A 144,179-nucleotide genomic window follows, 5' to 3' on the forward strand; every position below is an offset into this window, starting at 1 on the left:
TAAAACTCTCACTAATCTGATCATAAATTATATGATTCATTTAAAGCCATTCTACTTTAAATATACTATAAAATAATGGATTGGAGAAAGTAGATTAATATATTATATAGTTAAAGATTGGAGCAAGGTTGTTGTAAATAAACTTTGTTGTTACAAAATTGTTATAAACCTTTTATGAACAGTAAGAAAATGAAAGCTTTTCCATGTTATTCATTTAGAAGAAATCCCTTTCACAGGATAAACTGCAGTTTAGATAATGGGTATGTTCATGTACAAAAATAACATTTAGAGTTGTTATATTATAATATATTATATTATATATTTTATATATTATGTTATATCATGTTATATATTAACATTTTTGAGCTTAGGACTAGAACTGTACTTAATTATGGCAAATTTAATTATCCTTAGAATCTGAATTCCATTTTTATGATAAAAATATTTATAAAAAAGCATAAAATAGATTCTAAGCCTAGAAAAGATGTACATAAATAAGGAAAAGTTTTCAGAATAATTTTCCACATCATGAAAATTCTGTATTCTAATGTTCTCCTATAACTTTGCTGAAATGTTCTTTAAAAAGCAGATTACTTGGTGTGAGGCAATAATGATATCACATATACACTGCTGAATTAGAAATTTAACTTTCCACATTGTAGATATATTTTAAAGGTAAAGCATGAACACACACATACACACACACTCCACTTTGCTAGAATTATTAAATAGCTTTCTAGGCATTCATATTCTGAATAAGCTTTCAAAAGCTATACCGAATTTCTAGAGATCAAAGAAATTATATGTTCCTTGTGTCTTTAAGGCAGAAGTTTAAGAACTAGGATTTTGGATACTTCTTGGATTCATTTTATAAATAATACACTAGCATGGTATTAGGCATCGAGTACTTAGAAATGAACAGAGCATATTTTCTATCTTCAAAAACTCTCAAGTGAGTAAGATAAGTAGAGATAAATTACTAGGCCTAGTGGCAAGGGCTTTAACAGAACGTAAACCAAATTGTGCTTTAACAGACACAGAAACACTAATTCAGCTTGGAGAGTTCAGGGAACATTCCACAGAGGAAGTGTCAGTTGAGCTGTGGTTTCAAGGGTAAATAATACTTGCAAAAATAAAGAAAAGAAGTGATAACTTCTGGTTCATGATGGAGACTGAGGGTATGAGTTTGCTTCATTGCCCTCCCAATATCTTATTAAATGGCAGTAAAATGACTTTTAAAAATCAGCAGATGAAAAATTTTTATGTATTTCTGAATGGTGGAAAGTTATTCCACTTATATTTAAAAGTAACATAGAATAAAGGAAACAATGTTAGTAACATCGAATAAAGGAAACATAGAATAAAAGAAACAACCTAACGTTGTTTTGAAAATCTGATATTTTCAAATATCAGTGATATTTGAAAAAAAAAAAAATATTCTTGGCAGAAGACTTCTCCACAAGTAAGTCCTATCCTGGACTATTCTAGAAAATATCCACATCTTAAACTGGCAAGCGTGGTACAAAAAAATTTGTTCTTGGACATCAATGATAGTAGTTAGTTAGAAAACGGTTTAGACAAGGGCTATGTTAGGCACCCATTCTCTTCTAACAGAGAAATTGACTGCAGTATTTATTCCTGTTGGGAAACAGGAAACAGTGATCTCATGGTGGGTACTTGGCTGATGAGAGAGACAACAGAGCCTGAAATAACTTTAGACTTCTGCAATGTACCCAGAGGAATAAAAGGAGAGACATACCCAATTAGTAGTGGAAATCTGTAAGATACTTTAACCCCAGAGACAAGGTGTCCCTACTGTGAACTAGTTTCCCTCTGCTTTATTATTTTATTTATTATTTAGTAACCATGTACTTTATAGAGTCTACTACCTCTTCTTTAGGAGAATGGTATTTTAGGTAAACAGATCTCCCAACTAATACTTTGCTAACTAACAAGACCTTCCTACATTATTTTCTTTTAAATTGGAAATAAGAAAGAAAAAAATGAATGGAAAGAACATAAAAAGAAAAAAGGACAATAAATTTACAAATCACATCTGAGGAAAAGTCAATAAATGAAAGAAATGAACAAACAAAATCACTCACTATAGAGGAAATAGATTTAATGCAAGAAGGAGATAATACCTTAAAAAATAGTTTTAACTGATATCCTCAAAGACATGTGAAAGGATAATGCATACAAAAAGAACAATAGGCTGAAAAGGAAGCCACTAGAGAAAAGAAAGCCTTCCTAAATATTAAAAAAAAAAAAAATGATATTTTTTAAAGGGGCATTTTAGCTTGGGCACATTGGAAAATACTTCAGAAAGCAAATCCAATTCATGTTAAATAACACTAAAAAGATAGTGATGGGCCTTTTTAAGACATAAACTCTCAAGAGATAATAAAAGAAGACATAAAAAATGTTTTGGAAGTTGGGAAAGTCTATACATGAGTTGTGACAGATTTAAAAGATCTGATACCTAAGCAAGCAATATGGGGAGCCCAGAGGCAACACTTTTGTCCTGCAGGACCCCCAGAAACACAGGAATTAGCAACAAAGTCGGGTTGAAGGTGAGGCTAAAAAATGGGCATTAGAGGTAATTCTAAAGAGCAGGAATTAATGATGTATTTTATGTTGGCTAAGATGAATTAAAAAAAAAAGAGAGAGAGAGAGCAGTTAAATCTCAAACTTTCTAACCTATGCAACTGGGAAATTTTCCCTGCTTCCCTCTTTAAAACTCAAAGTTTTAAAGTTTACCCCTTAGGGTGGATAAAGCAGAGAAATTCTTACTGAATGAATTCTTAGTTCACTCAAATAAAAACAGTGCCAGGAAATGAGGCTTTCCAGGTTGCTACCAGACAGGTCAAATAGTAACAATTGTCTCAGTATGTGGTTTTGACGGGCCCTCCAAATCCATTCTGTCCTCTCCAATAGCTGCTAGATTGAAAACAAGGGTTCCCAATCAAAGAAAAAGAATGGGATAGCTCTTTAAATTGGTCTGCATAAGTCTCCAAAAATCTTCAAGATTTCAGAATAGCTGCATTAAAAAGTTCGGTGCAAAAGGCTAATGCAAAATTAAAGACACAAGAATTACCTGCAACAGATGACTTTAAGGATGACATGACTTCTCGTCACCTTTATATTCCGTGAGTATTGACAGTCTACTAACCCTCTATCCGAATTGCCTTTCCGTTCTGAAGAGGCCGCAAGCCCATAAACAAAGTCCACCAAGTCAGTGGCCTTGAACTGTAACATCTCCGAGGCCAGAAGCCTAAAACAACACCTACGCCCCTGACCCCTCCACGGTCCCACCAATGCATCCTCCTACGGGTCCATTATCAAAACACTGGCCCAGAAATGGATGTCTCCTTTGCAATCGACCAGCACAGTGGGGGGAAAAAAATGATCGTCCTTCAAGGTTTTGTACAAAATCCTTTGCACCAACTGCAATGGCCCCGTATCTATCCTCAGAGGAGAGCTCCTCCCGGCTTGGGGAGACTCCGGGAGTTCTCTGGTTCTCTGCTAGGAGGTATTTATTCCCTTCAACACACCAGGGGAAACTAAAGTTAAAATTAATTTTAAAACGTTGCCTAATTCTGGTAGATACCAGGACTCCACTCTCTACTTTACACACCGCTCACTCCGGAGCCTTCACACGGGATTCTGGGGAAAGTGGAAGAAGCCAGCGATGGGGGATAATTCTTACCTAAGCCGGCTCTCCCGAATTTCAGTAGTGTCTGCTTGAGAAAGGAAGGGAAAGTGTCATGCTGTTGTTCCTTATTGGTTATCTATGCTTTTCTCTCCCTCAGACATATAGTGCCTTCTTGTTTGTCTCGATTTGTTTTGGAGAACTTGGCTTGGCTTTCTGCTTGCCCGGGGCACTCAGGTGGTCGTTCTTGCTAAGGCAGGCGACCTCCTGCTGGGGCACAAAAACATGGCCGGACAGAAGTGTGGGTTGCACCTCATTTGCCGCTGGATGTGGCCGGACAGCAAGGTGGGTTGCACCTCTTTGCGGATGATTCTGTTACAATAACTTTCTTAGCTCAACGTGGAGCTGCTCCTGGCCGGTACGTCACCGCAGGAAACCGAAATTGGGTTAACTTCATGTCCCCGTAAATGCCCTCCTTGACCAGAACTGCAGTGTACTAAATCCGCCAGTCCCCAAATGCCAAGCCAGCAGCGGGGCCTTCTCACCCGCGAATAGGTCGCGAGGTCGTTTTGCGGGTTCCTGCCAATCAGATATTTTCCATTTTTCTCATTTTTTTTTTCCTTAACCCCTGTAAAAGCTGCCCGCCTTCTGCCCCATTGTACGGTTCTCCACAGGAGACTGCCCACTACGTGAAGTGTCAAACATAGTCTGACAATTTAGGTACCACCTAAATTGTGTTTTTAAAATCATTTGTTAACAGTTTTTGGTGACTGATGGACTCTAAAGCTGACTGCTCGGCCTGCGAGACAACCAGAGGCACCGGCGAGGCGCCTCCTGCACCCTCTGTGTTCACGCGCCTCTCATCCTTGGCCAGGGCTGTGGGTAAGTCATGGTCTTATTTGGGCTCTGCTCTTGCCTGTAGCTTTCCGATCTAAGCAAACTTTATGTATCATAATTATATTGTATTGTACTTATATCTACACATATACATATAGTTCTCAGAAAGGTTCTGGAGTTTCGGGAAGGTTCCAAAGGTTTATTAAAATTCCCCAAAATCTTATGCATCCCAGAAAGATTCTGGGGTTTATTAATATTCCCAGAAAGGTCCTGGGTACTGGAAACTTAGCAGTGTGGTCATATGGAAAGTCAACAATGGGTGGCAGCCAGTAGGGGACTCACAAGGTATAAACTTCTTGTTGTCCCTTCCTTTCCAAAGCCAGACTCTTGGGAATTTGGCGTTGGATGCCCATTGGTTATCAATTATTTCTCGCTCAGTGATAGCTGTTGCCTTCTTGTTTTGTGTCTGAGACCCTGGTTTTCTTGCCTGCCTGGGGCATACAGTTGTCGGTTTTTGCCTATGCAGGCAGCTTAATCATGAGGTTGGCAGTACAAAATTATTGCCAGGCAGAAATGTGGGTTGTGCTCCACCTGTGACTAGGGTCTACGGACTGTTACCAGCTCTCTGGGAAATTTGTCTGTCTGCCTTTCTTTTCTGCCTTTGAGAGTGGCTCTGGATCTTGGGATGATGGTATCTTTTGCACCCTCTTTGGGGACACTTCTTTAATCCATGGTGTCATTCAGTACTATCTCTAGTTCTCTTTGTTTACAGGCATTTAAACACGGTCACAAAACTAGGTGTGGGAAATAGGCTGTGGGTAGAAATGACATGAATTCCAAAGCAAAGCATAGAAAAAAGCAAGGCAAGACCACCCTGACTCTTCAGAAATATCAGGTAAGAAGGCCACAGATTCAGGGTGGTCCACTACGCTTGTATGTACAGGGACAGGAGTTGGGGGAGACAGAGAAAGGAAAGAGCCCTCCTCAGGAGTAACTAGTTGCTCTGGACAGTTACCTAGTTTGATAGCAGACTTTGCATGAGGAAGATCTCACCTGCCATGTTGAGCAACTTAGATCTGGAGGTTTGTCTAAAACAGCAACGGGCTCTAGCCTCTTCTGATATAACAACTAATTGTGCAACATGATGTGCGTGACTAATTTTTATAAATAAATAAATTCCCTTCAGTACTGGGTGAAGACCAACAAGGCCATTTCCAGTTATGTGAAGTTTAATTTGGCCAAGCTACACCAACGTGAAAATACTAGTGAATTGAATCTATATAAATTCTAAAACATAACTTAATTCAAAAATAGGATTTTAGAATGTCTCATATATACATTATAATTCTCTACTGTTTGTCAGTCAAAACATTTAATGCTATTTTTGCCAACATTTAACAAAGGAGAAAATGATGAAGATTTTTAATTTTCTGCAACATTTTTTATAAAGGACGAAGTATTTCCTTCACAAGGAAGAGAATGCAGAATAAGGGTGACATTTTCATATTGAGTAGCATTACAGATTTTTTAATCGGGGCAAATTTTAAGTGTGGACTAGGAGCCTGTCTATTTGGTGCCAATGGCAGAGTGAAAGCTTAACAGAAACTTGGAACTTTCTATACAGGGTTTCTAAATGCCTATCACTTCATCACACTGTGTAGTATATGCTCAGTTGATGTTCAGTAATGCTCAAGGGGGTTAGCATAATAGGAAGGTAAGAGTCAAAGGCTGGGTTAGGGGTGGGTGGTGATCCCTGGCCATCAAGCTATTTTACTATCAATTCTAGTATCCTTAAGGGGTTTAAAACTGACACTCTATTCAAAGGTTTAAGCACTTACGACAGCCTTGGGTAGGAGAAGCTCGATTTTCTGCTATAATATTAAAATAGCACTTGTGTTGTACTGAGCTGTACTCACATGAATTTCTGGATCTAGTGGAGTTTAATTCTCAGTGTGGCAGCTTTACAGTGACTGTTTCTAGCCTTGCCAGACTTATGATATATGTTTTTCAATATTTAAGAATTAGTCTTTTCCCCATCCCTTACAGTGATGGCTTTTTGTTTGTTTGTTTCTTTTTGTTTTAAATGAAAGCAAATAGAACAGTTGGCCTTTCTGAAATGTTTTAACACTACTTAAGCAATTGATGAATGATGAAGGTCTGTATATGAAGCTAATAAACATGTCATGAGATACTCTGAAAGTTTATATATTCTAAAATGTTATTTTTTATTCTAAAAGAGTTATTGATTCTGACTTTTTCATTAAAGTATAAAAATGTCTTTATAAATAGATTAAATAAAATATACTTACCTAATTATTTGCATTTGCTTTCATGGAGTTTTATTTTTTCAAATACAAATTATTATATACTTAGAGCTAAGTTTCTGCTTTGATTTAATAATTATAAGCAATAAGCATTAATGATATCATATTTTCTGATTAAATCTACACTTCCCTGATATGTATCAAAGCTAAAAAGGAGGACAGGTATTGATAGAATTGTAGCACATATTAAAACAAAGGTGAAATATACTGCGAATTGGAAAAATTTAACTTTCTCCAATAACTGGAATAACCTACAAGGATAAAGCATTGTGAAATTATAAAACCTTGTCTGATAATCCGTTAAATCAATAAGGTTTATAATTACAGAAATGTTTGCAAAACTAAACAAAGACATGTGAGAAATAATGTCATTATAGAAAGCTGTATCTTTAAGTTATAAGATGAATTACTTGCGGGAATCTAATATACAGCATGGTGATTATAGTTAATAATATTATATTACTGTATATGCTTAATAATATTATATTACTGTATATGCTTAAAATTTGCTAAGAGAGTAGATCTTATGTGTTCTCAACAACAGAAAGAGAGAATATCTATGAACTAATAGAAGTGTGGTTAACGTGATTGTGGTAATCATTTCACAATGTATACATATATTAAATCTTCAGATTGTACACTTATAAAAATCATGTTGTATAACCTAAATATACAAGCTTTTTACTTCTCAGTCATACCTCACTAAAGCTGGAAAAGCTAAACTGAAGAAAAAGAAGATTATCTATATCTATATCTATATCTATCTATAAAGGACGAAGTATTTCCTTCACAAGGAAGAGAATGCAGAATAAGGGTGACATTTTCATATTGAGTAGCATTACAGGTTTTTTAATCGGGGCAAATTGTAAGTGTGGACTAGGAGCCTATCTATTTGGTGCCAATGGCAGAGTGAAAGCTTAACAGAAACTTGGAACTTTCTATACAGGGTTTCTAAATGCCTATCACTTCATCACACTGTGTGATTTATATATATATATATCTATATCTATAGATATATTTATATATATCTATATCAATCATGATATATAGATATAGATATAGATATATCATGAACATTTGTGAAGTTTCACCTGTTATAAAAAATAAGTTTTTACTGGCATAAAACAATAAATCAGTTATTTACACTCCTTTTTTTGCTGCTAAAATGAAAAAAAAAATTAAAACATACTAACCTTTCTTTTGTTTAACTTTAGCCAACATTGCTTCACTCTAATATACTTTTCCAAGACCATATCTTAAAAAATTATTATACTGAATATTAGCATTTCCTTTAGATAATAGTGGCAATTATGTGGAATAGGGTGATGGTTTTGTGTGTAAAAGTTTTTGTTTCATAAACTTAGCTAAAATGCTCCTCTATTTAAATCAGGCTATTTGAAAGGACAGTCTGTGTAAGATTGGCAAGGGTGTTAACTAGGAGGAAATATATTTATGATTCATACAATGACTATATTTATCAAATCTGGAAAGTTGAAAGCAGGACAAAAGGAAGCAAGATGTGGCTTATAAAAAATGCATAAATTATCATAGCTACTTTTTCAAGCCTTTAACTAGTTCCCAGACACTAGACAAAACCCTTTATGAAAATCATCTCATTTAATCCTTACCCTGTAAATAAGGTACTCGTAATCATTTTATAGCTGATATTTATAAAACATGATACATTTTTTTAAATAACATCTGTTATGTATTTTTCACAATCATACCATAAAACAAGTGCAATCACTTCATAAAGAATCTGAGAGCCATTTAGCCAGTTCATTTACCCACAATTGCTACTCTCCAAATAGAGAACTTTTCACCAACATTTTACATTGTTATTTCTATCAAATGAAAAATAATTTGAGAGCTGAAATCCTGGTGACCAAATAGGTCCCTGTGATTATTCATCATACTGAATTTAGTGGTAATTTAGCTTCTGGTTCATAAGACTTAAATTGTATTTTTCTTCATGAGTCCAGTGACTATGTGATAATATAAAAAATAATTAGTCAATAAGTGGGGAAGTACATGTTTACATCTAATAATCCCTAGGGATATATACTAATTAAGGGAAAAGCAGTGTGGGGGTCGAGGGCCTGACCTCCAGGGTCAGAATCCCAGTCATTAACACTTCCTCCGTGTGACTTTAGGAGTAACTAACTTACTTGGTTGAACCTCAGTTTTAACAGTACCTACTTCATAGGATTCTTATAAGGATTAAAAGGATTAATCCATTCAAAATCTTAGAACAGTGCATTTCCAAGCAGTTTTGCAATAATTCTTAAGGAGTACCTTGCAAGTAGGTGCATACACCAATACACATCAATCCATGTGCTCAATTTCTGCTCTCAAGGATATAAGGAGGCAAGATTGGCTTATAAAACAATTTCTTAAAACACTGTGGTTAAAATTTTTAGTGCTTCAGAGAAACCACGAAGAAAATGAAAAGAAAATGAAAAGATAATCCACACACTGGGAGAAAATATTTCAAATAATATATCTGATGAACAATTTGTATTTAGAATATGTAAAGAACACTTGCAACTCTATAATAAGATGACAAACAACTCAAAAAATGAACGAAGATATAAAGATACGTTACCAAAGAATGCCTAGTAAGAACATGAAAATAATGTTCAACAACATTATCTATTAAGGAAATGCATGTTTAAAACACAGTGACATAAAACTTCACTCCAACTAGAAGGGTTATAATTAAAAGACAGACTAACAACTATTGTCAAAGGTGTGAAAACTGAAATTGCCACACATTGCTTGTGAAAATGTAAAATAATACAACCATTTTGCAAAATAATTTGACAATTTCTTACAAAGTTAAACAGAAACTTACCATCTAACCCAACAATTCAACTCCACCCAAGAGAAATGAAAACTCATATCAACCCAAAGATTGTATGTAAATGTTCATAGCAGTATTATTCACAGTAGCCTCAAAGTGGAAATATATGTCCATTGTCTGGTGATTTGATAAAGAAAAATGTGATATAATTATTTAATGGGATACTATACAGCAACAAAAAAGAACAAACTACTCATATACATTACAACATGAGTGAACACCAAAATATGTCAAGTGAAATAAGAAAAATGCAAAAAATTTCATTTTGTATATGAAATGCAGGGGGTGATGTCAAATCTATAGAGACACAAAGAGATCAATCTAGATCTGGAGGTGTGCCCAGAAATTAACAGAAAATAAGACAAAGGAATTGGCAGGGAAGGGGGAGATGGTAGAAACTTTCTAAACTGGATTGTAGTGATAGGCGCACAGCTCTATAATCTACTAAAAAATCATTGAACTGTATACTTTAAATAGGTGAATTTTATAGAAGGTAAAGTATACCCCCCCACACACACACATACACAGCTATAAGAAATGTGGTAAGTGAGAAGTTATGTAAAGGATATTACAAGTAGGTTATTAGAAAAGTGTTGAGGCATATCATCTCACCCTGTCAGGCGTTTTGCATAAGATGGTACCAGCACTGATTGTACAAGTGACCAAGAATTAGCAGCTGGATTTGAAGAAGAAAATCTTGGCAAGCAGACAGCCTGAGAAAAGGCATGAGGGTTAGAAATGGAGATTGAGGCCAGAGATCAGAGACCAGAGAGAGAGAGCCAGAGCATGGTGTGAAATGCTCCCTGTTAGGAGTGTGCATCTTAGGCTGTTAGGTGAACTGAGAAATAATGAAGTTATTTTTCTTTGTGTTCAAGTTGGAAAGTGCATCTATTAATAACGAAACCAAAAAAACTCAACTCTGCCTTCAAATTTTGGAAAGTTTAGTGCTATACTCAGGACTCAAACACATACTGTTTGCAGCCAAGATACTTGTGGTAGCCTAATCACAAATTAGTGAAGAGCTAAGGCTTTATTCTTAGCTTTTATGACTTTATTTTTTATGTTGCAAGAACTACCAAATCAAAATGGCCTTACTAAAAAAAGTGAGAAATGACTACCGATATGTTGACATTCTAGGAATTTTTTATAGGCATTTGAAAACTCTTGGTGAATATACTAATGGTCTTTTAGATAACACTTATTACCTGGGTAATAATTCAGAATAATTCAGAATTATTTAGAGATATGCCAGAAATAACTACTAAGTAGAGACAAGCCTTGAGCACATTTTCCCTGGCCTTACAATACCTTGGTCACTATTATTTCACCAAAGACCTCATGAGAACTGGCAAACCACCAAGAATCTTGGAGAATATTTGTTTTTACTGTTGTTATTGTGTGTCTAGCTCCCCAAAATATATCGGTCACATAAATATGGTCCACTCAGTGCAGTGGATTTTTGTTGGAAATATATTTAAATTAAAATATATAGGACATTTTCTGCCTTCTTTTTAATAAGATATAAGTACTTCTGAAAAAGCGTAAGACAAGTGAAACATTTGCTTCGTAATACAATAAACAAGTCTTGAGTATCTTCTGTATGTCACCTCTCAAGACTCCCATTAGGTCCTAGTATGATAAACAAAAAAAATCCATAAGATTTGGCCCATCAGTCTGTTTCCCTACTGGAATGTAGATGCAGTAAAAGGGGTCAGGAAATGGAAGGACTGACACTAAATTATGACAAAATGTGATAAGACACTCAGTGCTATGGACCTGAATTTTAGAAGTATGTCATGGAGTGTCAAATGTAGGAAAGACTAATTTTACTTAGAGTAGGTGAAAGAGGGCATCAAGGGATAGATGATAGATGCTATTTGAGTTGGGCCTTAAGTAATTAAGTCCCTGGGAATAGGGAATAAAGGCAGTCTCTGTCTCTGCAGTCACTTGTATGTTTGGCAGAAAAATCATTCTCAAGAAGCAACAATAGGATATTTTCCCTAAAACTGCTTTCAGACCCTACATGTTTTAGCATATTCTGTCCCTCCCATTTTTCCCCCTTGAAACTCACCTTTATGTGCATACCGTCAGTTTCTTAACTATACATACAGGACTCTGTCTGAAGACTTTCTCTGAGCTTAGGAACACACTAGGCCTACAAGTAGAATGAGCAGGAATGCCAACTCCACCCCGCCAAGAGCCCTAAACCCTGAGCTGAATTCCACTTAGGGTACTCACATTCGGTTACCCACAGAACCTGTTCATTGATGGATTCTATATATTGACTTCCTTCCTTCCCCTGTCCCACTTCCCTATGCCCCCACCAGTATTTCCTTTGATCATCACCACCTGTTTGAGTTACCCATCATCATGTAACATATTACCTCAAAACGCAGTGACTTAAAATCATCACCACTTCATTTTGCTCACAATTTTGTAGATCAAAACTTTAAACAGGACCCACTTGGATGATTCTTCTGTTTTGTTGCACCCAGTCAGTAGTCAGCTGGTAGATTGGCTGGTCTGTGGTATCTGAGATCATTCCACATGCTTAATGAATAGGCAGGGATGACTGAAAGGCTGGACGTTGCTGGGGCTGTCAACTAAAATGCTAATTTTTGATCTCTCCAACGTGATGGTCTCAGGTTATTCAGGCTTCTTACCTAACATTGTAGAGCTCCCAAGGAAGTGCTCTGAGATTCAGCTAGTAGAAGCTGCTAATCTCTGACTTAATATCTGGGCTCAGAAACTTACACAGAGTTACGTCTGCAATATTGAGTTGACACAGAAATCCCTGATTCAAGGGAGCAGCCATGGATGCCATCTAGAAATGAGAGGGGTAACAAAAATTTAAGACCAACTTCTAAGGCAACACAACCTAAAACATGGGTGTTTAGTTACTGTAAAAGTACCATGTCTCAGTGTTCACAGTTCACATAATAGTCATATACAATCCTATTTGAAAGCACATGGGCAAACAAGCATGCAGATGGAAATTATATGCTTCCCAGAGGAGTCCTGCTCAGTGGGAGAGATCCCACTTCTTTCTAATCCCACACCAACCCTCTTGAGAAGAGAATGCACACGCGTTTCCTGATGTTGTACCCGTTAGCATGCCAGGACCTTGCCCAGGCATGTCCTAAGGCCATTTCTCTCACTAGCCAACCGGTGACATTGAGAAACTCAATTCTCTCTCCTACCTCAACTGTACACCTGACGTTGTCATCTCATTTTGATGTTGCCATTTGTCTCTGCTTGCGATTACTATGATGTGGGTGATCTGGGGTGTGGGGAAGTGGATGAAAGTACGGGCGGTTCAAAGCTTGTCTAGGCAGGGCTCATGATTCAGTTTCTTCTAGTACATTTCTCCTAATCCTTCTACTACCTATCTCACTGGGGTGTGAAAAGATGAAATGGAGTAAGATAAGTGGAAGTGATGTGAAAACCACAGTGCACCTTAAATGTCTAAATTGTTTGAGAGCAAATATCGGTACTATGCCTGGGTCATAATAAATATGCAATAACTATTTGTTGAAATAAATAAATACATTGTTATTAGTTCTGCAAAAAAAAATAGTAGCTTATAAAAATTATACAGAAAAGATGCTTTGATCTCACAGGATAAAAACCAGCAGGTAATTAGAACCAGTAAGTAATTAACTTCAGCAAGAAGTATTATCAATTGTCTCAAACTCACAAATTCAAAGAAATTACAACTGTACAACTCTGAAAAATACAAAGGATCCTAACATGTGCATTTCTCAGAAGGAAAATTTTGGTTGCATTGGAAATAGGAAATAGTAAGGAGAGGGAATTTTTCTGTGAACCAGATGGATTATTTTTTAGCTCTTAGGAAATACTGTAGCCAGCCACCATAAAAGCCTCCGGCTGAGATGTTTAAAGGTGAGCAGTTCCAGCCTTCAGCCAGGCAGTCTGGGGGAGGGGTGAGTCACTGTGCAAAAAGAACAGGGAGTCATGTGGTCCAACTATAAAATAGAAAAATTGCATGTAATTATTTTACAAGCAGAGCGCGATGATGTGAAAGGAAGAACTAATGATGATGCACTCAGCTTGTTAGAGGCTTTTCCTTCTGGGGAACTCAAGGTTACAAGAAGTGCTGCTCACTGGAATTTTTTTCTTTTCTTCCCCTGGATGCATAATGTTACAATAAACCCTGCGCACAGAGGGTTAATGCTGCAAGGATGTTTTTAAATAATTTCTGTGACCAAAGCCGGAGATACAAGCCTAGCAATAATTCTCCCTGACTTCAAGCATCCTGTATTGATTGATTAATTATTCCACCAATGAACTAACAGGTATTGACCTTATCTGGTTGAGTAGCATTTAGCCAAAAGTCAGTAATCTACATCGATCACTTAATGGAACATCAAAGCTCAGCATTCTGACAGGTTTGTGTCATTCAGCAAAAATCTGTCTATGTTTTGCTGATACCTTGACCTTTTGTATCAGGCAGTCTTTACAGAAAACGAAAAGCAAAATTAAATCTTGGAAATAATGCTTTGTTATGTAAAAGGAATTTCTTCTTGGACTATTGCAAATAGCTTCTGCTAAGATCTCATTGAGGGGTTTCTTTACAAATTGAAAAGCTTTTCTGCATGTTTGCAATGCATGGTATTCTGCTGAAGCGTGAAATTATCAAAACAATGAACTCTGAGATAATTAACAGTATAGCAGAGCTTCACAGAGGTAACACTGAACAAATCGGGTTCTCTCAGGAGAGGTCCATGTGAAGAAAACTTGGGACAGTGAATCAGAATAGGCAGGATGGGGTGCTGTCTGTCCTTGCACATTCTGAGTATCAGAATCCTGATTCAAATACTCAGTGCACTGATCCAATCAAATACCTATGTATCTATCTCGAAGATGAGAAGTTTGTTATAAAAACAACAGAAGGATCAGTTGATAATATCTCAACCCACTTTCACAATGAGAATTATATACGTTGAGGTATCTATGTATGGTGAATATGACAAAACACAGTAGATTCTTTTTAGAGTTCCATTTCTTCTTCTCTAAAGGAGTGGTGATGAAATCCTTAACAAGCATGGCTCAGGCAGTGTTCTCTGGAGTAGCCCCTCTTGAATCTTCTTCTGTAATTCCAATACTAATATTGTTCCACCAGGCCTGGCTATGTAAGGATGCTGCTTTTTGCTTCAGACTCTTATTATTAAGTATAGCTCATGCACTTGACTGAAGCATAGTTCACTTAGTACTAAGGCTTGCCTTCTAGGAAGAGTCAGCTACTCTCTGATATGTTAAGATGGTAGTTCTTCCCATGCAGTGCTGTGTCACAGAGCAATGTACTCTCTCTGCATCTCTGCTCCTAAAGGCTGCCTTGGGTCTGGAGCATTCAGCTTCTCATATCTGCTATGGTCCTTCCTAAATAGGCCTCTTGGGTTTAAACCGCTTTTAGTGTGAAGCAGCTACTGTCTTGGAGTCTCACTTAAAATGCTTCTTATAATTGCCAGGCACCATTTTAATTCATCATTTGCAGAGCCCAATATGCCTTTTCTGTCTGCACTTGAAGACAAGTCATGCACAGTGGCTCTCCTAGTTTGATAAGCTTGGTTTGTGTCCTTGACTTGTTAATTACTTAAAGCTAAAATTTCCGTTTACCCGTAATGTTTTCAATGAATGTTGACTATTTTCTACAACTAAGCTAATAATAAGTATCTATAATAAAATGGTAAACAGATTTTAGGCGGGGTTCTTATCTTTCTATTCTATATATTATTTCTGTGGCACTGAGTAAATAGTGTGCCATCAGTTTCATTATCAACAAAATATGGGTGTTAGAACAAATTTAAGGTCCATTATATCACAGTCTATTATGCTTTTTTGAATATTAATCAAAAACTTATTTCTGGATATGTTGGAGGAAAGTTCACCAAAAAAGAAATATAATATACTAAAGTAGCTTTTCCTAAAGCTAAAATGATATCAGAAAAGCCATGAATAGGAAAGATACTGCACTAACCTTAAATGACCACATGGAGTGATTTGATTTCTAGATAAAGTTCAATGCCTTTTGAACTAAAATTAGTTTCATTAAGAATATGACCCAATAGGCACATCTCATGTGGTGTCACAATCATTCAAGAAAAAAAATGGCAGGGCGCCTGGGTGGCTCAGTGGGTTAGGCTGCTGCCTTCGGCTCAGGTCATGATCTCAGAGTCCTGGGATCGAGTCCCGCATCGGGCTCTCTGCTCAGCAGGGAGTCTGCTTTCTCCTCTCTCTCTCTCTGCCTGCCTCTCTGCCTACTTGTGATCTCTCTCCGTCAAATAAATAAATAAAATCTTAAAAAAAAAAAAAAAAAAAAAAAAGAAAAGAAAAAAAAGAAAAAAAATGGCATAAGACATACAGGTTCTCTGAGGAAGGAAAAAGAACTCAGACTTTCACCTGGGACTCAGGTGCTTTTGTGGTTCATCAACAATGACAAGGTTCAGAGAATCATTGAAAATCTTAAATGGATAATTTTTACATTATACTTATGTTCCCTTTAAATATGAAATGATTAAATGAAAATGGCTAGAAAAAACAAACATCTTTTGTTGTGATTTAGAGTGTATGATGTATTTTGTCTAGAAATTGTTCTTACTTCTGACCAGGGCACATATTAATACTGACTGTCGACTGACATCTTAGTCACGTATTTGGATTTCATGTCGATTTGTATAAACTGGAGAATTTTGTCTCCTTATATATTTTGCTCCACAATATAAACAGGTCAACTGAATTTACATTAATGCTTATTTATCTTTATAATATTCATAGAGTCCCTATATGCTAAGTGGAAAATACATTATCCTCCCAGAGAAATAAATGTTAATTTATTTTTTCAAAAGCATTAACCCTTGAATTTCATATTTAAAAAAGAAAAACATGTATCTTCTTGACAAAACAAATTAACAGGATAAAGAGCCATACAATTGGTCAGATCTTGTTTCAGGCAGCTTGGAAAACAAGTGTATAAAACATTAATCAGCATAACTACATTAGGTGAACTCATACTAATTGTTAAATTTCTAGAAGTTCAGTCTTTGAAGGGAATGAGGAGCAAGGAATCTAAATATATGATGTTCAGTGAATAATATACACATTTTTGACTAACACAAGAGACATTACTGCAGTTCAAGGTTTCCCAAATGTTTTGGTCTCGGGACATTTTCATACTCTTGAATTATTATTGAGGACTCCAGAGAGCTTTGGTTTATGTGGGTTCTAATCAATTGATATTTACCACATTAAAATCTAAAATTAAGACATTTTAAATTTTTATGCATTAATTTTAAGTGATGATAGCATTTTACATGTAAAGCTAGTAATAGTTGTAAGAAAAAAAAAAACTTCAAAAAATAATGAAAAGAATGGCATTGTTTGTGGCACCTGGGTGGCTCAGTGGGTTAAAGCCTCTGCTTTCGGCTCAGGTCATGGTCCCAGGGTCCTGGGATCGAGCCCCGCATCGGGCTCTCTGCTTGGCGGGGAGCCTGCTCCCCTCTCTCTCTGCCTGCCCCTCTGCCTACTTGTGATCTCTATCAAATAAGTAAAATCTTAAAAAATAAAAAAAAAGAATGGCATTGTTTTAAAAAAAAGAATGGCATCGTTTTACTTTTTTTTTTTTTAATTTAACGTATCTTAACTGAGGAAAGCTGGAATCTCACATATGCATTTACATTTAATCTGTTGAGTATGTCATTTTGGTTGAGATAAATGAAGAAAATCAGACCTCACAGTGACTTGTAGATGGAGAAGTATTTTAATAGATTTTCACATAATTGTGGATATTCTTCCTTAATTCTATAGCAAAACTCAGTAACTGGTAGTTAACTAAAGTTTCTTTGTTATGTGGACTCTGTAACCACATCAGTGAACTTTTTTGTACACTGTTCTATTAAAATTCTTTATTATCTGTGTAGAATTTTTTATTAGGTATAGGATTTTATATGAGATTTTTACCCATAAATGATTTTTATTAGACTTTATCTTTTAGAGAAGTTTTAGGTTTATAGCAGAATTAAGCAGAAAGTACTGAGTTCCCATTTAAGTTCACTCTTGAATAACATGGGTTTGAGCTGTCTGGGTCCACTTAAACATGGATTTTTTTCAATAAATACGGTACAGTACTATAAAGGTATTTTCTCTTGTGATTTTCTTAATGACACTGTCTTTTCTCTAGCTTACTTTGTTTTAAGAATACATCATATAATGCATATAATGTACAAAATATGTGTCAGTTGAGTGTTTATGTTACCAATAAGGTGTTCAGTTATTAGTAAGAGTAGTTATGTTTTGTAGGAGTCAAAAGTTATACACAGATTTTCAAGTGCTCAGGGCTTCAACACCCCTAACCCATACATTGTCCAAATCAACTGTACCTCCTACCCTAAATAAGCATAGTGTCCCCAACTACCAACATCCTGCATCAAAATGGTATGTATTATAATTGATGTACGACTTTTGTCACACCATTATCACACAAAGTCCATAATTTAAACATTAAGGTTTATTCTTGGCCTTGTACATTGTATATTTTGACAAATGTACAGTGACATTTAGTATCATACAAAGTAGTTTTATTGTCCTTTAGGACAATTGTCCCTTGTGCTATGCCTATTTATCCCTCCCTCCATCCCCCATAACCTCTGACAGCCACTGATCTTTTTACTGACCTCATAGTTTTGCCTTTTCCAGAATGCTATGAAGTTGGAATCATATGATTTGTAGCCTTTTCAGATTAATTTCTTTCACTTAGTAATATTCATTTAAGTTTCTCCATATCTTTACATGCCCTGATAGCTCATTTCTTTTTAGCACTAGTTAGTATTCCATTGCCTAAGATGGACCACAGTTTATTTATCCATTCATCTACTGAAGGACATCTTAGTTGCCTCTAAGTTTTGGCAATTAGGAATAAAGCTGCTGTGAATACCCAAATGCAGCCTTTTGTGTAAACATAAATTTTCAACTTTTTCGGATAAATACCAAGGAGAGCAATTGCTAGTTCAAAGTGTAACTGAACAGGGCCACCTGTGTGGCACAGTCAGATAAGTGACCTACTCTTGATTTTGGCTCAGGTAGCAATCTCAGGGTCGTGAGATAGAACCCTGCATGGGGCTCCTCACTCAGCATGGTGTCTGTTTAAGACTCTCTCTCCTTCTGCCCCTCCCCTGTGAAAGCTCTCTCTCTAAGATAAATAAGTCTTTAAAAAGAAAAAGAGAAGCAAATGAACCTCAAAAAATAAAGCATAACTAAACATTGTTCAGTTTTGTAAGGAACTGCCAAACTGTCTTCCAAAGTGACTGTGCCATTTTACATTCCACAGATATGAATGAGAGTTCCTGCTGCTCCCCATCCTTGTGAGCATTTGATGGTATCAGTGCTTTAGATTTTCATCAACATAATATGTGTGTAGAAGTATCTCATTAGCTTAATTTGCGATTCTGTAATGGCATATGACATAAGCATCTTTTCGTATACTTACCATCTCTATATCTTCTTTGATGAGGTGCATCCATGTTTTTTTACATCATGAATTTGTAATTTAGAAGCTATTGGTTCCCAGAGTCATACAGATCTTATCTTCCAAATGTTGACACATTTCATAATGTCATATCAAAAATTTATATTCAATAATATCACTACCAGTCTCATCAGAAAAATTTTTACATATTGTCAAGTTCATTGTGGCAAATGCAAGGCCCTAAAGATTCTAGGTTTCTTTTAAATTCTCATATATTATCATTGGCAACATATACCATCAATTGCTTTCCTGTAACAGGATCATTTAATTCACTTACAGGAAACTGTAGTCAGATACCTAAATCCAAATAACCATTCTTTTTTTTTTTTTTTAAGATTGTATTTATTTATTTATTTATTTTTTAATTTGACAGACAGAGAGAGAGACCAAAAGCAATGGGAGCATCAGAGGAAAAGGGAGAAGCAGACTCTCCACTGAGCAGGGAGTCCTTTGTGGGGCTCAATCCCAAGACCCTGAGATCACAACTGAGCCACCTAGGTGCCCCTCATTCATTCTTTAGAATAAAAATGATGTTTTGGGGAGGGGAAAAAAGCATCTAGTTAAGACCTCTTCACCAGTAACTGCAGAAGTGTTTTCCTTGAGATAACCATCATGTTTCTAAATGCAGCACAACTGTTTTACACGTACTTCCCACTTTAGCATGTGGAATATTAAAAAGACACATAGCTAGTGGTTAAAATTCAATATAGTTAATTTTTATGCTTCATTATTTACAAGTTAAAACTTTTTTTCTTTAATTTTGAATGTACTGCAGTGAAAACTATACTGACCATAGTAGAGTTTTATGTAAATGCTTTGATTTTGTACTAAAGGACCATTTACCCACTGTCAATTTTGTGTCATGCCATAGTGGAAGACAAATAATGTGTTGGTATTATTATATAGATATTTTTGAACTTTGGACCCTCCCCCACCCCAGGAATCTTAAGGACCCCTAAGGTTTCATGAACAAGCCTTGAAAAACTGCTGCTCTGTGTTTTTACCTATAGGAGTCTTGAGGAATTACTGAAATTTGTTCATCCTCATTCTAGACAAAAGTATGTATACAAAGACTTTGCATATGGTTTTAGGGATTCATGGACAATCATGAAGCCACCCATGGACAACTAGATATAATTAATGAACCCTACTTAATAGCCATGGGTTTTATCAGTTGCCCGTGTAGAATTTTCTATTAAAAAACTCTGAGAGCCTTTAAAATATAAGTGCTTCTTTTCAAATATAAGATTAGAATCTTATATTTCAGGAATCATGGGTGCCACATTCAATGTCATAAATAATTAAAAGGAAAACCATTTAAATAATAATAATGATGTTTCTATAACCAAGTTTACAGATGACATTTATAAAAATCCTCAGTTCTGTCCCTTTAATGTCTTCACTGTTAGGAAAACTAAAATAAATTATTTATAAAGATTATTTAAATTTTCATGGGCATGATCTTAAATGAACTGACTGGGTACTTATTTTCTGGTGATTTCAGGTTTATTTTGTTTTTTGTTTTTTCCCACCATACTCACAGATAAGGAAATTAAATAAAGGTTTTCTACATTTGAACTTGTTGCTACCAGTGAACTCAGAAGAGTATCCCAGTTTATACCCAACCTCAAGTCAGTTTCAAAGGTATCACAGAATAGCCAAATTGATGCTGTACCCATGGATCCAGTGATGTAGTAAACCATTATTGGTATCTACAATTTTTAAAAACTGTCAGTTTGGCATTATTTTTCTCATACAAATAGACACACATACTCACACCTTAATAAATGCATTTTCTGGGGAAAGGGAAAGTAGCCTTTTAGTACCTTATTGCACATAAACCCGGCTTTATGTACAGAAAGTTACTTTACATGGATAATAAACCTCACGTAAAATAGTTATTTCTGGCAGCTAATTTACCTTTATAGTTTATAGAGGTGCCTTCTTCATAATGGTACCTTCTGATTCTACTTTCCCTGAGTTCAGCAATCAGTGTCAATTACTGCTGGTTTCCATAGAAACAAGACAACTAACGGTTTTAAAATCTTCATTCATGAACTAGTTTTACAAATAATGTAGAGTTTGGAATGGCTGCTTACTAAAGACATATTGCTTGAAACAGATGCCAATAAACTTAACCCTTCAAATGATGTTTAAATTTTTCATGTAGTTTTCAATAATAGTAGACCTACATATTTAAATATTGTGATCTATACATCAAACACTAAGAAGGGATTAAGTGAACTTCCCCTGAAGGGACTTGAATGAATTGCATAATATGGAGGCAGCTGTTGAGCAGTCACTAAACTGACTTGTTAGTGCACATTGGCTTCCGTTTGTCAGGAGCTTACTTATTTTTATCGATGTTAAGGAAAAATCCAGATTTTCCTTTAAAAAATTGGTATTTAGAAAGACTTTCTATACCCCTCCAAAAATTAGAGAAAGATATGCAATATGATTAAATTAATAATATTAATTACATAGCTTTAAAATGCATTCTTATTATTAAGTAGTGACACCAATTGTTGATCTTTGATAAGTACTTGCTTTGTATGCTATCTTAGAACTTTATGTATTTGTAATACAAACTTAATGGTGTGAAACTCTTTTAATAGTTATCTTTTTATGCATGCTATGGTTGTACATGGATAACGCATCCACAACCCATTTATAGTACTTTTTAATTTAGTAACTAAAATACAATCATGAAGAGCAATACAAATCAGAGATCCATCAATTAGTGTGTGTCATTAAAGCTAGGATCATTTTTCATATCTATAGTTTCCTTTAAACTATTTGCCAGTTTCTAATTTTGTTCTGTTGGCATTGCTTCACATTGTTGAGATCACAGCAAAATGTGAGGTTTTCATACTGTCTTTTCTGTTCATGTGATACAGCAGTAGAGCACTAATTCATCTCAAACTGTTCAAGGAACTATGAGATAAGGCATTATCTAGTCTTAAGGTACACTAGCAAGGAGAAGGAGTACTGGTTTCCTGATTCTTTGAACTCCATATACATCTTGACTGAGCAGTAAAGTTTCATATTCCTCCTCTTAAACGCATGTTACCACTCTCTTTTCAGAACCAAATGTACTGGGGGTCCTCTGAAAGGATGGCGCCTCACACTTCTTTGCAGGATATAATTTACAGTCAAAAGGATGCTTTATCTGTGACACTAAAGTTAATCCAAATCTCATTGACCTTAGGGCAGATTATGCCTCTGTTTTAGGTTTGGTCTTGGGTGTTTGCATCTCTGTTATATGCCTTGGTGGGGTTACTTGTCCTACATTTGTTAATGTCAGGAGTTTGCCATAGCTAGAGCTCTCTTATCTAGCATTTCAAAGGCAAGTTAAAAAAACCCAGCAGGGCCCTGCTGAAATATTTTCTTTCAATACAACGAAGCTGCAGGCATAAAACACAATAGTAAAATATACAATAGAACCAAGTAAAAGGCCTTTATAACAGATCTTTGTCATAACATCAGCTACTGTTTTTCTCAATTGACATCATATAGATCTCAGTTAATGAAAAGAGACATGGAGCATATTGCATCAAATAGATGCTGGACAGGAAACAGAAAATGGATCATGAATCTGGGCCCCCTAGCTAAAGCAGTCAAACATCTGAATAGCAAAAGGACTAATGTGTTTTAGCTGTCCTCCCTTTCAGCCATAAACCCAAGAGCAACACTGAAAGCGCTTTCTTTTCGAGGCTGCTCACCAACCCCCTACCCACCTCACCTACCATGAAAGCCAGTCAGCAAGGATCAAAAACATTTCCTTTTAAATGAATCATGGCAATCCAATAAAGATGCAGCACGCAGATTATGTTCAAATCAATGATGGAACCATAGCCAGTATCAGCAGGCCTCAAGGAACAAAACTTGCTCACAGTCAGGGGGTGTCTGTCCAATAATGAGCTGTGAAACTAAACACAGAGCACATGCTATGCTCTGGGCAAAACCCCTCAAGCTGCTACTGTTTTGGCTTCTTTCAGCAATTTTGGGGTGTTGTAGCATTGTCCTCTTTCTTACCCTCCCCAGAAGGACTATGAGGGTTTGGCTTAGTTTAGCCTTTGGAAGGGAGCCTTCAATGACACAGTTATATCTGGGAAGTACAAGCAGACAACTGTAATGTTACTATCTAAAAATAAATGTTCACATCAATAGGGAACAGGACTGACTTAAGAGTGAATTACTAGTCATGGTTATTTAGAACCCTGACAAATGAATACAAAAAAGATTCTTAAATATTCAGTTATTAACATTGCCAATAATTACCTATCAGTTATTTTTTAATTGCAAATATCTGAGGGGAAAGGAGATATTTTTCTGTTTGAAAGGAACAAACTTATTTTTTTGCTAGATATCTATCACACTTTCATTTTTTTTAAATATTTTAATGGCATCAACCAATCTGCAGAGCTCTCTGATTTCTTTATACATCTCTTCCCTGACACTTGCTATTGTTCTTTTCATGTAACACTTAAAGCGTGTTTTAATATTGTCATGGCAAGGAGACAATGATGACACTAGGTTTAGTATGCTAAGGTAAGAACAAAAAGAGAAAAAGATGATCAAGGATCAGCCCACAGAATTATAGATCATGTTTCAGAAGACCCAAGTTTTCATTCCGGAGTTACACCAACTAAACTTCGGGTGAGCCATTTATCCCTCCGGAGCTTTAGTTTCTTCATCAGCCACATCTTTTCAGCTTTAATTTTTTTTATTTTTAGATCCGAAAGTGTGCTTTCAATGAAGAGAAAAGCAATCCTGAGTCTTTCAAATTTAATCAAAAGAAAGTTTATGGCCTTCAGACCCTTTTAAGAGCATTCCATGTGTAATATAAAGATTTGACAAAAGTTGGTCTATGGACTATTTTTCTTTTTTCATATCAAAGAAATTTTTACAAATATGAGCTACCTTATTTAATCCATTACCTGCTAATAGCTTCCTTTATGGTTAGCTCAAAGGTCTAAAATAATAACTAATGATCAGCTGCTTGTGAGAAAACTCTCTGCTTCTGAGGACACTTCTATTTTCTCTAAATTCAATAGCCCATTGTATTTCATGTTCATATTCCCAGGGCTTACTGGTTTCTGTGAACAGTCAGGGCATATGGTCCTGTTATCCTCTCGTAAGAGGATACAACCAGTTTTTTTCTAAATAGGAGGAACTTATCAGATCTAGACAGATCTCTAAAACACCTGTAAGATAATTTGGATTCATAGCAGTGATAAAATAGCAAACAAATTTTCCTCTCCTAAAAATGATAAATTATTTTATTTCATTGAGCAGACCTTTCCTTATCTGATTTGTTTTAAAAATGATAAATATGTCTCCATAAATCTGAAGGCAACCCAGGAGTTACCATCTACCTAATTGAATCAGAGCTTATAGGATTCAAAGAGATAACACATTAAACAAATGAGGGTATTTTATATTACAAAAGTGGTTATAAAATTCACCTTTGAAGAATACAGGGTGAAACAAATACTCAAAGCAGATGAAGTATCAAAATTGAAGTGTAATTACTGGAAACTGTCTCCATTTATGAATAAAACCCTGCTCAAAATCTCAACTGCTCCTCTGAAAATATTCTGGCCAGTGTTCTTATGATTTCCTTATGGATTAACCTGTTGATCACTTAGTTTCTTGAATTTTTTTTTAAGATTTTATTTATTTATTTGACAGACAGAGATCACAAGTAGACAGAGAATCGGCAGAGAGAGAGAGAAAGGGAAACAGGGTCCTGCTGAGCAGAGAGCTCAATGCGGGGTTCGATCCCAGGACCCTGAGATCATGACCTGAGCTGAAGGCAGAGGCTTTAACCTACTGAGCCACCCAGGTGCCCCAGTTTCTTGAAGTTTATAATGAAATCTTTTGTCTGTAAACTTCCTTTTTTGTTCATGACCTTAGTGTTTCTATTTCCAACTACTAAATGTTCCATGGCTTTGATTTTCATCTTTTCAAGAAAAGAAAATCCTCTTTGAGCTACACAATGGTTTTTCAATATTTGCTATCAGCATTTAGCTTCCTGTCTTATTTTGCTTTCTTCTTGGGCTATGCCCTCTTCCCCCTTCTGGCTTCCCCCTAATTGACAGTTGCTTCACTTCCTCTGAACTCTTTGTCATTATTTTTAATTTTCTACTTTCTCTTTAGTTCTTTTCAAAGTAAGATTCTAACTCCTGTGACCACTACTGGAAAAATGTCTGGCTTTAGAATTCTGCTTCTGACTCACTGTCCCTGCCACATGGCTGGAGGAAATCTGAAAACTCAGGGTGACTTAAAAGAGAAGAGCTTGGTCTCTGTAGGCAAGCAAAAAATGAGCTTCCAATTGATTTTTATGAACAATGACACTAATACCATTTGGAATCAGGGATCTTTGACACAGTCTCTTAAGATAGAAAAACAAAATCTATTTTTGGCATCAGAGTGGCAGGTAATTGTTTCATTTCATATCTGGAGACTTTTCAAAACTAAATGAAAAATTTTCTTCTGAATTGGCTTAAGTGAATACCACATGAAATTAGTGAATCTTTTTCAGTTTAAAAATATGTTCACGTATCTCTTTAATTTAACATAAATAAGGAAAAGAAAGAAAAATAATAATGAAGTGAAGAAATGAAGTCTGAAAAACTAAGACACGTGTAATATACTGGAAAGGAGAGTAACCTCAGGATAGCCAGAAAAAACTTTAGAAAATATAGGTGAGATCACAATACTCTCTAGATCAAAATTCTCTAAGGGCTTCCTATCATATTTAGAATAAAATCCAAACTTCTTATTATCATCTAATCAGTTCTACATTATCTAATCCTTGTTAATAACATCAACCTTCTACTTCTTCACTCTCTCCATTCCATAATCCAAAACCTTGCTCCCCAATGATTCCACTGGAGATTCAGATGTGTTTCTCAGTTTCTTAAGCAAGCTCATTTTCACCTCAGTATGGTAGCACTTCCTTTTCCTTTTCTGGAATGTTCTACCTCCAAATCTACTCAAGCATTTTTTCTTCTACTAATATAAAACATCTTCAGAGACACTTTCCCTAGTTCTTCTATTAAAAACAAAAACAAAAACAAAACCACTTTTCCTTACCATTGTCCCCTTTTATGCTTCATTTTCTCCTATAACACTATAGAAAAGAGTGCCAAGCGTAAAATGTATTACCAAAAGTTATTTGTTAAATAAATGGATGGGACTAATATGTCTAAGAGTAAAATGAAGTAATATACATAGAGTACTTAATACAGTGTCTGGCACAAAACAACCTCTCAAAAGTTATCTTCTCCTGTGATTACAACTTATGATATCTATCTTTTCCCATTAGATTACTAGGTTTTTCTTATAGCAATGACTGTGCCTTTTTCCTTTTTTCTTATCATTCTATTATCAGAATCTAGGACAGTTCCCAACTCATAAGGAAGTACCCACTAAATATTTTTTGGTTGAATGGATGAAAGAAAGAATATTATATGCTAGGCAACACCCTAACATAATTACTAATAAAACCAACAATTAAGATCTGAATACTCCCAGCTCAAAAACCTAATGTGTGAAATTAAACAAGCATTTAAGTTCCCCTCATTCAGTTATACTTATTGAGAAACTGCTGTACACAAAATGTGTTGCTAAATCCAGCAGAAAAAGCGAAGATGAATAGCAATAGATGCAGCCTCCACAAAGCTCAAGATAAGGCTATGAATACCTTAGCTGGTGTGGAAATGAGGAAGCACAGTTAGACAAAATTATCACAATTTTGCATTTGGATACCTTGGAGAATTGCAGTATATAAATTCAGTGAAGAAACAAAAATGAAACAAGTAGATATTGAAATATAATGTAAATAAGAGAGAAATCATTTAAAGCCCATAGATTATATTTAATTTTATAGTTTAATTAAGACCCATCTACAGTTTTGATGCAGTTACTACCACATACCAAGAAAAGTAGCCATGCCATTTTCACTAAACTATTGTTTCCAAGAGTGTATGTTACACCTTCATTAAAATCTTCTAAATAATCAAATTTAATAACAAATTTCCAGATCATAAAAAATAAAAGATTAAGTATTTTAACTAAAAATTCTAAAAATAAAACCCATAATGTAAGAGACAAAAATATATGAAAAGAATGATTTTAGGGCACTAAGAATAAAATCTTCAGGCAGACATCATAACATACTTAAAGCCAGAGAGAAGAATTTTAAAGCATTTTTTGTATGTTTTATTTTTAAAAGCTTGCTACATGAATTTATATAGTTTATATGATGAATCCTAGGACAATAATGAATCCTAGTTTTCAAAATGTATGTACTGAATTCATGATTTTGAAGTAAGCTATATCTGCAAAATTATTCCAGAAGCATACACCAAATTTTCCCTTCAACTACAATAAAAACAAATAATTTTGTCTTATTCTTAACAATCTTTTCTAAATGTGCAAAAACTTGAGAAAATTTTTACATTAATTACATTAATTAAAATGAAAAAAAAAACCAGGAATTACCTTCTCATGAAACCAGGATAAATTAACTTTCTTTTTTTTTTTTTAAAGATTTTTTCTTTATTTATCTGACAGAGATCACAAGTAGGCAGAGAGGCAGGCAGAGAGAGAGGAGGAAGCAGGCTTCCTGCAGCGCAGAGAGCCCGATGTGGGGCTCGATCCCAGGACCCTGGGATCATGACCTGAGCCGAAGGCAGAGGCTTAACCCACTGAGCCACCCAGGTGCCCCAGGATAAATTAACTTTCTAAACAGCTTTTATTAAAATAAGCTCCACAGAAATTACTACAATAGTTTCTTTTCAAATAGTTCTCTCTGAATTATCATATCAAATTATATTCATCCAATAAATATTACATAATTTATAAATGTATTCACAGGACCTAAATTAACAACTTCTGTAATTAGCTTGGAATTGATATTTTCTGCAGATAAGGAGCTAACGCAGCACCTCACTCTCTACAACTCAAGTTTAGTGGTGAATTAAAGATGTTAATAAAAAGTAGTGCTTTTATTTTGAAAAAAGTAGAATTGCATACTTCTACATAGCTCATTTACCTTACAGATAATTCTTATATCTGATATTAAACTTCTATATTCAGTTCTGCCAAAAAAATGGACTAGAAAAACTAAAAAGAGGGGAAAAATTATTGTATGTAGTATGATCAGTCCTAGATTTTATGCTACATTTGAAGCACAAAAGTCTGATTCCTTTACCATGTTGGTCACCAAGGTAGTGAAAGGAAATGAGTGTGGGTCATCAGTGCTGCTCAGATGGGCAAGGGATGTCATGTACTGCTAAGTTCATTCTCATGGAGTAGACCAATACTTAAAAGTACTTGAATTTGAATACAATATTTTGCTTTTCATGATCTGAACTTTGCCATGAGTTCACTGTACTAAAGCAAAGGGGAAAATACTTTGATGGGAATAACTTATTTTTTAAAAGGAGAAATGATAACTCCCACAGACTCGGGAACCCATGCATTAATAAAAATTAAAGATTTATGAATAAATCAGCAAATGAAAATAATTGGGATGTCCTAAATGAGAGAACCACCTCCTTCCTAAATGTGTATGGATGATATTTGCAAAAGCAGGATAGTGCTTCTGTAAACAAAAGGACATGGTGGACCTCCTCATTAACCTGCAATTCCTCTTTGACAGTGATTCTTCTGGCCTCATAAATAACATAGAACAGAAAGAACTTGAGTATGAATACATACATTTTAAAATAAAAAAAACTCATTTAAAAATATATATTGTCAGAATACTAAAATGCATCATGTCAAGTTATGTAATTACTGCATTTTTAGTTATGATCTGATTATCTCTCACACAACTTTAATTGAATGTTCCATGACAGAATTGTAATTCAAATCCCAGAATTCTACCTGTTGAAGGTATTTCAATAATGAGTGTAATCAATATGTTAAATAAGTATGCTGTGGAACTGCCATCAAAATGCTTCAAATTCTTTCTCTAATCATTTCTTTAAACTTTCCTCTGTCCCTGTAAGAAAACTCTTCAAGATCGGTAAATTTTCTACTCTCTCTTAGGTAATAGATAATCCTACAATTGATTTTGATTGCAAATGGACTCCATTCAGAAATTAGATTTTTCGGGGTGCCTGGGTGGCTCAGTGGGTTAGGCCACTGCCTTCGGCTCAGGTCATGATCTCAGGGTCCTGGGATCGAGCCCTGCCTCAGGCTCTCTGCTCAGTGGGGAGGCTGCTTCCCTCTCTCTCTCTCTGCCTGCCTCTCCATCTGCTTGTGATTTCTCTTTGTCAAATAAATAAATAAAATCTTTAAAAAAAAAAAAAAAGAAATTAGATTTTTCATCCCTCTGCAAAAACAAAAACAAAAACACCTAATCTCAATTTGATCCTTCTCTTCTGAAGTGTGAAAGGGATTCCTGGTTGCCTTCTTTTCTCATTTCCCTGCGTGCTATCATACCCCTCCTCCCAATACTTTTGTACTTCCTCTAGAATGAAAAGTGGGAAATTTTGGAGAGATAAGGATAGCACAGGTCATACTGAGCTTGATGAGGTCTTTTTTTCCAGTTCGGAACGTATTTAGAGTTAAGCTAATTTGATGGTAAGCTTTCAAGTCTTCTTGGAGGTTCCCTGTTAAAACTCTTTCATATTCCCTTTGACTAAGATGGATGCTTCCTTCGATCCTGGGTATCCAAGAAATCCAGCCTCCTTCTGCTGAGACTTTCGTGCCTCTTGCAGACTTTATGGAAGAGAGTTCAAGTTGATTTCTTTCTGGTTGTCTGTAGTATGGCCCACATCTGCATGAGGAACACTCATGCATTCTTTGATTCGACAAACTCTTAGACTGTTCTCAATGCTACACCAACTGACTGTCTTGGTTCTTTCCAACAAAACAGCTAAGTCAACCCTTCCCTTGCTTTTGGATTTCCCAGGAAGATATCATCCTCCATGTCTCCCAGTTTTCAGGAAGCCCCTTAAAGCCCTTATCTCTAAGGTCAGAGTTAGTATATCTACACCCTACCCATTCCCAAAGGTGGGTCAGGAGTCTCACAATTGCTCATTAAAAAAAAATTTATACACACACACATACATACATATATACTTACTTACTAGTCTCCCTTTTCACAAATCCTCTGTCTGGCCTCCCTTTGAAAAACTTTTGATCTTGCTAAGAGTCTGAGAGTTATGGATCAGAATCTCTCTCCATTCCTTTTGTAAACTCTGCTTATGTGGGTGGTGGGTAGCAGGGGCTCATGCCTGACAACACTTTGGTATCTTGATGTCTGTTACACTGTAACCTAAAATGAAACTGAAGTTACTCCATATTGTGAGTTATGGTAATAGCTTAGTTACTCCATACCTGGGAAAATGAAAAAATAAAATAAAATAAACAGGAAAATAACAAACTCTCATATGTTTATTAAACAACTGAAGCTGAATGGAGCTGCCCAGTTTAGACCAGGCATGGATTTCTAGTCTGCCACAGTTGCCACCACTCCCTCTTGTCTCCCTGAGGCTGGGACTGAGAATCATTGCTATACTTGTGTTATTTTTCCCCACACTAAACCTGTTCCAGGCTTTTAAGCACAAACCTGTCCCCTAAAAATTTGAAATTTGCAATCTCTGGTATAACATATCCCTAGGTGAAGGTATATCTGTATCGGTTGTCAGACATTTTTCTGTGGAAGGATTCTTTAGAACCTAGACTTCTAGCATGAGCAGGGACTTTGTGAGCCTCTGCTCACTGCTCTAGCTACTAAATTTTGCAATTTCAGTCAGCAAACACCAGGCCCACATATGAATTACTTCTTATGTGCCAGGAATTATATGACTCTAGAATATCTGTGTCAACAAAATCTATCCATGAAGACTTTGATAGTGCTCTAGAAATGACAGTGTGGGACTGGGTCACAATAAGAATTTAGTCTTACCGGGGCACCTGGGTGGCTCAGTGGGTTAAGCCGCTGCCTTCAGCTCAGGTCATGATCTCAGGATCCTGGGATCGAGTCCCGCACCGGGCTCTCTGCTTGGCAGGGAGCCTGTTTCCTCCTCTCTCTCTCTCTGCCTGCCTCTCTGCCTACTTGTGATCTCTCTCTGTCAAATAAGTAAATAAAATCTTTAAAAAAAAAAAAAGAAAAGAAAAGAATTTAGTCTTACCTTCCTCTTACAGTTTCCTCATCAACCTGAGCCTCTCTCCCCATCTTTTTTTTTTAAGATTTTATTTATTTATTTTAACAGAGATCACAAGTAGGCAGAGAGAGAGAGAGAGAGGAGGAAGCAGGCTCTCCGCAGAGCAGACAGCCCGATGCGGGGCTCGATCCCCACTGAGCCACCCAGGCGCCCCCCCATCTTTTGATGAATATTGCCACAAGGGTAGAAAGGTCTCTAAAATGCTTTGGAAAATACACCTTGCAGTATATACTTACCTTTATCTTAATTTGAAAACTTCTATATTGTAGAAGATAAAATCCATGTCCTTTGGACAGATTCTATATGAAAGCCCATTTGGGCCTTTGCAGACTTTGAAAGATGAATGTGGATTGATCTGTTTGCAATGCAAAACCTCAGGCTCACCAGGGATAAAATTTCATAGATGAAAACCAAATCAAATCAATTTTTGCCTGTTCCTTAGCTAATCTTGCTAATAGCAGATTTTCATATGCTTTCAGCTCCCTCAGTTACTTTTGAGATTTTTGCATACCAAAGCAGAAAAAAAAGTAAAAACAATTCCATAAGCAATAATAATCAAATAATTCAAAATGAAAGCCATTCCCTCCCCAACGTGAGAAAAGAGGTTGGGAGAGATAGAAGGAGGGCAGTGAAAATGCAGCATGTTGGCATAACTGGATGCGATATAATTAGTTTTTCAAGAACTTACCAAGTTGTCATCAAAGGAACAATGTTTCGGGGCACCTGAGTGGCTCAGTGGGTTAAAGCCTCTGCCTTCAGCTCGGGTCATGATCCCAAAGTCCTGGGATCGAGCCCCACTTCGGGCTCTCTGCTCAGCAGAGAGCCTGCTTCCTCCTCTCTCTGCCTGCTTCTCTGTGATCTCCGTCTGTCAAATAAATAAATAAAATCTTTAAAACAACAACAAAAGGAACAATGTTTCCCCTCCTTTTGTGTGAACATTGGATTGTACTTAAAATGGTGTACACATCACGTAAATTACAAAGTTTTCCAGATGGTAACAATAGTTAGAACAAAAGACTTAGCACAAAGTTTACGATGAAATAAGATAGTTGTCTAAATGTACTATTTTAATGATTGTATAGCTTGTTCTTCAACTGGTAGAGAAAATATTAGTCTCATAACTTGATAGCAGCGTAGGTCAAAAAACTGAGTTTTAAAACCACTGAAAGGGTATTTGACTTCATCAATATTCCTTTAACCTTTGCTGGGAAAGCTACATGATTCATCACAATCTAGAGTTTCCATTACAATCAGCCTTTACCTTGAGACTTTAGACTTCTAGAATGTACCTGACTTTCTCTCTTTGAAATAAATTTTGCTGATAAGAAAGATAATAAAGAGAATCTGTATTTGCTATTGTCATAAAAAATTCAACTTGGTCTAAAAATTCCCGACTCAAATATCAGCTATTCACAGTAGTGTTCCATTAGTCAAGTTACCATTGTGTTAATTTTAATTACTCTGTGTGTCACAAATACAAAATGTTTGTTCAGCCCCATCTTTCATTTTATTTTATTTTATTTTTTCAGTGTTCCAAGATTCATCGTTTATGCACCACACCCAGTGCTCCATGCAGTACATGCCCTCCTTAATACCCACCACCAGGCCCTCCCCACTCCTTAGACCCTCCCCTCCAAAACCCTCAGTTTGTTTCTCAGAGTCCACAGCCTCTCATGGTTCATCCCCCCCACCCCCATCTTAAAAAAATAAAAAACAGTAAACATATATTAAGCTCTAGTTAATGGTGTATGTGCAGAAGTACTTGAGGGTCTGAAGCTTCTAAGAATATCAAAAAATAAGATGGATTGATGGCTGGCTGGAGGGATGATGGATACATGTGTGATATGCAATGTTAATTACAGAATCTAGTTAGTAGGTATATAGAGGTACAATATACTATTTTTAAACATTCTTTAAACATGTAAATATAAACATATATTTAAAAATTATCATAATAAAAGATTTTATTGACATGATATTAAAATATTTAACCACTGAAGTAGTATGGGAACTGACCAATCTGAACAAATGCTGGCATTTTAAACTGGCAGGAACAGGCCAATTATCTGCATTAAATCCTCCCTACTATTGTTCTGAAAAACAAGAACAGTGAAGGATATAAGAGGTAGAAGATGCTGGGCCCTGACTTCTGAGCCCTGACACTTTTATGGGTATGAAGATTTGTACAGTAGTATGATCAAAAATAAAATTAGCACAACATGAGTATATGAGCTAGGGTTCTCCAGAGAGAACCAATAGCAGATAGATAGATGATAGATAGGTAGGTAGATAGATAGATAGATTTGTATGAGGAGATTTATTGTAGGAATTAGCTCATGAGATAATGGAGCCCAAGAAGTCCCATAATCTGTTGTATGCAAACTAAAGAACTAGGAAAGCCAGCTGTGTAATTCAGTCTAAGTCCAAATGCCTGAGAACCAAGAGGCTATTGGTGTTAAGTCTGACTTGAATCCAACATCTGAGAACCAGGGTAACTGATATCCAAAAACATGAAGAGATGGATGCCCCACTTCAGAGAATAAATTCTCCCTTCCTCCACCTTTTTGTTCTACTCAGGTATTCAATGATTGGATAATGCCCACCTGCATTGTTTAGGATGATCTTCATCAGTCTGCTGATTCAAATGCTAGTCTCTTCCAGGGACATCTTCATGGACATACCCAGAAACAACAATTTACCAGATATTAGGCATCCTTTAAATCAATCACATTAACACATAAAAATTAATCATCATAATGAGAAAGTAAAATTACTTTGTTTTTAATTAATTTGTTCTCCCTTCTGAGCCCCCAGTTATTGGTAGCAGAATGGAAACAACTTCTGTCAGGTTTTTACTTCATTGTGATTTGATTATTTAAATGATTCAAAAAAAAAAAAAAAAAAAAGGCTTGACTCCGATTTCTCAAGTATTTTCTCCATCTCTCTGGCTCCTCTACAAAATTATTCTGAATGTATGTGCCAAAGAGAAGGAAATGTGTGTTTCCTACCACCTCACAGAAGAAAGAATAAGGAAGGTAATCTACTCTGAGCACTGCCCTCTGGCACTCAGTCCCTCTGGGCTCCAAAGCAATGCTACCTGCTTTATTTGCATTTACATCTGAATTCCACAACTATGATAGTTCATTGTCTCTGCTCTCTTTGTTCAGAACTCCAAAAAGGTTCCTGTGCCAGTGAGCCCCATGTTGGTTTTCAGCTGCCCCACAAACCCTGCAGTAGAACTTGAAATACTTGGTTTCACCTATGAGCATAGGAACCAACCACTGCCCAACAAAATTCAACTTCAGGGACTCCTCCTTCCTAAGCAAATGGCACTATTAAGTTGCCTTTACCAAGAGGTAATTCACTGAGACCCCAGTTGGTAGATTACCCTTTGCAGAGACTTCCTTCCAAGGGCCCTCCCTTTTCCAGCACATGTCCCCTCTTACAGTCTTCAACCTCTGAGGACTTGGGAGGGTGAGGAAGATAGGTATCAGAGCCGTATGCTTTGTTACCTCCTTCAATTTTGTTTTCCCCCAGCAATCGAATTATACAAATTTCCTATCACTGCTGTGACAGATTACCCCAAACCTAGTGGTTGAAAACAATACCCATTAATTATCTCACAGTTATATAGATCAGAAGTCTTGGCACAGTGTGGCTCAGTGGGTGGTTCTGCTTAGAGTCTTACAAGGACTACATCAAGGTTTCTTTCTGGAGACTCTAGAGAAAAATTTACTTCTAAGCCCTTTCAGGTCATTGAACAAATTTAGCTCCTTGTCGTTGTAAGACTGAGGATCTCATTTCCTTGCTGGCTGTCACCAGGAACAGGTCTTTGCTTCTACAAGCTCCCCGTGTTCCTACTCATGTATTCTATGTGACCTCCCTTCAGCAACAACAGTGTGAGTTTCTCTCTGGCTTCACATCTCTTAGCCTTCTGCTGCATCTTTCCACTTTCTTATTTTTCTAGTCAGGGAAAGTTCTCTGCCTTTAAAGGTTCATGTGATGAAATTGAACCCACTTGGATACTCCAGGATAATCTCCTTATTTTTATGTCTGCACATATTCACATTTCCAGGGATTAGTGTTTGGATGTCTTTGTCAGGGGAGAGTGTTCCACCTACGACAGAGGGTTATTAATGAGTTTCCTCTTCCTGTATGAACCTATCTTAGGTAAAACACTTTGACCTAATTAAATAAGCCTACAATTGATATATTACATGAAAGTCAAACAAATTGGTATAACAGGTTTGACCTATTGTACAGAGAAGAAAATTGAGGCTCACAGAATTTGATTGCCCTGCTTTCACACTCTGCATATTTACAATGTAGAGTGATGAGTCATATAAACAAATACAGGCTTCCCCCCGCCACCAACATCCTCCCTCTTTCAACATGTGGAGTCTAAGCTCTGATGACATTCCATAGAGATACCTAGGAACCAATGATATCTATTTTTAACACCAAGATCAATTTAGTTAAGCAACATGGGCTTATGGCAGGCACTGACTTTCCAGGCTCCCCCTTCACCTGTGGCCTTAAGATATTTAGAGACCCAGAAGATTTCTGTCTATGATAGACATAAAGATCAAAAAGTGAAGAGAAGTAAAAAGAGTATAGTGCAGGCAGGAAAGTTTGTCACAAATCCTACTAACTGCATCCCGAGTTTCCTCTTTCTTTAAGAGACAGGTGTGCTATCAACCAAGAGGCTGAATTCTAGAGCATGAGTTCTGGTTTATATAATTCATCTCTTAACCTATTTTACAATATTAGAGGAGTCAGGCAATATGTAGAAAAATGTGACCAATTTAGACAGTATAGCAAAACATGCCATTTGGTCTCATTTATCATAATAGGGATTTAAAAGGATACTCATGAACCATTTAGAACCTATGAGTTAGTTGAGCAGAAAAAGTGGTTTTGCATAAAATCTACCCTTAAATCATTTAGTGCCTTGATGCTTCATTAAAAGCATTCTTTTTTTAACTGCAAGAGTCATAACAATTAACTTCTCAGAAAAACAATTTCACCACTTCTTAAACAGCTTGCAAGGGTCAAGAGGACCACCTTTATTCTAACTCCTAATCCCTTTGAAACACCTCAGTGCATTTTTCTCCCATCTGTATGACAGGGAAATGGAATCTGCTTGGCCACCTCCCACTTCCTTTGTAACAGCCTCCAGCTATAGTGTATTAACGGATTCTAGTACTCTGTCCAGCAGAAGAAAATCCTGCAGCCAATTCTGAGAAACGAACATTGAAGACAGAGCAAGAACAAAAGCATCAGCTTTGTGCAGTGGGCTAGTCCACACACTTGGACATACTGGAACCAGATCCAGCCCCCTGTTCACAAGCCCTGTGCCCTTTCATGGAAGTATACAGTGTGAAGTGATTCACATCTCCCAAACACTGCCCAGTTGATATCAGAGCAACAGACTGTGTTCTCTTAGTGGGTCATGAAACAGTGTTCTTCTGTGAGTGTAGGAGATTGACACTCACAGTGAATGGACTATTCTGAACACCAAGCACAGTCTGCCAGACCTCTTCTAAAAGGCAGAGACCCTACTAATGAAACTTCTCAAACCAATAAAGACAGTGCCAGCATCCTACTTCAGGATCTATGTACTCATATTATGAAACAAGGGTATAGGAGATACTTACTGATGGTACATGAGAATTTTCACTGGAGTACATCATCATAGCTACCAAAATATCACTTTTGTTGACTGCTATTGCTTATCACAATATATTAAAATTATCTACATAAATAATAATTGTAATAAGTTAACCTTTATATGTGTTATCTCAGTTGATCCATATAGTAACCTAAAGAAGGAGACACCATGACTGTCCTATGTGATAGATGAGGAAACTGAGCAGAGATGAGATTATATCATTACCCTTAGATCACACAGCAGCTGCTAGCCCAGGTTTGACTCCAGAGCCTAGCCCTTGAATCCTGTACAAATACTCTGTGCAATGGCCTGCCTTACCTATTGGACAAAAAGCTCCCTGAGAGCATAGGTTGCTTATTACACATCCCTATATTTCCTGATGACTAACATACATCAGATACTTAGAAAATGATAAATAAATGTCACATTTAGTCCACATCTTGTCCAATACACTCTACTGATAACTTGGCTAAAACATATTTTATTTAGGGTCATGGACAAAGACTCATTCACCGGAAAACAGATTAAGGACAGGTAGATATGGAATCTGTTCAAGTGGTATATAACACTCCTTGAATTGGCTATACTACTGGTTACTTGTCATTTTAAGCTACTGGAGACCATACTGACAAATTCATTCGTCAAAGTTTTTTTGACTCAATATTATTCTAGTATATATATCTTAAAAGTTATACACTAAAATTTATTCACTTTTATAGTAAAACAGAGAAGACCCACATAACCAGTGTCTAATAATTATTACTGTTCTCTTTATTACCCAACCAGGAGATGAATTTTGAAAAAAAAAAATCAAATTTAGAAGTATATATAGAAAAAGATCAAATCCCCCCTACAGCCTCTCAGTCGGGTTTCCCTCCCACAGGTAATTACTGTAGACAGTTGAGTATGTATCTTTCTTTGCATTTGTATACAACTTTTCTCCTAAATAAATTATATTGGGTAAATTGTTCCTAGATCTGATCCACTAAAACTAGAGTAAGCCCTGTAATAAAATAAGAAAGAGGATGGAGGCTCAGCAAAGGTTGCTTCTAGAGTAAGTGGGTAGTCTTTGGGGCTTATGCTCCCACCCACCATCTTCATCATTTTTTTCCTATCCTATGAGATTCCCCATTTCCCATAAATTTTGGGGATCTCCAAGGTTTGTTTAAGCATCTATTAGAAAATTAAGAGCAGATTCATTCAATCTCTGGAGCACCCTCCATAGTGCTCAGCTGTTGCTTGGGTAGTAAAAGTGAGAGTAATTTTAAGTGAGTAAATCCACAAATTCAGAATTGAGACCAGCCCTTATGGACTGCCCTACCTTGGGATCACATGGTACTTGTTTTTTTTTTTTTTTTTTATAATTTTTTTATTTTTTATAAACATATATTTTTATCCCCAGGGGTACAGGTCTGTGAATCACCAGGTTTACACACTTCACAGCACTCACCAAATCACATGCCCTCCCCAATGTCCATAATCCCAACCCCTTCTCCCAAACCCCCTCCCCCCGGCAACCCTCAGTTTGTTTTGTGAGATTAAGAGTCACTTGTGGTTTGTCTCCCTCCCAATCCCATCTTGTTTCATTTATTCTTCTTCTACCCACTTAAGCCTCCATGTTGCATCACCACTTCCTCATATCAGGGAGATCATATGATAGTTGTCTTTCTCTGCTTGACTTATTTCGCTAAGCATGATACGCTCTAGTTCCATCCATGTTGTTGCAAATGGCAAGATTTCATTTCTTTTGATGGCTGCATAGTATTCCATTGTGTATATATACCACATCTTCTTGATCCATTCATCTGTTGATGGACATCTAGGTTCTTTCCATAGTTTGGCTATTGTGGACATTGCTGCTATAAACATTCGGGTGCATGTGCCCCTTTGGATCACTACATTTGTATCTTTAGGGTAAATACCCAATAGTGCAATTGCTGGGTCATAGGGCAGTTCTATTTTCAACATTTTGAGGAACCTCCATGCTGTTTTCCAGAGTGGCTGCACCAGCTTGCATTCCCACCAACAGTGTAGGAGGGTTCCCCTTTCTCCGCATCCTCGCCAGCATCTGTCATTTCCTGACTTGTTGATTTTAGCCATTCTGACTGGTGTGAGGTGATATCTCATTGTGGTTTTGATTTGTATTTCCCTGATGCCGAGTGATATGGAGCACTTTTTCATGTGTCTGTTCGCCATCTGGATGTCTTCTTTGCAGAAATGTCTGTTCATGTCTTCTGCCCATTTCTTGATTGGATTATTTGTTCTTTGGGTGTTGAGTTTGCTAAGTTCTTTATAGATTCTGGACACTAGTCCTTTATCTGATATGTCGTTTGCAAATATCTTCTCCCATTCTGTCAGTTGTCTTTTGATTTTGGGATGCTGTACTTTGTCAAATGCTTTTTCAGCATCTATTGAGAGTATCATATGGTTCTTGTTCTTTCTTTTAATGATGTGTTGTATCACATTGACTGATTTGCGGATGTTGAACCAACCTTGCAGCCCTGGAATAAATCCCACTTGGTCGTGGTGAATAATCTTTTTAATGTACTGTTGAATCCTATTGGCTAGTATTTTGTTGAGTATTTTCGCATCTGTGTTCATCAAGGATATCGGTCTATAGCTCTCTTTTTTGGTGGGATCCTTGTCTGGTTTTGGGATCAAGGTGATGCTGGCCTCATAAAATGAGTTTGGAAGTTTTCCTTCCATTTCTATTTTTTGGAACAGTTTCAGGAGAATAGGAATTAGTTCTTCTTTAAATGTTTGGTAGAATTCCCCCGGGAAGCCGTCTGGCCCTGGGCTTTTGTTTGTTTGGAGATTTTTAATGACTGTTTCAATCTCCTTACTGGTTATGGGTCTGTTCAGGCTTTCTATTTCTTCCTGGTTCAGTTGTGGTAGTTTATATGTTTCTAGGAATGCATCCATTTCTTCCAGATTGTCAAATTTATTGCCGTAGAGTTCCTCATAGTATGTTCTTATAATAGTTTGTATTTCTTTGGTGTTAGTTGTGATCTCTCCTCTTTCATTCATGATTTTATTTATTTGGGTCCTTTCTCTTTTCTTTTTGATAAGTCGGGCCAGGGGTTTATCAATTTTATTAATTCTTTCAAAGAACCAGCTCCTAGTTTCGTTGATTTGTTCTATTGTTTTTTTGGTTTCTATTTCATTGATTTCTGCTCTGATCTTTATGATTTCTCTTCTCCTGCTGGGCTTAGGGTTTCTTTCTTGTTCTTTCTCCAGCTCCTTTAGGTGTAGGGTTAGGTTGTGTACCTGAGACCTTTCTTGTTTCTTGAGAAAGGCTTGTACCGCTATATATTTTCCTCTCAGGACTGCCTTTGTTGTGTCCCACAGATTTTGAACCGTTGTATTTTCATTATCATTTGTTTCCATGATTTTTTTCAATTCTTCTTTAATTTCCCGGTTGACCCATTCATTTTTTAGAAGGATACTGTTTAGTCTCCATGTATTTGGGTTCTTTCCAAACTTCCTTTTGTGGTTGAGTTCTAGCTTTAGAGCATTGTGGTCTGAAAATATGCAGGGAATGATCCCAATCTTTTGATACCGGTTGAGTCCTGATTTAGGACCGAGGATGTGATCTATTCTGGAGAATGTTCCATGTGCACTAGAGAAGAATGTGTATTCTGTTGCTTTGGGATGAAATGTTCTGAATATATCTGTGATGTCCATCTGGTCCAGTGTGTCGTTTAAGGCCTTTATTTCCTTGCTGATCTTTTGCTTGGATGACCTGTCCATTTCAGTGAGGGGAGTGTTAAAGTCCCCTACTATTATTGTATTATTGTTGATGTGTTTCTTTGATTTTGTTATTAATTGGTTTATATAGTTGGCTGCTCCCACATTGGGGGCATAGATATTTAAAATTGTTAAATCTTCTTGTTGGACAGACCCTTTGAGTATGATATAGTGTCCTTCCTCATCTCTTATTATAGTCTTTGGCTTAAAATCTAATTGATCTGATATAAGGATTGCCACTCCTGCTTTCTTCTGATGTCCATTAGCATGGTAAATTCTTTTCCACCCCCTCACTTTAAATCTGGAGGTGTCTTCGGGCTTAAAATGTGTTTCTTGGAGGCAACATATAGATGGGCTTTGTTTTTTTATCCATTCTGATACCCTGTGTCTTTTGACAGGGGCATTTAGCCCATTCACATTCAGGGTAAGTATTGAGAGATATGAATTTAGTGCCATTGTATTGCCTGTAAGGTGACTGTTACTGTATATGGTCTCTGTTCCTTTCTGATCTACCACTTGTAGGCTCTCTCTTTGCTTAGAGGACCCCTTTCAATATTTCCTGTAGAGCTGGTTTGGTATTTGCAAATTCTTTCAGTTGTTGTTTGTCCTGGAAGCTTTTAATCTCTCCTTCTATTTTCAATGATAGCCTAGCTGGATATAGTATTCTTGGCTGCATGTTTTTCTCGTTTAGTGCTCTGAAAATATCATGCCAGCTCTTTCTGGCCTGCCAGGTCTCTGTGGATAAGTCAGCTGCCAATCTAATATTTTTACCATTGTATGTTACAGACTTCTTTTCCCGGGCTGCTTTCAGGATTTTCTCTTTGTCATTGAGACTTGTAAATTTTACTATTAGGTGACGGGGTGTGGGCCTATTCTTATTGATTTTGAGGGGCGTTCTCTGAACCTCCTGAATTTTGATGCTCGTTCCCTTTGCCATATTGGGGAAATTCTCCCCAATAATTCTCTCCAGTATACCTTCTGCTCCCCTCTCACTTTCTTCTTCTTCTGGAATCCCAATTATTCTAATGTTGTTTCGTCTTATGGTGTCACTTATTTCTCGAATTTCCCCTCGTGGTCCAGTAGCTGTTTGTCCCTCTTTTGATCAGCTTCTTTATTCTCTGTCATTTGGTCTTCTATATCACTAATTCTTTCTTCTGCCTCATTTATCCTAGCAGTGAGAGCCTCCATTTTTTATTGCACCTCATTAATAGCTTTTTTGATTTCAACTTGGTTAGATTTTAGTTCTTTTATTTCTCCAGAAAGGGCTTTTATATCTCTCGAGAGGGTTTCTCTAATATCTTCCATGCCTTTTTCGAGCCTGGCTAGAACCTTGAGAATTGTCATTCTGAACTCTAGATCTGACATATTACCGATGTCTGTATTGATTAGGTCCCTAGCCTTCGGTACTGCCTCTTGTTCTTTTTTTTGTGGTGAATTTTTACGTCTTGTCATTTTGTCCAGAGAAGAGTAAATGAAGGGGCAAGTAAAATACTAAAAGGGTGGCAACAACCCCAGGAAAATATGCTTTAGCCAAATTAGAAGAGATCCAAAATCGTGAGTGGGGAGAAAGGGGATAAAAAGAGGTTCAAAAAGGAAGAAAGAAAAAAGAAAAAAAAAAAAAAAAGAAAAGAATTTTTTTTAAAAAAGAAAACACCTAAGAAAAATGTAAAAATATATATATATATATATTAGATAAACTAGTAAAAAATCGTTAAAAAATAAAAAGGTAACAGTTAAAAAAAAAAAAAATTTTACCCGAAGGCGAGAAAAAAAAAAAAATGAAAAAGAAAAAATTAAATTAACTGCAAGACTAAAAAAAATCACAGGAAAAAAGCCATGAGTTCCGTGCTTGGCTTTCTCCTCCTCTGGAATTCTGCTGCTCTCCTTGGTATTGAAACCGCACTCCTTGGTAGGTGAACTTGGTCTCGGCTGGATTTCTTGTTGATCTTCTGGGGGAGGGGCCTGGTGTAGTGATTCTCAAGTGTCTTTGCCCCAGGCGGAATTACACCGCCCTTACCCGGGGCCGGGGTGAGTAATCCGCTCGGGTTTGCTTTCAGGAGCTTTTGTTCCCTGAGCGCTTTCCGTAGAGTTCCGGAGGACGGGAATACAAATGGCGGCCTCCTGGTCTCCGGCCCGGAGGAGCTGAGAGCCCAGGACCCCACTCCTCAGTGCGCCCTCAGAGAACAGCGCCCAGTTACTCCCGTCTGCCTGACCTCCGGCCGCGCTCCGAGCTCACCGAGCCTGCGACCGGTTCAAGGTAACACGGAGCTGCGAGCTTACGGTCAGCTCTGTCTCTGTAGCCGGCTTTCCCGTTCCAATACCCGCAAGCTCTGCGACACTCAGACACCCCCGATCCTTCTGTGACCCTGCGGGACCTGAGGCCACGCTGACCCCGCGTGGGCTTCTCCCCGGTTTAGCCTCTGGAGCGATGTCCCTCAGCGGAACAGACTTTTAAAAGTCCTGATTTTGTGCACGGTTGCTCCGCTGCTTGCCGGGAGCCGGCCCCTCCCCCCGGGGTCTATCTTCCCGTCGCTTTGGATTCACTTCTCCGCCGGTCCTACCTTTCAGAAAGTGGTTGTTTTTCTGTTTCCAGAATTGCTGTTCTTCTTCTCTTCGATCTGCCGATGGATTTTCAGGTGTTTGCAATCTTTAGATAAGCTATCTAGCTGATCTCCGGCTAGCTGAAGCAGTCTCAGCTTGCTACTTCTCCGCCATCTTGACTCCTCTCCTGGTACTTGTTTTTTAAACCAAGTAAATCTTGGACATATTTTTCTACTTTTTTTTTAAAGTTTTTAATTTTAATTCCAATTAGTTAACATACAATGTTATGTTAGTTTCAGGTGTACAATATAGTGATTCAACACTTCCATACATGGTCTTGGACATATTTCCATTCTTCCTAAATAGACTAGTATTTTCTGATAAGATTGTTCCATACTACAGTTAGCTATTTCCCTTTTGTTGAAGGAGATTTAGGCTCTTTCTGTTCTTTTGCTATTGAAAACATGACTGCAATACATTTTCTATGAAGGTAGCTGGACCTAATACAGAAAAAAGTGTGAAGTGTGTATAAAAATATGCCCCAAAAGTAACTGTAGTGGTTTGCATAGTTGCATTCCCCCAGAAATTCATATGTTGAAACCAGATGAGATAGTGTTAGCAGATGGGGCCTTTGGGAACTAAATAAGTTTCGATGAAGTCATGAAGGTAGAGCCTCCTGTGATGGTATTGGTGTCCTTATAAGAAAGAAAAGAAGCTAGGAGAAGTTAAGATGGTGGAGGAATAATAGGCTGAGATGGCATTAGGTAGCAGGAGATCAGATGGTTTATCAAACCATTCCGAACACTTACAAATACAACAGGAGATCCAAGAGAAGAAGAGCAACAATTCTAGAAACAGAAAATCGACCACTTTCTGAAAGTTTCTCTTAACAATACCTTTCATTCAAAAAAATCTTTTTGAACCTTCGTAATTATAGTCATATTTTATCCTTCATTGTATCTAACTTTATTTTTTGTATACACATAGGGTTTTTTCTTCTAAAAATATTTGGGATACAACTTCTTCTAATAGATCAAAATATACCCTAAATCTAGCACAGGGTTTTGTTCTAGTCTCCAGGCTGAGCAAATTCTCTCTCCACTTTATTTTTCTTTATTCTCCCAACCAACTTGTCTTATCAACTCCTTTTATAGAAATTTTTTTTTAAAATTTTCATCTTTATAATCATATTCCATCCCTTCATCACGTTTACCCTTATTGTGTGTGTGTATAATGTTTTTCATTCTTTAAAATTTATATTTATTATATATACTTTCTTTTTATATATTTTTTCTTTTTAAAATTTTTTTCTTTTTTTAAATTTTTTTCTCTGAACCTCTTTTTACCTCCATTCTTCCCCCCGTGATTTGGGGTCTCTTCTGATTTGGTTAAAGCACATTTTCCTGGGGTCTTTGCCACCCTTTTAGTATTTTATTCCCTCCTTCATGTATTCTTATCTGAATAAAATGACAAGGCTGAAAAACTCACCACAAAAAAAAAGAACAAGTGGCAGTACCAAAGGCTAGGGACCTAATCAGTATGGACATTGGTAATTTGTCAGATTTAGAGTTCGGAATGATGATTCACAAGGTGCTACTGGGCTCAAAAAAGGCATGGAAGATATTAGAGAAACCCTGTCTGGAGAAATAAAAGCCCTTTCTGGAGAAATAAAAGAACTAAAATCTAACCAAGCTGAATGCAAAAAAGCTATTAATGAGGTGCAATAAAAAATGGAGGCTCTTACTGCTAGGATAAATGAGACAGAAGAGAGAATCAGTGACATAGAAGACCAAATGACAGATATTAAAGAAGCTGAGCAAAAGAGAGACAAACAACTATTGGACCACGAGGGGAGAATTCAAGAGATTAGTGATACCATAAGACAAAGCAACATTAGAACAATTGGGATTCCAGAAGAAGAAGAAAGAGGGGAGCAGAAGGTATTTTGGAGAATTATTTTAGAGAATTTCCCTGATACGGCAAAGGGAACAAGCATCAAAATCCAGGAGGCGCAGAGAATCCCCCTCAAAATCAATAAGAATAGGTCCACACGCCATCATCTAATAGTAAAACTTAAAAGTCTTAGTGACAAAGACAAAATCCTAAAAGCAGCCCAGGACAAGAAGTCTGTAACATACAATGGTAAAAATATTAGATTGGCAGCAGACTTATCCACAGAGACCTGGCAGGCCAGAAAGAACTGGCATGATACATTCAGAGCACTAAATGAGAAAAACATGCAGCCAAGAATACTATATCCAGCTAGGCTATCACCAAAAATAGAAGGAGAGATAGAAAGCTTCCAGGGGCACCTAGGTGGCTCAGTGGGTTAAGCCTCTGCCTTCGGCTCATGTCGTAATCTTAGGGTCCTGGGATTGAGTCCTGCATTGGGCTCTCTGCTCAGTGGAGAGCCTGCTTCCCCCTCTCTCTCTGCCTGCCTCTCTGCCTACTTGTGATTTCTCTGTGTGTGTGTCAAATAAATAAATAAAATCTGTTTAAAAAAAAAGCTTCCAGGACAAACAAAAACTAAAAGAATTTTTGAACACCAAACCAGCTCTACAGGAAATATTGAAAGGGGTCCTCTAAGCAAAGAGAGAGCCTAAAAGTAGTAAACCAGAAGGGAACAGAGACAATATACAATAATAGTCACCTTACAGGCATACAATGGCATTAAATTCATATCTCTCAATAGTTACCCTGAATGTAAATGGGCTAAGTGCCCCAATTAAAAGACACAGGGTATCAGAATGGATAAAAAACAAAACCCATCAATATGCTGTCTACAAGAAACTCATTTGAGACCCAAAGACCCCTCCAGATTTAAAGTGAAGTGGTGGAAATCAATTTACCAGGCTAATGGACATCAAAAGAAAGCTGGGGTGGCAATCCTTGTATCAGATCAATTGTATTTTAAGCCAAAGACTATGATAAGAGATGAGGAAGGACACTATATCATACTCAAAGGATCTATCCAACAAGAAGATCTAACAATTTTAAATATCTATGCCCCTAAAATGGGAGCAGCCAACTCTATAAACCAATTAATAACAAAATCAAAGAAACACATTGACAGTAATACAATAATAGTAGGGGACTTTAACACTCCCCTCACTGAAAGGGACAGATCATCCAAGCAAAAGATCAACAAGGAAATAAAAGCCTTAAATGACACACTGGACCAGATGGACATCACAGATATATTAAGAACATTCCATCCCAAACCAACAGAATACATATTCTTCTCTAGAGCACATGGAACATTCTCCAGAATAGATCACATCCTGGGTCATAAATCAGGTCTCAACCTGTAGCAAAATATTGGGATCATTCCCTGCATATTTTCAGACCACAGTGCTCTGAAGCTAGAACTCAATCACAAGCAGAAATTTGGAAAGAACCCAAATACATGGAGACTAAAGAGCATCTTTAAAAAGAATGAATGGGTCAACCAGGAGATTAAAGAAGAATTGAAAAAAATTCATGGAAACAAATGATAATGAAAACGCAACAATTCAAAATCTGTGGCACACAGCAAAGGCAGTCCTGAGAGGAAAATATATAGTAATACAAGCCTTTCTCAGGAAACAAGAAAGGTTTCAAATACACAACCTAACCCTACACCTAAAGGAGCTGGAGAAAGAACAACAAAGAAAGGCTACACCCAGCAGAAGATAAATAATAAAGATCAGAGCAGAAATCAATGAAATAAAAACTAAAAAAACAATAGAACAGATCAATGAAACTAGGAGCTGGTTCTTTGAAAGAATTAATAAGATTGATAAACCCCCGGCCAAACTTATCAAAAAGAAAAGAGAAAGGGCCCAAATAAATAAAACCATGAATGAAAGAGGAGAGATCACAATCAACACCAAAGAAATACAAATGATTGTAAGAACATATTATGACCAACTATATGCCAGCAAATTTGACAATCTGGAAGAAATGGATGCACTCCTAGAGACATATAAACTACCACAACTGAACGAGGAAGAAATAGAAAACCTGAATAGACACATAACCAGTAAGGAGATTGAAGCAGTCATCAAAAATCTCCCAAATACAAGAGTCCAGGGCCAGACAGCTTCCTAGGGTAATTCTACCAAATATTTAAAGAAGAATTAATTCCTATTCTCCTGAAACTGTTCCAAAAAATAGACATGGAAAGAAAATTTCCAAACTCATTTTATGAGGCCAGCATCACCTTGATCCCTAAACCAGACAAAGATCCCATCAAAAAAGAGAATTACAGACCAGTATCTTTGATGAACACAGATGCAAAAATTCTCACCAAAATATGCCAGTAAGATTCAACAGTACATTAAAAGGATTATTCACCACAACCAAGTCGGATTTATCCCAGGACTACAAGATTGGTTCAACATCTGCAAATCAATCAATGTGATACAATACATTAATAAAAGAAAGAACAAGAAGCATATGGTACTCTCAACAGATGCTGAAAAAGCATTTGACAAAATACAGGATCCTTTCTTGATCAAAACGTTTTGAAGTGTAGGGAGAGAGGGTTCATACCTCAATATCATCAAAGCCATCTATGAAAAACCACCAGGAATATCATTATCGATGGAGAAAAACTGAGAGCTTTTCTGCTAAGGTCTGGATCACGGCAGGGATGTCCATTATCACCATGCTGTTCAACGTAGTACTAGAAGTCCTAGCCTCAGCAATTAGACAATAAAAAGAAATTAAAGGCATCCAGATCAGCAAAGAAGAAGTCAAACTATCACTCTTTGCAGATAACATGATACAATATGTGGAAAACCCAAAAGACTCCACTCCAAATCTGCTAGAACTCATACAGGAATTCAATAAAGTGTAAGGATATAAAATCAATGCACAGAAATCAGTTGCATTTCTTTACACCAACAACAGGACAGAAGAAAGAGAAATTAAGGAGTCAATCCCATTTACCATTGCACCCCAAACCATAAGATACCTAGGAATAAACCTAACCAAAGAGGCAAAGAATTTATACTCAGAAAATTGTAAAGTACTCGTGAAAGAAATTGAGGAAGACACAAAGAAATGGAAAAATGTCCCATGCTCATGGATTAGAAGAACAAATATTGTGAAAATGTCTCTGCTACCTAAAGCAATCTACATGTTTAGTGTAATCCCTATCAAAATCCCATCCATTTTTTTCAAAGGAATGGAACAAATAATCCTAAAATTTATATGGAACCAGAAAAGACCTCAGATAGCCAAAGGAATATTGAAAAAGAAAGCCAAAGTTGGTGGCATCACAATTCCAGACTTCAAGCTCTATTACAAAGCTATAATCATCAAGACAGTATGGTACTGGCACAAAAACAAACACATAGATCAATGGAACCGAATGGAGAGCCCAGAAATCAACCCTCAACTCTATGGTCAACTAATGTTCGACAAAGCAGGAAAGAATGTCCAATGGAAAAAAGACAGTCTCTTCAACAAATGGTGTTGGGAAAATTGGACAGCCACATGCAGAAAAATGAATCTGGACTATTTCCTTACACCACACATGAAAATAGACTCAAAATGGATGAAGGACCTCAATGTGAGAAAGGAATCCATCAAAATCCTTGAGGAGAACACAGGCAGCAACCTCTTCGACCTCAGCCACAGCAACTTCTTCCTAGGAACATCACCAAAGGCAAGGGAAGCAAAGGCAAAAATGGACTATTGGGACTTCGTCAAGATCAAGATCAAAAGCTTTTGCACAGCCAAGGCAACAATTAACAAAACCAAAAGACAACTGACAGAATGGAAGAAGATATTTGCAAATGATGTATCAGATAAAGGGTTAGTATCCAAAATCTCTAAAGAACTTATCAAACGCAACCCCCAAAGAACAAAGAATCCAATCAAGAAATGGGCAGAGGACATGAACAGACATTTCTACAAAGAAGACATCCATATGGCCAACCAACACATGAGAAAGTGCTCCTCATCACTCAGCATCAGGGAAATACAAATCAAAACCACAATGAGATACCACCTCACACCAGTCAGAATGGCTAAAATTAACAAGTCAGGAAATGACAGATGCTGGTGAGGATGCGGAGAAAGGGGAACCCTCCTACACTGTTGGTGGGAATGCAAGATGGTGCAACCACTCTGGAAAACAGCATGGAGGTTCCTCAAAAAGTTGAAAATAGACCCAGCAATTGCACTACTGGATATTTACCCTAAAGATACAAACATAGTGATCCAAAGGGGCACGTACTATGGAAAGAACCTAGATGTCCATCAACAGATGAATGGATAAAGAAGAGGTCATATATATACATATGTGTGTGTGTGTGTGTGTGTGTGTGTGTGTATATATATACACACACACACACAATGGAATACTATGCAGCCATCAAAAGAAATGAAATATTGCCATTTGCAATGACATGGATGGAACTAGAGGGTATTATGCTTAGTGAAATAAGTCAATCAGAGAAAGACAATTATCATATGTTCTCCCTGATTTGGGGAAGCTGAGAGGCAACCGTGGGGGGTTTGAGGGGTAGGAAAAGAATAAATGAAACAAGATGGGATCGGGAGGGAGGCAAACTACAAGAGACTCTTAATCTCACAAAACAAACTGAGGGTGGCTAGGGGGAGAGGGATAGGGAGAGAGTGGCGAGGTTATGGACATTGGAGAAGGTATGAGCTATGGTGAGTGCTGTGAAGTGTGTAAACCTGGCAATTGACAGACCTGTATTCCTGGAGCTAATAGTACATTGTATGTTAGTAAAAAAAAATAAATAAATAAAAGAAAGAAAAGAAAAGAAAGAAAGAAAGAAAGAAAGAAGCTAGAGTTCTCTCTCTTTCTCTCCAACATATGAGGATACACTGAGAAAGCGTTCTTCTGCAAACCAGGAAGAGAGCTTTTGCCAGGAACCAAATGGATGGACATTTCCAGTCTCTAGAACTGTGAGGAACAAATTTCTGTTGTTTAGGTCACTTAGTGTATGGTATTTTAGTTTTAGCAGCCTCAATTAAAAAATGAATCACTCCCGGTGCCTGGGTGGCTCAGTGGGTTAAGCCTCTGCCTTCAGCTCAGGTCATGGTCCCAGGGTCCTGGGATCGAGCCCCGCATCGGGTTCTCTGCTCAGCAGGGAGCCTGCTTTATCCTCTCTCTCTGCCTGCCTCTCTGCCTACTTGTGATCTCTCTGTCAAATAATAAAATCTTTAAAAGAAATCATAAAAAAAATCTCTGATACTATTTTGTAATATATACTTATTTTGAATAATTTTCCCAAGTGTATAAAATATTATATAATTTGGCTAATGCCATATATTTCATTGTGTTTCTTATTTTGTATTACACTTAATCTTATATTATCTCAATCCATTTTTTTAAATGATTTTAAAGGTTGTCTACTGCATCACATATATGTACCAAAATTTGTTTACATATTCCTCTATTTTGGCCGTTTACATGGTTTCAAATTTTCAGTTGTAAATGATCAAATGAGTATTATAGAAAATACATTAGTGAAGTAGGTAAAGTTATAATGAAGATTTTACAGTTAGTGATCCTGAGCCACAGGAGGGTTAAAAAGCTTGCTGAACAGAAGTACACAGAATAAAGAAAAAGAAGAAAGAATAGTAATTGTTGTTTCACACATTATTTGCGTTCTCTGTTTCAGTTATCTTACTACCTTACCTTAACACCTTAGTACTACAACAGTTATTAGGATCAAATAAAAAAATGTTGAAATTACTTTGAAAAAATACTATCATGCAAATAAAAAGGACACTTATAATGTCCAGATATTAAGTCAAAAATGCAGGTGAAACTCAACTCTGGGAAAAGAGTTAAATATAATGTAACTGTTACTTAGCCAATTTCTATTTTGTGGCAGTTTGCCTAAAGATGACAAAAATGTGTCTTATCATGTGAAAAAAAAATCTACAGAAATTTGTATTGGATAGTCAGAAAATTGACTGTTCTTACTCTAATTTCATTTTCCTTAGTGATTATTATTTTTTTTTGCATTTGAGTTGATTCCCTGGAAAAAATTACGTTCTAGAGCTCTTATCAATTGCTTACTTAAAAAATAAAATTCATATTTATATCAGTGTCAATGAGCTCTATGACTTTTAAATCTACTTGAATCATTTATGAAAAATAAGTCTAAGTCTATGTGCATATGGCACATAGATATGAGAACACAAACCACCAAAAACATGTTTCTTGTAAATAAAAAAGAAATTACCATGGAATTAATATACAATGAAATTTCTTGCCCCTTACTAATAGTAATACTAGGTAACACCTGTGCCAGCCACCCATAGGCACTATTGTCTGGTTAATTAAAATAAACAGGATAAAAAGAAAAGGGAAGGAGAAAAACTGTAGTATAAGAAAATTAACTCTCAATGAGGAGGATTAGGGAGGTAAACACATGAATGAGATACTGCAAAAAAAAATTGCCAAGCCACCTGGGTGGCTCCGTTGTTAGGCATCTGCCTTTGGCTCTGTTGGGGTTGGGGTCCTGGTCCCAGGGTCTTGGGGTAGAGCCCCACATCAGGCTCCCTACTCAGTGGGAAGCCTGTTTCTCCCTCTTCCACTCTCCCTGCTTGTTTTTCCTCTCTCACTGTATCTCTCTCTATCAAATAAATACAGTCTTAAAAAAGAAAAAAAGAAAAAAAGGTGGTTAACTCCTACCCATTCCCCAAAATGGTGGTGTAGTCAGCTCTCCCTCCGAGGCCAAACATTCTAACTCCCTATCCCAATATCCACTCCATCTCAACCATCATTTTCCAAATCAGAAAATTATAAGAAATCAAAGCATTTTTGACACCTTCAGAAATCTTTACCTGTAAGATTTTTGTTTTTAGTTCCAAGGTATAGAAATTCCCAAACTAGCTTAGAACTGTAGTAGGTAATAATTGGCTCATGTAACTGAAAATCCAAAGGTAGTTCTCAGTCCACAAGAGGCTTGATCAACAGCTCCAAGAAGATGACAAAAACTCAGTTCTTCTCTTCTTCTTTGCTCTGCTATCTATGGTATTCACTTCATCCTCAGACTCTCCAAAGAGTCCTCACAGTAGTTTGGGGCTCTGCTCTGGTGATAGCAGGTGACATACATAGTAATGCATCCTTGCATCATGGGAAAAAGGGAAAACCATGCATCCTTGCTCATGGGAAGAGGGAAAACATCTATGTTCCAGAACATCAGTAAATATTTCCTCTTATCTCATGAACTCTGATTGGGTGGTTGCCAGCCTTTAAACTGGCCAGAAGAATGAAATTTGTTGAGACTTCAGTCACTTAGACCCAAAAGTGTAACTTGGAGCAGAGTGGGTGCTACTCAAAACAGACGGCTGTTACTAGGAGACAGTATCCTGAATCAAAATTGGGCTGTTGTTACCTAAAAGGGGGGTTGGAAGCCAGGCAATAATAATATCAACAATACCACAAATGCCTGTTATATCTGCTGTGAATGATGTTTTAGAAGAGGGAAGATGGGCAGGAGATGAAAAGTAGTAATAACAGGATGAAACATAAGATCCAGAAATTGGAAGGTCTGTAAAACAGAACAGGATCCAGAAAGAGTTCATTCATACTACCTCAAACATCAACAACTATAACCTCAGGAAAAGTATCCTAACTTTCATTTCCTGGGTTGCATATACCTATGAGAAATATGTAATGCCATTTTCCTCATCATTACTGAAGTTGATTTTGGAAGAACACTTATTAAAAGTTACAAAAATTTTAAGAAAGACACTATCTTCAGAAAGCATTTCAAACATTAATATAGCAGTAAATCTTGTAAAAAAGCAGATGGTAATACATAATGTAGCCATTCTTAGTCTTTGAAGCATGAGGGGAAAAAACATTCAGACCTAAATGGAATATGAATTTATTGTAGGAGGCAGGCTTTAGTGCTACTTTGAGTGAGCTGTTAGAGTCTATTATGTCAGTTCTCGAACCTCCCATAGCATAGCTTTGTCACTGCACAGCTATTCAAAATATGAAAAATAACAGACCTCAGAATGTCTAGAGATCTATGGTTTGTTGGCAGTGCATTAGAAGAAAACATAATAAATAAGATCAGAAAAATCCAACAAAAGTCAGTAATTCTCTGAATCAGGAAACTGCAGTGCTTTCCCTTAGAGAGATGTTGGCATCTCACCAATCAACCCTTAGGCTTAGGGGCCCTCAGAAATTGACTTACAACAGTTTCTATCTATTAACACTGCTCAGCCTTTTTCCTGTCTTACAAACTGGCAATCCAACCTAAGGGCCTAAAGGGTTTAGGATACAAGTGTATAGGACTCAGCCTGCTGCCTCAAGGCATGTTGACACAAGAGATTATGGGCTAAAAAGTATGTGACACCAACTGAAAAAGCTATTTTCAACTTACTCAGTTATCTAATAGACAATTACTAAATAGATTTTTGTGCCACATATTGTGATATGCAATGGGAATGTAAACCATAGGTAATAAAGTTTAGTGAAGAGGGTGACCAAACCACTGTAAGATGCAGTCTAGGTTTGTAATTGATTATTGAGATGTGGGCTCGGTCTTTAGGGTCACAGAAAAAGAAGCCAATTGAGAATGGCCAGGTCTAGGATCAAAGAGAGGAAGAGATGCAAAAAATCAGGGAGACTGAAAAATACATCATAATGAGCACGAACTCAACTTGAATACTCAACGCATGTATATTCAAGACTTTGTAACTAGTTAATATAAGTAAGTGTTTCCTGAAAGTGCATTTTAAAATCTTTATTCAAATAATCAAAAACTCTTAGGGATCTTATCTGGGGCACTCAGTTGTCCCAGTTGGCCTGAAACAGCACTGATATACACCTGCTATTACATAGCATGTTTAATAATGGCATTCCTTTCCATCCTCCAAACGGTACCGTGTATAGAAACTTATTCAAGCAAAATATCAGTGGGATCTTTTGTTAGTCAGAGATTTCAGTAAATTTGACTAGAAGCCTCTCCCTTCCTTCATAGTCCTGGACTTGAAATCCAAATTGCTCCCTGAGACTTTGACAAATTCCAGCATCTTATGTTAACCCAAATTTCTGGGCTCCCATAATCTGGCATTCTCTTTCTAGGCTGTCCTCATGGCCCTGAGCAGAAAGCTCATCCATTCAAATTCCAAAAAAAAAAAAAAAAAAAAAAAAAAAACACCCCTACAATTAGCATTGATATTCTTTATTAGGCACTACAAGTGGAAAACCGAGTAGAGATGTGCAGCACTCATTGCCCAGAAAACTAATTTGATCTGTGAAATGTGTATCTTTCTTCTAATAGAAATGTTTCAGGAGTTTCCTTCTTACCTCTTCCCGCAGTCTCACATTTTCCAAATCATCTCCCTCCCATTTCCCCCTTTCCTGTTTTTTACCCTTTCCCTTTTTCTGAGGAGTCAATTTAACCATCTTTCCCTTTATCTTATATATCTTCAACATGATGTCTTTAAATCTGCTAATACATGTTCTGCCCTACACAAGAGGACAGAGGCATTTCTCTCTAATTGTAGTTCTAGTGCCAGTGGAAGTAGAGGCAGAAGAATGAGGGAAATGAACAGGAAATTAGAGGTAATATGTCTTGGCAATGACTGGGACAAGAGATAACCCAGAGACCCAGAGAAACATGCAGGTCCTATTCTTTTAGACTCTCTTAAAAATAATTATCATAAATATCCACCTAAAATTCTTCTGCTCTTGACTTTTCTTTCCAAATATGTTTCCTTATTGGAAAATTTTCTATTTTCTTCCCATTGCTAATTATTAATTTTTTTACATAAAATACTATTGTATAAGCTTGAGTAGCAGGATACAGTCTTAAGATCTGATTATTTTATGTGTATTTACTTACATATATCTATTATTTTGAAAAAAAAAATTCCATGACAACTTCTTAAAAAACAAATAACAAGATAAAATATGTAGAAGGGAACTATAGAAGAAGGGAAAAAGTTTGATTAGTATGTTTTTTTTTTTTAAAAAAAAGCATTTATATGTACTATTTGGGCTGCAAATTTGATTCAGTGCTTCCTAGAAATCAAAAAATGAAATAAAACAGTGCAAAAATTTATGATATCCATAAGAATTAAGACAACAACAACAACAAACCTTCAGGAACAGATGACTTTCTTGTTCCTAAGTCAGAAAAAGAACTCTCATGAATTTTCATTAGAAGGATACTTTAGGATGTAGTGAACCACTTCCTCTGCAATGTCTCTTTAAGAAATTTATGTAAGTTTCCTTTCTTCCCTGCAAGTGAATAGCATATATCCAACGTCATTGATTGAAAACATTTTTAGAAGAGACTAACACTGCATGGTAAAAATATGTAACATTCTAATGACTTAATACAATTTTTTTAACCATATACAGCATTTGATGGTTTGCATAGCTTTCAGTCAATTCTCTTGATTATAATTTCTCAAAACCAAGATTTTGATAGGGATTTAACAGCAAAGAGTTCAAAATTATATTCCTTAGGTAGAACTTAGGGTGTAGATATTGTGTCCTGCTGATTAAAGGCAAACCTATGTTCTTTAACAATCAGCTGAGCAGGTTCCTATGGCAATTAAATAGTCCAATGAAGACTTGTTGCTGAATAGATGGCTTCCCTACCTACAAATATAGGTGGATCAAGAAAATCCTATTGACAGGACAAAGAATTCCTCAAAACACAGTTCTGGGTTTCCTCCAACAATCTGAAAATATGCAATCAAGACCCAAGAATTCCATGCCATAGAGCATGGAATAAAATAACACCAATAGAAGTCTTATTTGAGCAATATATCTCCCCACTGTATTCTAGTTCTAGTTTGCAAAATGTGCTATATGATATTTGATCTGCTGAATAGAATTTGGTGGTCACCAGCTGTTAAATATTAGGTGACATTTGCTGAAAACAGCAATTTGGGTTTTGAAACAAACTATCTTGAACCATTCTCTATAACAATATAACAACGATTATTAACAGAAACTTCTTGAAACTATTCATTACTCAGTACAGAAGATTTAGTTTCTATTTTCTCATAATGCCATGAAAGAAAACAAGGTATTTTTTGTTAGGCTGAAGAATACCTTAAAGAAGTGGGCGACTCATTCCTGAAATGCAGGGAAGTATCAGTTCTATTCCACTGGAGACATGCACAGTAGGGGAGGCACAGCACCACAACCTGGAGGCGAAGATCTGGGTTTTGGTTGGAGTTCTGGTTGGAATTCTATTGTTTACATGGTGTGACTTCAGTCCATCTCTTAACCTCTTTGAATCTTTGTTCTTCTTCTATAAAATGAAGACAACGGAAGATCTAGAACAGATTAGTGATTCTCAAGTATTTTAAGGTATAGAATTTCTTCAAATTAAAGCTTATCACTCTGTTATGAAATAAAGATGTTTCCATCAGTATACCTACATCAGAATTTGTAACAATTTTTCTTCTCCAAAATTAATGTATCTTCACCAGTTTAGAGTAATTAATATACATAATACACCTTCATCAAAGGAGAGCAGTGAGGAACTGTAGAGAAAATGTGTAATATTCCTACCCATATGCACAATACACCAAATACATATATATTTTTCATTCCTTAGTTGTATATACAGTCTGTGGAATTTTATGGATATGAGGAAAGCTACCAAAATAAAGTTTCTAAGTCTCAATAGGGGGAAATGTCAATCCAGAGTTCCTTCGTGTCTATACCTTTATTTTAATGAGAATCATTTTCTTCAATGTTGTCTATGAATAAACTTAATTGTAAAACACCTGCATTATTTTAGTGCCACACAGATCAATTTGTACATAAAGCCTTTCACAGGAAACAAAAGTTGAGCTTACTTTTCATTAACATTGATATAGGCTAGCCAATAATGCAATGTATGCATGTGACTCCCACATATTTCATTGGCAAATGTGTCCCTCTGAACCAAAGTGGATCCTTCAAATACAATAGAATCTGCCATAGACAAAGAGTCTATTTAAATAATTCAGCAATTCTAATTCTTTTTACTAATAGCTGACATTCCCATGTTAATCCTATTTGAATCAAGTATTTCCATTATGCACAATCGTAAGAAAGCACACTTTTTCCCATTCAATGCACATTTATAGATTTCACATGGCTTTGAAAGAGATTTTCCCTTTCAAAACTCATTATATTTTCTATCTAGTTAGCGATCATTTCATAAAAAAATAAAATTCTTATTTAAAAAATCAACCCAAGTTTTAGACTGCAATATGCTATTCAGTTTATGCCTAGTATTTCACCTTCTGAAGCACAAATTTTAAAATATTATTTCTCACTTTTATTCTCGTAAATATGAAGGCTGAAGGCAAATCTGTTACCTAGAGAAGCATCATGTCCACATGGAAAGGAATCAAAACAGATTCAGAAATTTTCAGGAAAAAAAAAAATTGCAGTTAGGTGATAAATTTACCAAGATATGTGACCTTTACCAGCATTAAAACTGGTTTGTGTTAAACAGATATGTGGCAAAACTGCTCATTTTAAGTGAAAAAAATCACTTCATTTATTCTGCAAGGAAATAGCTAAAGCAAAACAGTTCCTTCAGCAGTGTAATTAGGAAAGGGAAAAAGAAAGGTGGGGGGGAGTTAACTACAAAGGTAAATACTCCCATCTTGTGGCTGCTGTTGAAATAACATGTTTTAATTGAACATTGGTTACTGGAGGGCATTTCATTTTAGAAATGAAAAACATCACTGGTATTTATTGATCCTTCCTAAGTACCAGGCACATATTAGGTACTCTATGTAAACTACTTTAACTAATATTCACAACAACATAAAATTGAATATTCCATCTACATTTTGCAATAAATCATAAAGCTTTGTAATATGAAAGTTATTTAGTGCTTCTACAATTTTACTTTTTTATTTCGCTGATAAGAACAATTCATTCCATTGATTAGTCATTTATCCTAACAGAGCTTGGACCTCTTGGTTCACAGTGGTGTACTAAAATACCCCATTCCTTCTTGCATTATGTTATTCTCAGTCAAAGGTGAATGGAAAATGCAGACAGACCTCTAACTTAAAACCATAGTTATCATAATCTTCAAGTTTTTTTTTAATCAAAACAAAGAGTATGAATCTCTTTTTTTTCCTCATAGATATAGAGTTAAAATTGATCTCTTATGGGGGAAAAGGATGTTACTTTTGATGACCTAATCCTGGATCAGGTGAAAATACTACTTATGGTTGGTCAAAGGCCACTGAAGAATTTCCAGTACAGTTGGTCTTCAGACAAACGCCTTAAGTGAGAACATAGCATGAAACTATATGACTAAAAATTTTATAGCTTATTAACAAGCTAATTTTATAAAAGGGGGATTATTGGGGCACCTGTGTAGCTCAGTGGGTTAAAGCCTCTGCCTTCCGCTCAGGTCATGATCCCAGGTTCCTGGGATCGAGCTCCACATAGAGATCTCTGCTCAGCAGTAAGCCTGCTTCCTCCTCTCTCTCTGCCTGCCTCTCTGCCTGCTTATGATCTCTCTCTGTCTCTCTCTCTCTCTGTCAAATAAATAAATAAAATCTTTAAAAAAAAAAGGTAAAATAAAAGGGGGATTATCAAACCTCCATGACATGGAACCCATTTTACTGTATCATCTAATTCTAGCAAAACCAATGAAAGACAGGAAGAGACAGAGACAGAGAGAGCAGAGAGACAAAGAAAAATGGAGAGAGACAGAGAGATACCCATTATATCCACGTCTTTGAAAAAGAAAGTAACATTTTCTTAAACCGTTCCTTAATGAATATTTGTTAGATTTAATACAGGTTTCCCAATTGATGCAGGGGACTGGAAACAACTTAGGAGTTATCCATTTTAGAGACCTTACTTATTGGTTACTGGTTTGGAGGTCTCTGTCTTAGATTATGGCATTGGGCAAGCTTGAATAAGAATTTTCATTTTTAAAAGCTTTCTTAAGCTTGGGAAAGATAAGATAGGTCAGGTAAAGTCATCTATTATAATCATTATTGTTTGGTTATTTTCTGCCTATTAACAATGTGCAGATTTTATTTTGTGTAAGCAGTGAGAAACAGTTGCTCTCCCTCACCCCGTGCACCATCCCCACAGTCTTCTAATACCAATTATCAGATCTATGGAAACTGAAAAGAACTTTATTATGTAAGCTGACCCGGGTAGGAAGGATGGAGCTCTCTGCTCTACTTTTATATTAGTGGAAATACATACCTTTTCTTATTTTAACTAATTCGAATAAGGTAAAATAAATATTTAAATTAATTAGGAAACTGATAAGATCTCATTTTCTGACTAAAAAAAGGGCAAGAATTATACTAATGTCACATACTAAGTCTTATGTGATAAGGTTTGGATTTTAAGTTAATTTATTATATTTTTGAGATTTTATTTGGTTATTTGACAGACAGAGATCACAAGTAGGCAGAGAGGCAGGCAGAGACAGAGAGGGGAACCAGAAAGCCGGATGTGGGGCTCGATCCCAGGACCTTGAGATCGTGACCTGAGCCGAAGGCAGAGGCTTAACCCACTGAGCCACTCAGGTGCCCCTAAGCTAATTTAGTGTTTAAAAAAATATATACCTTAAATGTTTTTAGTTATAAAAAATTTACCTAAATACAGTTTAATCTTTTTATATTAAAAACACTTTCAGAATGGTGGGACGGGAATAAAAAACATTTTAAACATCAGGACAGAGTTTCTCAGCAAAATATGGTTTCATCCTTCAAATCTAATGTGATATTACATCCCATACCAAAATAAATTATTAACTCATCTTTATATGTTAAAAAGAAGTCCAATGTTTAAAGTGATCTTTTATTCTTCCATATTTTAAATGTGTAACAGAATCAATAACTATTCAGACACTAGGTTATATACATGTTATATACATGTTACATATATAGACCATAATATAGTCTTCTGTGTTACAGCCCCCCAAAATTACCACTGATGAGTTCTGAGACAAGTTATATCAGGAGACTAGCACTGCAAGTTGAAAGCTTGCCTTAGAAATTTTGTGTATTCTGTCACTCTTAGCCAATAAGCAGAAGATCATGTGTTCTGTATAAATTAGCTGCCCACTGGAGGGAGGAGCGTCTCAGTAACAAAGTACACTAGGTATAATAGTCTTCACAGCCTGAAGGAGCCCCTGAGGTCATATCTTCAACATCTGTATGCATGATTTAGCACTTGAGCTACTGTTAAAATTGAGATACCAAGCTGGGATATGTACAATGACCAAATTAGCACACCACTGCTTCCTGCTACTGTCAAATTCTGCAAGGCTTTCTTTCTCCTGAATTATGTCATTAACTCCTTCCACTAAGAATAGCAATCGAATAAAATGGAAACATAAGCAGATGGTATCAAATCAGCAAGTGATGTCTAGATAAAGTTTTCTAAAATAATAGGATACCTATTGAATAGTTTGAAGCAATATGTGGAGGGTAGTCAGAATTAGCCTTATGGAGGATGTATCCATTAATAAAACCTGTGGATTTTTGCTCACCCTCAGTGGAGAAAGAGAATGCCCCTTAATTCCCATTTTTTTCCTACATTTTGGAAGAAGGATGAGAGGGAGAGAAGGTGTAATAGCTCTCTTAAGGCATCCCTCGGGGACCTTCCTCTAGAGAAGAACGTTCCTCTTTCCAGTTTAATACAAACCCCACACACCCAGCCCCTGTAATCCTGACAGTGCTTGGTACAGACTGCAAGCAAAGGAGGAAGAGACACCACAGCATATATAGGGCAAAAATAGCCACAATAGACTATGTGGCTGCACACACAGTCTGATTTGCAGAGCACCAAAGGGTCCTCAGAAGTACCAGGCTTTCTCTTTGAAGGCACTGAATGGCCAGAGTTCTAGATTCATTCCTTTGGGGCGCCTGGGTGGCTCAGTGGGTTAGGCTGCTGCCTTCGGCTCTGGTCATGATCTCGGGGTCCTGAAATCGAGTCCCACATCGGGCTCTCTGCTCAGCAGGGAGCCTGCTTCTCTCTCTCTCTCTCTCTCTTCCAGTCTCTCTACCTACCTGTGATCTCTCTCTGTCAAATAAATAAATAAATAAAATCTTAAAAAAACAAAAACAAAAACAAACAAACAAAAAAAACCTTATTAGATTCATTCCTTTAATTAAAAGCCCATACTTCTTGACCTGCAGGAGTCCTTATTAATAGGCGGATATCCTTATGCAAGGTAAAACCCCTCCACAGTTAATACTTAAGTAAGGGTTAGTTGATCCTTCGCTGAAAAGAAGTTGAAGGAGAAGATAGATAGTTGGTGGTAACCTACCAGGAAAGAGATGGCAAGTGGAGAAAGCATAAGTTTCATAAAAACACACTTTGTCTAGAATTTAATTTTTCTAAGGGTTGATAAACACCCTGCTCTAATTCAAAATATCTGCTTTTCATGACTTCTTCAGGAATAAATAGCTAGGATCTGTGCCTCTCAAAATAAACACAAAGGCTGTGAGAAATATATCACATCCTTCCTAATTCACAGGCACAGGATCTGTTTTGCATTTGGGAAAACCTATGTACTGATCTGTCACTGAGATTTCTACTAACCTTGTTCTCAGGAGTAGCACCTAACACAGATGTTTTATTACAAAAAGGACATGCATCAAAAAACAAGGGAGAAGTTACTGACAGATCTGGATCTCTTGATTCCTACTATACAATTCTGCCTCCGTTTTATTAAGAAATATTTCTTAAATATTTATATTTTCACTCGTTGGTAAATCTCTGTTCTCTATGATTAATACGTCACAAGACATAGCCCTGATGTCTGCATTCTGGTCCACTTCTCTGTCTTTTATAATGGGAAGGGATCAGTTGAAGTAAGAGAAAAATACCAACTGGAAAGATACACTTGAACGAAGCTAAGACATCACTATAGATTCTGTCTCCAAGGCTCAGGTTCTAGGTTTGCCTTAGCTCCCAGTGACAACACAGTTTCACTGTTCTTAAAGTTGTACCCTCTCGGAAACACCTGACATTCATCCAGTTTCAAGGAGATAACCTACCAGTCCTAATCAGAGCCCGGTGTGGGCTCTATTCCAGGACTCTGGGATCATGACCTGAGCCAAAGGCAGAGGCTTTAACCCACTGAGCTACCCAGGCGCCCCAAGTCAGTACTTTTAATATGAGAAAGAAAAGTGCTTTCATTGATTGGAGTATGCACCTTTGCTATCTTACTGTTGGAAGTCATGTCTCTCTCTTCTCATAAAACTACTAAATTGATTTTAACATACCAACTTCCTTCATCTGACACAAGTAAGAAAAAATATATATATATATTAAAATTTGTAAAGCATTTCTTTCTTTTCCACTATAGATTAAAGTAGTTCTACTCTGTTTTCAACAGACTGAACCAGTTTTTTCTGTTCCTTTCAGTTGCAATGAATCCTTGGACTATATTCTTTAGGTTAAGAATAAAGGCTATAAATACACATAGTACACAATAAGGCCATAGATGTACATTGTATACAGTGTGTTAAATTTCTGTAACATTTTTAATAAGAGACTGTTCAGATTACAGAAAAAATGCTGCACACTTCAAAGTCCAATGTTTGGTAGATTCTTTCCACAAGATAAACCAGAAAATAAGAAACAGATATTCAACATTAGAGTGAACTGATAAATACTTATTCAATTAGTGTAAAAAGTATTTATCCAATTATTTTCACCCTAGCTGTGTGATGCTAAATTTGCTACATTTGAAGTTATGTGTTCCTCCTTACAGAAGCAATGCTCCAGGCTTTGGTGCTCATTTCTGTTTACATTTGGCAAAAGGTATCTTCCTGCTTTTAGGAAAGGAAGGCTTAAGGAGGCTTATGACCACCTACACATCAAATAGTTGCTATAGACATCTTCCTTCTTAAATACAAGTTAGATATATATGTAATAATTAAAAAGTTGAACTAAAATGGTCAGAACAAAATATAGGAGACCAGTCCAATGGACTCTTACTTATTTGAAAGCTCTCTTGAAATGTTCATGAAATCAAAACTACAACTGAATACCACTTCCTTCCCATAAAACCATGTCGGCTATAAAAACTTGGCTTACCTCCAACAGAGAATGTTTAGTGGACCAGTCCCAGAAAAACATAGTGAGCAAGTCCTGAACTTCATTCTCAAAGATTCCTGAAAGCCAGAAAGCAATCAAATGAGACTTCTTAAAGTTCAAAATGACTTTAATGATTAAAAATGCATATATAGATTCAAAATAAAGATTTAAATTACAATTATATATACATATATGCTTTATATGGGAGTGATTTCATATGAAGTTTGATAACAGTTAATTCTATGCTCAAAATATGTTAAAACTTTTAATTAACCCTTCGATCTTCTGCTCCTTAGTTCAATTCACTCTTTAAATGACTCACAGCTAATAGGTGGTTTCTGAGAGAAAAGCCAAGACCTAACACTTATATACGTAGTCCTGTTAGGTCTCCATGGACAAGTGTTCTATAAAAAGGAAAGCAAATGAAATCGGACATTGTTACGGACCAATAAGCCAAGTAGGTCTAAGGAAGAAGGCTGCCACCAGACTTTTACCTTTCTTTTAAACCGTAAAATTGCGATCATTCAACTCCTGCACCAAGATGCTTTTTAAAACTAAACCAGAAAATTATGCCTGTGGGAATTTCAAACATTTCTATCAATCTCGACAGAAAAAAACAGGTCAAGAAAATCTGAACAAATGAGAAAAACTCGAGCATGAGTCTAAGAAGCTCTGAGCACAGTGAGGAAGGATTCCAGAAAGGTCAGTACGAACATCTAAAATCTCTTTATTCTCAATCAAATAATTCATTCTATACCAATTTAATGAATTCCAAAACCTACAGTTATTGGGATTCAGCCTTAAGATGAGAAACTATCATGCATACAAAAAGGTGTTTTTCTCATTAATATCACAGCAGAACATCAAACACAGCAATCTCAAATGGACTAATTCCCATCCATCTGGAGTGATCAAACCATGGGAAAGGTTTCAGTAACACAGTGAAGACCAGAAAGGAAAGCTGTATCAAAAAATATAGTCATATCATAAGAGGAAGGAAGCCTCCTTCCTCTGTACCCCTCCCTTCCACCCACTACTTTACTCCATGACCTCAAATAATCCCCCAATCTGGGGAACATTAGTAGAGCTTCTCCAGCTGAACCCCCCACCCCCTCTGTCTCCAGTAGGTAAAGATAGTGTCTGAGGTAGCAAATGTCAAGGTTTAGTGAGAAGAGCAATATTCATTTTTAATCACAGAGATATTCCATATGAAATAAAAGGACCATTGAAGGAGTCCTGTGTAAATGTCTTAAAAGCACAAAACAATATCCTGGGTGAGGAAATGATAAATAATAAGGCATTCTGACCACACCTGCTACTCGTTAAGGGACAGAAGCCTCTTGGACACCATTAATACTTTCAGCATCTGCCAGAGGAAATAGAGGGCTTTGTAAGGGACAAGATGTTTTTTAAAGGTGGTGGTAGGACTAAGCAGATGTGTGTCTATTCACAGATTATACTACAGTGAAATCTAGTGAATAAAGGTTTAATAATTAAAACTCAGGCATAAACAACATATATCAAACACAATTTATCTAAGAAACTAAAGAGATAGATTCAAGTCAACTCAGATACTTGATTCTAGTACCCACTGTGCAATTAATGCTGTAGTTAAAAGTTGTCTCTTAACCTTTGGGACAACCTCCAGAATCTCTATAAAATGAGACTTCTTGTAGATAGTTTTCAGATTTTTGGATTAAGGGGGGGAAATGAACTCTACAAACAGAAGTTAGTCCTTCATTCACAAGATGGGAAGTAAGCTACCTGAAGAATTTATATGAAGACATGGAATGACCTTTGTTTGGTAGGTACTTTCACAAGCTTAGACTCCAAAAGCAGCAGCATGGGGACAAGCCCCTGAAATTCCTCAGAACTAATAAACTATCCTGTCTCACAGTCCTTTTAAATGTGGATAAGGGAATCAGCAAAACTGAGGACCTCTGGAAACACTGAAAATTGTACTTTTTTCTATTCTTACCTCTCTGTTCCTATCAGAAATGACTGTTAGACTCAAAATAAAGCATTTTGGGGTGGAAAACACCCTAAAACTGGGGTTCTTCCATCATCATAAGCCTGAACCTGCAGAGTCCAACACTAACCCTGTTTTGAGTATGAAAAGGAGAAGAAAATCTAGTATACCTGCAGTGAATTAGTTTCTTCATTAGAAAATCATTCAGTCTGAGTCCTCAGAGTCCAAGTTTCTGGGAGAAAATTAGTAGGAGCTTTAATTCTTTAGGACTACTAAAGGAAATTTAAACCATTACTGCCCAGATGCTGTCTTGTTCTGGATCCATCCCTAGTGGCTTTGTAGTGTGACTGACTTCTTTCCAGAATCTGGCTGGATAGGGAGGGAAAGTAATTTGATAACTACTGAATTTTTTTTTTATTAAGATCAAGTGTTCTTTCAGGGTACTTAGCCCTGTCTCAGTGATTAAGTGATCTAATTTTTTTTTTTCTTATCTCAAAAGCTAAGCTTGAAGTGTTACTCTTGAATATAGTTTTGCTATTTCAAATAGCAACCACAAGATAGCAGAATAGCTTAATTTGAGCTCCATCTGGTTAGGTAATAGATTCCTAGCTGATTAAGGCAAATCAGGAAAAGTGAAGAAAATTATTATGATGTGGCATAGGACAATATAAAATTAAAATAAACTTAACTATTTTAAAAATAATTTTAAGAATTGAATGCATAAGTACATTATTTCTAATAGTCAGCCAAAAAGGAATATTATATAACACTATATAAATTGCACAAAGTAAATACTTCTTAATATAATAATGGTCATTAATATTAGAACCCCACTTTCAAGTCATTAGAGATGAAAATGATGCAGGTATACATATAAATCTATATGTTTCTAAATGATTCCCAGCCCTTATTATTCTGAATGTCTCTAAAATTTGTAGTTTAATTATAGAATGAATAACAACGACAACAAAAGGGTTGTGTTAAGGGTTTTTTTTTCCTTAACTACTTCAGCAAAAAAATATTCTCTAAGAATATTTAAATAGAATAAAATGTCTCATCATAATCGTCATGGATGATTCTTCACAGAGCTGCACTACAAACATGTCTCAAGAATCCTAGCCAGTCCCTGGAGATTCACAGAGCTTCCTTCACATCTCTCCAAGAGCAGAGCCTGAGAAAACAGATGGGTCTTTCTCTATGGCCCTGAGGCCAGCAGTCCCAGCACTGGGAATAGTCAGGGGAAGAGTTTCAGAGCCAAGGGCCCTTCTCAAAAAATCTTCTGCTTCCTTTTACCCAGAACTTGAAGTGAGGCTGTAATTCATGCATCATTGGATATGTTGCCTCTCAGTAAATTACTGAGTATCCCCACCAAGATCAGTAGAGAAAAAGAAATTGAGAAGATCAATATGGGGAAGAAGGCAAACCACTTCCAGGACACATTCGTTAGCAGAAGTTAAGTACTACATAAGGGGTATTGGTGCTATATGATATAATTATGGAATGAAGTAAAATGAGTATCAAATCAAACAATTAGACTTGGTCAATGCTAATGAAAGAGAGACACTAAACAAACTATGCCTGTAAGAATGAATACTTAATACCATAGCTGGAGACATAAGTATTTAAAAGGCACAGTCTGTTCGGAAATGATGCAAAATATTTTCTTAGTCTAAGAATTTTTGAAAATTTTTTGTGAGGATGAATAAATCTCAACATGTTTTTTAGAAGCAAAGTAGGAATTCAGTAAATACATGTTGGAATGACTATACTCATCTTCCTTTTTATTTCTTTCTCTGAAAATAATTGATTTTCCAAAAATAAAAAAAGAAGAGTCAGAGAACCATAGGAGGGAGTAAGGCACCAGGAGATCTCATCTCACTCTGTTTTTAGCATTACATTTTTTAATACATTATTTCTCAGATATACACTGAAAAAGTTGTCTTCAATTTGCAGCTCATAATTAGGAAAGATTAACAGATATCATGATTACTCTAATAGATACAACAACTGTCTTCCTTCATAACTCTTCCTTCCTTTCCTGTATAGCCTAGAGCATGAGAGATGAAATTAGTTTCCCTTAAGCATAAACCTTTTAATCACAACATAAAAAAAGATGACAAATCACTGAAAAAAAAAATGTTAGGCCTGTTTATCCTTGCATCCTATCCAAAAGCCATATTATATTTTCACCTAAAAGCCAGTGAACCTCAAATTTTATCTCCATGTCAGACTGCTCTCCTGACACCTGTATTTCTTTGTTCACTTGCTTCATGGACACCTCAGTCTGGATAGTCTAGAGACTACAAAACTTTAAGGAGCGAATGAATTTATATGTGTTCTTGCCAAAGCATCTCCTCTTCAGGATACCTTTCTTCATTAATTCCGTTACCATCCATTGACCAATCATGTATTGGATTCCTTCTCTTCATCTTCTCTGCCATTGCCTTAATTTAGGACTTTATCTCTCTTACATATGATACTACAACAACTTTTCAAATTACCTTGCTGCCTCCAATATTGAATCCTTTCATTTTTCTACCGAAGAATTTTCTGAAAAATAAATCCAAAGAAGTTACTATTTCTATTTAAAACTCTTAATACTTCCCCTTCAGGAGAAAGCCAAAGCTTCTTAGAATGATATACAAATTCTTTCATATATTCTTCAAGTCTTCATGTCTAAGCTCTTCTCTTTCCACTCCCTTACCTTCTTTATGTATTAATTACCTTGTGTTCTAGACATTCAGAAATGCATGTAGTTTTCCACTAAGTTTCAATAAGTCTATAAATACTTTAACATCTAGATCTCTCAATATTTCTTGCTCTACTAAATTTTCCTAAAGTCACCCACTTAGATTTGATTGCTCTGTTCTTTGTATCAGACTGTATCTAGAAAAGAATTCCAATACTGTATGCATAACAGTTTATTTTAAAATAATTTTTAGACATGGATGGAACTAGAGCGTATCATGCTTAGCGAAATAAGTCAAGCAGAGAAAGACAACTATCATATGATCTCCCTGATATGAGGAAGTGGTGATACAACATGGAGGCTTAAGTGGGTAGAAGAAGAATAAATGAAACAAGATGGGATTGGGAGGGAGACAAACCATAAGTGACTCTTAATCTCACAAAACAAACTGAGGGTTGCCGGGGGGAGGGGGTTTGGGAGAAGGGCGTGGGATTATGGACATTGGGGAGGGTATGTGATTTGGTGAGTGCTGTGAAGTGTGTAAACCTGGTGATTCACAGACCTGTACCCCTGGGGATAAAAATATATGTTTATAAAAAATAAAAAAAATTAAAGTCTAAAAAAAAAAAAAAATTTTTAGAATGTCTTCTCTATTAGACTCTGAAATTCTTATAACAGAGAAACATGGTTTTTTCCCCCTTGTATTCACAAAGCTTTGGAAGGTGATTCATAGGAAAGAAGCATTACAAATTAAATTTGAAAGTACTTCAGAACTGAAATAAAGTATATAAATGTTATGATTTTTAGGTCATCATTCTAGATATTGCGTATTGACATATCTACATTATGCTACACTTAAGGATCTAATGGAAGTCTCAAGATATGCATGTAAGTAAAAATATAGCAAGATATGAAGCAATATTACTGTAGAAATCAAGGAAAGGTTTTTTGTATTTTGGGTTTTTTTTTGTTTTTTTTGTTTTGTTTTGTTTTTTCTAAAAAACAAAACTAGAAAGATTTCATAGGGAAGAGAAAATGGATGTGGGAATTAAGAGAGTCATGAGGCCAAAATCCAGGCTGAAGTTCACCAGCTTTAATTGGAATGAATCAGGATCCTCAAAATTTTACAAGCATGAAAATGAATGTTCAGAGCAAGGCTTCAAAATGATAATTTGATAGCAATAAGTAGGAGAAATTCAATGAAAGCTAGATACAAAGAGGCCATTTAGAGAATTCTAGTAATACTCCAGACAAACTGTTCTGAGGGACTTGGTATTTGAGTCCCAGAAATGGAGTTGCAGGTGGAAAAGCAAAAGAAGTGGGAATAAACTTGGGATGTTTGCAAGACAGGATTGATGAAACTTAGCAAGTTATTTCATTCAGAGCCAAATAAAAGAGATACTCACCCAAGAACAATTAGAAGTTTTAAATCTGAAAAATTGAAAGCATCGTGATACCACTAATAGAAACAAGGAATACATGAAGAAGAACTTGGAAAAGGAAGATTACTTTTGTTTTTGTCACATACTTGGAGACAGTGGTACACCAAGAAGGGATGTTCAGTAGGCAACTAGAAAGCTCTCTCTAAAGTTGAGAAAGATTGTGACTGAAAGTCCAATTTGTTCCTTCATCTAAGGAAGATTTTTTTAAAGACACAAGAATGAGTACTCATGTGAAGGGATAAAATGTAGGAAAAGAAGAGGTTGAGAAAGAAAGTTGGGGACAACTTACATATAAGAGACTGGAGGAAGAAAAGAAGCCAGAAGAGGAGAAAAAAAAATCATGAATAATTTATGATGATTTATACTTAAAGCAAAGTATAAATGTAAAGAAGCTATTGACAAGCTCTAATGACATTGAGGTATGGAAGTTGTGCTCCAGTGAGATAGCCATTAGCTACTCATGCCTATTCACATTTAACTTAAATTTAAAATGTAGTTTCTCAGTTGCATTTGTCACATTTCAAGTGTTTAGCACCTTTTGTGGCAAGTGGCTTCCATTTAAAAAAAAAATTGTGCAAATATAGAACAAGCCCATCATGGCAAAAATTTCTTTTAGACAGTGTTCGGTTGAGGAATATAAAGCCTGAAAGAGAGGTGCCTGAGCGGCTCAATCTGTTAAGCGTCTGCCCTCAGCTCAGGTCATGATCCCAGAGTCCTGGGATCAAGTCCCATGTTGGGCTCCCTTCTCCCTCTGCCTGCTGCTCCCCCTGCTTGTGCACTCTCTCTCTCTCATTCTTGCTCTATCTCAAAAAAATAAATAAAATCTTAAAAACAAAAACAAAAAGACTGAAAGAAAAGTCCACATGAAAACAGTCTTTGAAGGGATTTAAGGGCATTGGCTTTATAGTTAAATCAAGACAAATCCCTCCCTATTCCACTTACTATCCGTGTGGCCTTGCATAAATCACTTATTCTCTTTGTACCCAGTTCCTAGCATTTACTCCTAGATGTCTTTTCTAAGGGACTACATGGTACTATGCATGTATTTTACCACAATTCCTGGACCACAGTTAGTCTTCAGTTAAGGGGAAGTAGCAACAGCAACAGCAATAGTAGAGATCAGAAGGGAGAGAAGAAGCCAGACTGCTGAGAATTACAAAAAAATATAGGTGTTCTCATACGTGGCTGCAGCAGGCCTAGACCAGACCTTAATAAGACAGAAGGTAGGACGGCAAATTATGCAAGTAACAGTCTGGGAGTTCTTTAAAAATAAGTGCCTTAGAGGAAGCATGAGTGTAAGGGATGACATGGAGAATACATGAAGAGGAAACAGGCAGAAAGCTGGAAGGTTGTGTAAGCATCACTTTCTAATTGTTGAAGGAATTGTTGTATTATCTATCAGAGATAATCTCACACGGCAGTGTGGAAGTTGGCTAAAGGAACTTTTATTGGGGAAAGGCAAGAAGAGATCAAAGCAGAAGCAGAAGGTATGTCCCATTGTCCCTGTTTTGGGGGCAAGGGTTGGTTTTATTTCTAAACTCAAAGTTCATTAATAGTTGCTGCCTTAGGTCCTATTTTGAAAAGATTCTGAAGCTGTATCTGAACTCTCTAGGGAAGGATACATGAATAAAGAGCACTTCTGCATGGACACAGAAATGTCACCTGAAAGTCAACTCTACATGTGAACCTGGTACAATTGGTTTCAGGGAACTAAATGGTCACAGCCAAGAAAGAACTTCTCTTGGATTTTCTACCCCTGAAGATCTCCTGCTCCTGGAACACAAACTAGAAGGGCTTAGATTCTTCCCTTGGAGAACTGTACTCTAAGGTCTCACATCCATGTAAGGGATAAAGTGTAGGCTATGCCCTCTTCCTTCCTTCACCAAATACAGGGTAAGTGCTCATTCCCCACACTTTCAGATGAGATGTTCCTGATGGTCTCAGTGCAAAGATAATCCCCATTTGCTCTCTAAATCCCCCTAAGGCACCTCTGGCCCCCACCCTGGTGAATGTTGACATTCTTTCCACATACCATTCACAGACACTTAAGCTTTGAAAGGCAGAGAGCAGTTATAGGCCCCATGCACTATGCATTTCTGTATGAACTTGGAGTATCTACCAATCATCCGCCAATGTATTTGACATTGGTGATAAAATGATGAAGAAAATGTCATTCCTAACTTTAAGGCAATTAAGGTCTTGCACATAGTAGGTACACAATGATTTCTTTAGTTTCTTTTTTTTTTTATTTAATTTTATTTTTTCAGTGTTCCAAGATTCATTTTTTATGTACCACACCCATTGCTCCATGCAGTACGTGCCCTCCTTAATATTCACCACCAGGCTCACCCAACCTCTCACCCTTTCCCCTCTAAAACCCTCAGTCTGTTTCTCAGAGTCCACAGTCTCCATGGTTCATCTCCCCCTCCCATTTCCCTCTCCTCTCCTTCTCCCAGTATCCTCCGTGTTATTCCTAATGATCCACAAGTAAGTGAAGCCATATGATAATAGACTCTCTCTGTTTGACTTATTTCACTCAGCATAATCTCCAGTCCCCTCCATGTTGATACAAAAGTTGGGTATTCATCCTTTCTGATGACTGAGCAATATTCCATTGTATATATGGACCACATCTTTATTAATTCACCTGTTGAAGGGCATTGGCTCTTTCCACAGTTTGGCAATTGTAGACATTGCTGCTATGAACATTGGGGTATATATGGCCCTTCTTTTCACTACATCTGTATCTTTGGGGTAAAAACCAAGTAGTGCAATTGCAGGGTCATAGGGTAGCTCTATTTTTTATTTTTTTGAGAAATCTCTACACTGTTTTCCAAAGTGGTGACAGCAACTTGCATTCCCACCAACAGTGTAAGAGGGTTCCCCTTTCTCCACATCCTCTCCAACATTTGTTTCTATATGAACTGAGAAAAATAATGAGGGTTTTGACTATATAAAAGGATGTTAATTTCAGTCATTATGCATTCTTTTATGTATATTATACCTAAAAACTGCCTAGGGAGTACCTGGGTGGCTCAGTCGTTAAGCGTCTGCCTTGGGCTCAGGTCATGATCCCAGGGTCCTGGGATCTAGCCCCACATTGGGCTCCCTGCTGAGAGGGAAGCCTGCTTCCCCTCTCTCATTTCCCCTGCTTGTGTTCCCCCTCTCGCTGCATCTCTCTCCATCAAATAAATAAATAAAATCTTAAAAAAAAAAACACTTCCTAGAACAACAGTGATTATGCTCATTATTAAATATGTCCAGTTAACTTAGTTGTAAATGTATTTGATTAGATCAAATGTATGAATTTTGCAGATTCCCTTAATATTTTTTAATCATAATCTAGGATCCTCCATACTTGGAAAAAGAAAGGAGAATATTGGTTCATGCCATACTTCTCAGTCAGCTGAAATCCCGGCATAGTTGTTCATGTTCTATACCCTTCTTTCCCTTCCCAACAAAAATACTCAGTTTTGGAAGAGAAGCAAATTCCTGGATTAGGTCAAGTTTTGCCAAAAATATAGTGGCCAGACGTTACCACATATTTAGCTGTTTGGCTTTAATATTTTTCCTCCTTAAATTGAATCATTTATGACAGGTTTATGGGGAACTCAGAGAAAAATGGGAGAATCTGTTTGAATGATCCTGTTCAGTAGAAAAAAGAACTAGAATGAGACCTTTTCTCCTTTTACCTGAAGTATGGCTAATCCTTCTGGTTTTATTCTCCATGATCAAATGATTGAAAAATTAAAGAGTTTGGGAAGTGAAACAAGGAGTGCTTAAAAACTCCTAAAGCTAAAACAGAGACCTCTCAGAAGTTCACTGAGGCATTCCAAAAAATCAGGGCAGTGTGAAGTTGAAAGAAGCCTTGCTCTTCAGATCTCAGTGTGTTGTACAGGGGCTGTGAGGCTACTGGAGCCCAACAGAGCCTTTCATATCTTGCTGAAGCAAATGTTTCTATGTAGATGCAAGAGCTCTGTAAATCAACGAAGCCTTCCAAATCAGTGCCTCAACTCTCTCTCTGTTTATATACACTAGGCATATGCTTCCTGTGACCACTTCAAAAGAAATATAACTTTCTTAAATATTATTTAAGTGCAGTTCCTTGGCTGTGAAAGAGAGAAAATATAACCGACTTTGAATCTTTTACTACATGGGTGGAGAAAGAAGGAAGGAGTGATTGAAATGTTACGCTGACCAGTCTAGGAAATGGGTAATAACTTGTGATTAAATGCAGATGTTAACCTGAAAAATTCAGTCAATCACAGATATTAAACATGCCTGGAAGCTATAAAAAAGCAGAAAGTAAGCCAATGAATAACCTTTCATTGAAGGTCTGTAGTGACACACAATTCACACTGGGAAAAAATGGTCTAAATTTAAATTACTTCAACTTTTCCATCTTGTATAAATGTTTATGTACAAATGAACAGACCATTACATGGACTAGTAACCAGGGAACACTGGAAAATTGAATAAATCAAAATCAGAATAGAAAGAGCCATGAATGACAGGTGTATAAGTAGCACTTGGAAAGGAACAAGCTGAAAAATATTCCATTTGAGTAAGCATAAACCACACTAGAAACATTATAGATACATTTTAAAATCCAGAATGTCTGTTATATCTAAAGATAATACAATAGTATAGAAAGCAGATTACAATTTGCCATAGTGGCATTTCATAGCTAATGAGCTAGACATTTCATAGCTAATACTCCCTGGCCTAGCACTGGACTTGGCATATAATTGACACTCAACAAATGTTAGTTCTGATTTATTGTTAGTAGTGTTCCTCAAAATTTTAAAAAAAAAATCCACATGTTATAATAATAAGAGAACTTCAAATAGAATTCCAGTAAGTAAGCATAATTGTAACTATTATATATATAAATGTGTGTGTATATACATATTATATATAGTCTCTCCCTATATACACACACACACATATATATATACAGATAAATATATATATATATATACACACACACACTTTTTTTTTTACCAGCAGTCACCACTTTTTGCCATGCCCAGTGCCAACCTAACATTGTTGATAAGCAACTATGTTTCAATTGGCACTCCAGTGAGTCTCTCATTCATCATTTTCAACTGCTGACATATCACTTTTATTATTTTTTTAAAAGATTTTATTTATTTATTTGACAGAGAGAAATCACAAGTAGATGGAGAGGCAGGCAGAGAGAGAGAGAGAAGCAAGCTCCCCGCCAAGCCAGAGAGCCCGATGCAGGACTTGATCCCAGGACCCTGAGATCATGACCTGAGCCGAAGGTAGAGGCTTAACCCACTGAGCCACCCAGGCGCCCCTGACATATCACTTTTACCAGCTGGATCTTCAAAGCCCAATTATAAATTCAGTCAGGAGTTAGGTGATAGGATAGAATAACCACAGGTTACAAAGTGGCTTTTTTGAAAACACAGCTGAACTATTTCCTACCATACTTGTTTTCCAAAGCAGCTTACAAGATTCACTCTAGCAAAATGTGGGAATGTCCCATAGTCATATGACAACAACAGAGAATTACAATGATGATCAGATCCCATTAGGAAGATTGGGAGAGAATTGCATAATTTTAAATAGTAAACAAGCAAAATGAAAGATACTGGTGTTAAAGAAACCACTGAGACTGAAAACTGAGTTCTTGGTGCCACTGATTTAATTGTTTATATGTTTTTCTCCACCAGATTAAATGATTGACACAGTGTTGTTGGTCTATAGGAAGAGTTTTGTTGAAAGACACAGGGAAAGGGTTAGGTTTAAGGTCAGGGTTAGGATGGAATTGGTGAAAAAACAAACCAGCAAACAACTGACTGACTGACCATGTAATCGAATATAGAAAACAAAGAAAGTAGGCCTATAGGAGGTTTGTAAATGGAGTCAAATGGAGTGAAAGTGGTAAGAGTCTTGAGGTCCAAGAACAGTGGCTGTGCAAAGTAGCTCAGATCCTTTTACTATGAGCCAAATTAAGCACAAATCACTAGTCTACAGAGTCTTTCTGTGGTAGAAAGAGAGAGAGAGAATATGAAAGTTGAGAAGCCACATCAAGTCTCATACCTACAGTCCTTAACAGTAATCAAAGAAGGAAATTCCAGTGAATGAAGCACATGAAGATTCTGTGAAATGTCATTTCTTGACCATATTAGTTTTCACATTTTGTTGGGCCATTGTTTGCAAGGCTAGTAATGTTATCAGTTTTTACAGATCAGTTTTCCTTATCACAGGGAAAATGCTCTACAAAAACAGAGGCTGAAAAACACCTAGAAAACAAATCCCATAGGAAGCGCCCTGTGTTGAACTGGGAAAATACGAATACCAAAGAGCAGAGATAGCCATGGTCACAACTGGAGCCATACTACAAATTTTGAAGTTTTAGTTTCTCACTCAGTGGTATATATCCATAAACATGGAAATATAAGTAAATGTGTTCAGTTAGAGAGAGACTATTTCCATAGTTCTCTTCCTTTTTATTTCCCCATGGACACTCCAAAATAAAAATAGAATTAAAGCTATCTCTTGTAATCCAATTTAAGTTTAAAGTATGGTTGGGTATATTCAGGGATGAAATAATGAGCATATTTGAGGCTAAAAACAGTCTGTAATCTCTTCAAAATTTAGTGAAATTCCATCTCTTATCAGTTGTGGTTTATCCAAGAATCTTTGCCTGAAGATCTCTATTTGATGAGGTGAGTCATTTTGTTTATCAAAAACAGGCCTTTTCAAATGAAACACTCTTCTTGGTTGGTTAATATTCTGTCTCCATCACAAGATAGATCTCCATGTTCCTTCAATTTCTGAGATTTTGTGGGTTTTGATGCTTATTTTTAATCTTGAGAGTTCTTTATCTGAAAACAATTATTCCGTTTGAAGGAATGTACTTGGATACATCATAGCATAAATTAACACAGTACCAATGAAGCAACCTGCGAATATATACAAACTAGACTACAAACTCAACAGATCTTTGTACACCAGAAATGCTTTTCATTCAGGAAAATAAACATAATTAAAACCAGAAAAAAAATTGCTTATAATTCTAGGGTGCCTGGCTCATAGGTGGTCAGTAAAGATTAACCAACCAACAGAGTGAATAGATGAATGACTGAAAAATAACTTGGGATTTATAAATGGATTCATCTGAAAGATCAAAATGCATATAACATTTAATTTGTTGTACTCAAAGAGAGGGGGTAGGTGCAGTGGAGGTGCTAGATGATGATTTGTAGTATTGTAGTATCCAAGTTTACTAACTCAGTAGAAGATACAAAGTAAAACTCAAAGCACTCAATTATGATTCTACTTCTATGCCTTTTTAAAAACTTTTCATTTTGATTGACTTATTTTGCTAAGCATGAAACGCTCTAGTTCCATCCATGTTGTTGCAAATGGCAAGATTTCATTTCTTTTGATGGCTGCATAGTATTCCATTGTGTATATATACACCACATCTTCTTTATCCATTCATCTGTTGATGGACATCTAGGTTCTTTCCATAGTTTGGCTATTGTGGACATTGCTGCTATAAAGTCAAGCAGAGAAAGACAACTATCATATGATCTCCCTGATATGAGGAAGTGGTGATGCAACATGGGGGCTTAAGTGGGTAGAAGAAGAATAAATGAAACAAGATGGGATTGGGAGGGAGACAAACCATAAGTGACTCTTAATCTCACAAAACAAACTGAGGGTTGCTGGGGGGAGGGGGTTTGGGAGAAGGGGGTGGGATTATGGACATTGGGGAGGGTATGTGCTTTGGTGAGAGCTGTGAAGTGTGTAAACCTGGTGATTCACAGACCTGTACCCCTGGGGATAAAAATATATGTTTATAAAAAATAAAAAATTAAAAACAAAACAAAACAAAACAAAAAAAACTTTTCATTTTGAAATAATTTTAGACTACAAGCAGTTGTAAGATAATACATGGAAATTCTGTGGACCCTTTACCCAGTGTCCTCCAGTGCTTACATCTTGCAAAACTACAGTACAAAATTACAACGAAGGAAGTTACACTAATACAACCCATCAGCCTTAAAAATATATGCGCTGACAAAAATATGCACTTATTTTTATGTGTATTTAGTTCTATGCAGTTTGATTACATATATAGATATATGTATCTGCTTAGATATCTTTTATTATTTTTAAATTCACTTTTATTTTATTTCAAAGGAATTTCTGCCAGAGAGTAGAAGAAGTGGGCCTTAAATGGAAGGGAAATGACTGAAATCAAGGAATCAACTACCAGATCTAGATATATGAGTAAACATGCAAGAAAAAACTAGGCTAGACTATCTACACAGTATTAGTTGAGGGAAATGCAAACAACCAGAAAGTTCTGTGCCTGGAATTACATTCCTAAATAAGAAGCCAGTAAGGATGACCTGAAGGAATCAAGTAAATGGCAGATTACAAAAGAGAATAGGCACAAAAATCTAATATGAAAAAGGTGAGCTAGGAACATGTCCAGATGTTAATCAACCTGGAAAGATGTAAAGGGAAGGATTGTAGGACAATGAAGAAACATACATTCGTTCTTGTTTCTGTTTTCCAAGGCTATCATGTTCCTTATCCTAATAGTCCCTATTAATTTCACACCACATTCATTATTAAAGAACTGCTCAGCAAAACTAGTGAGCATATTAAAATAACTATACATAATGGGACACCTGGGTGGCTCAGTGGGTTAAGCCTCTGCCTTCAGCTTGGGTCATGATCTCAGGGTCCTGGGATTAAGCCCCGCATCAGGCTCTCTACTGAGAGGGGACCCTGCTTCGCCCCCTCTCTCTGTCTGTCTCTCTACCTACTTGTGATCTCTGTCAAATAAATAAATAAAATCTTTAAAAAAAAACTATGCATAACATTTCATAACAATGCAAGGTATGAATTCTTTTTTGAAGTTATTCTTCATAAACATGTGTGCACACGCATGCACAAATTTGGAACTGACATCAACTTTTACACGTAGAAAAATAAACATGTCAGGTCAATGTCCTAAAATTACTGATGTCTTTTTTTAGGTTTTTATTTTAATTCCAGTCAATTAACATACAGTGAGTGTTACTAGTTTCAGGTGTACAGTATAGCAATTCAGCACTCCCCTTTGGTAACCATCAGTTTGTTTTTTGTAATTATGAATCTGTTTCTCTCTCCCTCTCTCTCTCTCTCTCACTCATTCTCTCTCATTATTTTCCCTTTGCTTGTTTGTTTTGTTTCTTAAACTCCACATATGAGTGAAATTATATGGTATTTGTCTTTCTCTGACTTACTTCCCTTAGTATTACAATCTCTAGCTCCATCTACATCATTGCAAATGGCAAGATGTCATTCTTTTTTATGACCAAATAATACTCCATTTTTATGTGAATAATATATACCACATCATCTTTACTCATTCGTTAGCTGGTGGGCCTTTGGGCTCCTTGGCTATTATAAATAATGCTGTTATAAACAGAGGGTTGCATGCATCCCTTTGAATTAGTGTTTTTGTAGTTTTTGAATAAATACCTTGTAGTGCAATTGCTGGATCATAAGGTAGTTCTATTGTTAACTTTTTGAGGAAACTTCATGCAGTTTTCCACAGTGACTGTACCAGTTTGCATACCCAACAGTACATGATTGTTCCTTTTCTCCACATCCTCACCAACTCTTGTTTCTTGTGTTGTTTATTTTACTTAATTTTACAGATATCTTACTGTAATTTTGATTTACTTTTCTTTGATGATAAGTGATGATGAACACCTTTTCATGTGTCTGTTAGCAGTCAGTAGGTCTTCTTTGGAGAAATGTCTATTCATGTCTTCTGCCCATTTTTAATTGGATTATTTGATTTTTGGATGTTGTTTTATCTTCTTTATATATTTTGGATGCTGCCCAGTTTTTCTCAATGCAATTGTCTGAAAAGACTATCTTTTTGTTTTTTTAAGATTTTATTTATTTATTTGGCAGACAGAGATCACAAGTAGGCAGAGAGGCAGGTAGAGAGAGAGGAGGAAGCAGTCTCCCTGCTGAGCAGAGAGCCAGATGCAGGGCTCGATCCCAGGACCCTGAAATCATGACCTGAGCCGAAGGCAGAGGCTTAAGTCACTGAGCCACCCAGATGCCCCAAGACTATCTTTTTCCCATTGGATATTCCTTCCTGTGTTGTCAAGGATTAATTGGCCATATAATTTTGTCTTTATTTTTAGATTTTTCTATACTGTTCTATTTATCTATGCATCCATTTTTGTGCCAGTACCATACTGTTCTGATTATTAAGTCTTATATATGTCTCTTTATTTTCATGTGCTTGAGAGGTAATGACCCATAAAAAGACTACAAGAATTGGAAAAAGGTATGTTTACAGGAAAACACTCCAAAATATACCTGTTTCCCCATACTACATTGAATGTGAATAGTAGTGATACCTTTTAAATCGTAGCAAAAAAAAAAAAAAAAAAAAAAAAAAAACATTTGCTCTTTTTTTCAATATTTTTCTTCTTTATAAAGCTATAGATTTATCTCTAAAGTTTTGCCTATATTTTTGGGCATATAAAATCTTGAATCCATGCCATTCCCTAGAATTTTGGTAATGTTTAGATATCCTGACTTCTTTTTCAATCATGCATACTTGCTGTATAACAGCTTTGATATCCCTTCCTGGGAAATCTGTTCACTTTCTGCCCATATGCCATCTTCCATGGTAACTGATATGAAGCATTTATTAACATTTGATCAATTTCTGCATTTTTTCCTTAAATTTCCTTCCTTTTTTTAAAAAAATAGCTCTATCAATTCTACTTCTGATTTCCAACCATATTTACAACTAGCTATTCACATTCTTGAGGGATTAGGCATACAAATTTTTTGAAAGCTAGTACATAGTGCTCTCTTTATATTCCTAATTGAACTATGAATAAAGAATTCTTATAAAAACAAGATTTGGCTCTCAGTTTGGAAGAAACCAAGATAGACAAAATGATATTCAAAGAATGAACTCAATAATAATAATAATAAATAATTGATATTTTCTTAATAATTTTGGCTCTCCTGATCCTACAAACAAAGGCATTGCACCTATGTATGTATAACATTAAACTTTCAACAAATAAGGAAAGGGGAGGAATTGACACTAAAACAAGATGCCATTCAGATAATACAGGAGAAATCAAAGCAAACCAAAAGAATTGATTTTAAAAGTATACTGGACTCCTGTTGTAAATAAATGTTTTTATGGCTTAAGACAGGTGAACCCAGAATAAAATGGCTTTGAAGCAGAGTTATCTCAGTACATTAAACATTAAAACACTCTGTTTAAGCATGGAAGAAGGCGAAAAACATCTTACATACTCTTTCCCAATTTTCTTAAAACTGTGGAGCAAAAATTAGAAAAAGCTGTAGATGCCACCCATTAACCTAGAAAGTAGTCAAAATGTCTGCTGAAACCCAGTATCAGAACTCTATTCCTATTTTCTATGTGGATTTAAAATTTAATTTAGATCAGGCTTAAATTTTACTATACAAACTGGCCCATAATCAGAAAACTCCTGGGGCTCTAATGTAGATAAATTTAAATTTATCTTTTAAAAATATATATACAGCCCTGGGTACCAGCACTACGTAATCAACTGGAGATCGACCTAAGCCCCACAGAGCAAACACAGGGGTTCACCATGAATCACATTTGTTAGTATAAACTGATCACATTGGTAGTGTGTGGCCTAACACCCCAAGCATACAAAAAAATGCTTGTCAGGAAGAATAGTCCAGGGACTCAGAGCTCAACTTTTAGGACCTATTCAAAGACCAATTCTGAAAAACAGGCCATTCTTGGAAATATGGAGTGTTTGAGCAACTCTCACTGAAGAGTTAACCATTTCCCGCCCACATTTATAAAATTTAAATATATCAATGAGTGAGTTGAACACAAGAACAGACACAAAGAAAATAGAAATTAATACATTGAAAAACTTATTCAAGGAAATCGCTCAGAATTTAGTACAAAGTTAACGTAAGGACACAAAAGATAGAATGAGAAGGTCCAGTGGCCCGCTAGGAAGTGTTACAGGAGGAAGAAATAGAATTAAAGGCTTTCATTCAAAAATTGTGTAATATCAGGACACCTGGGTGGTTCAGTCAGTTAAGCAACTGCCTTCAGCTCAGGTCATCATCCCAGGGATCTGGGATCAAGCCCCATGTTGGGCTCCATACTCTGTAGGGATCTGTTTCTCCATTTCCTTCTGCCCCTCTGCCCACTTCTGCTCTCTCTCTGTCTGTCTCAAATAAATAAGTAAAAAAATCTTTAGAACAATGTGGAATCTTGAAGCAGCCCTCATGTCACCAGCTGGATAAGAAAATCAAATCCATACCCAGAGCCATCTAAATGCACGTACAGGCTATCAAATAAAAATCTTTAAATTTAACAAAAAAAAAAAAAAAAAAAAAGAAAGAAAGAAAGAAAAGAGAGAGAGAGAGAGAGATTCATTACCCAAGAAATAAAAATAATTAGACAACGTATTTTTCATCAGTGGATGTCAGCTAAGGATAGATTTTTAGAAAAGCGATTATTTTATCTTCAAATTATGTTTTCCATTGCCTCTGGCATTCATTATTGGTAGCTTTTAAGAATTTCCCAGTCTAAGTAATATATTTATCCAATCAGTGACTCAGATTACTCGCTTAAAAAATAAAAGTAAAAAACAGTAATGCTTACTTTATAAAATAAATCCAGACATTTTCAATCATACATAGAGCTTATGTTTGGTAGGCCTTTATTAAAAGAAATACTAAAATAGGTGATTTAACAAGAAAGAAATTGAAATCAGAAGGATAGAATGCAGGGAATTAAATTTTTTTGTTTGTTAAATATGCAAATATTGGTTATATAATATGTTAATAATGAAATGTGAGGCAATATTAAAACATGTTGGAATTAAAATACCAGATAACAATAATGTGGGGTAAATCACAGTAAATAGTTCTGAGATCCTTGTATTATACAGATATTATATCAGAGGGGAGAGGGGTAAGAATTCAGTTAAATACACAAGTTAAAATTTACAATAAGCCATTATTTTAAAATTTAAATGAAATGGATAGCCTATAAACCAGTAGACAACAGGAAAAGAGAGAAATTCTGTCAAAAAGAAAACAAAAAAGGAGTAAACTAAGGAGAAAAAAAGAGGGGAAGAAGTGTTATATAATTATACAGTTCAATAAATTATATTGAAAATATAATTTATTACTCAGCCATCAGAAAAGATGAACACCCACCATTTTCATTGACTTGGATAGAACTGGAGGGGGTTATGCTAAGTGAAATAAGTCAAGCAGAGAAAGTCAATTATATGGTTTTGCTCATACGTGGAACAAAAGTAATAGTGTAGAGAACCACAGGGAAGGGGAAGGGAGGGAAAATTGGGAAGAAATCAGAGAAGGAGACAAACCATGAGAGACTCTGGACTCCGGGTAACAAACTGAGGGCTACAGAAGGGAGGGGGGTGGGGTAATGGGGTAACCAAGTGATGGGTATTAAAGAGGGCACATATTTTGATGAGCACTGGAGTGTTATATGCAACTAATGAATCATTGAATGCTACATTAAAAACTAATGATGTACTACGATATGCTGGCTAACTAAACAAAATTAAAAAAAAAAAAATTAAAGGGCGCCTGGGTGGCTCAGTGCGTTAAGCCGCTGCCTTCGGCTCAGGTCATGATCTCAGGGTCCTGGGATCGAGTCCCGCATCGGGCTCTCTGCTTGGCAGGGAGCCTGCTTCCCTCTCTCTGCCTGCCTCTCCGTCTACTTGTGATTTCTCTCTGTCAAATAAATAAATAAAATCTTAAAAAAAAAATTAAAAACAAAACAAAACAAAACAAAAGAAACTTCCCAATGGGTTGGCAGTTGAATATGAGAAAAAGAAAAAGAAAAAAATGAAAGAAAATATCCAAATAAAGAAATATCCAAATAAATATCCAAAAAGGCAATAATTACAAAGAATTAATTACATCCATTCTAAAAATAGAATATCAGATTTGATTACAAATAAAATCCAGGTATATGATGTTAATGAGTGAGTTTACATGATCCAGGTTGCTTAGAAAAGACTAATAATAAACCACAAAAATATGTAAAAGACTAATTTAGAAATAGGACACACACACGTATACACACAAATATATTCTTATGTGTGTTTGTATGGAGTAAGGTTCTTTATCCTTTAAAAGAATAAGGTTGTAAATTGTGGTATATTAATAAGAAGGAATAATACACAGAAAACTGAATAAATGGATTAGATCTGTAAGTATCATGAGTAGATCTTCATAACATAACATAATGAAAAGAGCAAATTGCTAAATATTACCTATGACATGGTATTAGGTAAATATAAAAAAATCAAACTATTGTTTATCAATCTATATATATGCAATAAAAGTATAACCATATAGACTGACTACACACCTGATTCATGATAATACCATCCCTGGAGAAAGAAGGAGAGAGAGAGAAAAAAAAAAAAAAGAAATATCAGAGTAGGAAAAAGCTTCCACTTATTTTTAGTGATCTGTTTCTTTTGTTTTAAAAATCTGGGACAAGCTTTCTGCCCGTGGACGCCGCCAAGTAAGCATCGTTAAAATCTCCCCTCCCACCGCCGTCACATCTAAGTCAGAGTCTCCCAAAGAGCCTGAACAGCTGTGGAAGCTCTTCATCGGAGGTCTGAGCTTTGAAACAACCGATGAGAGTCTGAGGAGCCATTTTGAGCAGTGGGGAACACTTATGGACTGTGTGGTAATGAGAGATCCAAACACCAAGCGCTCCAGAGGCTTTGGGTTTGCCACATATGCCACTGTGGAGGAGGTGGATGCAGCCATGAATGCAAGGCCACACAAGGTGGATGGAAGAGTTGTGGAACCAAAGAGGGCTGTCTCAAGAGAAGATTCTCAAAGACCTGGTGCCCACTTAACTGTGAAAAAGATTTTTGTTGGTGGCATTAAAGAAGATACTGAAGAACATCATCTAAGAGATTATTTTGAACAGAATGGGAAAATCGAAGTGATTGAGATCATGATTGACCGAGGCAGTGGCAAAAAGAGGGGTTTTGGTTTTGTAATATTTGATGACCATGATTCTGTAGACAAGATTGTCATTCAAAAATACCATACTGTCAATGGCCACAACTGTGAAGTAAGGAAAGCGCTCTCTAAGCAAGAGATGGCTAGTGCTTCATCCAGCCAAAGAGGTCGAAGTGGTTCTGGAAACTTTGGTGGTGGTCGTGGAGGTGGTTTTGGTGGGAATGACAACTTTGGTTGGAGAGGAAACTTCAGTGGTCGAGGTGGCTTTGGTGGCAGTCGAGGTGGTGGTGGATATGGTGGCAGTGGGGATGGCTATAACGGATTTGGTAATGATGGAAGCAACTTTGGAGGTGGCGGAAGCTATAATGATTTTGGCAAAAACAACAATCAATTCTCAAATTTTGGACCCATGAAAGGAGGCAATTTTGAAGGCAGAAGCTCTGGCCCTTATGGTGGTGGAGGCCAATACTTCACCAAACCACGAAACCAAGGTAGCTATGGTGGTTCCAGCAGCAGCAGCAGCTACGGCAATGGCAGAAGGTTTTAATTACTGCCAGGAAACAAAACTTAGCAGGAGAGAAGAGCCAGAGAAGTGACAGGGAAGCTACAGGTTACAACAGATATGTGAACTCAGCCAAGCACAGTGGTGGCAGGGCCTAGCTGCTACAAAGAAGACATGTTTTAGACAATATTCATGTATATGGGCAGAAAAACTCAAGGACTATATTTGTGACTAATTGTATAACAGGTTATTTTAGTTTCTGTTCTGTGGAAAGTGTAGAGCATTCCAACAAAGGGTTTTAATGTAGATTTTTTTTTTTTTTGCACCCATGCTGTTGATTGCTAAATAATAGTCTGATCATGACGCTGAATAAATGTGTCTTTAAAAAAAAAAAAAATCTGGGATAAATAGGACAATCCCCTTTTTTTGTTGTTGTTTCTCTTTTACATTATGGGTGCTAACTCAGTTTGTAAGGTATTAACTTTCCTGTCTAGAATTCAAATACTTCTTCATCAGCTTTTCTGACAAGGAAATATTATCAGAAATCTGGAAACCAGGTATATTCTGAGATAATATGTTGATCTTAGGTATCTCCAATATTCCCTAAACTAACTTTAGAGGTCTCATCAGTCACCTACAACAGTGGTTCTCAATTCTACTAGAACCAGCATCCCACCATCTTTTAAACAAATAATTGAGTATATGCTATCCTAAAATAAAATTGTTAAAAAATAAAGCTTGCCTTCGTGCAGGGTTTTGAATTGATGTAAAGCCCTAACTATAAACTGAAGAATAAATAGAAATAATTTAAAATAAAACAATACATTTTAAAATATGTAAATGGTCAGGCACTATTATACTTGAAGAGGTAAGGAAGTATTCAGGTACTTAAACCAATTAAGCTCTAAAATAGATAGACATACATGCACACCAACATAACTGTAGAGGTTACATAATACCATCTAATAACATATGTAGTGTGATATTTTAAAATGATTAACATCTCTTGGTAAAGGCCTAAACAAGGCATTAGACAATCTTCTCTCAATGTATACAGCATTGACATTCTTGGGAAATTGCATGTATACTATAAACTTTAAGTTATAAACTTAGATCAGCAATTCTCAAATTCTGTTACAAATATGTAACAGAAGTCTTGATAAGACACAGATTTCTTGTTCCCACCTCTGAAAGTTTTATCAGTAGTCTAGAGTGGAGCCCCAAAACACACATTTAAAACAAGATCTCAGATGATACTGGGGCTCTTGGTCTGGAGGCCAACTCCAAAGGTAACTTAGAAAATTTTAAATATGCTTTTTCACACGCATGAATGCCTTAAAGGACATTTGAAAAACATGTGTAACCACTTTCTGTTTGGCATGACTATGCCATTGTTGCAAGAATTCTAGCATCCCTGGCACCCACTCACTAAGTGCCAGGGTAGTTGGCCTTCTCACATGATAGCTCAGGGTTCCAAGCACAAGTATTTAAAGAGAGAGCACATGGAAACTATCAATCTCCTTTTTGAGACTCATTAATTCCACATTAGTGCCCTAGTCAGTATATTTCAAACGGTCCCAAACCTATGCAGCCTCTCTGTGATTCTGATTTAGGGAATTGAGACACAGGGCAATAACCTAAAGTATGAATATTTTGTGTCCCGTTGTTGCAAGCTTTCTTTTTTTTTCCCCACGTCTACAAAAATTCAGCTGAATCACGCCTGTGGTCCACAAAAACAAAAAAAGAAAAACAATTGGTGATTCTAAATCAGTTAGATGTAGTTAGATGTGTCGAGAATTGTCTGTTCTTTAAACAAAGAAAAACCTTTGGTTTTCTGCTGTGTACCTTTAATCATCTTCTAAGCAATCCTAAGTATGAGTTTGTCACTCTTGAATAAAAAACTGATGGCAGAACTTAGATTTTGAGGGGTCTTGCAAACTAACCAATAGATTAGTAACTCTTGAAAAATAGAATGTTAAAACATCTCTACTTTTTTTGGCAAAACAGCAGATTAATTTTTAAGCCAAACCTAAATGAGGCATTTTCCAGAAAGTCAGAAACTGTAACTATAATTTTATAATGGAATTTTATCTGTGCCAGTTGGAGCTTGGAAGGAAATGGTGTAGAATTACTTGTCTCTTTGTGCAGATCGTGTTACAATGCTTCTCAAAGGCTAATCCAATATTCAGTCTGTGTTGTACAGTAACATCTATAGTGAGAAAGGGGAAAGAAAAGCTGAACTGGTCAAATGTAATGTCCTCTTTCATGAGGTCAGCCAATAGGAATTGTAACAGCTAATATACTAGACAGTGGGAATGCAGTAGAGGGTTTTTTCCCTTCTTTCCCAGGAGAAAAAATAAATATAAAGGCAGTCGTTTTGAAATCTAGAAATATCACAGCTGGAAACCCAAAATAAACCATCTTTAATCCCCAGATTCTGTCAGTTGATCTCCATGATCTCCTTGAGACTACAGCTAAAGAAGGACATTAACTTTACAGGAGGTGGCATTCTGATTTGCACCAGAGAATCCCAGTTAGAGATAACTTGCTGTTTGGACTAAGATCATTGTACACCTTTAAAGTTTAGTATCACTTACAACTATTTAATATAAATGATTTCTATCCATATACATCCTCTTTTCATCAACCTAAATTTTATCATCTTCTTCATTATATCACATAGATCTTATGAAGTATAACGTGGATGCCTGCCTGAAATATAGATTTCACTCCTTTACACACCCAGCATATATATGTGTCAGTTTACTTTTTTCCCCCTACTTAAAAAGGTTCCACTCCAACTCTCATCCTCATGCTTGATGAAGAGTTAATGAGGTGTATGTAGGCTTCTTCAAAATCATTGCGCAATCAACCAACTTCTCTTCCAAAGCTGTTGTCAACTGCCCTCGTTGCCTTGTTCCTGTTTGGAAGCAAAAAGACAACAGACAAAATGAGGGATCAAAAGTTGCATGTGTCCAGCCTTTCATATTACTACCAGCCTCATAATAACTGATTATGCATTTTATTCATATGGACGCTGACCATATATCACGTCCAGTGAAGTTGGTCACAAGCAAAATTGACAAGGTAAAGAGATGGTTTAGTAGAACCAAACCATCCCCACCACCATCCCACACCTGCTCTGAGCAACATATGAAATTCCTCTTTAGCATGGTCCTATAAATTAGACCAGTTAGATGAACATCTATTAAAAGTCTTCCTCTTCTAAAGTATTGATAGAAGCTTACAGACAACATTATAAACTTATTTTAATAAATTATTCTTTCTGTAATAGTAGTATAAAATTATTTGGTGCTTTCCACATACCAGGCACTGTTCTAAGTATTTCACATATATGCAAACTCCAATGACTCGAACCAGTAAAATCAGAATCTCTCAGGGGGGATCCAGACTTGAAGATTTTTTAATGCTCCCAGTGATTCCAGTGTAAACCCAAGGTTGAGAATGCTAAGAACCACTACGTGAATGTATCTACAGCATCAGAGCCTAATTGCCCTTAGTAACAGAGTCTCTCTTGCCTTTGCATTTCCTTTTCCTTTTTCTTCTTCTTTTTCTTTGCTGAACACATAGATAATAGTCTGTAGTTTCCTTCTTGTATTTTATTTAACCCATTAATAGTGTCTTTATCTGGAGCATTTCTTTTCTTATAACTAAAAATACTCAGCAGAGGGAGTGGTGTGGGGGTGGTCACTAATATGTGCTTTATAGTTTGGACTCTGATTCAATGGGAAGCAGTGAAATATTGTGAAAATGCCTGGGCTCTAAAAGGATACATCTCATCTTATACTGGAGTTCTTCTGCTCCATATTAGACCTTAGGGGAATCACTTAACTCTTGTAGTCTTGCTTTCCCTTTTTGTAAAATTGGAAAAATGTTGCCTATTTGTGAGAGCAGAGCTGTATACATATGTAAAGTGCCTGGTGCAGAGTAGGTACACCATGAAGGGCATCTTCTACTCTACCGTAATTATCTCGCTAATTAGAATAAATTCTGACCCATCTTGAGGCCTTCTTCACTAGGTTCTTCTTCTAACTGCTATGCTGTGTGATGAAGCCCAGGGGCTATTCTCCCCCATTCATACAAACATCTTTGAAGCTCTCTCTCCATTTCCTTTAGCAGCAATTTCCCACACTGGCTCGCTGAAGTCACATCTTGGCTTCCTACTAACAGTTTTCAATTCTTCAGATTCTTTTGTCTGTCTGTCTCTCTCTCTCTCCCTCCCCCCACATTCTCAGACTTCACTTTAAAAGTGGTCTTTGCTCTCAGGCTCTTTCCGGATACTTCCTTCCTGTTAGTTTTCTCTTCCCTATGCTGCATCTCACTTTATCCTCTCACCATGCTTTCAAATACATAATATGGACACTAAAACTCTTTATTCCAGCTTTTTACTTCAGCTTTTACTTTTAAGATTAAGGCTATAAACCCAATGAATATTTCATGTAGAACACTTCTCATCTTTTATTTGCTGAGGTAGATGTAATAACCAGCAAAAAAGCTGTAATAAAATAAACTCAATAAAGAAACTAGACAGAACATATTAAGAGACCCAAATTTATGACTGCTTGGTGAGTCAGAATGTTCTAGAAGATTTGCAAGTTCCCTTTTTATCTCACTTTTCTTAATCTCTTTTCTCAGTGCTGGTTAGTATCGTTCTTTGCAGCTAACCTCTGCTGCCTTCCTTTTTTAAAATACATGAATATTTCTTTTTTTCGATTCTAAGGACTTGCCTTTCATTTTTATCGATTGTGGAATACACTGAAAATGGTGATTCATTGTCCCTCTTAGAGGTTTCTAAATATCACAACCATGGCCCCATTTTATGCACCAGATCTACTTCTTTTCAATTCTTCTTTTCCTTACCTTTTTAGCCTAAGAATCGCTGGAAAATCCCGATTACACATGGCCTCCTTTCAGTGCATAGACCTGAGCTCTGTTTGGGAACTTTGGCTTAGTCCTGTTGCCTTCCTCTTTTCACCAACTCAGCCATTCACTAAGGAGATGCCAAATGTGGATTTGTGAGGTGTCATGGGTGACAGATAGTGAAAGACCCGCGGATCCCCTTACCCAAGAATCCAACACTGCCACTGGATGCAATCAGCAAGAGGTTCTTTATTGTTCCGCAGGCGCCTGCGGGTGGTCAGCGCGCGCCTGCGGGTGGTCAGCAGCTCCTGCTAGCTGAGCACACCCAGCTGGGGTGGTGCCGGGTTTTTATAAACAGGTACAAACAAGTTTCGGGTGGGGCGCAACTGATTGGTTGACAATTAGAACTTTTGAAAAAGGCCTTAGTGGAGTTTGCTGATTGGCTTTGGGGACCCGCTCGCGCGAAGAAGAGAGAGGCGGGAAGGGGGAACAAGCTGATTGGTTCTGAGGGCCCGCGCGTGGGAGGAGAGGCAGGGAGGGGGAACAAGAAGGGGGAAGGTAGGAGTGCCATCATGGCGTCTTCTATTATTTCTATAAGCCAAGTGGTTACAGAAGGGCAAAAGAGCAATTAATAACCTAATTTATGCCTAAAAGCCAGCGGTTCACAGAAAAGGAAACAAGCGGTTAGTTATCCTATCTATCTTCTAGGGGAGGGGTCTTTCAATAGCAATGAGCTCATATTCCCTCTCTTGAAGAAAGCCACTCAGCCTATCTAATGCTAACTGGCTCATCCATCTTCTCGTTTCTAATTTAACCATCTTTTTCTATTTTCTCAATGTTTTAATGTAATTTGTAACCTTTCTCTGTTTATATCAATGCCTCTTATCTACTGGTGTTTCTGCTAAATTAGCTTTTCATCATAATCTGTGAGTTAGCATCTTTTTTTTTTTAATATTTTGTTTATTTATTTGACAGATAGAGATCACAAGTAGGCAGAGAGGCAGGCAGAGAGAGAGGAGGAAGCAGGCTCCCTGCTGAGCAGAGAGCCCCGATGCAGGGCTCGACCCCAGGACCCTGGAATCATGACCTGAGCCAAAGGCAGAGACTTTAACCCACTGAGCCACCCAGGTGTCCCTTTGAGTTAGTATCTTGTAGATGATATTTTTAAAGGAATCTTTCTCTCTTATCCATCCTATAACTTAAAAATTCAAAAATCTTATGATTTTCACTCCATGCTTTTTGTTCTTTTTCTCTTCCATTGGACGATTGAAACATGTACATCTTTATATCTATCTATCTATCTACCTACTGCCCTATAATACACAGACACAAATACATATGAGGGAGCAGGGACTGATGGAACCTAAAAGCAGACTATCTTTAAGATCATGCTTGTTGCCATTGGTTGCTGTGAGCCTTCCCAATAGGTAGTAGTTCTGTCAATGTTCTTTAAATTCTTAAATGTTTTTCTTCACTAGTTGGCAATTTAAATTACTTAGAAAACTCTGGATAATATCAATAAAGTATAATTTCTAAGATCCGGAAATTAATTTCCCAAGCTTACTAGTCCTCCCCAGAGGTTTTTATAAAAGGCACTATTCTTAAGACAAAGCTGTTGCTAAATATATTTTTTCTATCTGTGTGTCACCGAAACTGTGGGCAATAGAGAAGCGCAACAAGAGGTCTCTGAACAGGAAATCCCAAGGTGTTAAAGGAAAAAATTCCAGTTAGGAAATCATAATGTTTACATAGTTTTTATTTTTTATTTCCCAAATACTGTGTTATCAAGTACAGAGCCAGATCTACAAGAGAATGTGCAAAAATAACCAATAACTTGTTAAATGTCAACAATGATATTCCAGGCAAAATGGGTATTTATGGCAAAATGGGTGTCTAATCAGTTAAGCTGTGATCTTAATACAGAATCATACAATTATTTACAAGTTAAAAATAAGTACATTTGAGGTCATTAAGCTCAGTCATTAAAAACTTTGATCAACAAAACAGGAGAGCCCTTGCTTTTAAAGAATTCCTAGAAGATAAAAACAAAGCTTCCAGACTGAAGAACAGGTGAGAGACCCACTCTCTAAGTCACCCCATCCTACCTATCGCTGTGCAGACTTGTTTGAAAATTTCTGGTTTAGTCCAATATGCTTATTTTTAAGTAAGGACGCTAAGCCTAAAAGGGCACAGTATACCTTACCCAAGGATGCAGAGCTCTCTAGTAATACAGCATAAATAAGAACTGTAGTCTCTTAACTTCTGGCCTAGGGGGCTCTATAGCACATCATAATGTCTTCTCCTTAAAAGGGGTCCATTTTAGAAATCATACTTTAGGACACCTGGGTGGCTCGGTGGTTAAGCCACTGCCTTTGATCAGGTCATGATCCCAGGGTCCTGGGATCAAGTCCTACATCAGGCTCCTTGCTCAGCGGGGAGCCTGCTTCTTTCTCTGCCTGCCATTCTGCCTGCGTGTGTTCTCTCTCTCTCTCTCTCTCTCTCTCTCTGACAAGTAAATAAATAAATAAATAAATAATCTTTAAAAAATAAAATAAAAATCATATTTTGACTACAAAGGTGGCAGTAGTGGGGCATCTTGAGATGCTGCTCAAAATTGTGAAATGTGCATTCCAAGAAAAGTAGACAAGCCCCATCATTGTATCTGTGTGTGCCCTGTCCATTCTGTACTCTTGCACTTACATCTTTGACGCATCAACAGATAGGCTGTACAGCAGCTTTTAGCTGAGAACTCTGTGGTTTCATATGTATGGGAACCTATGACTATAGGTATGATGTCAAGGATAGGATTATATAAACACTTGTTATGGAACCATTCAGCTATATTAAAATTTATGCAAGCTTCAATAAGTTTGAGTGATATTTTCAGATATATTCTATAATGACTATTACCATATAGTTATAATTCAGCCAGTGATAGTAGTCAGCCAACAAATAAATTTCTATAAAATGGATCTGTCTTGGGAGGGAAATATCACAAAGATTCAGGAATACTTCAGTGGGACAAACTACATTTAAAAGGCAATGAAAACTCTTGTGTATCATTCATAATGATTAAAAGAGTAATCTAATTAATCTGAACCCCATTGAATTCAGAACTGATGATACTTCTAATCACTATGCATTTTCTTAGTTCACGGATGCTAAAAAATCAATACCATTGACTGGGTGGTTTAAATAACAAAAATGTATTTTTTCACAGTTCTGGAGGCTGGAATTTGAAGATCAGTAGTATGCCAGCATGATAAGGTTTAGGTGAGATCTCTCTTCTTGGCTTTGCAGACACTGCTTCTTATGTCCTCTCATGGCAGAGAGAGAGGGGGAGAAAGCAGGAGAGGGCACTCTTTGGTGTCTCTCTTCTTATAGGGAGAATAATTCTATTGGGTAAGGGCCCCGTCCTTATGAAGTCATTTAGTCTTAATCACTTCCATAAAGGCCCTATAACCAAATATGGTCACATTGGACATTAGGAGTTCAACATAAGAATTTGGGAGAAACACAATTCAGACCATAACATGCATGATTCTTGTCTAATATAAAACTTGGAATGAATGCTATAACATGGGCCTTTGATATTTATAGTGTGTATTATAAAATATCTTAATTATTACATAATTATACTGACATCCATATTACATCTCTATTTAAAAATTGTGCAATATAGGAGGAAAGCTATTTTTCAAACATCATGTGGGAATAAATTATTTAATGCATATGTATTTTACAGATTTTCTAGAGCATGTTCACAAATCTCCCTCTTATAGACAGCATATTTTTTTTTTTTAAATTTTTTTTTTTTTAAGATTTTATTTATTTGTCAGAGAGAGCGAGCGAGAGCGAGCACAGGCAGACAGAGTGGAAGGCAGAGTCAGACGGAGAAGCAGGCTCCCTGCGGAGCAAGGAGCCCGATATGGGACTCGATCCCAGGACGCTGGGACCATGACCCGAGCCGAAGGCAGCTGCCCAACCAACTGAGCCACCCAGGCGTCCCATAGACAGCATATTTTTAAAATAATTTTAAAAAATTTTTTCTTTACAATGCAAGGCCATCATTTGGAAGACCAAGTTTTACTATTAGTGGAGAATATAAAGTGTGCAGAACTATTTCCTGTATTATTAAGGGACCCTAGATTTAACATCTTCATACTAAAAGGAAAACAAACCCAGAAAAACACAATTCCAGATACTCCAGATAACAGATCTTCTATTGCACTGCTTTACTCTGTTTTTAATTGGTTATCTAGTATATCAAATTACAAAATTTCTTCTTAGCATTCATTTCTGAACCAATCGAATATGGACTAAACAACTTGAAGTTTCATTCCTGAGAAGAGTGTGAACTATGTAACTTTAAAGTTTGTCCCTGTATGTCCCTTATTAACTTATGTGTGCTTGTGTGGATTTGTGCATTTGTGTTTATCTCAAGGATCAAAGTAACTAGAAGTCCAGTGATGTGTAGATTCACTATTTTAAGGTAATAAAGCTGCATTTAATTCAAATATTCCACATTTCAGGCTTTTCATCAAATGTACTGTATTTATAAGTATACATTTGGATTAATAGCATTAAAGAAATGAATGGGACACATTATATGACTGTAATGATTACTATTGTAATATAATCATGTAAATATTCCTCCATCCCATTGGGATTAGCCTAAGTGCTATTTTTAATGTATGTACTTCCTTTTCTCAAAGACTCTACATATTTAAATAATTTCACTAAATAAAAGCAAATGTTTTTTGTACAGTAACAAAAATTTGACTAAGCTTTCTCATTACAATAATGGCATTGTATACATTTTCAGTCTTTATTTCATTTCTTCTAAGCTGACTCATGATTTTACTAATAATTTTTAAAGTTATTTTGATAGATTTTTACTACTATTGGTGAAGCTAAACCCTAAATTGTATTTTGCATATACAATATTTGTTTCTTAAGTAACACTCAAGACCATATTAAAATATAGTATGCCTTTGTACTTTGGGAATTGGAGACCATTTGTTCTTTTTTAAAATTCAATAGGTAAATTTCCAAGAGAACACAAATTAAAATAAAAACTATTGGTCATTAATATTAATGAAAAGATTAGTTCAGATAAGTAAGAACTTTTTTTAAAGAGATTTGGCTAATAGTCTATATTGGGATTTGACTATAACTTCAATTTCTGTTGAGAGTTATACTAGTTCTTCACTAAAATGTTACTCTTATTGAACAGACTTTGGCCTTATTTTTCACTCTACAAACCCAAACCTGGTAGGTCAGGACACCTACGTTCCAGGAAGATGACAAAGAAACTGTTAGATAAGTTTCATGGACCATGATTTAACAATAAAATAGTTCTTTTAGATTCTCTCATTGTCACAATCATTGGCAAAAGCAATGTGGTATAGAAAGTCCTAAACTTAGAGTCAGATGTTTTATTTCAGAGAAATTTGGGAGTATCAAGTAACTAAACTATTCATATCCTTTGACTTACTGTTTTTCTTTTAGGGCCCTATTTTTTAAATATTAAAATACTAAGTAATATTAAAACTAAAGTCTTTGCACAAGGATAGTCATTGGCATATTATTTACATTATAAACATCTGCAAAAATTCAACTGATATGGCAAAATGTGATATAAGGCCTAAAATTAAGGTCCAATATTATGTACTGCCTTGACATCTGGTGAAACCAGGAGGATCTCAAATGGCCTAACAACAAGTTCCCCTTACCATTCTGGTCTAACAGCTGAGGCATCCTGGCCAAACAACCCTCTTCATCCAGGGAACCAAGGCCAGTTCCTGCTTAGCCCTAAGTAGTGGGTTTCAGTTCCCTTCAAGCCCACAGAATTATTCAAACAAATCAGCCTCATTCTTCCTTCTGCAGAAGCCAGAAGGCACTTGCCCTTTTAATGCTACAGAGCTGTCTCTCATAGCTCCTGTTTGTTCATCCTGTTCTTGAGTGAAACCCTCATATGGCCTTGTGTGATGCAGTATCCCCTTCCATCAGGCTGAGTTTAAGTGACTAAGAAGCATTATAAATTTCATCTCTCCAGTGTCGAGTATCACGTGTTCAGCCATCCCTGTAGCCCTGGGGTGGACTCTCTCCTTTACCTGGGATGACTAGGAGAGGATCAAAATAAAAAAATCACATACACAAAGAATTTGTAGTTACATGGGGGAAATAACAAGTTTTAATAATACATGGAACTGCAACACCAAAAATGTACACAAAATACAAACCTAGCTTCGTTATAAAAAAATTTTTTTAAAGGACCAAAGGGAAGCAACTAACATGTTAATAGTAATTTTCTTTTCATAATGAAACTTTTTTTATTCTTTTCTACTAGTTTTATTTATCAATTATCTAAATTTAACTTTATTAAATTAGTGAAAACATTTTAGATTAAGAAGTTCTATTTTCATTAGCTATAAAAACTTGAACAAATGGTTAAACTTTCTTTATTCCCTATTTTTTCCCACAATGAGGGGTATAATAGCACTTTCTAGAGTCACTGCTAGACTCAATTTAGAATATTTTGAGACTACTTTATAAATTCTAATTTATAATAGATGTAGGGGCTCAGTCGGTTGGGCGTCTGCCCTTGGCTCAGGTCGTGACCCCACTCCTAGAGCTGCTAACAACACAGAGACAATTTCTTGTCTTTAGGCTCTGCTAGCTCTATAAAAACATCCCATAGTTAGGCAAACTGAATTCAGCCTTCCTCTCCTCTCCCAACTCTTCAGTTTTGTGAGGACCTCCAGATCTCTCTCAGAAAAAAAACACAAAAAGCCTCTCTCAATGATGTGATTATTTTTTCTCCCTCCCTTTTCCTATTCCATGACAAAATTTGATTTTTTTTCAAGTCTCAGTACATCCTCTTTTCTGTTTTTCAGGATAACAATCGGAAAACTGTCTAAACCTTCTTCATATTGGGTTAAAATCTGTTGATGGGTTGTGTGTGTGTGTGTGTGTGTGTGTGTGTGTGTATTTCAGCAATGCCTTCTTATCACCTTAGTCCAAAGAAGAGAGTCAAATGGGAGTAATTTATTTTATTCTAAATTGTCATTGTATTATGTTCCTGATTACTAATATGAAGGATATATGGCACTGTAGTGATCAATGCGCCAAATAATTAAAGGTAGCAGGAAACTTCTATCTTGCTCCTGGCCTCTGAATTACAAAGCTTCTCCAGGAGCGTATCAGGATAAAAGTCTGAAAGGGTGGGTCCAGGATTGGCCAACAACCTGCCTGACTGTGAAGTAAGAAGCTAAATTGGCCAGACATTTAAAATTAATAGGTCATGTTTGCCAAGTAAATTTAGGAAGAGAGTTAAAAACAAAACAAAAACCTTCTATGTGAATTTAGTCACAGACAAAATTGTACCCTTATAAATAAATGTAATTTATATTCTCATTTTCATTTTTACTTGTAATGCCTTCATCTTGATGACTGTTTGAAAGCCACATTTTTCAGGGAAGTTGCAGTTGCTTCAAAACCTGAGCATGCACTGTGACTACACACTACAGGGTCGACAGCCGAAAGCCGTTTTGAATGTTATCGGCAATACTATTTCTCCCTTTTGTGACCAGAATTCAGGTGCTTGTATTCTGCCATAATTATTACTTGACATTTGGAATGGGCTGTAGTTTATTTTTTTTTAACTACTGATCATCAAAAGACTGCATCAAGGATAATTTTGAACATCTTAGGAGGCCTGTTTCCATCTAAACTGTTTGATCTTATGTAATTATAGGTTAATACTCTATTTCAAAAGGCCTTGGCAACTATCATTCAAGGCATTCACAGATGTACGTGATGCATCATACAGGATAGCTTACTTCTGGAAAAGCAAGGTTAATAATGATAAATAATAGACCAGAATATATTTTGAGTGATAACAAGGTACAGAATGAAATTAAGTGAGTCAGGAAAAACAAACAAACAAACAAATAATTTCTGGAAACTATTCTGAAGCATCCTACCACTAAAAGGTTTCCTTCACTTAAAAATAAAAATAAATAGGGGCGCCTGGGTGGCTCAGTGGGTTAAGCCACTGCCTTCGGCTCAGGTCATGATCTCAGGGTCCTGGGATCGAGTCCCGCATCGGGCTCTCTGCTCTGCAGGGAGCCTGCTTCCTCCTCTCCCTCTCTCTGCCTGCCTGTCTGCCTGCTTGTGATCTCTGTCTGTCAAATAAATAAATAAAATCTTTAAAAAAAAAATAAATAAAATAAAAAAATAAAAAAAAATAAAATTAAATAAAAATAAATAAATAAATAAACTTAAAAAAATAGAAAGATATCTCAGAACTGAGGGCCATACATGCTGTAAGATATGAATAATTTTCTGATTTTCTCTCCTGAATGGGTGTTTGCTTTCATCCGGACCTTAGAAATTAGTTCCTCTCTGTAATTATAGCTGTAGGCTGGGAATAGAGTCTCTCTTTGCCACTCGAATACCACCTACTATAACTTACATAGGCAAAGAGTCCAGTGGTATTTTTAAGAATATTTTGACTGATTTTCTTTTGTAAAATATTAGGGGGGACATATCAAAATCCACAGAAGCAATTTGGGAAGGCATGCAAATATTTAACTCTTTGACTTAAAAGCAGTCCCCAGGAACAAGGCCCACCTCAAGAGGACCTATGTAATCTGATTAATAGGGGACCAGGCAGTTCCCCCGCCCCTTTGTTTTCTGGTTCAAAATACCAAACTCACCACTTCGCTCTCCACAGAAAGGCTTTCTATAGTTGTGTCTCAAATACTAGCAACATAAAGTTTTTTCAGCAGATGCTTTGGGCAGAATTATAAGAAGTAATGAGTTGAGTAGGACTTTCAACTTAAAAGCTTAGGAGAAAGGAGAGAGTCCTGAGTAAGGAAAAGGATTGGGGCCCTATGGGTGGAAGAGATTTACTTTATCATTTTTTTTTTAATTTTTTTATTTTTTATAAACATATATTTTTATCCCCAGGGGTACAGGTCTGTGAATCACCAGGTTTACACACTTCACAGCACTCACCAAATCACATGCCCTCCCCAATGTCCATAATCCCAACCCCTTCTCCTTTGCAAAAATATCGGTCTATTTTGGACAAGTTCAGAAATACCACACACACATGCACACACACACACACACACACACACGCAAACATTTTTTACATCAATTCAAGAGATACTTCTTCACAAAGATCGTCTCTGTGGGACCGCGTCTGCCTCTAATTATGGACTCACATTAGAATCCAGCTTTAGGCACAACACTTACTAAGGTACAAACACCTGTTACTCTTTCTCAGTCTCAGAAACTGGGACTAGTGTGAAAATTTTGTCAGAGCCAGAAATCTGTCAACTTAGACTCATGTATTAAATTAACCAACCAATAAAATTGAACATTTTCCCCCTTTTTTGCCCTTCATTTTCTTAGACCTGCAATAGCTTTGGGATTTGGTTTTGCTTCATTAGGGATGTACAGGTGTATCTAGCTGAGTATTTCTTGAGGAAACTACTGATAGCATCCTTTTGCTACTGTATCACTTCTTAAATATTCTTATAAAAATTACCAATAGTGCCGTATATTTTTGAGGTGGACAAGCCCTGGAGAAACCTTAAGTCTCTGTGCACATGAATATATTAATTTGTATTAAAGTATTTAAATTCCATTTATTCAGATGACTGAGCAACTAAATCTAGAAGAGAAGTCATCAGTGGTGCCACATGTAAAATTTGAGTATTAATGGCAAATTCCAAACTTTACACAAATCTCAGATAATAACTCTAGACCATGTTCATCATGGAAATCCTACATTTTTCTCACACCACTGAACTTGGACTTATCTTTAGGACTGAACATAGACATGCTCAAATACCAAAGGCATGACGCTTTCATGTTATTTATGGTCTGACCGGGGCAGGAGGTATCAGAAACCTCATGAGGATTCCCTCTGTTGTGTTATTTTTGGCATCATGTTCCATGTTTTTAGAGTTCAGCATAGTTTAGAGGTCCTTCTTCAAAGCAGATGAACTCAGTTTGATTGTTGCAGTGTGAAAGTAGGCATATAGATTATGTACATGAATGTTGCTGCATCAAGTTTTATTAACATAAATAGGCTCTGGGCTTAATTTGGACTGCAGCCTATCATTTGCTAAACCTAGCTCTGTAACAGGTTTATTCCTCTTATGCTGTACTGATATTAGATATGAAGTATATGAAAAACTGTGTCTCCAAATTTTTCTGTAGCATTCTTGTCAAGCTCAGTATTGCTTGAATAAAATATGTGAGGGAAGGGATGTTCCTGAAACCAAATGATCTTGATAGCCTGAGTATGTTAAGCATTATTTTTCCTCTAAACATAAACAGCAGTAGTCCAACCCAAAGGTAAGCTAAGAGCATAGTATGCTATGAGTTGCTTTGAATCTTTTCCTTGTGCATTCTGGTCATAAAATAATATATTCTCTAACTTAGTGAACCATTGCATCTGTCAGCTGTTATTGGAGAGATTTGACATGATGCTTACATGCCTTTTTTGTTCTTCCTGAGTCTAAAGACTCACCCCTGTGACTTTTATTGTTATAAGGCATCCTGAACAACACGGTACCAAGAAAGAGTATCCCAAACCACCCATTTAAGAGTGTTTGTGAAGTTTTAATAGCACAGATCATGTGTTCATTACTGGTGCCACTGTAAAGTAGAAGACAGTAGACAAATACTACAAAGACACAGTTGTTTTATGATGGAAGGGTATATAGAGATTTTTTTTTATCTTAAAACAAAAACTACCACCCTAAACCAAAACCACCTTTTGATACAAATAGGAATTGCTCCACAAATCCTCCTACACAAACAAATATCTCTCTGTGGTTCTCAAATGGGTTTTGCCCTACACCTACCCCCAGCCCCCAGGGGACATTTGGCAAAGTCTGGAGATAATTTTGGTTGTCACAACTGGGTGGGTGGGAGATGTTATTGGCATCTATTTGGTAGAGGCTAGGGATGCTGCTAAACATCCTACAGCACCCCCCCACCGACTGCTCTCCACACACACACACACACACACACACACACACCAAAGAATTATCCAGTCATAAATGTCATTAGTGTCAAGGTTGAGAAAACCTGATCTAACTAAAGTCACATAAAAAGTCAGAAACAGAAGCAGAAAACTCATAGCAAAACGACAAGTCTGTAACACCTGGGCAGTCCTCTTGAATGGACTCGAGGTGGTTTGATTAAATTTAAAATAACCGTTCTTACTCTTGATCTTAAAGCACTGATATAAGAATAGTCAATTAACTCATTAAATCTCTCTTTACTGACTTGTTTCTATGTATTAGGTAGTGTGATAAATACCAGGGATAAAATAGACATGGTTCCTGCATTCATAGAGCTTATGCTACATAGCAGGCGACATTATTTATAAATTCAGTGACTAGAGTTATAGTTACACTTCTAGTTTTCATTCTTTACTCAGTGTGTCTTTGTTTTGGACTCACCATGTCCTCGATAGTGGACAGAATGCTGCTAGGGAAAATGTAGAAGGTACATTCTCTATGGAGCTTATCAATAACTTCCATGACATGATAAATATTACAAGATGCTTTAGTGGCACAAGAAATTAATCTTAATCTTGGAGAATGGAGTGAGGTTGCCCAGAAGATGTCACCTCTAAGTAAGAACTGAAGAATGCATACAGATTGGATGGGCAAGAAAAGTGGAGAATCAGGCAAGATGGGAGTGTCTCGGCTAACACGGTGTGCTTGAAGCATTAAGCGGTGAGCCTCGGGGCGCCTGGGTGGCTCAGTGGATTAAAGCCTCTGTCCTCGGCTCAGGTCATGATCTCAGGGTCTTGGGATTGAGCTCTCTGCTCAGCGGGGAGCCTGTTTTCCTTCCTCTCTCTCTCTCTCTGCCTGCCTCTCTACCTACTTGTGATCTCTGTCAAATAAATAAAGTCTTAAAAAAAAAAAAAAGAGGTGAGCCTGACAGGTAAGCGGGGTCATGTCATAACAAAATTTGTATCACATGTTTATATTTGAGCTTTATTCCAAGGACATTTAGAGCTATTAACAGGTGTTAACAAGAGAGACCTTATTTGGTGTGCACCCTGGCAAGGTCACTCTGAAAAATAATAAAAGGGAAAAAAGAAGCAATGGACACTGTAGATAAAGGTCAAGTGTGTAAGTCTAAATACAAACAGTTGCATTAAAGCAGTTGAACAAAGATTGTGACCTAGAGTAAAGTGATAAGAGGGAAGAGATCACTAGACTTGGGGGGGTGTTTAGGAGGTAAAATAGATAAGATGTGATGATTGCCATAGATATAGTGAGGGCAGAATTCAAAGATAATGTCACTTCTCTTGCATAAGCAAGCGAGTAAACAGTTGCGCAAGACCACAAGTGGGCATATTCTGAAGTCACTGTAAGATGGCTGTTTGGGAGGTTGATTGAATATATGCGTCTTGTCACCCCTGCTCTCTCCCCCCAGTCCACATCCACGTCCAAATTGATCCCTCTCCATTAGTATTTCACTACTTGGCATAGATGAGTGGTAGAAAAAGAGAGCGAGCTAATTTACACAACTACAAATGCATCCTATTCAGTCTTTGCCTCATGCCTAGCCCAGAAGTAGGATGAAGCTACATAAAACCAGAAGAAATGAGGAAGAGCTATAAAACTAGCTCAAGAAAACCATCTGTTGTCACAGGAGCTCTTTTATTATTCAGGGAGAAAAAAATTATGTGACTAGGTCTTATTGATTACATTTGTACATGATATTTAATTATACAGGGCATACCGCGTGACATTCCAGCGGCTGGTTCCAGAATGCTATTTCAGCTCATATAATTTTAGAAAGTTCCCAGAATTATGTTTCAGGACGTTTTGCCCAAGACAGAGGTAAATTCTGGGACTTATAGCTCACTACTTCAGAAATACCTCTATACCGATTCATACTGATCCACTCATGACTTTTTAAAGAAAGGTAGATGGGGCGCCTGGCTGGCTCAGGCAGTTAAACATCAGACTCTTGATTTCAGCTCAGATTGTGATCTCAGGGGTTGTGAGATGGAGCCCTGTGGGCTTCTGCCCTCAGCTTGGAGTCTAAGATTCCATTCCCCCCACCCCCCCCCACCCCACCCCAACCACGCGCTCTTTCTCTCAAAGGAAGGGAGGGAAGGGGAGGAAAGGAAAGAAGAAAGATGCTTGACCAGTTATGAATTCCCTAAAAATAATAACAGCTCATAGTTAGGCATAAGGATAGCATGACATTTTCTTAAAATCCTTTCTCCAAAACAAGAGCTACAATGACAGTGCCATTCTCTTAATGTCCAGTAACAGGGACATCCAAAAAGGGAAACGAGGTTTATTTAGCATGATTTGGTTTCTGCTGAAACTATGGGGCCTTGTGATAATTAACATTTTGCTTTTGGAGTATATTCAAAGCTTTGGTTTAGCGGTCTAGCTAGGATTTTGTCTTGGACTGTCTTGTTATTTTCTCACATCTAACTAAGTGTTTCTGCACCCCCCCCACCCAGTGACAGATTACTAGTAACTCAGAGTCATTTTCTCCCTTGTATATTCTCAACATTTTTTTTAAGTTTAAATTCAATTAATTAACATATAATGTATTATTAATTTCAGAGGCAGAGTTTAGTGATTCATCAGTTGTATATAAAAACCAGTACTCATTATATCAAGTGCTCTCCTTAATGTCCATCACTCAGTTAACCCATGCCCCCACCCCCTTCTCCTCCAGCAACCCTCAGTTTGTTTCCTATTGTAAGAGTCTCTTATGGTTTGTCTCCCTCTCTGATTTTGTCTTACTTTGTTTTTCCCTGCCTTCCGCTATGAGCTTTTGTTTTGTTTCTTAAATTCCACATCTGAGTGAAATCATATGATAATTGTCTTTCTCTGGTTGACTTATTTTGCTTAGCATAATACCTTAATCAGAAGACCCAGAAACCTGGGAACTGTATTTCCCAGAATCCCTGCCAGCAGTGTCCATCTTAGACAGGAGACTCTCATGTGGAATTGAGGAGGGAAAAAAAGGAAGCAGAAGCCATATTTTTGGTCCTCCCAAGGCTGGAGTATAAAGTCCATGGACTTCAACAGACATGAGATTATAGCAGTCTCTACTTATTACCTGAAAACCACCCTTTTTGGTGCTAGAGACAGCTGTGATCATTGTCAGCAAGTTCCTGCAATTTCTTCAATTTCCTGACATACTAAAAGCAGCAAAACTGAGGTAACATCTCCTCCTGCCCTTATAAAGCACTTGATTTCTATTTTGAATTCTTTAATTCTTGCAGTTCACAGAGCGACTTCTGTTTTCCACACTAATAAATTTCCTATTTAAGACAACGGGAGAGAGCTTTGCGCAGGGGCAGTATCATAGTCAAAGAGGTTTATCCGAGGCACAATTATTGCTAATTAAGACAATGGGAGAGACAGTAGCGCATGGTGATTAGCAGCACGGCTTTTCCTTCTTCCTTCCTTCCTTCTTCCTTCCTTTCTTTCTCTTTTTCTCTCTTTCCCTCTCTCTCCCTTTTCTTTCTTTCCTGCTTGTTTGCTTGTTTGCTTGCTTCCTTTCTTCCAGAGATTTTCCATCAGAAACTTTATTTTGTAATGAATCCAAAGACATTTAGGTCTAGTCAAGAGTAGGTGAAAGTGGCTACTTATATCAGGGGGAAATGTCACAAACTAATTTTATTAGCAGTAATGGTGAAGATACTCAGCCTTTCACGGGCAAAAGGAAACATGACATTTAAGAAAAGTCACTTTTTCTTACAACGACATTTTTGACGCAGATATTGGTGAATTACTGCCAGATTCTACTTAAAATGCCAAGAACACCCAGAGAATTGTTAGCTGGGTATTTCAGTGTCACTCCTATCCAAGTAACATTCTTCTCTGAGTGTCAGACTTAAGTCTTCATTCAGTGCTTGGAAAAACAAAAATTACAGGAAGTTTCAGAGGGATCGGGGCAGACAACATGATGATTCTCTGTCATTTATTTTATTTTCCTTTCTCAAATTCCCCTACTAAAAAGCAAGACGTAAGTGAAACTTTGCACCCACCCAAACATTTATCATCTTTGCACATTTAGAAAAGAAAAACTGCAAGATGTGAAGACAAATGGATTGCAAAGACAGCTGAACAAAATCACTTACCTAAAAAGACCATAGTACATTTTGTGGTTTGGGTTTGTTAGTGTTCATTTCCTTCCTAAACATCATTTCTAGTAATCTTCTTACATATTCTGTAAAAGAGTTCTTTTCAAAAAAGAAAATGAATATTAAGAATCAAAACACCAAGAAGTAAACTTTTTTTAAATTGAAGTGTAATTGACATACAATATCCTGTTAGTTTCAGGTGTATATCATAATTATTTGATATTTCTGTACATTACAAAATGATCACCACAATAAGTCTAGTTACCATCTGTCACTGTATAAAGTTATTACAATATTATTGCCTATATTTCCTATGCTATAAAATATATCACCATGACTCATTCTTCTTATAACTGGAAGTTTGTGCCTCTTAATCTCCTTTACCTCTTTTATTCAACCACTCCGCTAAACTCTCTCCACTCTGGAAACCAGCAGTTTACTTCCTGTATCTATGAGCTTTTTTCTGAAGAAGCAAACTATATTTCCTGCTATGTGGTTATTTATTTTCATTCTTCTCTCAAATTAAATGAAAGGTAACCTAGCTATTATATTTGCATGCCTTTTTTTTTTCCTTTTCTTTCTTTCTTTCTTTTTTTCAACGTAGGCTCCATGCCCAAGGTGGGGCTTGAACTCACAATCCTGATATCAAGAATCACACGCTCCCCTGGCTGAGCCAGCCAGTCTCCCCTGCCTGCTTATTTTTAAAAACAAGTTGTAGTTGTTGAATTTTATACTTGTTTGGATTAAGAGGCTTGATATATTTTTTGTATTCATTGTTCCTAAAATAGCTAAGTAGAAGAATCACAGTTACTTAACTTGTAACAGATATTTATTACCTACTTACAAGATTCAAGAAATGGTTATGGTTACAGCTTCTGGTTTGGATATAAATATGAATAAGGCATAAATCTTGGGCTCCAGAAGCTCAGGGTTTGTCCATCTAGGCATGTCCCGTGTTTCCTATGCCTTTTCTTCAGCAGCCTGGAGCAAAAGATTATACCTAAGGATGAGAAATTTTCTGGCCTAAAGTTACATATATGTAAAGAAAGGGAACCAAAAAAGCATTGGATCCTTCAAAGCTTTAGAAGTTTCCCACAAAATTCGTACTGTTTGACACAGCAGCAAGAATGACTTAATAGAGGTAGTTAGCAAAACACTAGACATCCCGTCAGATCTTTCTTATTGGCCGAGTTCACTACAAAACTCACAGGAATGCATACTATTTATTCAAGAGATGTGTGGTATTTCCCTGGGAGTCACTGATTGACTGGTCTGAGATATTCATTTCCTCCTGCTACATGAGCCAGAAGCAGATGGCCTATTCTTCCCACACAGTTCACCTGGGAGGATGCAGCAGCCAAGGACCTTGGCCTTCAGGACTGATGAACAATTCCAGGACTGAACACTGCCCTTCTCATTTTTATTTGCACATTTTACTTAATCCATTACCTTCAGGCCCATTGAAGTACATACTGTGGGGTAAAATAGCAACTTGTACTGTTCTCAGGGGTTTCTCCAAGGTACCTCAAACATTACCATGCAAAGCTGGTGGAAAATTCTAATTTACCTGGATCAAAGAAGGACCTGCCACCTTTCAAATATTGCCTTTCGGTGGAACTTTTCCTGCCTCCCAGCTGAAAGCTGTTCCCCAAGCATTTCCTATTCCCTTTTTGCTCTATTTTATTTTCCTTTATAATATTTATTGTTTTCTAGCAGGTTATATGTCCTTTTTGTTATCAACTATTTCTCTCCACGAGAATGTAAGTGGGGCATGGATGTCTGTGTCTGTTTTATGTCTTGCTATATCCTCAGCACTTAGACCAGGACCTGCCCATAAGAGTGCTCAATGAATATTTGTTCAAGGATTCTTATCCATACTCTTATACTGAAAACCACTGTGGATGTATAACATGGTTCATGAATCTGAAAAAGAGTAAATAACACTGTGGACCTCTTTCAAGAACACATTTGTTGGAGACAGTGGTATGGTGTATTTGTTAACCACATGACTTAACAGACTGTTGAGTTCAAGTTCCATTTGTATGACTACCTGCTATGTTACCCTATCTAAACTTCTGTTTTCTTTCTATGAAATGATGATGAAGATGGTATTAGGGCTTCCCCTGTTGTAAAGATTAAATGAAGTCCAGTTGACTTTTGAACAACATGGGTGTTTGGGGTACAGACCCCCATGCAGTCAAAAAATCCACACAGAATTTTGACTCCCCTAAAATTTAATTACTAATAGCCTACTATTGACTAGAAGCCTCATGGATAACATACATAGTAGATTAACGACTATTTTGTATGATATATGTATTATTTACTGTATTCTTTCAATAAAGGAAGTCAGAGAAAAGATCATGTTATTAAGAAAATCATAGGAAAAGAAAATACATTTACTGTACTGTACTTTACTTACTGGAAAAAAAAAATCTGCTTATAGGCAGGGCAAGCTAGGCCAGGCATGGCCCCAGGATAGTGATGTTCTGAAGCCTGTTGGCCTTGACTTCTCAGAGGTAGCCGATGGCCCACAGGTGGCAACAGAGGCTTGGAGGCATAACGCAGCTGGAGGTGTACCACCAAACAATGGCGATTGGCAGCTGAAGATGAGTGCAGCCTAGGGGCCAGGGCATAGCCACAGGGAGGGGTATTGACCTGGTACACCCAGCCCCACAGATGACTGAGGGCAGAGTATGGTGTCTGTGTGCAGGGACCACACGGCTCCTTGCACAGCACCATTCTTGCCCTTGGGCTCATTTTTCCACTTCATCCCAGTCTTCGGCACACCAGTCCTAGGTGATAGACCCAAGGGGCACAGGGGGTAACCTGCAGCTCTGACCTATTCCAGGGCCCAGGTGGACCACCCCAAGTACTCAAGACAGCAGCTGCATGACCTCTATTCCAGTCACCCTCAATTCAGTCCAGTGGAGACTGGGGTGAACAGTTGTAAATAAATGTTTTAATGCTTTTGCTGTCAACTCTTAAACAAAAATTGTATATAATTGGACCCTCGTAGTTCAAACTGATGTTGTTCAAGGGTCAGCTGTACACGTTGTATGTATGACAGTATTGCTGCCATATCTGCTTATTTCTACTTAATGCAGTCTCAGTATGTGGCCAGGATGTATGTACAATAGCTTCTTTCAATCTGTAGGGCAAGCATGTTACTAGGTAATCTGTGAATCCTCACAGGGAGTGACAGCCTCTTATTCCTCGGGTTGACCTCCACTGCTATACTAACCTACACTTTGGGATCAGTGCTCAAACAGGAGGCCTCTTTCATGATGTCCTTTATAGAGTCAGAAAAGACTATACTTTATTTCTAGTAACTGCCTCTCCCAACGCCCCCATCCCCAGGATCAGGGGGAAACTAGAGTTATAGAATCTCATAGACAAATTCCTTTTAGGTTCATTGAGTCTCTCTCTCATCAACTACTGCTCTTTCCACTCCCACCCCCAGACTGGGTCCCTTCCAAAATCCCTCTGGGAAGGTGGTCATGCAACTTCTGCTTCGTCTCTTGGAGCTGCCCTCCAGCTCTTTACAAAAGAGTGCATTTCATATATGCCGGATTGTGTTGTTAGAAGCTCTTGCTCACACTGATTAAATCTAGCCACTGGCTTAGTTCTGACCTCCAGGATTACCAGAGTAAGATGGCTTCACTTAACATGTCATACTCATATTTGAGGAAAACCTAGATTTCTCTTCCCTGAAGAAACATCCATGGTCCTTGTGACCATTCTTCATGTGGCCAAGTTTCCAGGTTCTTCTTCCTCTTGCCCACTTCAATTTTTTTTTTCACTCTAATAATGATCCCCATGGCATGCCCCTCAAACTGTAAATGTGGCATGACCTGTACTGTGCCCTGGAATTTGACCAACCAGGATATGAAAAATCAACTTTTCTAAAGGGTATATGGGCTTATACAGTTTTAGAAACTATATCACACTCTTGTCTCAGAGCAAGGTTGTCATCAAGTAAAATCCCCAAAGCTGTTTTGTGTGAGCTGCTATTAGGTTTCTAACTTCTTTATAAATGGGTCAGTACCCTGTGTCCTTCTGCTGGTCCAGAGATGTGCTAGACTCAAACTTGATTTTCTTCTGACAAACTGTATCCTAAGCTCCAGTCACAGGATTGCTTATTAGAAGCCCAAGCTGTAGGTTTGGTGTCAGGAAGAGACAAACCTGAAGTACATCTGAAGGAACTAAAGGAAAGGTCTAAGTTAATACAAAGAACTGATTAAGAATTATTCATGATCCTACAGTGATCTTACAAATTCTATAATTTGGAAGTAAGAAATTCAAAACCTGTTATGTCTGGTTGGTTGTTCTTACCCTCAAGCCCATGAATGTACTTCAGGAAGCCAGTGGCCTTTTCCAAAGGCATAAAAATTTTAGTGCAAATATGTGTTACTGACATTTCTAGGGAGAGTATCCATAGATTTCATCATACTCATAAAAAGGGGCCCAAAACCAAAAAGAGATTAAGAACCACTATCAACCCCCTTTATTTTAAAGGATTTTTTTAAAGAGTTATTTATTTATTTATTCGACAGATGATCACAATAGGCAGAGAGGCAGGCAGAGAGAGAGAGAGAGAGAGAGAGAGAGAGAGGAGGAAGCAGGCTCCCTGCCAAGCAGAGAGCCCGATGCGGGGCTTGATTCTAGGACCTCGAGATCACAACCCTAGTCGAAGGCAGAGGCATAACCCACTGAGCCACCCAGGCGCACCACCCCGCTTTATTTTAGAAAGGGCATATTTGAGCCCTGGAAGTGTTAAGAAAATTGTCCAAGGTCACAAAACTAATAGGTAGTAGAGTCTGAACTATAATCAAGGTTTTTCAGATCCCTTCTGAATCTCCCTTCATTGCCACATGCAATTTCAGGAAATCATCAGTAAATAGAAGAAAAAAATATGTATGTGTATTTGTATTTATATATATATGCATGTAAATTAATATGTATATTTAGGACATAGCATTTTACATGTCAACATATTGCTCTGTTATATTATTTTATATTTATATTCATGTATCATTGAAAAGAATCTTAGGCATTGCTATTTGACCACAGACATAGCTAAATATATGGCAACTGACACAGGGTAGGAAATAATGTCTTCTCATAGATGTCATGTAATAGCCTTCTTTGTGCTTTGCATCTGATGGCTTGGACATTGCAAACTTCAAAGTAAAAACTGTACTTCAAAAGATCAAAGGAATTCATACCAAAAGAGTATAAAAATAATCAGCTTTGTTTCATTTATGTATATGGCAGACAGGGCTAGGAACTATGAAAATAGATGCCACATTGTTCTAAGTTAAGGGCGGGTGCCTTCTCTACTGGGGAGGAGTGAATAACAATCCTCTTGTATTTACAGTTTGCTAATTTAACAAATGCTATTCAACAAGAGGGTGAGTTTTACATTTTTTAGTTTTATTTTCATGCTGGTTTCAGTTTTTAAATAATGTATCAAGTTCCATTATAAACTTTATAACCTTATAACCTTACGCTTTTCGAAAAGGCGTAACCACCAGTAATAGTCTTTCCTGGTAACTTAAGACATGTTGGACTTCATAATACTAAGTTATAATATCACCAAATTTACAAAGGTTACAATAAAAACTAATATCAACAACAAAATGGAAAACCAGGTAGAAGCCCAGACGTATAATAATTCTAACAATGATAGCTTTTGTCTTTCAGGGTATACCTGAAACAAGCTATAGATGGAAATAATATCATTGACACTTATCTTATCTTAGTCTATTATTATTTTAATGAGGTCAGAATTATCCAAGTCCTCAAAAATGGGTTTCATTTTCAAAGGGATGTTTACCACAAAAAGTTCTTTTAGTCCTTTTGATGTTGACTTGCACATATGTTCAAAGTTTCTCAAATATGAATGATCTTAGATCATATGAAGAATCACAGATTATCAGCAATGGAAAGAATGTTACAGATTGATCATTCAAACCAAGGGCTTCGGTTTTTACAGATGTGGCAGTTGAAATGCCAAGCAATTGCAGTTAGAGTAGAATTGACTTAAAGTCCTAAATAGGAGTGTCTCTCTCACTTAACTATCACTCCCAATCATTTGTTTGGAGAATTTGTGCTTCTTGTCCCCTTAATCTGGGCTCTATAGAAAAAGTTTCATCAAAATTTAAACTATGGCTGCCCCTGGTCACTCATACTCCAGATTTCAGGACACACCAGGCAAGGAAATAAGTCATCATCCTGTGGGGATATTTTAACCTAATCAGCAAGAGCTGCTGTTACACAATGAGGGCAGGAAAGAATGTGTTTGTCATCCAGCCATCCAGGTCATCTCTTAGTATTCTTCTGTGCAATTATGATGATAAATGGACAAGTGTTATCAGCAATAGCCTGAAAGGAACATGGTGACCTGGGGTTCAAACCTTTCAGGGAGCAGAGTCTGGGTCACCCTACCAGCTAATCCACTGAGACCAGCAGAGAAGCAAGCCAAGGATAAGAGGAACCCGTAATGAATAATAGAGAGGGGAAAGATAGCAGCTGGATCCACTGCAATGGCAGAGACATCAATCTGAATCTTAAAGGAGGTATTCTCAAAATTCACTTGAACCAGGTGTATCTGAATAGTTCAAGGAATGGACTGTGGTGAAATACCTTGATCATTCTTCAGGACTGAAGCACCTGTTTCTCCAACTTCTGACACTGCAAGTCAGATCTTCTCCAGAGATTTCCCTTAAGAGACTAGACCAAACTTGCTCTCTGTTATTCCGCCTCCTCAAAAGCAGCACACATTCAACAGGAGGTTTGCAGTGGAGTATAAAGACCTGGTCGCCCCTTACCCAAGACAGAACTGTGCTGCAGAATCATCCCTGGTTATGTGCCCCAGTGGACTGGCTGAGGCCTTTGCTGAAACTTCACTACAGTCCAATTTCTTCCTCTTTCCTACACTACTTCATTTATTTCTGCTGATTCTGACTCCACTCCTTACTAAATCTCCTTTCTGAGGAAACTAACTTTAAAGAGTCACCCACCTGGTTACTACTAGAAAAGCACTACGTACAAGTTTTCTGATGCCCACGCAAGTCAATATAAGGCCTCTTTCCCTTTATAATGTCTCCAAGTTGAATCGAAATCTGGAGTTTTGTGCTCGTGCATGCATAATTATAGATAATATAATTTTATCAGAAGTCTAAGTAACCTGAATATCTCAGACATATGTATGCTTAACACACTGATGACCATTCTTAATGGGAAAAAAAGAGTGCAGTAGAGGATCCTATGCACTGGAGATGAGATATTGTTGGAAGAGAAGAAGCAAGGAGTTAAGGGCAGCTGTATGGAGCAAATGACCATAACTAGATTTAAATAACCCCCAATTGAATTATGGCAATTTGATTGAAATTGACCAAGTCAAAGGATCTACTTTTGAGTAAATTTTTCTAAATACTTTCAGGTAGAGTGCTTAATTTCCTAATGAATGTGTTTATGCCTATGTTCAGTTAAAATACATATATGCATGCACACACAAGCACACACCACACAGCTAAATGTCTCAAGCATTTGTTTCATTTATTCTAAACAACAAAAATGTGTCTTAATCTAACACAGGAATCAAGGTATCTGAGATGTTAGAGGTTCATCTTTTTTAAGCATTTCCTGCCATAAAGTTCCTCTACCGAATATATTAAAGCATTTACATTCAGTACTTAGTCAAGCAGGGTTCTTCAAGAGTTTTGATAGTATGGTGACCACTTCCAATAAATGACTGATCTTGTTTTCTTTCTTTTAATGAGATATAAGAACAAAGTGGGATTTTTTTAAATAAACAGTAATAATTTCAGCCCCTCTGGTTATAAACTTTCCACTTCATCCTACACTTTTTTAGAGATTTTATTTATTTATTTGACAGACAGAGATCACAAGTAGGCAGAGAGACGGGCAGAGAGAAAGGGGGAAGCAGGCTCCCCACTGAACAGGGAGCCCAATGCAGGGCTCGATCCCAGGACTCTGGGATCATGACCTGAGCTGAAGGCAGAGGCTTTAACCCACTGAGCCACCCAGGCAGCCCTTCATCCTACATTTTCTACACTCAATGGTAAGACCCTGGTCACATTGGATAATTAATAAATGTTTGAGAACTTATTTAGAAATGACTGATGTTTCTTCTTTTCCCACATTTTCTCTTGCAAACAGATCCATCAAGATTAGGCAGATGAGCTCAGTGAAATTTAGAGATGAAGGTAAAGGAAAAAAATTTTTTTAAAGATTTTATTTATTTATTTGACAGAGAGAGATCACAAGTAGGCAGAGAGGCAGGCAGAGAGAGAGAGAGAGAGAGAGAGGGAAGCAGGCTCCCTGCTGAGAGAGCCCGATGTGGGACTTGATCCCAGGACCCTGACATCATGACCTGAGCCGAAGGCAGTGGCTTAACCCACTGAGCCACCCAGGTGCCCCGAAGGTAAAGGAAAATTAAGCTACTAGTTCTTTTTTTTTAAGATGGGAAGTTAAAACAGAATTTAAATATTTTCTCTTTCATTCACAGAACAAGTCAGGATTCTACGGGTCCCAGACACAGCAACACACAGGTGGAGGCAAGATACAGCAGACTGAAAAAGCCAAACATTTTAATCCTGTACATCAGTCCATACAGGCATGTGCTGCAACTCCTGTATGGGTAAGTCTTTGCCCCTGACCAAAATCATTATAAATTGAGGAGTTAAACTAGGAGAGAGGCTGGTAATATGCAAGAGTGAAAGAAAAAGGGATAGAATGAAGTCTATGTTACAATATAAATATGCAACCTGAAATATTTTCAAGTTTTAATGTTAAAAGTTAGTGGAGCTCATCATCAACTGCATAATATGAATACCTGGCCACAAATATTACAAAAAGACAAATAGAACTTTTCAACTCCGTGCTTCTTCAGGATTGAAATGTGAGGAAAGTATCTGTCTTCTATACATGTATGTTGAGGGGTATTTTATCAGCAGGAAATGGAGTGGGAAGGCTGAAAAAAAAAGATGTATAAACAACAAAGCCACTTAAAGAATTGACTGAATGAAATGATTAATTTTGTCCATTTGACTGGTCCACATTTGCCAGATATTTGGTTAAACGTTATTCTGGGTGTGTCTGTGAGGGTTTTTACAGATGAGATTAAAACTTGAGTTGGTAGACTGAGTAAAGCCGAGAGCCTTCCCCAGTGTGGGTGGGCATCGTGCAGTCTGTTGGGAGACCTGAACAGGACAGAAGGAGGAAGGGAGCATTTACTCTCTGACTCACTGTTTTTGAGCCAAGAATTTGGTCTTCTCCCCTTGGACTCAGACTCAGACTAGAAATTCTGCCATTGGCTCTTCTGCTTCTCAGGGCTTTGAACTGAGACCGGAGCTATACCATTAGCTCTCCTGTGTATCACCTGGACTTTTCAGCCTCCATCATTACATAAACCTCAAATTCTTTACAATAAATCTATGTATCTCTCTATATCCATATACACACATATAAATATATAGAGATAGAACTTCTCATATATGTTTATATGCATATCTAATTGTTATATATGTGTATGTAAATTACACATTTAATTTACATGAGTGCAAAATGCATTAAATGTCTAACTATATATATCCTATTGGCTCTGTCTCTATGGAAGACCCTGACTAGGGTCTGAAAGAACGGGAAGGAAAAAACAGGTGATCCAGGATAGAGAGTCTGAAATACAAGGGGTAGGGAACCTGTTAAAATAAAGAGTCAGATCACAGGCACTTGAGCAAACTGTTGATCAGGTGCAGCTGAGCTTATAAGAATATAACCCTACCAGGGACGCCTGGGTGGCTCAGTTGGTTGGACGACTGCCTTCGGCTCAGGTCATGATCCCGGAGTCCCGTGATCAAGTCCCGCATCGGGCTCCCAGCTCCATGGGGTGTCTGCTTCTCCCTCTGACCTTCTCCTCGCTCATGCTCTCTCTCACTGTCTCTCTCTCAAATAAATAAATAAAATCTTTAAAAAAAAAAAAAAAGAATATAACCCTACCAAAACCCAAATCCATGTGATGCAGGCCAAGGAAGATGTTGTCTTCAAAAAAGCATGAGTGAAATGGGATTCCATTTCCTTCCATCTTTACTTGCATCTCTCAAAAACATTTAAAGAATTTTAGAGCACAGTGCAGTCGATTCTCTGTACTCACACCAGTTTCTATTAAATGTCTGGTCCTCACCTTTATTTAATCCTCAGAAACTCTCAGTTGCTTTACATTCTTCCTTCCCAGGCAGATTCGACTACCCAATCACCAATCACCTCTGACCAGAATCTTCCCCCATAAAATATTCATCCAATTTGCTCAACACCAGGAGTTATTTTTCTTGAGAGAACCTATCGACTTTTTATGTGTGTGTCCTTTATCTCCTCAAATCTAATCATGTAGGGAGGATAGAGAATGTTGTGAATCTTCTAATCATTAGTAATGTTGTCTTCTCCTACTAGTTTAGATCAAGGTTGTAATGGGGATTCTTAGAAGATAAGACCTTATTCTTTTTGAAAAATCCTCATCAACCAAGTTCAATTAAGCCCTAATGGCCCAAGGCATCCATTGTATGTGATGAATTAAGTTATCTCCTACACATCAGGAATGGTACCAACTACTACCGTTCTTGAAAGAATTACAAAAATTGTCACTCGAATTATTGTACAGTTTAATTCTGTTATGGAACTGGTTGAGAAAGACTGCTTTAGAGAGTAGATTAAGATTAAAAGTAATAACTTTTCAATAGGAGCCATATCATCAGGAGTCAGGACTATCAAATTCTCCCAGTCCTGAGTACCTGACACAGTGCACAGTATTCTGCAAAAACTTGTTGCACAGATGAATGAATGAATGATTCAGAACTGGTGGTCCTATCCAGATAAACCTAAGTCCTAAGAGTTAGAGTCTTAAAGTAAATGAACATCAGAAAGTACCTGACAAAAATTCATTTGTACTTTAAACTGTGCCTAGCAATTTATTAGTGACTCCTTGCTTGTATTAAACCATGACTACATTGTACTCCATTATTCCCTCTCTCTGCAGAAAGGTTTAGTTGTACACCTGAATAGTATGAGCCAGAATACAATGTACCATCAGACAAGGGACACTTTGCCAGGAATGTAATAAGAGAAAAACCCCAAAGCCAGAAGGTTTGCTTTTGATATCCTATTTTTATCCTGGAACCTACAACACTGTGGTGGAAACAAGGTCAATGCTTAGCATTATAGCATTTCTAGACCACTCAGTTTAACCCCAGCCATCAGCAGCTTCCAGCAAAACTTCCTGTTGTTTCATTTGCCAGATGAAGTCTGATAAGAGCAAGGTGAGGAGTCAGGAGGAGCCATGCTCTGCTTCTCATTTCTCATAAATAGGAACCCATCTGCATGTAGCATGCAAAAAAAAGGGGCGCCTGGGTGGCTCAGTGGGTTGAGGCCTCTGCCTTCGGCTCGGGTCATGGTCCCAGAGTCCTGGGATCGAGCCCTGCATCGGGCTCTCTGCTCAGCGGGGAGCCTGCTTCCTCCTCTCTCTCTGCCTGCCTCTCTGTCTACTTGTGATCTCTGTCAAATAAATAAATAAATAAAATCTTTAAGAAAAAAAAAAACCCACAATGAAACTGTCAAGGAGTTGTGGCAATCTTTTAAACCTTCTGTATTTTGCCAAGTTCTCTCACCACATTTTGGATTCAAGACAATAAATATTCTTTCCTTCTTCCTCTACTCCTCTGTTCCAACTAGCCTGTAGATCTTGGACCTTTAAGATCACATGGGGCTGCAAAGGTAGCACACCTGGATTCTTGATTAGATTCAGCAACATCTGTAATTATAGAAATAGAACATTAAATAAAAGGAAGGTCATAAACAATGGGGTCCTGGAAGGCAGCCAGGCCCTCAGTCTTGAAAAAAGTACTTACCACCACGTAATGCTGATAGCTGCACACAGGTGGAGGACAAAAGGCCGAAGCTGCCCAGCTATCCTGGAATTTCAAGTAGGAGGATGTATGCAGCTTTCCGGAAAGTTCTGCCTCTGTGTGGGAAAAAACCACTTATCATTCTTTTCAAAAACTGGAATAGACTACAGCTTAACAAATGAGTTCCAGCTGTTTAGAATTAGACTATTACAACAATTCCATATAAGAATATTCCCTAAGTTGGGACCAGGATGATACATTAATTAAGGTACTGGTCTCCACATTGAAACCTAAGATATTTAATAAGTGTTAATAATTATATTGTTTGTAACAATCCTGTCTCTATTACTTAAAATGCTTGTAATACCTAAAGTTGCATGTTTTTTAAAAACAAAATGCTTGAATAGCCACCCAGAAGACACTAATCACACTAAAATTATGTGACTCATGGGAAGGCAACAGAGTATAAACTGGAAGAATTATGCACGAAGATTCAGGAAACCTGTGTGATAATCTCTGTTTTACCACTTGTCGGTTACATCAACTTGGGCAACTCTCTTTACCTCAGTTGTCCAACTATGATATGGAGATGATGTATATGATGATAAAATATCATGGTTGCTAAAAAACAAGTAAACAAAAACATCATGTTGCTTGAAGTCTATTCTAGCTAAATAATTCCATGACTTTTCTGCTATAAATTGTACTTTTAATATATGCCTAAAATTTTTATTTTTAATATATTCCTAAAAATCAAGCATAAGCACATGTAACTCGGCCCCTTAAAATTGGTGGGGATTTTCTCCATGATGTGCCTTATAGTTCTTCCTAGGCCTTCTTAATCCTTCTTAATGTGATAAAGTAACAAGGTTCTTCTGCTTTTTCTTTTCCTGGTCTTAGAGTCTGTTCTTATGGGGATGTCGGTTCCTTTTAATTACTAAACTTATCACTTTGTTTTTTTCTTTCATGTATCAGTTCATATTCTGATAATTTGTATGAATTTAAAAGATTACTCAAAAAGGAGTATTTTGCAAGTTCTAATTATTTGTCAGATATTTCACAAAATGATGCAAATATTATTTGTTAAATACTAGTAGTTAGACATCCAGTACGTAAAAATACCGTAAATATTTATAATGCATGTAGCCCCTCCTGAGCGAGTGACTAAAAGCAATTTATTCTTTTAAAAAATGTCATTATCAAATAACTTACTTAGGACCCTACAACCTGGAGACCTAGACTCTAGAACAACTCCACAGATAGGTTCTGTGCGGGTTTTTTTTTTTCTATTTTTTTTAGGGGGGGGGCCTGTTTATCCTGGAAAGCAAGTGAACAAAAAACCATCCACCTTGTAAGACCATGCTTCTTAAACAGTAATAAACAGGAACACAAAATAATTCTCAAATTTCCTATATGCTGCTTGAGGATATACTCCCAAAGTCAGCTTCCTTACAAACTAAAGATACTCATTCTTTCTCCTCTCCCATTCAGGGACTCTTCAGTGGAGACATTTGGGGTGAATAGATCTAAGGAAATCTAAAAGTATCTCTTCTTGAAAACAAAATGACCTGTGTAGTAGAAAATACACATACCATTTTCTTCAACAGTATAGGTAACTTGCATTCTAAGGTGGTGTCCAACTATATATTCTGAAATCCTGGGAGGTCTTTTAAACATCAACCATGTCACTTCCTGCAGGTAGAGATAGTTTCCAGAAGGAGGAGAATATGAAAAATATCACAAGGACTTTGGCCCCCTTTCTCACTATCTGTCTTCTCAAATGAGATCTAGCTTTCTCTGAAAAATAATTTGCTCACAAATGCCACAGAAGGTCTGGGTTCTCTTTCACTTGTCTCTTCCATATAAATGAAGCTTAGGTCACAGACTTTACATGTCCTGTTCTTTGTTTGGAAAACAGTTCTGGAACAGTAGGTGTAGAAAGCAAAGAGGATTCCAGAGACCAGAGCCAGCTTCACTTTGAGTCAGAGACTGAGGAAAAGACTGTGGGAAAAAGAGCTGGCCTCCAGGGCCTTCCTGATCTGACTGCTCTTCCAAGCCACGCCTTTATCCCTGCAGGAAGGAGGGGGCTGAGCTCTGTTGCCACCAGAGATCAACAACAAGCCCTTTGGGCTGGGACAGCCACAAACCCTACCTTGACAAAGACAAAGGATGGATTTCAAAGGGACGGATATGGCAAGTCACCAACAAATCAATCTGCATTTTGTTTTTTATAGGGGAGTAGCTTAAACACTACCACATGCTTGTTATACAAAATTCAGACATCATCTAAAAGCACAAAGAAGAAAGTATAAGAAAATCATGTGAATTAGGTATGTAATTTTTTGAGGATCTACTGTGTGCCTGATATTATATAATATACTAACAAAGACACATAGGTTGCTCTCAGGGAATTTATAACCTTGTAGAAACCTGGCATTTGAGGCAGTCTCAAATAGGATGGCCGTGGAGATCATTGATGTATTTCAGCACTCAGGATGTTTGTTGGATCCAGAGAGGTTCAGCTGAATGCCAATGAAGAGGGGGCACTCTGGGCAATTTCTCTTACTCGTCTCCAGAAGGACAAAGATTTGTAGACGGCTGTGCCCTACCTTTTTTTTTTTTTTTTTTTTAAATGACAGTGAAGAAGTACTGACTCTGAATTCAGTTAATAGCTCTGCCACTCATAGCAATGCAAAGTCTCTCAACCCTCTGAAAATGTCTTAGCTTGGGGCACGTGGGTGGCTCAGTCATTAAGCCTCTGCCCTCACCTCCAGTCATGATCCCAGGGTCCTAGGATCAAGCCCCACATTGGGCTCCCTGCTTGGCAGGAAGCCTGCTTCTCCCTCTCCCACTCACTCTGCTTGTGTTCCCTCTCTCACTGTGTCTCTTTCTGTCAAATAAATAAAATCTTAAAAAAAAAAAAAAGTCTTAGCTTATTTTTCAAAACAAGCGTAATAATCTCCACCTAAATATTGTGGTAACGCGTTAAGTCATTTAATCCTCCTAACAGGTCTATGAAGTAGCTACTTGATTGACACCATTCTACGTAGCAGGAAACTGAGACAGAGAAAATTTGTGTATATGGCCCAAGATCATATACATAGTAAGTGGTCTCTAGACTCTGTAGTAGTTAGTCACTTCCACCTTTTCCATCTCCCCTGAGTTAAGTGAAATCCCGATAGCTGCCATTTAAATAATAGTCTGGTGAAGAAAGAGGGAATGATTTTTTAGAGCCTGGGGAACTGGCACCAAAGGCCACGCTTTATAAAATCTTAAACAGAATAATAATAATAATAGCTGATGGACCTTTCAGCTGGAAAGCATTATAGGAAGTAATGGGAGACAGAGGGGTTATGTGTGTGATCTCATTAATCCTCACAACAATCTGTCAGTTATGACTTGTTCTCATCATTCTATAGATGTGGCAGCTGGGGCTCTGAAGGCTTAGGCAACTTTTGAAATCATGAAGCTAATATATTCTAATGCTGAAATTAGGATTGGGAGCTCTCTGACCAGATACTCAACTCTTGAAATGAATTTGTTGAGTCAAAATGGTTTGTAGCAGGGTGCCTGGGTGGCTAAGTTGGTTAAGCAACTGCCTTCCGCTCAGGTCATGATCCTGGAATCCCAGAATCGAGTCCCGCATTGGGGTTGTCAGCAGGGAGTCTGCTTCTCTTTCTGACCTCTCCCCTCTCATATCCTTTCTTTCTCTCAAATAAATAAAATATTTTAAAAAGTGGTATACAGGTACGATGAAAAAGAGAATAAATAAAGAAAATAAATGAAAAATCATAGATTATCTCCCCTACAGTGTGAAGTAGTGTGGCTGAGTGACACCAGGATGCCTGGGTGCTGATCCTAAGTCAGCCACTAATGAATACACTTCATAGCAAATCACTCAGTGTCTGCGGGCTTCTTCAGCGATCAAATGAGCAGGGTATAATAGGTTACTGGTTCTTAATCTCTTGATGGTCATAAACCACTTTCATGCACTCAGTGCATGAGCTCTCTCTCAGATAAAATGTACATATGAACATAAGACAACAGGCTCTGCATTCAGTTCAGTAGTGACGTCATATTATATGTATCAGACTTTCCCACTGAAATGTAATATCCATAAGGGCAAGGGACTAGTCTTCTTCATGTCTGCATAGCCAGTTTGTATAACAGTACTCGGCACATCATAGGCTCCCCCAAACTATCAATTAAGTATATAAATAGATGAGGATTCCTGGTCTCCTTGAAGTCAACCCATATTAACTTCAGACTCAGAACATCGGATTGAATTATTTTCAATGGCTTTTTTGGTTCTGAAAGATCTAACGTTGAATTACATGAAACTGCCAATACTCTGTTGCTTCTGACCAGTAAAAATGGCAATTTCATGAGCTTCGACCTAACATTACTTTATAGTTTTACTCACTCCCCTGGTGGCTCTGTGTATGTGCTTTGATATCTGGTGCTGTTTTAGCTCTAATCCTGTTTGCCTGTGACAGCTATTACTCACCTTACATTTACCACACCAGGAAGCCCAGGCAAGAAGATAAATGTGTAGCATTTCCTGCCTCTTCTAACCTGACTATGAATGCAAACGGAACCCATATCTGTTTTACGTACAATAATTTTATTCCTTAATTTTTAGTTTCTCCTTAACTTACATTATTTGAAACTTATCAGCACTGATATAGTTTCAAATGCTTTCTTAATGCTTAATGTTTAATAAAAGGTAGCAACTAAACAGGCTAAGACTGGACTTATTATAAGTAAGCCAGACTTCTGAAATAATTGTTAAAATGAGAAAAAATTGTTTTCAACTAGAAGCAATGCTTTTAAAAATACTCCTCAAGTATTATCTTTGGGTTGGTTAAAGTGTAAAATAGCTATTTCATTGTGCAACTTCTGTATTTGACATAGAACATTCCAGCTAGCATTTATTCAGCATTACAAGTATCCTTTACAATTTAGTGTCCACTATTCAAGCATTGTGCAGGATGAATTTTTAAAAGCCTCTAGAAATACCCTACTGTTGAAGACTCTAAGTATTAAAATTTCTTTTAAAAATCACGGAAACATATCCATGTGAAAAATATTAAGATGAACATTTAGATTAAAAAATAAAAAGGTAACTTTGAAAAAATTTTTTTCTTTTATTTATTTTCAACATAACAGTATTCATTATTTTTGCACCACACCCAATTCAGGGGATCCCCTATACCACCATAATTATGGGATTTTTTTTCCAATCACTTAATTTACAAAAGGCCATGTATTCTACACTTTCAAGTAAAAAACTATTCCAAATCACAAAAAAAAAAGAAAAAAAAATCACTGAAACAAATAGAATACACTTTTAGGAGTTAACCTGATGCAGCTTAACTACTGTCGCAGTATTGCTGAAATATGCTATGCATATGTTGCCAAATTCAGTCTTAACTATTACATACAATGGCAAATGTAATTTATTTGGATTTTTGAGAAGAACAGAACAACAGTATATAGAGGTTCTGTTATGGGCTAAGGCCACTCCTACCTCTTCTTAACTGTAAAGATTTAATGAGTGATATTTCAATGAGACTTCTACCAGTCTCCAACTAAGCTACCTCTTTTTCTTCTCTAAAAGAATGTTTCTATTAAGATGGATTGGGGCCCCTGAGTGGTTCAATCTGTTAAGTGTCTGCCTTGGGCTCAGGTCATGATCCCAGAGGATCAGGCTCTGTGTTGGGCTCCCCACTCAGCTGGGAGGCTGCTTCTACCTCTACCCCTCAACCCGCTCATGCTCTCTCTCTTCTTCACACTTCTCTCATTAAAAAAAAAAAAACAAAAAAACTAGAAAAACTTCCTGTGGAATGGGTGAAAACTCAGAGAAGTCCAGTGTATGGCAATGTCTGTCAAATGCAGGGGGAACAGAAATAATGTGATATAATTATTATGACGTTCAGCATGTATTTGCTAAACTGCTGTCCGCTGTATTTGTTAGGAAGTCCAAAGTGGGAAAAAAAATAAGTAAAAGAGTTTTTTGTCTTACTTTACTAGTTGCATTTTTAAAATATTTGGCTTACTCATTGCTAGTTGGAGGTGTCCAAATAACGATAGAATTGGATGAAAGAAATGAATATCTGTATCCTAAAGCAATTCAAATTCCTGAATGGGGTGTGTGTGTGTGTGTGTGTGTGTGAAAGAGAGGGGATATAAAGCAAAAGCAAAAAAAGTAGGCAAAAAATTAAAATTACGTACATTGATTCCTCAGTTGAACTTGTAATAGTGAAACTACCACTTTTGAAAAGGTGCTTAAAGGAAAACAAAACCAAAGAGTTTGACTCATCTAACCCAGAATTACCGAACTTTGCAGTTCTTTAACTCTCTAGAGATGCTCACCTTTCATTAGTCATGGGGAAGCAAACCTGAATCTGTTTTCTAGAAAATGGATTTTATCAACAGTTCACATAACTCTTCAAGGTAGCTGTTACTGAAAATAATATTACCACCATTTAGACTTAAGCACCCATTCTCAGGGAACTTTTAGAGAGAAGGAAATGATCAGGGGGAAAAAAGAGATGAAAATCAGATCTACTTGTGAACTATACTTATAAGAAAAACAGTAAGGAGAAACTTGAAATTATTGACTATGATAAAAATTTGAGTATTTTTTTTGTTAATCTGAATTATTCTGTGTTTATTCCCTTTTATCATTGAAGTAGTTGTCTATAGTTAGTAAAGGTAAATCCAAGTACTATGTTCAGAATTTATTACTATATTTCTCCAAGGAAATGTCTTTCATAGTAAAAAGTAGGGCTCAGATGGTCAAATTATTTACTTCTTTTATGGGGCCTGTGTTAAAAGGTTTAGAAAACAGGTGGTCCAGGATTCCTTCTAACTCATACTACTTCTCTCTGATCTCCTCTGAAAATTCTGGAGAAACATAATAAAGTTAATTATTTTCTTTTTGAGCATAACAACTTCGAAAAAATAAAGAAGAGAAGAAGGAAGAGAAGAGCGGGAGAGAGATTTCTTTTCTCCTTTGAAGAAAACCACGAAAATCATGGAGTTCTGCTTGTCTGAGGTGTTGTGTGAGAAGGGAAAGAGTGTGAAAAACCCAACAATTCCAGGGCCAGAACCCATCTGACTGATGTCCCTCCTCATTAACTTATCTCCAATGTGAAAGGAACCAGAAATAAAGACTAGGGTCCTTTCCTAATTAGTAGCCAGAAAACCCGATATAAAGAAAAAAAGGCACAATTACCCTGAAGGAAGATTATTTTAAAAGATATTACATTGAGAGAAAGGTTACTGATCAGTACTCTTACTTACAGGTAACATTAAAAAAGAAAAGTCGCAAAAGTAGCGTAGAAAGCAAGAAGGAAAAGAAAAGGTATTAAAACGTAAGCAGCAACCACATGGGTAAAATATATTTATTCAACTGAACTAATAAAATGTGAAATTACAAAGAGGTACTGAATAAAAGGGAAAAGAAAACACAGAAATACAAAAACAAAAGCAGAAAGAAACTTTAAGTCTTTGTTTCACAGCCAGATTGGGGTGGGGGGGAGGGGCGGGACTATAAAGAGGAAAACTATAAAGTCTTAAAACAATGAAAGGGCATACATAATCTTCAATTTGAAATTGCTTAACTCCACCATAGAGAGCGTCTCAGATGATACTGGAATGACGTCTTCACTGGTTGGCTGCAGTTGTTTCCGGGTTCAGCTTTCCTTAAGGTCTTAACAGGAAAAATTTGCTTCTTTCCCCCAGATCCATGATAATCAAGGTAAGCAAAGTATTTGTCAAAAGAGTGAGCAAAAGAGCCACTAACAGAAGCTTTCCAATTTAGAGTGCATTAGAATCATCTGGGGAGCTGGGGAATTTTGATTCCCATGATCCTCCACTAGGGACACCATTTCATTACCTGAGAATGAGGCCCAGGGATCCCCATTTTTAATGAGCATCTAGGGTGACTCCAAAGGATGTGGCCCTAAATCTCACCTTGAGAAGCACTGCATCAGAAATTGCTATTGGAACTCCTCTGGTCATATGCTGTCTGTGAAGGTTGTCATGGTGAATGTGAAGCATCTTGGTTGCCCCTCCCCACTAAAAAAGGGACAGGCACAAGTCTTATTGCTTGTGCTTGGAAAAAGGATAAAATTCAAGGTGTTTCCAGCAATTTGTGCAGCTACCAGCAAGCCTTCTCCTTGTTAAAGCCTGCAATTTTGCTAAATTCATCAGACTATTGCCTTCGAAGATCCAAAGAAATACCGTACTTTGAAACCCATCTTCAGATTATTCTTAAGATTCTAGAAAAAAACAATCTGTGTAAGAATACATTTTTAGGGGTACCTGGGTGGCTCAAGCGGTTAATCTTCTGCCTTTGGCTCAGGTCATGATCCTGGGGTCCTGGGATCCAACCCCGCATCGGGCTCCCTGGTCAGCTGGAAGCCTGTTCTCCCTCTCCCACTCTCTCTGCTGTGTTCTCTCTCTTGCTGTGTCTCTCTGTCAAATAAATGAATGAAAAATATTTAATAAAAAAAAAAGAATACATTTTTAGTAAGTACATGTTTTAGAGGGAAAATATGTAACTTGTTCAAATTACCAGATTAGATTTTAAATACATTTATTGACTTGGAAATTTTTAAAAATAGGATTTTTAAAGTTATTTTTAAAGTTATCTTCAAATAATTAAGATCTCTCTCTCTCTCTCACACACACACACACACACAAGGAATATCCTATATATCATTTCTGATAGCTCTCATCTTTTTAAAATTTCTTACTGCTCTACAACCTCAGAGTTGGCTTGTAAAACTCCCCTGAGGCACAACAACCTGCTCACATGCATTCGTATTTGTGAGAATCTCCGTACGCTATTGACTGCAAATCAACCCCCCCCCCCCCCCACAGAACACCATCTTGCTTTACTTCTTGGAATAGATTGTCCCTTTCAAAATGGGCCTCATGATTTACTTTGCTCCTCCAGCAGACTTAAAATGTATTAATTTGCCTCAGACAAATCTACATATTTGGGGAAGTGACTTTATTATAATCACTCTCCCATGTATGTTTAATTGTGAATCTTACTTTTCTTTTTTATTTTACTGTTGAGTACTCAGAGATAGATATTCTCTATAAAATAAAATATGAAGTATTACCAGACTGGGGCACCTGGGCGGCTCAGTTGGTTAAGCATCTGCTTTCAGCTCAGGTCATGGTCCTGAGGTCCTGCGATTGAGTCCTGCATCAGGCTCCCTACTTAGCAGGGAATCTGCTTCTCCTCCTCCCTCTGCCCCTCCTCCTCACTCGTGTTCTCTCTTTCTCTTTCAAATAAGTAAATAAAATCTTTTAAAAAAGTATTATTGGACTACTAAAGTCTATTTTTTATGGCCACAATGGCCTACCCAAAATTTCAGTCTTGGTATAAGGTGTGTTGCATTTTTCTGTTGTTCTTAGAGCCTGACTCATATTAATTACTTTTGTCACAAACTGAAGCTTATATTTATAATTATATTTATAATTCTTCGTGCTATGTAAAATCACCCTTCTGTCTATCTCTCTCTCTCTTCCAATTCAGAGTAACTATAGCAACTGTTTGGCCTGAATACTCTGAGATAGTCTTAATATTACGGTTGTCAGAATCTATATCGTAATGCCAAGCTGCCAATGACCAATTTTTCTTTGGAAAATATAATTATAAAGTCTTTACGTGCTTTAAAAATGACTGATTTAATTTGAGCATCTCAAAGGGACCTTCTGCCCCACCTACCCCCTCTCCCACTCTTGTGATCTGTTAGGATGCTGAGCAGGAGCCTGATCTGTTAGGATTGGTTTTAGCCCTCAAGGCCTTGGGATGCTCTTACTCTATAAATTATATCATCTGTTTCCTGCTTCAGCAAGGAAAGAGATTTCCTGCTGAATAGATTATCCCTTTGTTTCAAAGCTTTCTTATCTCTTGGGTATGTGTCTGCTGTTGTTCTCTGGGTAATTTTTTCTGTGACCTGGTCTTGACATCTGGTTTTCACCTATTCTCTTGTTCCTCTTACTCAGCTACAATCTCCTGTTTTTGATCATTAGTTGCATCTAACCCCATTATTTTATCTTTATGTTCCTTAAATACCTACAGCATCCTTATATATAACACAGCCCCGCCACCTGCTTTCAAATTCTCCTCTACCCTGACCTTCACCCAGATTTTCTCATGCCTCTCTTTTCAGCTTACAATATCCATTTCTTTCCTTATATGTGCAACTCTAAACTTGGGTTTTTTTTTCTCCCCTGCCACTTTCCCAATATTCCCCTGACCATTGAAACTACTAGTAACAGAAGTAGAGACCCACTAAGATATGATTCTTCTAAGAGAATATATGTAAACCTGGCATGAATGTTGACAGTGAACTTTGAGAAAAATTAAAGTTTAGTTTCAAAAACTGGAGCTACATACATGAATAAATTGAAGGTTTCTTTTTTCTTTACATAAACCAGTTTAATTTATTTATTCTTTAGGAAAAAGAAATATCAAGTTAGTAAAAAGACAGTAAAGTTAGTTATTTAACTGACTTGTGGGGGTTTTTAAATCAATTTCTTGCAGGCAATTTGATTAGAAGAGTCAAATTTGTTTGTATGTATGTTTCTGCCTCAAAAATACATATAGCATAACCAAGAGTCTAATATAGGTGTGTTCTTTAACTATTAAGTGTTAGACAAAATTATCAGCCAGGAATAATCCAGGTACTTTTCAACATTTCTTATTATAAATATATTCCTATGTGCATATTCTCCTTACTTTATTGCTCTTTCATTTCCTAACAATATCTAGCCTGACCTGCATTTCATGCAAATAAAAGACTACCGCCACCTGCCATTATTTCACATACTCCCATGGTTTTCTACTAGCCATCTGCTGAAACAAGAAGTGACTATAGAAGAGAAGATGCTGTTACCAATGGCATAAACCACTCATATCAAAGAGAAAGCAAATTACACTCAGAATAAATGAATAAAAAATCAATCAACCTTTCCATTAGTATGGAAAGATACTAATAATCTAATAAATATACTGATTTCCTTCGAAATATATATTTTTGGAATAGGGTTTTCTCTGGAGGGCTAGAAATACTGTTTGAGGAGTTACTCATACATAGGTGGGGGTTGAAGTCCTGGGATTAGGTAATATTTCTAAGAGACACTCACCATAAGACACTTAAAAAATCCATGTTGAATTAGTGAGAGATAAATTTGGAATAAGCAGAGATTTTCATCATCTTCCTAAAATCAAGGCTAACTCTTGAAATCAAAAGGTCAGTCTCTAGCACACACATGTATACACACACACACACACATGCATGAATTATACCAACCACTTAGATGAGTTACACACATAAAAAGTGGCAGATTTATGCAAGACTACTGAAGAAGAAGGGAAGGTCAAGCCATCATAAACATTGGTGGAGTTAGGAGTAAACTTTTATCAAAATCCCTGTGGCAATTGGATATTTTAAAATTTTTAGACAACATAAAGAACCAAAAATAAATGCTTTTGAATTTTATGGATCTTTTTATATGCTCTGTGGATACCTCTCCCCCCCCAAAACACACACAACCATGTACAACCGTGCTCTTAACTGTATATAGATGTTTAATGGCCTTAGCCCTTAGTAAAATTATAATATAGTTAAAACATACATACCCCTGGTACTTTAGAAATATGGAATTGAAACTACTTGGAAGTCATTTAATCTAAAATATGAATTTTACAGATGAGGAAACTAAATATCAATAATCTGAAACAATATCTCAAATCTTACAGTGACCATTCCTTCCTCAGTCCCTGTGACATTTTCTTGTTGATGACAAGAAACAGCTGCCTTTTGGGATTTTCCCCAGGGTAAGGGCTACATCTGCATGTGATTTGTGTATGTTACTCTAAGCTGAAGTGCTGGCTAATTTTAAAGTCCAGATTTGATTTTCATAATGATAAATGCCAAAGGTTTACATTTTCCTCCTGAATGTAGTAGCATTTGCCATTTATTAGCATTAAATGTACCAGCCATTGGGCTAGGTACTTGATTCATATCATCTCATTTCATCCTTATAGCAGTCCTATATACTGGGTATTGTTTTACAAGAAGAAAATGAAGCTGAGAAAATAGGTATTATACCCCTGGTAATAGATAATAAAATCAAGATCTAAAAACCCAGGTCCATCTGATTACCAAGATTTTTCTGTGCTTCTCCCATCACTGTATTCTATGGCCAGGGTCCAGGAATAGTAAAGAGGAAACAGAGAGCCAAAGAAAGTCAGAGTCATCACACAGAGTGCTCAAGACAGAAACACCATAGGAGCCAACCTGGCACCGCTGCACGATGGGTTTTCACTGTTAGGAGAATGATAGGTAATGCTGTGCCCGCTCTAATGAACACGTGGTTGATGGGCAAGAATGGAAAAATACTACAATAAACTCTCATGATACAATCACCAGGTTCAGTTTTATCAGAGAGGAGTTCAGTGGCCTACTTTACCCACTTGATGGGCTGAACAGAATATCTTGCCACAAAATTCCTCTGGTGATCCTGAAAAAGAATAAATATCAATTTGGGATATGATACTGCCTTATTGAAATTATATACCCTAATTTGGGTATTAAATTCAGCATAGACTTTTGTGACAAATTTCAAACCCTGCAAGATTAGGAAATGTTAGCCACAAGTTGTTGGGGACAGCTGGAAAGAAATGACATTTGGGGCTTGAGCAACTTCTTTGATACACCCTTACTTGCACGAGTCTTGAGAAATGGATTCCACCTTAATAAATGCCAGTTGTCAATTTTACACGGAATCTGGAAAGTAATTAAAAATAGCCAGGATTAGATCCAAGGAATTATTTTAGTTTCGGTAGGAGTTGTGAATTTCAGTTTGCCAGTATTCTAAAATGTACCTTGGAATATGACCAAGTGAAGGGAATAATATTTGCCCCTTGGCCTTTTCACTGAATTCCAGAATCCAAATCTCTGTGAGAACATAATGCCAGCTGACATGCTAAGTTCTGTCACCCCCTGGCTTAGAACCCTTTAGGAGTTGCCCATGGCATTTAGAATAAAACGCAAACCTTAAATGCAGATTTTGTGCCTCTTCCTTATTGCCTCTTCTTTAGTTTTAGTCACTGCACTCATTCTACCATCCAGTCATAGTCAATTTCTTTCCAAATTCTAGCTTTTCTCCAAGCCTTGGCTTATAGTATTCCCTCTTGCTGGAACAGTCCCTACTTCAATGATTCCTTCCCCATAGTCTCTCTATTACCCACATAGCCACCAATGGCTGGCTGCGTCCCACTTCTCAGTTTTCACTCTGACATCATTTTCTTAAGAGCTCCTCACTGATTCCCCAAATTTGGGTTAAGTGCCACCCATAAAGCCCCCATTTTCCTCTGTACTAATAATATTACATTATAATTTCTTGTTATATGCTTTCTTTTCTGAACTGGACTGTAAATTCTATTATAACAAAGACACGTTGTCAATTATGAGATACTTGTTGAGTGTCCATTCTGTGCTAGACATTTGGGATACCTAGTTTGCCACAGTATCCCAAATATCTAGCAAAGAATGGGCACTCAACAAATATCTCATACAAGCTTGTATGTCTGCCTTGCTCAACATTACATCCTAACATGAGAACATGTTTTTTCTCTCAGAAAAGATTTATTTAGAACAGAAATTCCTTGTGGAGATGTCATGGACCTTTTCATTCCCTGCAAGTATATGAGACAGGGCAACTTCTAAATGATGAAATCTTGCTCTTTTAGAAGGTGGAATCAGAGTCCTCCAGAAGGCAACCATTCGAGTCTGCCGCCTGCTGGGCTAGATCAGGCAATGCCAATGGCGGAATACTTTGAGGAATCTTTGGAATACTCTCTCTCAAGCCCCATGTTAGAAATAAGAAAGATATCATCCTTGTCCTTAGAAAGCCAGCATGTACCAAAATACCCAGAGCATTAATTCTGGTGGTCTTGATGGCATTTCTTTTTTCATTAATAAGAAAATTATTAACCAGCACTATTTTATCACGAGATTATTTTCCTGTATGTGAAATAAATACTTAATAGAACACTGGTATGGGATATACATGCCAAGCAATCAGTGAAATCAATTACAAATGAAGTAGTCTAGGAATATCAACTACAGAAATCTGCCATTTCTACCAATAAGTTTAAATTTTGCTAAAAATTCCCAGTTTAGGCTCTATCTAGTCTTATGGCATGTGGACTAAGGTAGGAATTTCATTGAATTATTCAAATATATTGATATGTAGGGGCACCTGGGTGGCTCAGTGGGTTTAGCCTCTGCCTTCAGCTCAGGTCAGGGTCTCAGGGTCCTGGGATCGAGCCCCACATCAGGCTCTCTGCTCAGCAGGGAGCCTGCTTTCCCCTCTCTGCCTATTTGTGATCTCTCTGTGTGTCAAATAAATAAATAAAATATTTTAAAAATATATATTGATATCTATATATAGATATCACCTATCTATACTGATAGGTGAGAATGAAGTGAGATGATAAATTAATCCCTCAACATTCTGAACTCTGAAAGCCCTTTCTCTCCCTGGTATAATTTCTTCTGCTTTATCAATTCAGAACATATTTTAGTTGTCATAGATGTATTGAGGTGAAGAAAGTTATTACCATGTAGATGATTGACTCTAATTTTTTGTTGAAATAAATGCAATTCATATGTGTAAGAATATTTACCCATTGAACACATTATACCATTTGACATTTTCCTTTCAATCAGAGGGCCACTGGTAAAATGAAAGAGAGTAGGAGAAGGAGAGAGAAGATGAAGAAAGAAAATAGTGGACTATTATATCAGATGCTTGAGATGAGAGTGAATGAGCCTTACTTTGGGACAGCTTGGGGAAAGATGCCTATTAGTCTTGAGTCCACAAGAGAGAAATATATAATGTATTTATAGAGAAATTTGGGGTGGGGGAGTACCTGGGTAGCTCAGTGGGTTAAGCCTCTGCCTTCAGCTCAGGTCATGATCTCAGGTCCTGGGATCGAGCCAGGCATCTTCCCCCTCTCTCTCTCTCTGCCTGCTGCTCTATCTACTTGTGATCTCCCTCTGTGTGTGTCAAATAAATAAATCTTTTAAAAAAGAGAGAGAGAGAGAAATTTTGGACTCCTAAATAAGCATTTTAATTTTCTTTTCTTTCCCAAGTCTTTTAAAAAATTATAATGTAGGGGCACCTGTGCAGCTTAGTCCATTAAGTGTCAGACTCATTAAGTTTTCAGACCCCTGATCTCACATATTGTGAGATCAAGCCAGTATGCTGGGTTCCACTCTCAGCAGGGAGTCTATTGGATGTCTTCTCCCTCTGTCTCTTCCCGCACTCACTCTCTTTCTCTCTAAAATGAATGAATCTTTTAAAAACATGGAAGAAGCAGTATTGATGCTAGCAGGTAAGTATAAGCCTGGTTACTGACTGAATAGAGCAGAGGATATGACAAACTAAGTATCTGCAAGGGTGAAGGCTCAAAGAAAGTGAGTCAGGCCACTCTTCAGAATGCTTGAGGGTTCAGGGGGTAGGGCCACTAGATATCAGGGAAGGCAAGGCCCTTGGATGGACACCAGGCAGAAAACAAGGGGATTATTCAATGTCTACACACTAAACAGAGGGATCTTTCAAATAAGCAATTACCAATTATAGGAAAAGCCAAAAGTTGTCTGAGAAAGGAACTTAGAATAGCAATGACTATTATTTATATAATCACAATAATGTTAACATGCCACTTTAGGTTACTAAAGTGTGTGGTAAAACTATATTAGGAAGCTGAAGAGGGAGTCAATAAACCTACATAAAATTGATATGTCGGTTAGGAATATAAATATAGAGGAAGTGGCAGGGGAAAAAAGTATTCCGGGGTAAATCTTATTCTATGAAGTACTCAGATATTCCAGAAATGTCTCATGACTTGATGTTCTTTAAATTTAATTAATTTGAACTTGGAAAACCTACTGTATGGGTGGATGTGAAAATTATTATTAGTTATTACTGGAGGTTTCTTCTCATACCATTCCCTACTGCCTTCCAAAATTATATGTGAACTTAGAAATCCTACATGCAATCTTATTTGTAGGCATTCTCAGGTCTTTGGGATACAGTGATAACCATAATACTATCCTTGTCAAAATACTCATGGTCTCTTAATATCCAAGTCAACTCATTGAATGGGAGAAAATAAGTGTAAATCATATCTGTGATATGAGACTAGTATCCAAAATATATAAAGGATTCTTACAGCACAACAGTAAAAAAGATAACTCAATTTTAAAATGGGCCAAAGATTTAAATAGCCATTACTCCAAAAAAAGATAATCAAAACAGATAATAGGAACAATGAATCTTTTGGGGAGTTTATCAAGACCTTTAGGTGTCCAGATAAAAACAGATTCAGAAGGTAATAAATAAAGAATCAAAGGATCTCTGTTTCATCATTAGTTTTACAAAGAACCCTTAGGGCATTCCAAAACCAGGACTTTGTGACTAGACATAAAAGTGTAAACCATCAATTCTGTTAGCCTGTCTGTGCCTGCTGTAGTTCCCAGCTTGGGTTGTGCCCCCCAGTGAAGCAGCTGCTTAGAGAAACACTTGACAGATGATCTCTAGGAAAAGATCATGAGGCAAAATACAAACTGTAGCTTATATCTTTAAACCTCATTTTAGAAAAGGAAGAGGGTGGAGTTGGAATGTATGGAAATAATTTTGCCTCTGTATGGACTGCACTCAGTGTACTTAATTTCAAGAAATGAACTGTTGTCTATGTAGAATCCATTTTCTCATCATTTTTGTGTTATAATGTTTTATCTTATCTTTTTATTATATTCAGTTACCCACCATATAGTACATCATTAGTTTTTGGTGTAGTGTTCAATGAGTCATTAACTACATATATACTTTAAAATATACAAGATCAGGAAATCATAGAAGACATTTAACATTGCCTTATCATTCTCTGATTTGTTCCAAAATATTTGCTATGGTTGTTTGGCTATTTTTACTCTCCTCATTGCAATGAGGAGATATTTATTTCAACAAATAGATGTGCATCACTTTCCATTCTCTGAAAGGCACTAGTGTAGTTTGTGCTCTTGTGCTCTGACCTTTGAAATAATTCATAATTGAACTAGTGAATGCTGTTCCCTCATTTTCCAACCTCAAAGCTAGCAAGTAAGTTCTAGAATAGTCCATGACCTATAAGAAGGAATGATAGAAAGCTTATAATTATTATAGAATGGTACTGTTTTCTGAAAAACAACTAGACACTGAGTGTCTTGTTCTAGAGAAAATAAAAAAATAGTAATAAAAAATGATCCTATATAAATATAAATTTTCCTCTAATCCATGACTAAAGTTACACTTTAACTCAATCAGAAACTAGTTTATCATTTTTCATATTTAATATATTCCTACTATTTTCTAGATAATCTGCTCAATATTTCAGAACTTAGTAAGCACCTCACAGCTTAGTGGTAAAAATAGATATATAAACAAATATATTTAAATTCATTTTAATCACTGTAACAATGGAACCATGCACACAATATGGAGAAGGGAGTGTTTAATTCTGTAGAAATGTGAAGGAAGTCTCCACAACATCAAATTTCTTAATGACCGGTTCATGTTGGTACCATGAGTCTACCTTTCATAGCAGGTTTTTAGCAAAAATGCAAATTTCCACTTATTCAATGATCATTTGATTAATGCCTGTCTCCTTCATTGATATGTAAGTTCCCTTTGGGCATAGAGCATATCTGTTCTTACCCACTATTAAATTCTCAACATCCAGGATACTATGTACAAAAGGCGATCAATTACTATCTCTTATATATTGTTGAGTATACATAGAAAAAGGATTCCTAAAGGAATACATTAGGATACCTCACTTGATCGTTGGAATAAAATTACAAGTTTTACAGGAGAACTAGGCAAAAAGAGGACATTGGTACTGCAAAGGTACAGCAGTACGTGCAAAGAGGTGAAGGCATGCGTGCTTGGTGCTGAGGTGCAAAATCCGAGATGTGGTTTAGAGGAACATGTGAAAGAGGGCAAAAAGAGGAGTGCATATAACACGACAAATGTCATGCTAAGCAATTGCAGCTTTTATCTCAGAGATATGATATGAGGAGTCTCTAAACCATTTTAGGTAAATAAGAAACATGACTGGACTATCCTTTAAATGTTAGAAAGACCAGTTTTGTGCAGTTTCATTATTCATTAGGATTTTTAGGATGCAAAGAACAGAACTTTACTGGGCTTACACAAGAGAGTGTATTATAAAAATAAGAATGAAAGTAAAAAAACTTTCTGTCACCAGTTAAACAGATAATGTGGAGAAATACTGGTTGCCTTCCATGACTTTGGTAAGAGCTATTCCACTGATGTTGTGGAAACAGACACCTGATTATGAGTAAAGGACCCAAGTGGTGAGGAAGAAGTGGAAATACTGAAAATGGGCTACTTTTTTAAGTGGCTCAAAAAAAGGAGGAGGCTTCCAGGCCAACATGATTCCGAGAATTTATGCTTCAAAAAACACCTTCTTCCTACTATGTAGCAAAGAGGGGTAAAATGTTATACATATATTGATACACACACACAGATGCTTACACATACATATATACACATACATATACCACAACTGTACTCAAGTTTGAGATAGATATTTATGTGGTTGAAAAACAGAACAGATGATAGTTGTCTTTCTCTGCTTGACTTATTTCACTAAGCATGTGATCTCCCTGATATGAGGAAGTGGTGATGCAACATGGGGGCTTAAGTGGGTAGAAGAAGACTCAATGAAACAAGATGGGGTTGGGAGGGAGACAAACAATAAGTGACTCTTAATCTCACAAAACAAACTGAGGGTTGCTGGGGGGAGGGGGTTTAGGAGAAGGGGGTGGGATTATGGACATTGGGGAGGGTATGTGCTTTGGTGAGTGCTGTGAAGTGTGTAAACCTGGTGATTCACAGACCTGTACCCCTGGGGATAAAAATATATGTTTATAAAAAATAAGAAATTAAAAATAAAAAAAGAACAGAAACAAGAAATGGTGAGTGAAGGCTGAACTCACAGGTTTCTGGGTTTTATAATTGCAGCAAATTATTCAGCACTGCTGAGCCAAAGGTCATTAAAAATAGTCCTCTGATTGTAAGGGAGGACTTAAGTTTTACTTACTGCTTAGAGCCATGTATTTCGTGAACCTCCCCAAATGCAAAAAGAAATGGGAGAATATAAGATCTAGTGACGTGCTGAATAGAGCTAAAGATACATAGAAATTGTGGTTTTCAGACAGTTTCATTCTCTAAAACAGAGTCAAGCGGCCTTCGGTCTAGATTCATCATACTTCCAACCAGCCCATGGAGGCCGTAACTTTAAACTCTGATTGTAAAATCTAGCCTTAAACTGGAGATTCAAAGTGTTCAGAGGCAACTACAAAGCTCATAGACCAAGAGAGATGAGCAATGTGTGTGTGCAGGTGGGGGGTGGGGGTGCATGTATGTCAATGAGGTGTGTGTGTATGTGTGTATATAAGACAAACAGAGAGAGAGATTGAGAGAGGGGGAGGGAGACAAATCTTACTCAAAGCAAACCAACATATAAATTACAAAAGATATTTAAAAAATCTAGTGCCAACATGATCAACAAAATCAACAATCAGTTTAGTGGAATTTTTCTGTATAATATTTATTTTATAAAAAGTCTGACAAAGACTATTAAAAATGATGAGATCTGAAAGAGATAGCTAAAATAATTTTCATTTAAATAGAAGAGAAAATTTTTATTGGTACAGCCCACCATGGAAAACAGTATTGAGGTTCCTCAAAACATTAAAAATGGAATTATCATATGATCCAGTAGTTCCAATACTGGGTATTTACCCAAAGAAAATGAAAACATTAATTTGAAAAGATAAGTGTACCCTTATTGCAACAGTATCTATAATAGCCAAGATATGGAAGTAATTCAAGTGTCCACTAATAGATAAAGAAGTGGTATATATACACAATGGACTATTACTCAATCATGAAAAAAAATGAAATCTTGATATTTGTAACAAATGGATGGACCTAGATGTTACAATGCTAAGTGAAATGAGTCAGTCAAAGAAAGACAAATACCATATGATTTCACTCATATGTGGAACTTAAGAAACAAAGCAAAAAAAGAGAGAGAGAGAGAGAGAGAAATAAATAAAATAAATAAAATAAAAAATAAATAAAATAATAAAGTAAATAAAATAAAAAAATAAAAAAGAAACAAGATTCTTAAATATAAAGAACAGTTGCCAAAGGGAGGTGATGAGGAGAGGGGTGAGATAAAGGGGATTAGGGTACACTTATTATGGGGTGCCTGGCTGGCTCAGTCTGTTAAGCATCTGACTCTTCATTTTGACTCAGGTCGTGATCTCAGAGATAAATAGACAGACATGCCAAATAAAGATATTTTCACATATATAAAGTCTACCCACATACACACTAAACTCACATAACCCAGGCACATAGAGTCACACTCATATATACCCTCACATACGCTTATAAACATATTTATATAACATACAGTTTTTATTCAAGATATGTTTTAGCTGGCAATGAGTGAATCTAGAAGGGCAAAAAATAGGAAAAACTGATCAAATATGTTAGTCAAATTCATTAATTGTTGACTATCAAAACAATTTTAAAACTTTTTTTAAAGCACAAAGTTAAAATTCCAAATAACAGTAAGAGGTGATGGGGTGAAGGAATATTTAATGAATAATTAAGGACCCCTTATGACAGAGAGGATAGAAATATTGAAGAGTAACAAACTTTTTTAGATTGTTTTATAATTAAATATACATCCTAAAATTGTAAGTGTAAAGTAATTATAAGTGTAAGATAATTTCAGTCATGAGCCAGGAAGAGATTTGGCCGAAATGGACTGTTATCACTGATCAAGCTTTTTCTAGACGGAAATGAGGTTTCTCAAGGACAAAGTAGTGGCTGGAACATTCTTAATGAAACACCCTTAGAGTGAAAACTGATTTTGGCAGAAGATAATAATACACTTCAAGAGAGTGAATTTCTGTCTTCACCAATGAATATATATATCTTTGGAGGTTGGCCCTTGACTGCTGTAATGGACACTGGATTCTTTGCAAGGACTATCACTGCAGATGCTAGTGTGGAATCTTTCATAGTTTCCCTCAAGAAATGGGAATTCCCCTCTAGGACCAAGGTTCCCAGCTCTTGGGTCCTCTTTCAAAGCTAGCTATCAGAGCACAGGTCAGCCCTTAGAATCCTAGGTCAGAACTAGACCATCTGTCATTGGACTAAGGTTCCCTCCCATTGTCCTAGAATTTCCTTAGTAAATCAGGCAAAATGTCTACACCTTTCTCACCCCAGGACTCTCATATCAGCTGACCTAACATTTCTCTGATTAAGGCCTATCCTCAGTGGTCCCAGGGTGACATTCTATACCTTGTCTATGCTGTGCTACAGAGGGAAGAAAAGCACAAGCTGTTCTCCATCCAGGCTCAGGGAGCCCCTCCCGGATGGCACTGCTGGCCTCATCTCTTCCCAGACAATGGAGGGAAAGTCTGAACATTTTGAAGGAAGCATTCTAAAGCAGGGGCTCTCTGGGGCCCAGGGCTCCCTCTCCCCAAGTCTAAGGGTAGTACTCTGCAATGGAGACAGTGCTATCAGAATAATATTTAGGAATGAATTCAATCCAAGTTCCCAGTTCTGGTTAGGCTGAATGCTTCCAAGATTCAGGTCTCAGGTTGGCAGGGACCAGTCTGTTCCTCCTTGATCCCCAGTGATAGGAGATGGCATGCAAAGCCAAAGGTTGGTTATAAAAAGAAAAAGAAGATACTTCTTCATCAAATTCATTGTTCTTATTTTGCATTATCACAGGATGTTGATTATTTCTGTATTCATGTCCAAGACTCAAATGAACATGAAATAATTATTACCACATCAATAGCTCCTTTTTACTTACTTTGCCTTCAAAAAATTTGCAGGAAGATTTAAGTAAGAAGACTTGACAAGGCAATATATTTCTAAGAAGTTGTAGCAAGCTACAAAGGCAACAGGAGGTCAAATGTCAATGATTTTATCCTCAAATGACCTACAATAACTTCCCTGAAATGCACTCCCTGGAATTTGCAATTGTTATGAAACAGAATTTATCATTAGGGAAAAAAACTAACAACAGTGTGTTGGAATAGGATAAACATTAAAAAACTCCAACTTATTTTTAAGTGCAAATAAATACAAAGAAGGCAATAGAAGAGTGCTAACACCCTAAACTCTGTTTAGACCTTACTTACTACGGATCAGTGTTATAGACAATTTTGCTTTGAGCATTTAAGTTGGAACTCACAATAGTACAATGAAGGGTGATTTTTAAACAGGTAGGAGATTTCAATTTTAAAGACCCAGCAGTGCTGTTCCCCCAGGGAATGGATTTATCAAAAGGGGATGCTTTCAACGGTCTATGGCCAGATATACTGGAGGACATAACCAGGATACTGCTATATATCTACAACCACGCCTTACAGTGACTAAAACTCTCCCAGCTACCCTGTTAGCTTCTTCACCTCTGCAACAGACTGTTTGCTCTCCTGTTATGATGACTCAGGTCTACCTTGTTTCTGTTTCTGTCTCCTTTGCTATTATCCAAATAACACTTTGTATAGGTTTTAAATTCAAACTCAAAGAGAAAGGAGAAAATAGTATAATCTATTAAAAGGAGATCTGGCATTGGAGTCAGAAAATTCTATGTGATCCTGCTTCTAGGCATTATTTCCAGCAAACTGAGCTTCAGTTTACTCAGCTAAATATGGTATATTAATCTTTATCATGAAGAGTTGTTGTACACATTAGGTATAACCTTGTTAAACCTTTGGCATAGTACTTGGTATAAGTCTGATCACAATGTATAGTATCATTTATTTTTTTTCCAAATACAATATTTTTTTTTACTTTATTTTTATTAACATATATTATTTGTTTCAGGGGTACAGGTCTGTGATTCAGCAGTCTTAACAATTCACAGTGCTCACCATAGCACATACCCTTCCCAATATTTTTATTACTATATTTGGATCTGGTATTCTTGGCCCAATATCACCTAGTAAAGGGGTCTATGCTATATGCCCAGATAGCTCACAGATTATTAGCCAACTTTTAGGCCTATCGACTATGGCCAGAGTAAGAGTAATGAGATGCACTGTGCCAGCAATGACTATCTAACTGGGCTACTTAACAAAATTCTGGAGGGTTTCAGATGTTATCCTAAAGTGGGTTGACACTGGCTTGCAGCTTCATCAGTTCAGTACATCTCCAAAAAGACAACTGGCAGCAGGTTTACCCAGTTCCACGAACTCCTTTGTGAAGTCTCAACAGTGTGTATGGTTTCCAGGTTGCATTATAATTCACGATTAGATGCTTTTAATGTAAATCATCCAACCCTGACTGATTCTTTTGAAAAGAACTCATTAATAGAGTAAGTCCCATGAATGAAAGAATATCTCTTGCCAAGTTTGACACCCATTCTGAACTGATAAATCTGAGCTTTAAAAGCAAATTAAAATATTTGAGATTTTGTGATCATTTACCCATGATCAAACCTAATTTCCTACTTTGGAGGGGAAAAATTAATATTAATCCTTATTTGAAAATCCCCAAAGATTTTTCAGACACAAGGCCTCTTCAAACCAGAAGCTGGAAAAACAAGCATAAATAAACAAAAACATGTGGGATCCGTTTCCTTTAAAATGTACATTAACTTTTTAAGTTCAAGCAAAGGTCATTCAAAAAATTCTAAGAGTTGCACCAAGCCAAAAATTTGTACTTCATGTACAAATATCTCAAAGGGTTGTAGTAAGAGGTTCTTGATTTCCAGGGTAAATATATGCAAATAATTTTATAACTGTACTCAATGCCTCCAAAGATGTCTCAAGGAACAAAGATAAGCTGAAAGCCCTTAGAGGCCTAGGACATACTCATCGGTATAAACAATCCCCAAATATTTCCAAGCAGGTTGGGAAGGACAAATCACCTATGGCAACACTCATCTGGATGGTATAGTGACATCCTACCCACTTCCTCTCCTCTGTAATCAGTAGTAAAATAGGAAGCATTCTCTTAAATTGTTCTCTCCAATAGAATTGTCTACAATAATGTAAATTCCCCCATTCTGCATTGTCCAGTACAATAGCCATACAAATTATTCCATACAAGGAATAATTTAAATATGACTGGGACTGAGGAACTAAATTTTTAATTTTATTTAATTTTAATTAACTTGGGGCGCCTGGGTGGCTCAGTGGGTTAAGCCGCTGCCTTCGGCTCAGGTCATGATCCCAGGGTCCTGGGATCGAGCTCCACCTCCGGCTCTCTGCTCAGCAGGGAGCCTGCTTCCTCCCCTCTCTCTGCCTGCCTCTCTGCCTGCTTGTCATCTCTCTCTGTCAAATGAATAAATAAAAAATCTTTAAAAAAAATAAAAAAAAAAAATAAAAAAATAATAATTTTAATTAACTTTAAATTTATATAGCTACATGTAAATGAACAGTGGCTACCACAATGAGCAGTGAGGTCTACAGAACAGGAATTTTCTACTTGAACAAATGTCTGTAGTAATAATAGCAATTAGTAACAATAACAATAAATACCTAATATTGTTAAGCACATAGGGCCTTATCTTCTCATGCTTCACTGAGCCAATTCCCACCATCACCCATGCCCTGGGTGTTGGTAGACCTACTCTCAATAAGTTGCTGTCCTAATAACTAGAAGCAATGACTTAGTGACAAATAGAATGACAAGCATTGGACCCAGGAGCATAAAACATACTAGTTGGTAGAAGTACTGATGGATGAGTTCAGTGGACCAGATGGAAAATCCTATGTAAGGATAATACAAAGCAGAGAGAATATTATGGACCAAATGAGGGTAGTGGGCTTTAAGAGTCAAAAGCCCTCTTGCAAGACAATGGGTTGTATATGATCTTGATATGCGTCCCAGTCCCAACTTTAATAATCTCGGCATCCTCCAAAAGGAGGGAAGAAAATGAGCAATTGACAATAAACTTTAAGAAATGTACTGTATTTTGATCCACAAGCTGTTGGGTTTAAGACAGGAATGTTTGCAAGTAAGGAAGAGCTTGTCTTTGCTGACTTTGGAGTCATACTTGACTCCTCTCTTTCTCTCACACCACACATCTGATTTCTTCAGCAAATGCTACTGGCTCTATCTTTAAAACATATCCAGAATTTAACCACCTTTCATCACATCCATATTGGTCAGAGCCACCGTCCTCTCACAGCCAGATTATTGCCGTTGCCTAATGTCACCACTCATTTCCCTTCCGCTCTTGCCCTTGTTTTACTCTCATCTCAGAAAAACGTGTATTTTTAAAAATAAGTCAGACGATGCCACTGTACTCAAAATCCTCCACTGGCTTTCATCTCTAAATAAAAGCCAAATTTTCTAAATGGCCTGTAAGTCCTTACATTACTTGATTTCATCTTTTAGTGCTCTCAGCCTCAGTCAGTCTACTCTAAACAGACAGGATTTCTAAACATCATGGGAATGCTACTGCTCACGGCCCTTGTGCTCTGACTTTCTTACCATGGATTCCCACACGGACCTTCTTCCCGTCTTTGCTCAAAAGTCATCTTCACAGTGAAGCCTTTCCTGATTACCTCATGTTAAGTTCTCTCTCCTCACTACAGCCCCTACTATGCACTTTTTTCTCTATTTATGCTTCATTTTTCTCCATAAAATGTATCACTGTCTCATACACTATTTTTTAGCATTTATGTATTTCATATTTCTTTCCATTAATGTAACTTCCTTAAGAAAGGGATTTTCTTCAGTTTTGTTCATTGTTATATCTCCAGCATGTAGAAAATGTCTTAGTGGCCCCTAGGTCCAGAAATAAATTAATAAAATGAATAATGAAGCTTTTCAGATAAAGATTTGATTACAGACAAATTTGACAAACCCCTAAAAGTTTATTGTTGGAATACAGTTTGCATGCATTTAAACTATTTCACTTGTCCTCCCATGTCTGTTTTCTCAATTTCAATTAGCAGAAAGTAGCCCACAGCTATATTTTAAAAAATTTCTCTCCAACTAAGATCCCACTTAGCCATATTTGAAAAATGTAGATGCATGGAATATTACAGCTGGAAGAGGCCTTAGGGAACCTACTCTAGTGTCCAAAAGTATGTTCCCACAATGACTTGACCAAGATTTCCCACCACAAAATTGAATAATGCAATATTTTTTCCTAATGTGCAGAAACAGGAAGTTGATAGAGATAATATTCTCAATTAAACTTTTTCTTATGATTTCTCTTAAGATATTGGCTCCACAGTCATTTACCAACTAACAAGTACCAACAGATGTCATAAATGAATAAACAAGAAGCAAATAGATAAAAATATAGAAACCCAGAAATCGTTATTGCAACAGCTTTATTTATTATGGCCACATGCAAATGGTTGTGATTATATTTTGCTTCTATCTAACCAGATTTCCCACTAGTACAATCTCTCCTTAAAGATAATAAAAATCAACCAGAATTTTAACTGCTGACTTTCTAATGTCAAGCAAGTTTGAGAACTTGTGTTCTAGCCTAGCACTTAAATTCCACAGTTTCAAACAATTTACACACAAGAGAAATGACTTGCCCAAAGTCACGTAGTTAGTAACAAAAATAGATATTTCGTAACTCTTTTCTGCTTATCTCTTTTTTCTTAACTCAGACTCTCAAGGATTCAACCCCCCCCCTTTTTTTTTAGTTCTCAAAATTTACTTTATTATGTGGAGAATATCTACCCAAAAATCTGTTGAGTAGAGTGGAGGTTCCCTGGCACCCAACTCCCTTTCCATCCCCAAACAAGCCCATTTTTCTAATCACTATTTAAGAGAGAGAGAGAGAAGAGAGAGAGTTACTAAACTACTTAAAAATAAAAGGAAAGGGAAATTTTTATCTTGTCTTCTTCCAGGGATGGTAACAAGCTGGAGACCTAAGGGTGGTTTCCAGCCCCCAAATAGGTTTTCCTTGAAGAATTGAAAGGGGAAGAGGAGGAAGCCAACATATAA

General features: G+C 36.9%; 1 protein-coding gene across 1 annotated transcript; it reads left to right on the forward strand.

Annotated features, from left to right (window-relative positions):
• Positions 1-4,425: 4,425 nt before the first annotated feature.
• On the forward strand, positions 4,426-85,138 carry LOC131831119 (heterogeneous nuclear ribonucleoprotein A1-like). Its single transcript, XM_059173341.1, has 3 exons — positions 4,426-4,534; positions 70,895-71,001; positions 84,102-85,138. Exons 1-3 carry the CDS (start codon positions 4,426-4,428, stop codon positions 85,122-85,124), a joined length of 1,239 nt encoding a protein of 412 aa, XP_059029324.1. The 3' UTR covers positions 85,125-85,138.
• Positions 85,139-144,179: the final 59,041 nt, after the last annotated feature.

Source organism: Mustela lutreola, chromosome 5 (assembly GCF_030435805.1).
Source record: "Mustela lutreola isolate mMusLut2 chromosome 5, mMusLut2.pri, whole genome shotgun sequence".
Lineage (NCBI taxonomy): Eukaryota > Metazoa > Chordata > Mammalia > Carnivora > Mustelidae > Mustela > Mustela lutreola.

Coding starts and splice junctions, on each gene's coding strand:
- LOC131831119 (XM_059173341.1), top strand. CDS start 4,426: ATGGACTCTAAAGCTGACTGCTCGGCCTGCGAGACAACCAGAGGCACC. Junction 4,535..70,894: donor ATCCTTGGCCAGGGCTGTGG/GTAAGTCATGGT, acceptor TAATTGTTGAAG/GAATTGTTGTATTATCTATC. Junction 71,002..84,101: donor GATCAAAGCAGAAGCAGAAG/GTATGTCCCATT, acceptor ATCTGGGACAAG/CTTTCTGCCCGTGGACGCCG.